General features: G+C 45.5%; 1 protein-coding gene, 3 long non-coding RNA genes and 1 pseudogene across 6 annotated transcripts; 2 read left to right on the top strand and 3 right to left on the bottom strand.

Moving 5' to 3' along the window:
- Positions 1-6,790: 6,790 nt before the first annotated feature.
- On the bottom strand, positions 6,791-12,483 carry LOC141084721 (uncharacterized). Its single transcript, XR_012231095.1, has 7 exons — positions 12,369-12,483; positions 11,744-11,863; positions 11,117-11,236; positions 9,863-10,610; positions 9,237-9,356; positions 8,610-8,729; positions 6,791-7,445 (listed from the first exon to the last, which is right to left on the bottom strand). It is a non-coding gene; the product is annotated as an uncharacterized lncRNA (long non-coding RNA).
- A 1,768-nt stretch (positions 12,484-14,251) lies between these two features.
- Positions 14,252-16,863, bottom strand: LOC141084720 (uncharacterized). The gene is made up of 5 exons (XR_012231094.1): positions 16,737-16,863; positions 16,124-16,243; positions 15,499-15,618; positions 14,873-14,992; positions 14,252-14,366 (listed from the first exon to the last, which is right to left on the bottom strand). It is a non-coding gene; the product is annotated as an uncharacterized lncRNA (long non-coding RNA).
- Positions 16,864-17,993: 1,130 nt separating this feature from the next.
- LOC141084843 (uncharacterized) lies at positions 17,994-114,777 on the bottom strand. Of its 3 annotated transcripts, none has more exons than XR_012231135.1 (24): positions 114,663-114,777; positions 113,635-114,378; positions 113,007-113,126; positions 112,603-112,722; positions 111,975-112,094; positions 111,347-111,466; positions 110,614-110,848; positions 110,106-110,225; positions 108,453-109,821; positions 108,049-108,168; positions 106,803-106,922; positions 106,399-106,518; positions 104,744-104,860; positions 104,117-104,236; positions 103,490-103,609; positions 102,862-102,981; positions 22,381-22,500; positions 21,755-21,874; positions 21,117-21,248; positions 20,504-20,623; positions 19,879-19,998; positions 19,253-19,372; positions 18,627-18,746; positions 17,994-18,120 (listed from the first exon to the last, which is right to left on the bottom strand). It is a non-coding gene; the product is annotated as an uncharacterized lncRNA (long non-coding RNA). The 3 variants fall into 3 exon arrangements; XR_012231136.1 differs by having other exon boundaries at positions 114,259-114,378; XR_012231137.1 differs by lacking the exon at positions 104,117-104,236.
- LOC141084722 (NADP-dependent alcohol dehydrogenase-like) lies at positions 66,830-67,540 on the top strand (annotated as a pseudogene).
- LOC141084842 (NADP-dependent alcohol dehydrogenase-like) lies at positions 67,550-94,963 on the top strand. The gene is made up of 3 exons (XM_073569816.1): positions 67,550-67,661; positions 92,951-93,019; positions 94,316-94,963. Exons 1-3 carry the CDS (start codon positions 67,620-67,622, stop codon positions 94,961-94,963), a joined length of 759 nt encoding a protein of 252 aa, XP_073425917.1. The 5' UTR covers positions 67,550-67,619.
- Positions 114,778-115,154: the final 377 nt, after the last annotated feature.

Raw genomic sequence — 115,154 nt, 5'->3', positions numbered from 1 at the left:
CATGAAGCACTGGAAGACAGAAGGGGCATTAGTGAGCCCAAAAGGCATCACCAGGTACTCAAAATGTCCCTCCGGAGTATTAAACGCCGTCTTCCATTCATCCCCATGCTTAATGCGAATAAGATTATACGCCCCCCTGAGGTCAAGCTTGGTAAACCAGCAAGCACCTTTAACTCTGGAGAATAGATCAGAAATCAGGGGTAACGGATACTGATATTTAACAAAAATATTCAGGATTGAGAGTCCTCAGTAGTTGATACCTTTTAATGGCTAACTGAAAAGATGGTAATACATTGCAAGCTTTCGAGACTACTCAGGTCTCTTCATCAGGCTAGACTAATACAAAATCTGAAGTCTATATTAGTCTAGCCTGATGAAGAGACCTGAGTAGTCTCGAAAGCTTGCAATGTATTACCATCTTTTCAGTTAGCCATTAAAAGGTATCAACTACTGAGGACTCTCAATCCTGAATATTTTTCTATCTACTGGCTAACACGGTACAAAGATGTACATCTTTCCTGATATTTAACAGTAATTTTGTTGAGAGCATGATAATCAATACAAGGTCTTAATGAACCATCCTTTTTGGCTACAAAAAAAACCCCGGCACCTAAGGGTGACGAGGATGGTCTAATATGACCCTTCTCCAACGCCTCCTTAATATAGGATCGCATAGCCTCGTGCTCGGGTACAGATAAATTGAAGAGCCGACCCTTGGGAAATTTACACCCCGGGCTCAGTTCAATTGCACAGTCATAACTCCTATGAGGAGGCAGAGACGCAGACTCATTCTCACTAAATACATCATAAAAGTCCGCCAAATAATCAGGAACATCATGCGACTGAGGAGAGGTGGAAAACACCGGAGCCTCACTAAAGGCACAACGACAACCCCAACTCACCACAGACACAGATTTCCAATCCAAAACTGGATTATGAATTTGTAACCAGGGAAACCCCAGAACAATAGTATCATGCAGATTATGTAACACCAAAAACCTGCAATTTTCTTGATGGTCTGGGGCGACCCGCATTACCACCTGGGTCCAAAACTGAGGTTTATTTTTAGCCAAAGGAGTAGCATCAATCCCCCTCAAAGGGATAGGCGTCTGCAGAGGTGTCATCGGAAATCCACAACGTTTAGCAAAATCCAAGTCCATTAGGTTTAGAGCTGCTCCCGAATCCACAAAAGCCTTGGCGGAAAATGTGGACAGGGAGCAGATCAGAGTAATAGCCAGAAGAAACTTAGGTTGAACACCACCAACAGAAAACGTGTGTGCAAGGCGTTTCTCGCGTTTAGGACAGACAGAAATAATATGCGAGGTATCTCCACAGAAAAAACACAACTTATTACGCCTTCTGAACTCCTGACGCTGCTCTCTGGAAAAAACTCTATCACATTGCATAGGTTCAGACATCTGTTCAACAGGTGGCAACACCTCTCGTGCAGCTCTACGTTCGCGCAAACGCCGATCAACCTGAATGGCTAAAGACATAGAATCGTCAAGACCAGAGGGAACAGGAAATCCCACCATAGTATCTTTTACGGCTTCTGACAACCCCTTCTGAAAGAGAGCAGCCAAGGCATTATCATTCCAGGTAGTAAGGACCGCCCACTTTCGGAATTTTTGACAGTACAATTCTGCAGAATCACGACCCTGGTTCAATGCCAGCAGGGTCTTTTCAGCCTGATCAATGGCATTAGGTTCGTCATACAACAACCCCAAGGCCTGAAAAAATGCGTTCACATTAGTCAGAATAGGATCATCTGGTTTCAAAGAAAACGCCCAATCCTGGGGATCGCCACGCAGCAAAGAGATGACAATTTTAACCTGCTGCGCGGAGCTCCCTGACGAGTTAGGCTTCAAGGCAAAAAATAATTTACAATTATTTTTGAAATTCAAAAATTTAGACCGATCCCCAAAAAATACTGTACATCAGGTGTAGGAATCTTTGGTTCAGCAGCATGTGAATGAGCAAAGTAGGCGGAAATTCCCCGCACTTCCGCAGCGAGCTGCTCCACACGATCAGACAATTGCTTTATCTCCATTGAGAGAGAAAAAAAAATTCCCCCTACGGCCTCAGAGATATAGAGGAAAAAATATACAGAGTTTTTTTTTTTTATATATATACAATTCTTTCCTGCAATTGAGTACCCTAGAATCTGCGGTATGGCGGGTGATTCTGTTATGATTGAGTCACCGTAGGAGGCAAAAATAGAAATGCTAGCTAAGTCCAGAAAACCAGAGAAGTTGGCAGCTATCGGATTGCAGACCCCTGAACCTATCAACACAACTAGCAGTAGCCGTGGGGGGCTCCTACGATGCCCTAGGCCCCTCGATCACAGCCGGAGGACTACATAACCTAAAGACAGAAAGGGAAATCTAAACTGCCCCAGAGCAGACCCCAAAGCAAAAGGCAGCCCCCCACATATAATGACGGTGAAGCAAGAAGAAAGAACAAAACACAGACAGAAAGATAGACTGAGCAAAGATGGGGCCCAAGCTAGCTTAGATAGGAAAGGACAGGAAGGCTGCTGTCTGCAATCCGTGAAAAGCCCTATGAAAATAAGAGCCAACAAACTGACAGTAAAAAAAGCCCTGAAGACGCTAGGCTTCAAAAAAGGCTGTGTCAGTACTCAGGAATATTCTGAAGACAGAGCAACAGGCAAAAGGAGATTCAGCTCACCCCAGCAGGGAATGGCAGAATCCAGAAAAGCAAGGAAAACAAAACACTAATGCAAAAAGGCAAAGCAGAAATCTTAGCTTTAGATGAGCAGGAATCAGACTGGTTTCCTAGAAGTCCACAGAGAAATCACCCGCAGGCCAGAAGGGCGTCGGCAGCCTTATATCCAGTCATTAACTCCACTCAGCCAGTCATCATCATCAGCCCCAGGTGTTTGACAATCAGGCTCACTACCTTTCTTCACCAGAAGAGGGAGTTCCTCGGGCCTCAGTAGTGAAGGGGAAAATGAACTCACAACATAAATCAGTTGATTTGCAACTCTGTAATGAGGAGGGGTGTGGTCTAATGACATCAACACCCTATATAAGGTGTGTTTAATTATTAGGCAACTTCCTTTCCTTTGGCAAAATAGGTCCAAAGGAAGATTTGACGGGCTCTGAAAAGTCAAAAATTGTGAGATGTCTTGTAGAGGGATGCAGCAGTCTTGAAATTGCCAAACTTTTGAAGCGTGATCACTGAACAATCAAGCGTTTCATGGCAAATATTCAACAGGGTCCCAAGAAGCGTGTTGATAAAAAAGGCGCAAAATAACTGCCCATAAATTGAGGAAAATCAAGCGTCAAGCTGCCAAGATGCCATCAGTTTTGCCATATTTCAGAGCTGCAACGTTACTGGAGTATCAAAAAGCTCAAGGTGTGCCATACTCAGGGACATGGTCAAGGTAAGGAAGGCTGAAAAACGACCACCTTTCAACAAAAAACATAAGATAAAACGTTAAGACTGGGCCAAGAAATATCTTAAGACTGATTTTTCTAAGGTTTTATGAACTGATGAAATGAGAGCGACTCTTGATTGGCCAGATGGATGGGCCCGAGGTTGGATCAGTAAAGGGCAGAGAGCTCCACTCCGACTCAGACGCCAGCAAGGTGGAGGTGGGGTACTGGTATGGGCTGGTATCATCAAAGATGAACTTGTGGGACCTTTTCGGGTTGAGGATGAAGTGAAGCTCAACCCCCAGACCTACTGGCAGATTCTGGAAGACACCTTCTTCAAGCAGTGGTACAGGAAGAAGTCGTTATTGTTCAAGAAAAACATGATTTTCATGCAGGACAATGCTCCATCACATGCATCCAAATACTCCACAGCGTGGCTGCCCAGTAAAGGTCTAAAAGAAGAAAAAATAATGATATGGCCCCCTTGTTCACCTGATCTGAACCCCATAGACAACCTGTGGTCCCTCATAAAATGCGAGATCTACAGGGAGTGAAAACATTACACCTCTCCGAACAGTGTCTGGGAGGCTGTGGTGGCTGCGGCACGCAATGTTGATAGTAAACAGATCAAGCAACTGACAGAATCTATGGATGGAAGGCTTTTGAGCGTCATCGTAAACAAAGGTGGCTATATTGGTCACTGATTTTTTTTGTTTTTGTATGTCAGAGATGTTTATTTCTAAATTTTGTGTTGCTCTATTGGTTTACTTGGTGAAAATAAACACGTGAGATGGGTATATATTTGGTTTTTATTAAGTTGCCTAATAATTCTGCACTGTAATAGTTACCTGCACAAACACATATCCTCCTAAGATAGCCAAATCTAAAAAAAACCCACTCCAACTTCCAAAAATATTAAGCTTTGATATTTAGAAGTCTTTTGGGTTGATTGAGAACATAGTTGTTATTCAGTAATAAAAAGAATCCTCTCAAATACAACTTGCCTAATAATTCTGCACGCGGTGTATAAACACACCCGTGGCATAAGCTTCTTTATCTTCACCCATACATATTACCAATAATATCCAAATGTCCCAATCGAAAATAATTTGTCCTAGTGTAACGAACACTAAAGAATGCCACTAAATGTACATAACCACGACCCTTGGTAACACCAGATTTCCTCTTTACAAATTATGGAAGATGATGGTATTGATGACGACTTTGAAATTTACCACATCCACACCAAGAAGATGAAGATCACAGCTGCAAAAAAATGTGCAAAAAAGTCCGTGAATGTTTGGAAAATCATTTTCTCTTGGGCAAAGTTTCCCTCTTACTAAAGTGATACTGAATGATGCATACAAAGCTCTCATGTCTACTCAGCGTGAGATGCTTGAAAGGTGATGTGTTCTGATTTGTCCATGTCCACTTTTTTAAAGCGAGCAGAAAAGAATGATGATACAGCCTGAAGACATGTGATTTTGGTCAGTAAGAAGGTGATGTCAGGTACAGATAGGTAGATGTGTGTGTCATCGGCGTAGTGATGATATTGCAAACCATGACATTACATCAGCTGTCCCAGGCCGAAGGTGTAATTGGAGAAGAGTAGGGATCCTAGAACTGAGCCTTGGGGAACACCGAAAGACAGGTGTCGAGGTGAGGAGGTGGTGTGGGAGAGGGAGACAATGAATGTTCCCCTAACAGTCTTGTTGTTTTTTAAAGACTCTGCCGATAACCCCTAAAAGGCCATTTGCACCACCGGCCATGCCGCATCAGCAAGGGTAGCAAAACTACCAGCCTTACCACCACCAGCATGATCAGGCACATGGCAGCAAAGCACCCGACTCTGTTGGTTGAACATCAGGCTCCATGAACAGTGTCTATGGGTGATATCACTGCTTCTTCCACTGTTGTGCATGCAAGCCAATCCCTTGCCCATGGTGCATGAAAAGATGCCTCCTGCCCTGCATCTGTAGTTGCACACAAACTCAACTAGCACCATTAACAAGCACGTCCACGTCCACGTCCTTGTCCCAACGCAGCATTCAGTCTTCCATACCCCAGTCCATGGAATGCAAGCGTAATTACGCAGCCAACGCCACAGAACTTAATTCACACATTTCTCACCTGCTTGCACTTGAAATGTTGCATTTTAGGCTCATGGGAGACGGAAGCTTTCCGCAACCTGATGGCGGTGACCGTCACAAGGTACTTAGTCCCCACCCACCACAATTTCTCCCGGTTTGCCGTCACAACATTACACAAGCAAGCACGTGTACCACAACATTACCCGGGCCCTCAACAATGCTGTTACAAGGAAAGTGCACCTAACCACAGACACGTGGACAAGTGCTTGTGGGCAGTGATGGTACATCTCGCTGATGGCACACTGGGTTAGCGTAGAAGTCATGACCCAGTTGGACATTGGGAGGCCATGTCACAGATACTATATATAGAGAGGCTATGTGAGGGCTCATATTGAATATAGAGAGGCTATGTGAGGGCTCGTATTGAATATAGAGAGGCTATGTGAGGGCTCATATTGAATATAGAGAGGCTATGTGAGGGCTCATACTATATATAGAGAGGCTATGTGAGGGCTCATATTGAATATAGAGAGGCTATGTGAGGGCTCATATTGAATATAGAGAGGCTATGTGGGGGCTCATACTATATATAGAGGCTATGTGGTGGCTCATACTATATATAGAGTGGCTATGTGGGGGCTCATACTATATATAGAGTGGCTATGTGAGGGCTCATACTATATATAGAGAGGCTATGTGAGGGCTCATATTGAATATAGAGAGGCTATGTGAGGGCTCATATTGAATATAGAGAGGCTATGTGAGGGCTCATATTGAATATAGAGAGGCTATTTGGGGGCTCATACTATATACAGAGTGGCTATGTGGGGGCTCATACTATATATAGAGGCTATGTGGGGGCTCATACTATATATAAAGAGGCTAGGTGGGTTCTGACAACGTATATAGAGGGGCTATGTGAGGAATCATACTGTATGTAGGAAGCTAAGTGTGAGCTCTGACAGTATAAAGAGGCATAGAGGAGAGCTGTATATGGGCTCATATGGTATGTATGGGGTGTCAGCATATTTAATTCTGCTCAATATTAAGTTATAAAACTATTATTAATATAAAATAATAATTGTAATTAATATGTTACAGTCTATCATGTAGCCCCTTGGGATAAGTAATAGCCCAACCCTGGTATATAGTAACATTATCCTACAGTAGCATGTCCACCTCCCCATCCAACCATCCATATAATCTAATCTTCTATAATACTGGGATATATGAGTTATTATTATTGATTTATCACTGTTCAAATCAGTAGGAACTACTCCGGAATTACAGTGTATGGTAACATTGTGGCATTTTATAAAAGTTTTAAGAAGCCAAGGTGGATAATTAGAGTCCATTTCATGTATATGGTAATGAATTGGTTGTATGGCCTGCTCTGGTCTCTTTAAACAGCTGCTGCTCCTGCTGATGATGTCACGGAATGTTGAGGTCTCTGGCTCCGCCCCCTTGCATTATGACATCACACACAAACATTGTGTAAAGAGCTGCAGAGCCAACATTCCATCAGACAGTTGCAGACGGTGGAGAGAGAGGTAAGTCGGCGCTATGTCATCTCTTGTTGTGTCCTTCATTTTCTTCTATCATCTATTTCTCATTTATTTTTTATTCATTAAGGAGTCTTTATTCTCTATAATACAAGCAGGTCCAAAATAAATAGTGAACCCCTCATATTAGGAGATGTCCAAATTTTACAGCCTTTCTTCCAACAGTAAAGAGATACATAGGATGTGACGGGATTTATCTTCAAGTACAGAAATGACAATGATTTACCGATTATCCATCACATTTTACTGGTTTCTGACTTTCTTGCTCATCAGGTCCATAGATTAGTTATAATTGAGAGAATCCCCTCAGCCATAACTGGAACATGACGACTTCTTGATTTTTAGGCCATGTATTGTTATAGAATCATCCAAATCTGGGAGATTAAAGTTACATCCTGTAAAGGGAACACATGTAACATGAAGATAATTATGTAATTGTCGGATGTTATAGAGACACATAGTAAAATTCAGTCCAGGTCAAAAATATAAATCCAACCAATATTGGGAAATCCTTGTACAACACCGATGTATATACATATTAGCTCCATATGTAGTAAAACTATTCAAATATTCCCCCACATTGGTAGGATTCATATAGATTGATCTCTAGTATATTGGACAATGCACTTCAGTGGAAGTGAGGTTGTTGGATCCGCACCCACTAGCTGCTACTTGCGATGTCACGGAATGTGGTGATTGTTGGCTCTGCCCACATTAGCTGTTCCTTGTTATGTCTTAGAGCAGCGTTCCCCAGCTCCAGTCCTCAAGAGCCACCAAGGATTCATGTTTTCAGGATTTCCTTAGTATGGCCTACGTGATAATTGCAGTACCTGCACAGGCAATAATTCCATCACCTGGGCAATACGAATGAAATCCTGAAAACATGAACCGTTGGTGGCTCTTGAGGACTGGAGTTGGGGAACACTGTCTTAGAGTGATGGGATAGTTGATTCCGCCCCAAATAGCTGCGTCATATGATGTCACGGAAGTTTATGGTTGTTGGCTTCACCCACATTAGCTCTTATTTTTCATTTCACGGAATGTTTTGGTTGTTAGCTTTGCCCCCATAAGACACTACTTGTGATGTCACCAAATGTTTTGGTTGTTGGTTTCACCCCCATTACCTTCTACTAGTGATGTCACTGAATGAATACAGGTAATAGAAATGTTAAGCTAGTCCTACCTGTATGCCTCAAATTAATGGTCTTGTAGTGGATAAATTTTATGTTCTGTCTTTATACTAATGATCACCCCAAAGACTTATAATAACGCACAATTTCATCTGCTTTTTAGGTGGAAACTGGTCCCCTTACCTCTTGGCCTGTCTGCAGTTGCACAAGTTGCACCAACATGTCCGCCCCTGTCCACCCCTGAATGGAGCTATAGGAAGGATGACACTACAGCTACAGAGGTGACCGTATGATAGCCTAGCTTGACTATCCAATTCTCACGAAGACCCTTTCAGCTTTTCAGACATGGGTGGAGGACATGATCTCTGAAAATAGGGTCCCACAGCTGCACCCCATCAGTTTGGGCATCACTCTTAGATGAGTACATACCCTCAGATCAGAAGGGGGTGCGCAGCCGCTCACTGTATCACTGACGAGGATAGCATTCGCCAGGGATTACTCCGGAGTGGTTGTCGTGGTGGGATGCAGGTCTGGACAGCTGTCGTAATCCTATTAGATAGATCAGAATTAATATATGTGTGTTTATGATTTAAACGGAATCTGTCACCCCCTCCATGAGACGTCTATGGCCTATTAATATGTGCATACAGGTAATAGAAATGTTAAGCTAGTCCTACCTGTATGCCTCATATTAATTGTCTTGTTGTGGATAAATGTTATATTTTGTCTTTATGCTAATGATCAGCCCAATGACTCATCATAACGCACAGATTCATCAGCTTTGCAGATGGAAATTGGTAACCTTATCTCTTGGCCCGTGTGCAGTTGCACAAGTTGTACCAACAACATGTCCGCCCCTGTCCACCCCTGAATGGTACCATAGGAAGGATGACACTACAGCTACAGAGGTGACCGTCTGATAGCCTAGCTCGACTACCCACCTCTCCTGAAGACCCTTTCAGCTTTTGAGACTTGGGTGGAGGACATCATCTCTGAAAATAGGGTCCCACAGCTGCACCCCAACAGTCTGAGCATCACACTTACATGAGTACATACCCTCAGAGCAGAAGGGGGTGCGTAGTCCCTCACTGTGTCAGTGAGGAGGATAGCATTCGCCAGGGATTACTCCGGAGTGGTTGTTGTGGTGGGATGCAGGTCTGGACAGCTGTCGTCATCCTAGTAGATAGATAAGAATTAATATATGTGTGTTTATGCTTTAAATGGAATCTGTCAACCCCCCGCAAGACGGATAGGACCTATTAATATGGGCATACAGGTAATAGAAATGGTAAGCTAGTCCTACCTGTATGCCTCATATTAATGGTCTTGTTGTGGATAAATTTTAGATTCTGTCTTTATGCTAATGATCAGCCCAATGACTCATCATAACGCACAGTTTCATCTGCTTTGGGGGTGGAAATGGGTACCCTTATCTCTTGGCCCATGTGCAGTTGCACAAGTTGTGCCAACAACATGTCTGCCCCTGTCCACCCCTGAATGGTAACATAGGAAGGATGACACTACAGCTACAGAGCTGACCGTCTGATAGCCTAGCTCGACTACCCACCTCTCCTGAAGACCCTTTCAGCTTTTGAGACTTGGGTGGAGGACATCATCTCTGAAAATAGGGTAACACAGCTGCACCCCAACAGTTTGAGCATGACACTTACATGAGTACATACCCTCAGAGCAGAAGGGGGTGCGTAGCCCCTCACTGTGTCAGTGAGGAGGATAGCATTCGCCAGGGATTACTCCGGAGTGGTTGTTGTGGTGGGATGCAGGTCTGGACAGCTGTCGTCATCCAAGTAGATAGATAAGAATTAATATATGTGTGTTTATGCTTTAAATGGAATCTGTCACCCCCCCCCGCGAGACGTATAGGACCTATTAATATGGGCATACAGGTAATAGAAATGGTAAGCTAGTCCTACTTTTATGCCTCATATTAATTGTCTTGATGTGGATAAATTTTAGATTCTGTCTTTATGCTAATGATCAGCCCAATGACTCATCATAACGCACAGTTTCATCTGCTTTGGGGGTGGAAATGGGTACCCTTATCTCTTGGCCCATGTGCAGTTGCAAAAGTTGTGCCAACAACATGTCTGCCCCTGTCCACCCCTGAATGGTAACATAGGAAGGATGACACTACAGCTACAGAGCTGACCGTCTGATAGCCTAGCTCGACTACCCACCTCTCCTGAAGACCCTTTCAGCTTTTGAGACTTGGGTGGAGGACATCATCTCTGAAAATAGGGTCCCACAGCTGCACCCCAACAGTTTGAGCATCACACTTACATGAGTACATACCCTCAGAGCAGAAGGGGGTGCGTAGCCCCTCACTGTGTCAGTGAGGAGGATAGCATTCGCCAGGGATTACTTCAGAGTGGTTGTTGTGGTGGGATGCAGGTCTGGACAGCTGTCGTCATCCTAGTAGATAGATAAGAATTAATATATGTGTGTTTATGCTTTAAATGGAATCTATCACCCCCCCGCGAGACGTATAGGACCTATTAATATGGGCATACAGCTAATAGAAATGGTAAGCTAGTAGTACTTGTATGCCTCATATTAATGGTCTTGTTGTGGATACATTTTAGATTCTGTCTTTATGCTAATGATCAGCCCAATGACTCATCATAACGCACAGTTTCATCTGCTTTGGGGGTGGAAATGGGTACCCTTATCTCTTGGCCCATGTGCAGTTGCACAAGTTGTGCCAACAACATGTCTGCCCTTGTTCACCCCTGAATGGTACCATAGGAAGGATGACACTACAGCTACAGAGCTGACCGTCTGATAGCCTAGCTCGACTACCCACCTCTCCTGAAGACCCTTTCAGCTTTTGAGACTTGGGTGGAGGACATCATCTCTGAAAATAGGGTCCCACAGCTGCACCCCAACAGTTTGAGCATCACACTTACATGAGTACATACCCTCAGAGCAGAAGGGGATGCGTAGCCCCTCACTGTGTCAGTGAGGAGGATAGCATTCGCCAGGGATTACTCCGGAGTGGTTGTTGTGGTGGGATGCAGGTCTGGACAGCTGTCATCATCCTAGTAGATAGATAAGAATTAATATATGTGTGTTTTTGCTTTAAATGGAATCTGTCACCCCCCCCGCGAGACATATAGGACCTATTAATATGGGCATACCGGTAATAGAAATGGTAAGCTAGTCCTACTTGTATGCCTCATATTAATGGTCTTGTTGTGGATAAATTTTAGATTCTGTCTTTATGCTAATGATCAGCCCAATGACTCATCATAACGCACAGTTTCATCTGCTTTGGGGGTGGAAATGGGTACCCTTATCTCTTGGCCCATGTGCAGTTGCACAAGTTGTGCCAACAACATGTCTGCCCCTGTCCACCCCTGAATGGTACCATAGGAAGGATGACACTACAGCTACAGAGCTGACCGTCTGATAGCCTAGCTCGACTACCCACCTCTCCTGAAGACCCTTTCAGCTTTTGAGACTTGGGTGGAGGACATCATCTCTGAAAATAGGGTCCCACAGCTGCACCCCAACAGTTTGAGCATGACACTTACATGAGTACATACCCTCAGAGCAGAAGGGGGTGCGTAGCCCCTCACTGTGTCAGTGAGGAGGATAGCATTCGCCAGGGATTACTCCGGAGTGGTTGTTGTGGTGGGATGCAGGTCTGGACAGCTGTCATCATCCTAGTAGATAGATAAGAATTAATATATGTGTGTTTATGTTTTAAATGGAATCTGTCACGCCCCGCGAGATGTATAGGACCTATTAATATGGGCATACAGGTAATAGAAATGGTAAGCTAATCCTACTTGTATGCCTCATATTAATGGTCTTATTGTGGATAAATTTTAGATTCTGTCTTTATGCTAATGATCAGCCCAATGACACATCATGACGCACAGTTTCATCTGCTTTGGGGGTGGAAATGGGTACCCTTATCTCTTGGCCCATGTGCAGTTGCACAAGTTGTGCCAACAACATGTCTGCCCCTGTCCACCCCTGAATGGTACCATAGGAAGGATGACACTACAGCTACAGAGCTGACCGTCTGATAGCCTAGCTCGACTACCCACCTCTCCTGAAGACCCTTTCAGCTTTTGAGACTTGGGTGGAGGACATCATCTCTGAAAATAGGGTCCCACAGCTGCACCCCAACAGTCTGAGCATCACACTTACATGAGTACATACCCTCAGAGCAGAAGGGGGTGCGTAGTCCCTCACTGTGTCAGTGAGGAGGATAGCATTCGCCAGGGATTACTCCGGAGTGGTTGTTGTGGTGGGATGCAGGTCTGGACAGCTGTCGTCATCCTAGTAGATAGATAAGAATTAATATATATGTGTTTATGCTTTAAATGGAATCTGTCAACCCCCCGCAAGACGGATAGGACCTATTAATATGGGCATACAGGTAATAGAAATGGTAAGCTAGTCCTACCTGTATGCCTCATATTAATGGTCTTGTTGTGGATAAATTTTAGATTCTGTCTTTATGCTAATGATGAGCCCAATGACTCATCATAACGCACAGTTTCATCTGCTTTGGGGGTGGAAATGGGTACCCTTATCTCTTGGCCCATGTGCAGTTGCACAAGTTGTGCCAACAACATGTCTGCCCTTGTTCACCCCTGAATGGTACCATAGGAAGGATGACACTACAGCTACAAAGCTGACCGTCTGATAGCCTAGCTCGACTACCCACCTCTCCTGAAGACCCTTTCAGCTTTTGAGACTTGGGTGAAGGACATCATCTCTGAAAATAGGGTCCCACAGCTGCACCCCAACAGTTTGAGCATCACACTTACATGAGTACATACCCTCAGAGCAGAAGGGGATGCGTAGCCCCTCACTGTGTCAGTGAGGAGGATAGCATTCGCCAGGGATTACTCCGGAGTGGTTGTTGTGGTGGGATGCAGGTCTGGACAGCTGTCGTCATCCTAGTAGATAGATAAGAATTAATATATGTGTGTTTATGCTTTAAATGGAATCTGTCAACCCCCCGCAAGACGGATAGGACCTATTAATATGGGCATACAGGTAATAGAAATGGTAAGCTAGTCCTACCTGTATGCCTCATATTAATGGTCTTGTTGTGGATAAATTTTAGATTCTGTCTTTATGCTAATGATGAGCCCAATGACTCATCATAACGCACAGTTTCATCTGCTTTGGGGGTGGAAATGGGTACCCTTATCTCTTGGCCCATGTGCAGTTGCACAAGTTGTGCAAACAACATGTCTGCCCTTGTTCACCCCTGAATGGTACCATAGGAAGGATGACACTACAGCTACAAAGCTGACCGTCTGATAGCCTAGCTCGACTACCCACCTCTCCTGAAGACCCTTTCAGCTTTTGAGACTTGGGTGAAGGACATCATCTCTGAAAATAGGGTCCCATAGCTGCACCCCAACAGTTTGAGCATCACACTTACATGAGTACATACCCTCAGAGCAGAAGGGGATGCGTAGCCCCTCACTGTGTCAGTGAGGAGGATAGCATTCGCCAGGGATTACTCCGGAGTGGTTGTTGTGGTGGGATGCAGGTCTGGACAGCTGTCGTCATCCTAGTAGATAGATAAGAATTAATATATGTGTGTTTATGCTTTAAATGGAATCTGTCACCCCCCCGCGAGACGTATAGGACCTATTAATATGGGCATACAGGTAATAGAAATGGTAAGCTAGTCCTACTTGTATGCCTCATATTAATGGTCTTGTTGTGGATAAATTTTAGATTCTGTCTTTATGCTAATGATCAGCCCAATGACTCATCATAACGCACAGTTTCATCTGCTTTGGGGGTGGAAATGGGTACCCTTATCATTTGGCCCATGTACAGTTGCACAAGTTGTGCCAACAACAAGTCTGCCCTTGTTCACCCCTGAATGGTACCATAGGAAGGATGACACTACAGCTACAGAGCTGACCGTCTGATAGCCTAGCTCGACTACCCACCTCTCCTGAAGACCCTTTCAGCTTTTGAGACTTGGGTGGAGGACATCATCTCTGAAAATAGGGTCCCACAGCTGCACCCCAACAGTTTGAGCATCACACTTACATGAGTACATACCCTCAGAGCAGAAGGGGATGCGTATCCCCTCACTGTGTCAGTGAGGAGGATAGCATTCGCCAGGGATTACTCCGGAGTGGTTGTTGTGGTGGGATGCAGGTCTGGACAGCTGTCGTCATCCTAGTAGAAAGATAAGAATTAATATATGTGTGTTTATGCTTTAAATGGAATCTGTCACCCCCCCGCGAGACGTATAGGACCTATTAATATGGGCATACAGGTAATAGAAATGGAAAGCTAGTCCTACTTGTATGCCTCATATTAATGGTCTTGTTGTGGATAAATTTTAGATTCTGTCTTTATGCTAATGATCAGCCCAATTACTCATCATAACGCACAGTTTCATCTGCTTTGGGGGTGGAAATGGGTACCCTTATCTCTTGGCCCATGTGCAGTTGCACAAGTTGTGCCAACAACATGTCTGCCCTTGTTCACCCCTGAATGGTACCATAGGAAGGATGACACTACAGCTACAGAGCTGACCGCCTGATAGCCTAGCTCGACTACCCACCTCTCCTGAAGACCCTTTCAGCTTTTGAGACTTGGGTGGAGGACATCATCTCTGAAAATAGGGTCCCACAGCTGCACCCCAACAGTTTGAGTATCACACTTACATGAGTACATACCCTCAGAGCAGAAGGGGATGCATAGCCCCTCATTGTGTCAGTGAGGAGGATAGCATTCGCCAGGGATTACTCCGGAGTGGTTGTTGTGGTGGGATGCAGGTCTGGACAGCTGTCGTCATTCTAGTAGATAGATAAGAATTAATATATGTGTGTTTATGCTTTAAATGGAATCTATCACCCACCCGCGAGACGTATAGGACCTATTAATATGGGCATGCAGGTAATAGAAATGGTAAGCTAGTCCTACCTGTATGCCTCATATTAATGGTCTTGTTGTGGATAAATTTTAGATTCTGTCTTTATGCTAATGATCAGCCCAATGACTCATCATAACGCACAGTTTCATCTGCTTTGGGGGTGGAAATGGGTACCCTTATCTCTTGGCCCATGTGCAGTTGCACAAGTTGTGCCAACAACATGTCTGCCCCTGTCCACCCCTGAATGATACCATAGGAAGGATGACACTACAGCTACAGAGCTGACCGTCTGATAGCCTAGCTCGACTACTCACCTCTCCTGAAGACCCTTTCAGCTTTTGAGACTTGGGTGTAGGACATCATCTCTGAAAATAGGGTCCCACAGCTGCACCCCAACAGTTTGAGCATGACACTTACATGAGTACATACCCTCAGAGCAGAAGGGGGTGCGTAGCCCCTCACTGTGTCAGTGAGGAGGATAGCATTCGCCAGGGATTACTCCGGAGTGGTTGTTGTGGTGGGATGCAGGTCTGGACAGCTGTCATCATCCTAGTAGATAGATAAGAATTAATATATGTGTGTTTATGTTTTAAATGGAATCTGTCACGCCCCGCGAGATGTATAGGACCTATTAATATGGGCATACAGGTAATAGAAATGGTAAGCTAATCCTACTTGTATGCCTCATATTAATGGTCTTATTGTGGATAAATTTTAGATTCTGTCTTTATGCTAATGATCAGCCCAATGACACATCATAACGCACAGTTTCATCTGCTTTGGGAGTGGAAATGTGTACCCTTATCTCTTGTCCCATGTGCAGTTGCACAAGTTTTGATAACAACATGTCTGCCCCTGTCCACCCCTGAATGGTACCATAGGAAGGATGACACTACAGCTACAGAGCTGACCGTCTGATAGCCTAGCTCGACTACCCACCTCTCCTGAAGACCCTTTCAGCTTTTGAGACTTGGGTGGAGGACATCATCTCTGAAAATAGGGTCCCACAGCTGCACCCCAACAGTTTGAGCATCACACTTACATGAGTACATACCCTCAGAGCAGAAGGGGGTGCGTAGCCCCTCACTGTGTCAGTGAGGAGGATAGCATTCGCCAGGGATTACTCCGGAGTGGTTGTTGTGGTAGGATGCAGGTCTGGACAGCTGTCATCATCCTAGTAGATAGATAAGAATTAATATATGTGTGTTTATGCTTTAAATGGAATCTGTCACGCCCCGCGAGATGTATAGGACCTATTAATATGGGCATACAGGTAATAGAAATGGTAAGCTAGTCCTACTTGTATGCCTCATATTAATGGTCTTGTTGTGGATAAATTTTAGATTCTGTCTTTATGCTAATGATCAGCCCAATGACTCATCATAACGCACAGTTTCATCTGCTTTGGGGGTGGAAATGGGTACCCTTATCTCTTGGCCCATGTGCAGTTGCACAAGTTGTGCCAACAACATGTCTGCCCCTGTCCACTCCTGAAATGTACCATAGGAAGGATGACACTACAGCTACAGAGCTGACCGTCTGATAGCCTAGCTCGACTACCCACCTCTCCTGAAGACTCTTTCAGCTTTTGAGACTTGGGTGGAGGACATCATCTCTGAAAATAGAGTCCCACAGCTGCACCCCAACAGTTTGAGCATCATACTTACATGAGTACATACCCTCAGAGCAGAAGGGGGTGCGTAGTCCCTCACTGTGTCAGTGAGGAGGATAGCATTCGCCAGGGATTACTCCGGAGTGGTTGTTGTGGTGGGATGCAGGTCTGGACAGCTGTCGTCATCCTAGTAGATAGATAAGAATTAATATATGTGTGTTTATGCTTTAAATGGAATCTGTCACCCCCCCGCGAGACGTATAGGACCTATTAATATGGGCGTACAGGTAACAGAAATGGTAAGCTAGTCCTACCTGTATGCCTCATATTAATGGTCTTGTTGTGGATAAATTTTAGATTCTGTCTTTATGCTAATGATCAGCCCAATGACTCATCATAACGCATAGTTTCATCTGCTTTGGGGGTGGAAATGGGTACCCTTATCTCTTGGCCCATGTGCAGTTGCACAAGTTGTGCCAACAACATGTCTGCCCTTGTTCACCCCTGAATGGTACCATAGGAAGGATGACACTACAGCTACAAAGCTGACCGTCTGATAGCCTAGCTCGACTACCCACCTCTCCTGAAGACCCTTTCAGCTTTTGAGACTTGGGTGAAGGACATCATCTCTGAAAATAGGGTCCCACAGCTGCACCCCAACAGTTTGAGCATCACACTTACTTGAGTACATACCCTCAGAGCAGAAGGGGATGCGTAGCCCCTCACTGTGTCAGTGAGGAGGATAGCATTCGCCAGGGATTACTCCGGAGTGGTTGTTGTGGTGGGATGCAGGTCTGGACAGCTGTCGTCATCCTAGTAGATAGATAAGAATTAATATATGTGTGTTTATGCTTTAAATGGAATCTGTCAACCCCCCGCAAGACGGATAGGACCTATTAATATGGGCATACAGGTAATAGAAATGGTAAGCTAGTCCTACCTGTATGCCTCATATTAATGGTCTTGTTGTGGATAAATTTTAGATTCTGTCTTTATGCTAATGATGAGCCCAATGACTCATCATAACGCACAGTTTCATCTGCTTTGGGGGTGGAAATGGGTACCCTTATCTCTTGGCCCATGTGCAGTTGCACAAGTTGTGCAAACAACATGTCTGCCCTTGTTCACCCCTGAATGGTACCATAGGAAGGATGACACTACAGCTACAAAGCTGACCGTCTGATAGCCTAGCTCGACTACCCACCTCTCCTGAAGACCCTTTCAGCTTTTGAGACTTGGGTGAAGGACATCATCTCTGAAAATAGGGTCCCATAGCTGCACCCCAACAGTTTGAGCATCACACTTACATGAGTACATACCCTCAGAGCAGAAGGGGATGCGTAGCCCCTCACTGTGTCAGTGAGGAGGATAGCATTCGCCAGGGATTACTCCGGAGTGGTTGTTGTGGTGGGATGCAGGTCTGGACAGCTGTCGTCATCCTAGTAGATAGATAAGAATTAATATATGTGTGTTTATGCTTTAAATGGAATCTGTCACCCCCCCGCGAGACGTATAGGACCTATTAATATGGGCATACAGGTAATAGAAATGGTAAGCTAGTCCTACTTGTATGCCTCATATTAATGGTCTTGTTGTGGATAAATTTTAGATTCTGTCTTTATGCTAATGATCAGCCCAATGACTCATCATAACGCACAGTTTCATCTGCTTTGGGGGTGGAAATGGGTACCCTTATCATTTGGCCCATGTACAGTTGCACAAGTTGTGCCAACAACAAGTCTGCCCTTGTTCACCCCTGAATGGTACCATAGGAAGGATGACACTACAGCTACAGAGCTGACCGTCTGATAGCCTAGCTCGACTACCCACCTCTCCTGAAGACCCTTTCAGCTTTTGAGACTTGGGTGGAGGACATCATCTCTGAAAATAGGGTCCCACAGCTGCACCCCAACAGTTTGAGCATCACACTTACATGAGTACATACCCTCAGAGCAGAAGGGGATGCGTATCCCCTCACTGTGTCAGTGAGGAGGATAGCATTCGCCAGGGATTACTCCGGAGTGGTTGTTGTGGTGGGATGCAGGTCTGGACAGCTGTCGTCATCCTAGTAGATAGATAAGAATTAATATATGTGTGTTTATGCTTTAAATGGAATCTGTCACCCCCCCGCGAGACGTATAGGACCTATTAATATGGGCATACAGGTAATAGAAATGGAAAGCTAGTCCTACTTGTATGCCTCATATTAATGGTCTTGTTGTGGATAAATTTTAGATTCTGTCTTTATGCTAATGATCAGCCCAATTACTCATCATAACGCACAGTTTCATCTGCTTTGGGGGTGGAAATGGGTACCCTTATCTCTTGGCCCATGTGCAGTTGCACAAGTTGTGCCAACAACATGTCTGCCCTTGTTCACCCCTGAATGGTACCATAGGAAGGATGACACTACAGCTACAGAGCTGACCGCCTGATAGCCTAGCTCGACTACCCACCTCTCCTGAAGACCCTTTCAGCTTTTGAGACTTGGGTGGAGGACATCATCTCTGAAAATAGGGTCCCACAGCTGCACCCCAACAGTTTGAGTATCACACTTACATGAGTACATACCCTCAGAGCAGAAGGGGATGCATAGCCCCTCATTGTGTCAGTGAGGAGGATAGCATTCGCCAGGGATTACTCCGGAGTGGTTGTTGTGGTGGGATGCAGGTCTGGACAGCTGTCGTCATTCTAGTAGATAGATAAGAATTAATATATGTGTGTTTATGCTTTAAATGGAATCTATCACCCACCCGCGAGACGTATAGGACCTATTAATATGGGCATGCAGGTAATAGAAATGGTAAGCTAGTCCTACCTGTATGCCTCATATTAATGGTCTTGTTGTGGATAAATTTTAGATTCTGTCTTTATGCTAATGATCAGCCCAATGACTCATCATAACGCACAGTTTCATCTGCTTTGGGGGTGGAAATGGGTACCCTTATCTCTTGGCCCATGTGCAGTTGCACAAGTTGTGCCAACAACATGTCTGCCCCTGTCCACCCCTGAATGATACCATAGGAAGGATGACACTACAGCTACAGAGCTGACCGTCTGATAGCCTAGCTCGACTACTCACCTCTCCTGAAGACCCTTTCAGCTTTTGAGACTTGGGTGTAGGACATCATCTCTGAAAATAGGGTCCCACAGCTGCACCCCAACAGTTTGAGCATGACACTTACATGAGTACATACCCTCAGAGCAGAAGGGGGTGCGTAGCCCCTCACTGTGTCAGTGAGGAGGATAGCATTCGCCAGGGATTACTCCGGAGTGGTTGTTGTGGTGGGATGCAGGTCTGGACAGCTGTCATCATCCTAGTAGATAGATAAGAATTAATATATGTGTGTTTATGTTTTAAATGGAATCTGTCACGCCCCGCGAGATGTATAGGACCTATTAATATGGGCATACAGGTAATAGAAATGGTAAGCTAATCCTACTTGTATGCCTCATATTAATGGTCTTATTGTGGATAAATTTTAGATTCTGTCTTTATGCTAATGATCAGCCCAATGACACATCATAACGCACAGTTTCATCTGCTTTGGGAGTGGAAATGTGTACCCTTATCTCTTGTCCCATGTGCAGTTGCACAAGTTTTGATAACAACATGTCTGCCCCTGTCCACCCCTGAATGGTACCATAGGAAGGATGACACTACAGCTACAGAGCTGACCGTCTGATAGCCTAGCTCGACTACCCACCTCTCCTGAAGACCCTTTCAGCTTTTGAGACTTGGGTGGAGGACATCATCTCTGAAAATAGGGTCCCACAGCTGCACCCCAACAGTTTGAGCATCACACTTACATGAGTACATACCCTCAGAGCAGAAGGGGGTGCGTAGCCCCTCACTGTGTCAGTGAGGAGGATAGCATTCGCCAGGGATTACTCCGGAGTGGTTGTTGTGGTAGGATGCAGGTCTGGACAGCTGTCATCATCCTAGTAGATAGATAAGAATTAATATATGTGTGTTTATGCTTTAAATGGAATCTGTCACGCCCCGCGAGATGTATAGGACCTATTAATATGGGCATACAGGTAATAGAAATGGTAAGCTAGTCCTACTTGTATGCCTCATATTAATGGTCTTGTTGTGGATAAATTTTAGATTCTGTCTTTATGCTAATGATCAGCCCAATGACTCATCATAACGCACAGTTTCATCTGCTTTGGGGGTGGAAATGGGTACCCTTATCTCTTGGCCCATGTGCAGTTGCACAAGTTGTGCCAACAACATGTCTGCCCCTGTCCACTCCTGAAATGTACCATAGGAAGGATGACACTACAGCTACAGAGCTGACCGTCTGATAGCCTAGCTCGACTACCCACCTCTCCTGAAGACTCTTTCAGCTTTTGAGACTTGGGTGGAGGACATCATCTCTGAAAATAGAGTCCCACAGCTGCACCCCAACAGTTTGAGCATCATACTTACATGAGTACATACCCTCAGAGCAGAAGGGGGTGCGTAGTCCCTCACTGTGTCAGTGAGGAGGATAGCATTCGCCAGGGATTACTCCGGAGTGGTTGTTGTGGTGGGATGCAGGTCTGGACAGCTGTCGTCATCCTAGTAGATAGATAAGAATTAATATATGTGTGTTTATGCTTTAAATGGAATCTGTCACCCCCCCGCGAGACGTATAGGACCTATTAATATGGGCGTACAGGTAACAGAAATGGTAAGCTAGTCCTACCTGTATGCCTCATATTAATGGTCTTGTTGTGGATAAATTTTAGATTCTGTCTTTATGCTAATGATCAGCCCAATGACTCATCATAACGCATAGTTTCATCTGCTTTGGGGGTGGAAATGGGTACCCTTATCTCTTAACCCATGTGCAGTTGCACAAGTTGTGCCAACAACATGTCTGCCACTGTCCACCCCTGAATGGTGCCATAGGAAGGATGACACTACAGCTACAGAGCTGACCGTCTGATAGCCTAGCTCGACTACCCACCTCTCCTGAAGACCCTTTCAGCTTTTGAGACTTGGGTGGAGGACATCATCTCTGAAAATAGGGTCCCACAGCTGCACCCCAACAGTTTGAGCATGACACTTACATGAGTACATACCCTCAGAGCAGAAGGGGGTGCGTAGCCCCTCACTGTGTCAGTGAGGAGGATAGCATTCGCCAGGGATTACTCCTGAGTGGTTGTTGTGGTGGGATGCAGGTCTGGACAGCTGTCGTCATCCTAGTAGATAGATAAGAATTAATATATGTGTGTTTATGCTTTAAATGGAATCTGTCACCCCCCCGCGAGACGTATAGGACCTATTAATATGGGCATACAGGTAATAGAAATGGTAAGCTAGTCCTACTTGTATGCCTCATATTATTGGTCTTGTTGTGGATAAATTTTAGATTCTGTCTTTATGCTAATGATCAGCCCAATGACTCATCATAACGCACAGTTTCATCTGCTTTGGATGTGGCAATTGGTACCCTTACCTCTTGGCCCGTGTGCAGTTGCACAAATTGTACCAACAACATGTCTGCCCCTGTCCACCCCTGAATGGAACCAAAGGAAGAATGACACTACAGCTACATAGGTGACCGTCTGATAGTCTAGCTCGACTACCCACCTCTCCTGGGGACCCTTTCAGCTTTTGAGACTTGGGTGGAAGATATCATCTCTGAAAATAGGGTCCCACAGCTGCACCCCAACAGTTTGAGCATCACTCTTAGATGAGTACATACCCTCAGAGCAGAAGGGGGCGCGTAGCCTCTCACTGTGTCACTGAGGAGGATAGCATTCGCCAGGGATTACTCCGGAGTGGTGGTTGTGGTGGGATGCAGGTCTGGACAGCTGTCGTTATCCTATTAAATAGATAAGAATTCATATATGTCTGTTTATGCTTTAAATGGAATCTGTCACCCCCCCCCCCGCGAGACGTATAGGACCTATTAATATGGGCATACAGGTGATAGAAGTGGTAAGCTAGTCCTACCTGTATGCCTCATATTAATGGTCTTGTTGTGGATAAGTTTTATATTCTGTCTTTATGCTAATGCTTTGTTGTTCTTATACTATGTTTCTCTGATCCCACAAAATGACTTTATTTTCATTGTTCTGATTGGTTATATGTGTTGTCTTTGTTTTGTCTGTTTTCTGTATTTGTTTGTTTTCTTTTCTGTTATTGGCACTGTAATTTTGCACTTTATGTATTTGACCAAAGGGTTAAACTAAATGACTCTAAAGAAAATAGATTTAATTAGCAAAATGTTTAGTGGGAATGTGTTTTTAAGCTTTTAGGTTTTGGACATTGACCACTATCTGGTTATTATTAACCAATGTGTATATTATTGCCATTATTTATTATTATAGCTCCATTTTTTCCATGGTGCTTTACATGTGAAAAGGGGTGTCCATAATAAACACAAGTACAACAATCTTAACCCCTTAATGTCCAATGACGGACATAGTCCATCATTGGACATCTCCCCCGCTTTGATGAGGGCTCCGGCGGTGAACAGCTGACATGTGCCTGCAATAGGCGCAAGTGGAATCGCGATCCACCTTCGCCTATTAACTAGTTTAATGCTGCTGTCAAACAGTGACAGCGGTATTTAACAAGCGCTCTGGCCGTGTGGTCAGAAATTCACTCACCGCTGACCTCCGTCACGTGATAAGGGGGTCACAAATGCGTTGGCACAACAATCAGAGGTCTCCTGGACACCTCTATGGTTGTTGATGCCGGATTGCTATGAGCGCCACAATGTGGACAGCGCTCATAGCAATGCTGTATTTCTGCTACATATAGGCGATCTGCTCATCGCCTAGATGTAGCAGTGGCGATCAAGCTTTGGCAGCTTCTAGCCTCCCATGGAGGCTATTGAAGCATGCTAAAAGTAAAAAAAAAATGTATTTAAAAAGATGAAAAAAAATAGAAAAATATAAAAGTTTAAATCATGCCCCATTCAAACTTAAACAATAAAAATAAAATTAAACATACACATATTTGGTATCGCCACATTCAGAATCGCCCGATCTGTCAATAAAAAAAAGGATTAACCTGATCGCTAAACGGTGTAGCGGGAAAAAAATCAAAAAAACAGAATTACTTTTTTTTGGTCGCTGTGACATTGCATTAAAATGCAATAACGGGCGATCAAAAGAACATATCTCTGCAAAAGTGGTATCATTAAAAACGTCAGCTTTATCATCTGAAAAACATTCGTCAACAATAACCAGAAAATGTCCAATCCTTTTAATCATAGTTTAAAGTTTTGCAAGAATTTACTTTAAATTTTGTCACCCCTTATATCATAAAATAATAAATCAAAAGAAACGACTTTTCTAATAGACTGGCATGTCCAGAAGAGATCCCTTATTAGCAGTCACCTCATTATCATAATAGGCAGGATTACAATGAGAGTTAATAGAATTCACCATTCACAGTAGGTAGTGTCACAGCTCACCTCTTCTCCCTTCCTGCACAATGACATCTGCATGTCACTAAACATGAGAACATAAATAGAAAACTCTGCCAAGGAAATAGAGTCCCTTATAATGTCTTATGATATATATACTGTTCATGTATATGTCCAATGTCCATATCTTCAAACAAGCAAGAGAGCAGCTTCCATAAATGTACAGGAAACAGAATACAATCATCTGCAATCAGAAATACAGATTATACAAAAGATTATAACAATCTGATTTCAATTAGTTTAAAAATTTTATAAATGTATGTGACACATTCCTCTCAAAGAAAAATAAGTAAAAAATATACCTAAAAAGATTATTGGATATTTTAAGAAATGTTTAATACGTTAGAGTAGAGTAGGGCCCTGCCAAAAGAGTCTACCTTGTCGTGGTGGCAGGCTTAAAAAACCTGTTGGTCAAAACAAAAGCTGATGGTTACTTTTGTGGTATCATTACATGGGAACTATTAATGTGTGATTGGTGACGACGGGGCAGAAGAGTTTTTCCAAGAGTGGGCGATGGGACTATGCAAAGTTCGAAGGGTGTAGGCGGGGCCTGGGGGTAGAGGCAGAACTGGGGTGGAGCCTGGGTGGAGTCTCAAGGGAGCCCGAAAATTTTGCCATTATGGGGCCCTGAAATTCCTTTTGGTAGCCCTGATCAGGAACATAGCTAGCTTTCATAATATGTGATAATGAAACTATCAAACTGGTGAGATACTCTCAAAGAAATGATAATTCCATTGTTTTACCCTTGATCTTAATATCTCTTGGTACATGTATCAGAGACACAATAACTGTTATTGCTTTGTGATAGTTCCTTCTCCCATTTTCCTTTATTTTCCCTTGTTTCACCATATTTTTCCTTTTCTCTTACTTCATGTTGTTTAACTCCATTTTATATAATAATTAGAACATTTTCAATAAAAACAGTTTGAGCAACAAATGGAATATCTGCTTAGTAAAAAAATGCTTTTGTGACTCCTTCGTGAACCTCATGTGCTAAAGAAGAGCCACGTCCAGCTGAACCACGGAGAAGGATGATAATGGACTTTATCTGGTCACTTCATGAACATTCTTGATGGTGCCCATCAGGACGTGGCCAGGTGGCATTGCTGCGATTTTTTTTCTCATGCCAAATTAGTATGAGAAAAAAATAGCAGATCTGCTCTGCCCAGGGGTATAACATTGGGTCTTGTGCTATCTGATAAAACATGAGATAGTTCTAGGCCATATTATATGGTTATGTGAACAAACTCTTATTGTAATAAACTATTTTTTTTTAACTTGGAACTTCTGTGATCATGTTGGTTTACTATCCAAAACAGGACCCCTCTATTACTGACACCTGTAGAAGGTCACTTACACACCTGCAGTAAACAGATTTCCCTTGTGTAATATTGTAAGAGGTTAGTTGGATGCAGTGAAGAGCCGGAGGCAGAGAAGGGGTTAACAAGATTTACTACAACAGGTTATGGAAGTACAAGGAATACTCAGCGCAGGGAGATCAAATCAACAGTGGGAAAATGCAGAAACTCTGAGCACAACAACAGGACTTCCACAAAAAACACAATATTTTGAAAAGGGTGATCGAAAAAGAGATAACTTATCGCTTGAAGATTTTGTTGGGGGAAGGCTGGAATATCTCCCGCCGGCGTCATAGACCGTGGACAATGTCTCTGGCTCTGTTATGGAGGAACGAAAAGCACTGTCTCCCCACTAGGAAATGTCATTGCAACATTTCACAACCCTAGCTGGCCATGTGGTGTGTGACACATAAGCAGACACATCTTGTTTCATTTATGAAGGATGGACTCTTAAAGTCAAAGAGCCTATTTTTACAGGGGCATCAGGCAGCATTAATCTTCTAAAAGGGACATTATTAAACAGTGGGTCTCCTATGTTGTTATTGCCTATGCAGTGAGTGGATGGACTGCCAAGAATTACGACGCACCCCAATACCCCTTTCACGAGAGGTACAAGAGGGCTTCCTGAAAAAATGTTGCATTTAATGCAAGGCCTGCCCTGCCCCAAAGTTACATGCACCCCAATAAGCTTTTGAAGCCATGTACTGGAAGGGCACAGGAAAATCCACTTCACATTATTCATTTCGTACTCCCATTCTGTTTTATGATACACTAGCTGAAGAGCCCGGCGCTGCCCGGGCATAGTGACTAACTGTGGTTAGTTATAGAAAATTATAATTATCCTCCATCCCATAGTCCCGTGCCCATATACCCATCATACATATCCACGATCCCATAGGCCCGTGCCCATATACCCATCATACATATCCTCCATCCCAAAGTCGAGTGCCCATATACCCATCACACATCCTCCATCCCATCGTCCCATGCCCATATACCCATCATACATATTCTCCATCCCATAGTCCCATGCCCATATACCCATCATACATATTCTCCATCCCATAGTCCCATGCCCATATACCCATCATACATATTCGCCATCCCATAGTCGAGTGCCCATATACCCATCACACATCCACCATCCCATAGTCCCGTTCCCATATACCCATCATACATATCCTCCATCCCATAGTCCCATGCCCATATACATATCCTCCATCCCATAGTGCCGTTCCCATATACCCATCATACATATCCTCCATCCCATAGTCCGGTGCCCATATACTCATGCCAAATTTTGTGGCTATAGCTGCAACTGTGCAGATGCCTATCCCGGACTGCCGTTCCCATATACCCATCATACATATCCTCCATCCCATAGTCCGGTGCCCATATACTCATCACACATCCTCCATCTCATAGTCAACCATTATGACATCATAATGAGCGGCGGCGGGGCTTGCAACCTCTGATGACATCAGCGTCGCCATGGCAACCATTGTGACATCATAATGAGGGGCGGGGCTTGGCGCGCACGCACTGCTTCCCCAGTATGCAAATAGGGACATTGTGACATCACAATGAGGGGCGGAGCTTGACGCGCACACACTTTTTCCCCCAGTATGTAGATAGGGGCAAAATTGTTTGGTGAATTGGAACGCGCGGGGTTAAAATTTCGCCTCACAACATAGCTTAGGACGCTCTCGGGGTCCAGACGTGTGACAGTGCCAAGTTTTGTGGCTGTAGCTGCGACGGTGCGGATGCCTATCCCGGACATACAAACAAACATACACACACACACATACACACATACACACTTTGAGCTTTATATATTAGATTGACAGCAAAGCCTGTTGTTCTGCCTTCTTCCATGTATGACGCTGTGTGGATTCCAGCATACGGCTAAACCCTTCATCCACTCCCAGTAACAAGACTGTATGGGTGCTTAAGTCCATATTTATTAGGATGATGTGAACAACAATGGTAAATGATAAAGGATGATATATTGGAGGAGATTGATGAACACAATATGGATGAGATCGGAGATATAGAAGTGGATGATATCGGAGATATAGAAGTGGATGATTTTGGGTAAAAACTATAAATAAATAGACAGTGCAATATGTCAGTGCTGGCAGATAACATCACAGCAATAATACAAGGTGCTATCATAACAGTAAAGCAATGATACACAGCAGGCATTATTACAAATTGCTGTTACATCAGTAGGCATCACCACAGAGGCTGAACAATACAACACACAATGCAGTGAAAAGAGATATATAAACAACTTAGGCTGCAAGCATTGTGCTAACTGAATAATGGGGCATCTGTCTAACATGCAGTGTAAAAGCTTTACAAGGAACTGAAAATACATTGCAACATCATGGGGCTGCATCATGGCCAGCCAACACAGATACACAACACATATCACATAACTGCATTAAACCCTCACCGGAATCCGCTTGATATAAGCAGTGATTTTGCAGGGAGCTGGACACGTGTGAGCAGCTCTGGGATCTGAGGGAAAATGGCTACATCCTTCAGCACTGGAAGATGAAGGGGCGGTTCTGAACAGAATAACAATTAAGGGGAAGGAGCCCCTAACTCCAAGAATAGGAAAAAGAAGGGCAACTATGACACCTAATGGCCATAGCTGGAACAGCACTTAAGAAATGTCTTGCTGCACATGAATGGGCAGAGCGCTTTGCTGCCAAGTCATATGCACCCCAATAAGCCTTTGAACCCAGGTACTGGATGGGCACAGGAAAATCCACTTCACATTATTCATTTTGTACTCCCATATTCTTTTCTTATGCATTGACTGCAAGGCCTGGCCCGCTGCCAAGTCATATGCACCCCAATAAGAATCTGAAACCACGTACTGGATAGTCACATGAAACAAAAGTTTCCATTATTATTTTAGTTTTAATTACCATAAAGTTTGTCCCTAAAGTGAATGCAAGACCTGGCCCTAATTTGCACTCACCACAATCCCCCTTGTAAGAAACATGGGGGAGGCTTTCATAAAAAATTCACATTACAAAGGAGCGTTTCATCTATACTTGGAATGCCCATACACAAACATTTCCCCCTGGGGGTACATATCAACATAGCATGTAATTTTTTTTTAGGGGCATCATAAACACCTTGCAAAACTGTAATGTGGTTTACTACACAGTTGCTGCTGGGAAGGTGCAGGTTTTCAGTAAAAATATGGCAGACGAATCACTGGATGAAGTGATCAGGAAAAGGGGCATGGTGATGACAGGAATGAGAACATACATGATTAATAACAGTAGTGGCTATGGGAGGTATGAGATCTAGGATACAGCCTACAATGATTCGTCGTTTAGCCACCATTAATTACCAGAATGGTTTTCATGCCCGTCAGAAGATCGGTGTAACAGATGCACGTGTGAGACTCGGCCTAAAAAAATGCCCGTCCAAAATATGTTGCCAAAGACGCACGTGTCTGTATAAAGGGCAAAGTGCAACATGTTCGTGAGATGCTGAATTAGAGAAAGCAGGTCAGTGTTGGAGGAAAACCAAACAAACTGATGCTCGTGGAAAACTAAGTTTAAAGAGGAGTGCACCGTCCGTGACTACACTGGGTGCAGAATTATTAAGCAAATCAGTATTTTGATCACATCATCCTTATTATACATGTTGTCCTACTCCAAGCTGTATAGGCTTGAATGCCAACTGCCAATTATGTAAATCAGTTGATTTGCATCTCTGTAATGATGAGGGGTGTGGTCTAATGACATCAACACCCTATATAAGGTGTGCTTAATTATTAGGCAACTTCCTTTCCTTTGGCAAAATAGGACTTTGAAAAGTCAAAAATTGTGAGATGTCTTGTAGAGGGATGCAGCAGTCTTGAAATTGCCAAACTTTTGAAGCGTGATCACCGAACAATCAAACGTTTCATGGCAAATATTCAACAGGGTCCCAAGAAGCGTGTTGATAAAAAAAGGCGCAAAATAACTGCCCATGAATTGAGGAAAATCAAGCGTCAAGCTGCCAAGATGCCATTTGCCACCAATTTTGCCATATTTCAGAGCTGCAACATTACTGGAGTATCAAAAAGCTCAAGGTGTGCCATACTCACGGACATGACCAAGCTAAGGAAGGCTGAAAAACGACCACCTTTCAACAAAAAACATAAGATAAAACGTCAAGACTGGGCCAAGAAATGTCTTAAGACTGATTTTTCTAAGGTTTTATGAGCTGATGAAATGAGAGCAACTCTTGATTGGCCAGATGGATGGGCCCGAGGCTGGATCAGTAAAGGGCAGAGAGCTCCACTCCGACTCAGACGCCAGCAAGGTGGAGGTGGGGTACTGGTATGGGCTGGTATCATCAAAGATGAACTTGTGGGACCTTTTCGGGTTGAGGATGGAGTGAAGCTCAACCCCCAGACCTACTGGCAGTTTCTGGAAGACACCTTCTTCAAGCAGTGGTACAGGAAGAAGTCTGCATCGTTCAAGAAAAACATGATTTTCATGCAGGACAATGCTCCATCACATGCATCCAAATACTCCACAGCGTGGCTGGCCAGTAAAGGTCTAAAAGAAGAAAAAATAATGACATGGCCCCCTTGTTCACCTGATCTGAACCCCATAGACAACCTGTGGTCCCTCATAAAATGCGAGATCTACAGGGAGTGAAAACATTACACCTCTCCGAACAGTGTCTGGGAGGCTGTGGTGGCTGCGGCACGCAATGTTGATCGTAAACAGATCAAGCAACTGACAGAATCTATGGATGGAAGGCTTTTGAGTGTCATCGTAAAGAAAGGTGGCTATATTGGTCACTGATTTTTTTGTTTTGTTTTTGAATGTCAGAAATGTTTATTTCTAAATTTTGTGTTGCTCTATTGGTTTACCTGGTGAAAATAAACACGTGAGATGGGTATATATTTGGTTTTTATTAAGTTGCCTAATAATTCTGCACTGTAATAGTTACCTGCACAAACAGATATCATGCTAAGATAACAAAATCTAAAAAAAACCCACTCCAACTTCCAAAAATATTAAGCTTTGATATTTATTGAGAACATAGTTGTTATTCAATAATAAAAAGAATCCTCTCAAATACAACTTGCCTAATAATTCTGCACACGGTGTATAAACACACCCGTGGCATAAGCTTCTTTATCATCACCCATACATATTACCAATAATATCCAAATGTCCCAGTCGGAAATAATTTGTCCTAGTGTAACGAACACTAAGGAATGCCACTAAACGTACATAACCACGACCCTTGGTAACACCAGATTTCCTCTTTACAAATTATGGAAGATGATGGTATTGATGACAACTTTGAAATTTACCATATCCACACCAAGAAGATGAAGATCACAGCTGCAAAAAAATGTGCAAAAAAGTCCGTGAATGTTTGGAAAATCATTTTCTCTTGGGCAAAGTTTCCCTCTTACTAAAGTGGTACTGATTGATGCATACAAAACTCTCATGTCTACTCAGCGTGAGATGCTTGAAAGGTGATGTGTTCTGATTTGTCCATGTCCACTTTTTAAAGCGAGCAGAAAAGAAGGATGATACAGCCTGAAGACATGTGATTTTGGTCAGTAAGAAGGTGATGTCAGGTACAGATAGGTAGATGTGTGTGTCATCGGCGTAGTGATGATATTGCAAACCGTGCCATTACATCAGTTGTCTCAGGCCAAAGGTGTAGATGGAGAAGAGTAGGGATCCTAGAACTGAGCCTTGGGGAACACCGAAAGACAGGTGTCGAGGTGAGGAGGTGGTGTGGGAGAGGGAGAAAATGAATGTCCCCCTAACAGTCTTGTTGTTTTTTAAAGACTCTGCCGATAACCCCTAAAAGGCCATTTGCACCACCGGCCATGCCGCATCAGCAAGGGTAGCAAAACTACCAGCCTTACCACCACCAGCATGATCAGGCACATGGCAGCAAAGCACCCGACTCTGTTGGTTGAACATCAGTCTCCATGAACAGTGTCTACGGGTGATACCACTGCTTCTTCCACTGTTGTGCGTGCAAGCCAATCCCCTGCCCATGGTGCATGCAAAGATGCCTCCTGCCCTGCATCTGTAGTTGCACACAAACTCAACTAGCACCATTAACAAGCACGTCCACGTCCTTGTCCCAACGCAGCATTCAGTCTTCCATACCCCAGTCCTTGGAATGCAAGCGTAATTACGCAGCCAATGCCACAGAACTTAATTCACACATTTCTCATCTGCTTGCACTTGAAATGTTGCATTTTAGGCTCATGGGAGACGGAAGCTTTCAGCAACCTGATGGTGGTGACCGTCACAAGGTACTTGGTCCCCACCCACCACAATTTCTCCCGATCTGCCGTCAGGACATTATACAAGCAAGCACGTGTCCCACAACATTACCCGGGCCCTCAACAATGCTGTTACAAGGAAAGTGCACCTAACCACAGACACCTGGACAAGTGCTTGTCGGCAGTGACAGTACATCTCGCTGATGGCACACTGGGTTAGCGTAGAAGTCATGACCCAGATGGACATTGGGAGACCATGTCACAGATGTATGGAGGAGACAGGTTGTGGAAGGGTTTGTATGTCATTGAACTGTAGCCTATGGGCAATAGGAAGGCAGCGAAGGGCCCGGCAGAGGAGAGGCTGGGGAATAACAGAGGGACAGTTGGATTACTTTGGCAGCAGATAGGATAGATATGAGTGGTTCAAGAGTGCTAGAGGGGAGGCCTGCGAGTAGAAGGTTGCAATAGTTGAGGCTGGAGATCATGAGGGCGTGCACAAACATTCTGAAGTTTCTTGGAATGTACAGATCCAGGAAATGTTTTTGAGTTGTAGTGGGCAGGAGGAGGCAAGGGCTTGGATATGTAGCTTGAAAGAGAGGGCAGAGTCGAGGATCAAACCAAGGCCACGAACATGGGGACTATTTGTCCCGATGTGCCTTCCCGGCATTACACAGGTACGTGTCCCATAACATTACCCGTGCTCTCCATAATGTTGTTACTGGGAAAGTCCACCTAACCACAAAAACGTGGACAAGTGCTTGTGGTCAGGGACGGTACATCTCACTGAGGCACACTGGATTAACATAGTGGAATTCGGGACCCACTCCGACTTTGGTATCGTGCACATCCTCCCAACCCCGAGTATTGCGGATCCTACATCAATCTGGGTTGCCCACACAGTCTACAGCTCCTGCACCTCCTCCTTCTTCACCACCTCTTCAGCCTCCATCTCCAAAAGTAGCACATCAGTCACAAGCTGGAAATACTGAGGCACTGCCTCATCCAAGTGGCAACAGGCTGTGCTGAAGCTAATATGCTTAGGTGACAAACCGCAAAATGATGAAGAGTTGTGGACAGCTGTAAAAGAGCAGGCAGATCTGTGGCTGATCCCAGCAAAGAGCAAACATATGAAAGGCATACTAGAGCACACAAATCACCACATTAACAGACAGAGCTATTTATCTGAAGTATTGCGGTATATATTTCAGTCAAAAAACGGAGGTGCTTGCATGAAAAAAAGGGAATTAGACCTACCGTTAATTCTGTTTCCAGTAGTCCCTCAGGACAGCACCATGGAGGAAGTCCTCCCTTGACCTATAGCGGGACAGGATCACAGAGAGGTTAAAAGGTCCCTCCACCCTCCAGTGTTTTTTCAAAGTACCACCGAGGATGGATGGAAATGGTCCAAACGCGCCCTTACAAACGCATCTATAAGAGACCATTTAATAGCTTCATCTTAGTCTGGAGCCATGGCGGCCTGACGGACAAATGATCCGCCGGAAGATTGATTCCGTGCAAGCCTAAAGACAAACATAAGGGAGGGAATTAAGGGTGCTGTCCTAAGGGACTACTGGAAACAGAATTACCGGTAGGTCTAATTCCCTTTTTCCATTTCGTCCCTCCGGACAGCACCATGGAGAATAACAAAGGAAAGATCCCAGGGTGGGTACAGAAACCCAAGGACCAAAGTCCCAGGCAAGAACCAGGCCAGATATAGATATGATCTGCAAGATCAAAGAAATATAGATGTCTAAAGAAAAGCGCAAAGATAAACACCGTAGTGAGTGTCTGATCTATGTCTATAATCTCCAATTTCAGTATGAATGTGGTAAACAAGGTATGCAGCAGAAACAGAGTGAAACACACCCGCCGTACCCCCAATACCAATAACCAACAGCCGTGAATTATAGTTGTTGTGATAGATACTTAAAAAACACCGCAGCCACAGAATAGGTTTAAAAACCTTATTGCCCAGCAAAGTATGGTGATAGCCGCAGCCACAACACAATGAGGACTGTACAGACCAGAAATCCGCTGCATGTGGTTAACGACAAAAGGTTGTTCCTTCGTTGGTCCTCCTGGGCTAAGGTTAAACCCTGGTTAGAGATCAGCTTACCATAGTACAAGGAAATCTGCAAGACAGAGACCCTGGACTGCGGGAAGATCAAACCAATAAGTTAGTACATGGATAATGGGCAGAGCATTGGGATGCACATACACTACTCATCCAGGAGATCACATCTATTCCGAACCCTTTGATGTCTAAACCCCCAAGTAAGGGTTGATTATTATTGAAGCTAAGGAAATATGCTATCTGCCAGGTAATATCTCCTGCCATTACCCACATAGGGCTTTTTATTAGAAGCACTGAAAGGGAAACGGGGATCACGCCTGTTTTACCTACAGCATGTTAGATACAGGGAGTCTGGACTCTGGAATCGATGAAAGTGGTGTTGGTGGGGGGGTTGTTGGTAAAAAACCTGTAATACGAGAGATTATTTCGAACTGCCTCTATACGAGTCATTAGTCCGGACATTATATATAAGTCAACTTATCTATCTATCTATCTATCTATCTATCTATCTATCTATCTATCTATCTATCTATCTATATATACACACATATATACACGCGTAGCCTAAAAGGCAATTTTCTCAGTGATATTTATACACCCAGACTGCCATGGTGGGAGTAACCATACCCTATAGCTAGAGAGAGTAGTTTTCTCCCCATCACAGAGGGGGATTACCTACTGTGAGGCAATGGGACTATGGGTTCTCAACTCTAAGCGTCCAGGTTACAGATTCTTTATCTCAGGAGCCCTGACTGCTGTAAGGACAGTGTGTGTGGTATCCTCTGCCACCTGACGCAGTGCTGCTGTTTTGCCACAAGGTAATGAAAAAACAGTGTTCAAGAGCCGTGTTGCTCGAAACGCATATGGTCTCATTACACACCACCCCCTGTCATTGCTGTGCCATCTGAGATGTCTGTTTTGTCATTTTGAATTTTTAAGGATCATCCAATACAAATTTTTTTTTTTCAAATTTTTAAATAAGCCTTGTGAGTGAGCTGGATCCACTTCTATTTTCCCTATTGCCTTGGAGGCTGTGCAGCAGTGAGGAAGCCGTGCTCCTTCTTGTGCTTGGAATTATATCTCGGGGGTGAGCTGAATGTTCTCTTTTGTTTTTACAAAGGCAATGATGCAGTTCCTGGTAAACATAATACAACAGACTTATGTGACAAAAATCTGTCTACTGGATGTTGATCAAGGCAACTAGTCTGATTGCCGTATGTGGAGCTGGGAAAGATTCTCTCCTTCCACCTCATGGGATTTACTGCTCCCAGGACCGTAGTATGTCCTTTGTAGGATGAATCCAAAGATGTATATCTCCCTTTAAAGCTAATTATGCAAGAGACTTGCCCTTAGCACTCAAGGCAGTAGCTCCTTGAGAGTTCTGTCCCAGACGGAAGAAATGCTACTTTACTAGGCCAATTCAAGCATAGGTGTTTTTTTTTTTTGGCTAAGCTCGGATGCCAAGAATGAAGCAACAAAAGTTGGATCTGGGTCCAAACTGAAGGACTCTGGGCCTGAGATAAAACGTGAAGTGGTAGGCCAACAAAACAGGGTGCGGCCACACAACAAGGCCCAAGTCAGATGGTCTAAGCCAGAGGCCCACAGCCAGCGGCACAAAGCCACAACACCCGAAGTACTATGAGGCACCATGATGTACCATGAAGCACTATGAAACACTAGTGATACACCCTGAGGCACAGGGGCACCAAAGCACTATGATGCCATATGATGCACCAAAGCATTATGACGCAATATGATGTATAGAGACGCTATGAAGCACTATGATGCCATATGAAAAAAGGCACTTATGAAGCGCTATGATGCAATATGATGCACGAAGGCACCCTGAAACACTGATGCAATATGATGCATAAAGGTACTATGTTGCAATATGAAGTAATATGATGAGGGGCACTGTGAAGCAGTATGATGCAATATGCACAGAGGCCTATGAAGCACTATGATGCCTAAAGGCAATATGATGCACTATAATGCGATATGATGCAGCGTTGCTGTGAAACACTCTGATGCAATATGATGTCGAGTTACTGAGAAGTACTATGGTTCAATATGCAGAGGCACAATGAAGCACTATGCCATATGGTGCAACCTGATGTACTCAATATAATGCCTAGAGGCACTATGACAGAGGTATTATGATGCAATCTGGTGCAACATGATGCACTCCATATAATGCATAGAGGCACTATAGAATCATAGAATCGTAGAGTTGGAAGGGACCTCCTGGGCCATCTGGTCCAACCCCCTGCTCAAAGCAGGATTCGCTAAATCATCCCAGTTAGATGTCTGTCCAGCCTCTGTTTGAAGACTTCCATTGAAGGAGAACTCACCACTTCTCGTGGCAGCCTGTTCCACTCATTGATCACTCTAACTGTCAAAAAGTTTTTTCTAATATCTAATCTGTGTCTCCTCCCATTCAGCTTCATCCCATTGCTTCTAGTCTTTCCTTGTGCAAATGAGAATAAAGTTGATCCTTCTACAATGTGACAGCCCTTTAGATATTTGTAGACAGCTATTAAGTCTCCTCTCAGTCTTCTCTTTTGCAAACTAAACATTCCCAAATCCTGCAACCTTTCCTCATAAGACAGGGTTTGCAGACCGGTCACCATTCTGGTCGCTCTTTTCTGAACTTGCTCCAGTTTGTTGATGTCTTTTTTAAAATGTGGTGCCCATGATGTAATATTATGTACAGAGGCATTATGATGCCATCTGATGCCCCGGGCACTATGGATGCAATATGATGCACTATGTTGTAATATGATGCAGAGGCATCCTGAAGCAATATGATCCATAGAGGCACTCAATATAAAGCATAGAAGCATTATAATGCAATATGAAGCGTAAAGGCACTCAATATAGCGCATAGAGGCAATATGATGCATAGAGATACTCAATGTGATGCTATGATGAAATGATATGCACAGAGACACGTCCATATAAAGCATAAAAGCACTATAATGCGATATGAAGCATAGAGGCACTCAATGCATAGAAGCAACCTGATGCATAGAGATACTCAGTACCATGCATAGAGGCACCCTGATGCAATATGATGCACAGAGGCCCTCAATATAAAACATAGAAGCACTCTAATGCGATATGAAGCATAGAGGCACCCAATATAATGCATAGAAGCAATATGGTGCACAGGGACACTCAATGTAATGCGTAGAGGCAGTATGATGCAATATGATGTCCAGAGGCACTCCATATAAAGTATAAAAGCACTATAATGCAATATGATGCATAGAGGCACTCAATGCATAGAAGCAACATGATGCATAGAGATACTCAGTGCCATGCATAGAGGCACTATGCAATATGATGGACAGAGGCCCTCAATATAAAACATAGAAGCACTCTAATGCGATATGAAGCATAGAGGCACCCAATATATTGCATAGAAGCCATATGGTGCAGAGAAACACTCAATGTAATGCATAGAGGCAGTCTGATGCAATATGATGTACAGAGGCCCACAATATAAAGCATGGAAGCGCTATAATGCAATCTGAAGCATAGATGCTCAATATAATACGTAGATCCAGACGTTGCTCTCAATGCTGTTGAGTGGTGTGATTTTCTTTCTTTTCCTTTCCCTCTGTGTCTCTACGGCTAGGGCCATGAGCTGCCACTCTGAACGGAACATCTCATTTGTCAGACTGACCCCACCCGAAGGAGCTAATTACTGAGCTGCAGCTGGAGGGCCTTCATGGAGACACTGTGCTGCATTAACCCCCTGTGTCCTCCTATGGATGGAGTAGTTAAGTCGAACCATGAGATGTAACCTGGACATATGGCCTTATTATAGCCTAGAGGTCCAAGGCTTAGCTGCATATATGTGAACACATACCTCATCACCTGAGCAGCTTTCGGCACAAAGGCATGAGACTAGCATCCATCCAGAGGCCTAGGCCATCAACAGCATTCCACAGTGCACTTACCTGTGCTGGCTCCATACCTGCTAGAAAACAGGGGGAGCTGGTAACGCCGTGTGCCCACCATGGAGGGAAGCGGCGTCCCGTTAGGCATGCTGCATTACTGCCAATGATTTCTTCTCCTGTGCCCCACGAGATCCAGGAAACTCGCCCGTTGCCTGTCTCATTCTGCACAACCGCGTTCTACAGCGGAACGCACGCCGACCTGCTCTGGCATTACCGGAGGAGCGACGCCTTCTTCTCCCCCGATTTCTGTAAGTAGCAGTGGCTTGCAGGCCGGCGTCAGAGCCGAGAGCCTCCACTGTGGGAGGAAGCGGCTCTACCCAGGAGCCTCGTCCGCACCCTGGTCTCTGTGGCTGAGGGACCCCCCTAGGAGGGTTTCAGCCCCGGGCTGCTTGACAGGGGGGAGGTTTGGCCCAGCCGCCCGATCCCCCTGGGCCCCGTCAAACGTTCACCTTCAATCTTCACTCCTCCTGGAGCAACCTCTCCTACGACCGTCCCCTTTGGGACAGGAAAAACACTGGAGGGTGGAGGGACCTTTTAACCTCTCTGTGATCCTGTCCCGCTATAGGTCAAGGGAGGACTTCCTCCATGGTGCTGTCCAGAGGGACGAAATGGAAAACATGAATATTTCAATGTGAAGCGAAAAAAGGAGAAATATGCAGCACTCCAGTCCTGGACCCGTAGAAGCGAGTAATCGTGAAATGGCCGTTGTCCGGCACCTCCCTCCCCTAGCATTCCTCTAACATCCTGCATGTCCACATAACTATTGATGGAATTTATGTGAAATAAAGACACACAGTTTTTTCAGCTATAGCGCTGAACCCACAGCCAGGCATGGTTGTGTGTGACAATGGCTGGAACCTGGTGGCTGGTCTGTGGCGATGCGAGCTAACACATGTGCCATGGCTGGCTCATGCGCTTAATCTCATTAGTCAATTTTTTTCTGAAAAGCGACACAAAGCTGACAGATCTGCTAGAAAAGTACAACTCTCTGCGTAACCTTTTTGGAAGTCATCTCCATCTTCATCAGCCCTTGCTGTGCCTCAGGGGCGCTTGCAGCTTCTGGCTCACCGACTGGTGTGTGATGTCCTCAGGGGTTGGAACTCTACACTGCAGATGTTGGAAAGGATTTGTGAGCAGAAGAGGGCAATTGGTGACTAATCTATCAGCATCAACAAGGTTGTCGGTAATCAGTTCTGACTTCACACATAAGATCTCAGGAGTGGACATGGATTTCAGACATATGCGCCATCCTCCAAAACTTTGAGGAATCCACCAAGTTGGTGGTTATTTATATAGAGCAAACATATTTGCAGTTTAACAGTTTCAAGCACAACAGTCCTAAGTAACAACGACAACAATAATACAATAATTAAACCAAAATAAAATGACTCTGCTTGTGACAGCTTGCATTCTACACTAAGTAACAACGATATCAATAATTAACCCCCAAAAAAACAATCCTGCTCGTGACAACTTACAATTTACAATGAGGTGGGGGAGATAAAAACTACAGGGGTATATTTACAAGAATGTATTTACAACTAGCTGAAGAGCCCGGCGCTGCCTGGGCATAGTTACTAACTGTGGTTAGTTATAGCAAATTATAATTATCCTCCATCCCATAGTCCCGTGCCCATATACCCATCATACATATCCACTATCCCATAGGCCTGTGCCCATATACCCGTCGTACATATCCTCCATCCCATAGTCCAGTGCCCATATACCCATCACACATCCTCCATCCCATAGTCCCGTGCCCATATACCCGTCATACATATCCTCCATCCAATAGTCCAGTGCCCATATACCCATCACACATCCTCTATCCCATAGTCCCGTGCCCATATACCCATCATACATATCCTCCATCCCATAGTCCAGTGCCCATATACCCATCACACATCCTCCATCCCATAGTCAACCATTATGACATCATAATGAGCGGCGGGGCTTGCAACCTATGATGACATCAGTGTCGCCATGGCAACCATTGACATCATAATGAGGGGCGGGGCTTGACACGTACACACTCTTTCCCCATTATGTAGATAGGGGCATTATGACATCATAATGAGGGGCGGGGCTTGACACTTACACACTTTTTCCACATTATGTAGATAGGGGCACAATTGGTAAATTGGAACGCGTGGGGTTAAAATTTCACCTCACAACATAGCTTAGGACGCTCTCGGGGTCCAGACGTGTGACTGTGCCAAATTTTTTGGCTGTAGCTGCGACGGTGCGGATGCCTATCCCGGACATACACACACACACACATACATACATACACACTTTGAGCTTTATATATAAGATGATGTTTTTACAATGATATTACTGAGGATAGTCGAAAGTCGTGGAGGCCTGAGGACAAGGAGGAGGAGGAGATCATGGTCAGTCGTACTCTTGGTAAGGACACGGAAGTATTGACTGTTAGCAGTCTTACACGCATGGCTGAGTTTATGTTACGCTGCTTTTCCCGTCACCCTCGCATTTTCAAAATTTTGCTTGATGGGCAATACTGATTGGTGACACTTATAGACCCACGCTACAAGGAGAACTTTATATCTCTTATTCCAGAGGCAGACAGGTGTACTAAAATGTTGGAGGACCAGAGGGCCCTTCTTGCGGAATTATTAAAAAAATTCCCATATGAAAACGCTGACAGCAGAGGTCTCAGTTCATTGGCGAAGCAAGGAGTACAGGTGAGAGAGACACAACTCCAATCCAGCAGAGGCAGTGGAACACTGGCAAAGTTCGGGGAGAGTTTTCTCAGACCATCCCATCGCCCTGACCCCGAGGCACGGGGGACTCTCACAAAGAGTGCAAAGTTTGGGAAAATGCTGAGGGAGTACCTTGCTGACCGCACCAACGTCCTCTGTCATTCCTCTGTGCCTTATAATTATTGGTTATCCACGCTGAACACGTGGCATGAACTTGCTCTCTCTACTGCGCATGTGCGTGGTACTCATGGTCAAGGAACGCACAGCGCCTCGCTCTCTGGTGGTCAGTGGGCACACAGCGCCTCGCTCTCTGGCAGTATCACTTTTAGTGGCGGGAGCCAATGGGAACAGTCATTTGCAGTGCCAGTGCTCTAAGGATGGAGCACACTGCTCAGCCTCCTATGCGCTGCTTGTCCACGCCAAAAATCTCTGCTGTCATGCCCGCTTTCTCTTAAGCTGGCCCCCTGCCTCTAGGTAACTGGGTCTGTCCGTCTGCTACAGTTCGTCGCAGCGTCGGCACTTTGGGTGCATAGTGCACTGCCACCCTTGCTGCTCACACGCTCACAGCTGGGGACTCACTCCTACTTTGCATTTTTTTCCTCAGCTTCCGGACAGGTTCCCTGTCTAAACATGCCCCCTCTTCCTGGGTAATGGGGTCTGTCCGTTCCCCTATTCCTTCCCCTGGGAAATAGGGGACACAGCCTTGACAATTCCGAACCCGATGCAGCACATGTACCCGCAGCCCGGTCATCCTGACCCCGTACATATCTGGCCAATCAGTTCTTTAATGCAAGCATCATTACATCCAGAACAGTTTCATTTTGAAGGACTTTGTGGCTCATATCAATCCACAAGATGACACTAGTCATCTTGTCTCCTAGTCTCCAGCATCCATACTACCCAGTTGCACACAGTATGTTACCTGCCTCACTAGAGACAACAAAACATTGGACTTGTTCTTTGCCAATGTGAGAGGGGCATATGCCTCGTCAGCCCTACCGCCCCTTGGAAGATCGGATCACAGCCTAGTGCACCTCCAACCCGTGTACAAGCCACTTGTACAGAGAACCTGCTGTCACTCACACAGTGAGGATATGGACTGAGGAGAGTGATGATGCTCTGAGAGACTGCTTTGAAACAACCACTTGGGAAGTGCTGCAAGATTCATATGGTGATGACATGGATGGTCTCACACACTGTATAACGGACTACATTAATTTCTGTGTAGACAACATGGTACCCACAAAAGTTGTGAGGTGCTTCTCTAACAATAAACCAGGGATCAGCCCCGGAATAAAGGCTCTTCTCAAAGAGAAGTTGGCCTTCAGATCAGGTGACAAGGGCAGGCTGAGAGAGGTGCAGAAAGATCTGAAGAATCTAATCAGGCAGGGAAAGGCTAATTATAAGAGAAAGATTGAACTGAAATTGTCACAGAAAAGGATTCATGAAGTCTGGGAGGGTCTAAAGTCTATATCTGGGCATAGACAGACTGTCACCATGATGGTTGTAGATATAGAGGGGCTTAATGAACTTAATCTATTCTTTAACAGATTTAATCACACACTGGCTGCTCCTGCCCCTGCATATCATTCACACCTCTCTGCTACAATAACCTCACCCCCTGCTGCAACTTGTCAACTGAGCCAGGATCTGTTCTTCACAAGTACCCAGGTTGCAAAAGAACTGGATAAGATCAAAGTTTTGAAGGCTGCAGGTCCTGACGGCATCAGTGTAGGGCTAATCAAAACCTGCGGGCACCAGCTGAGTGAGATCATTATATATCTGTTCAATATGAGCCTGAGAATAGGTATAGTACCACAATTGTGGAAATTATCGTGTGTGGTACCAGTTCCGAAGAAACCTTATCCGAAAGACCTTAATGACTATAGACCTCTAGCATTGACATCACACCTGATGAAGGTACTAGAGAGATTGGTTCTCACACGTCTCCGTCCTCTAGTGAGCTCGGATATGGACCCTCTCCAGTTTGCCTACAGGCCGGGCATTGGTGTGGATGATGCCATTATCCACCTTCTAGGTAGGACTCTCTCTCACCTGGAGAAACCTGGGAACACTGTGAGAACAATGTTCTTCGATTTCTCTAGCGCTTTTAATACCATACAGCCAGGTCTACTGAGAGACAAGCTGGGCCTTGTTGGCGTGGACCTCCAACTCTCCACCTGGATCCTTAACTACCTCACGAACCGACCTCAGTTTGTAAAGGTTCAGGACAGTGTGTCAGACACGGTGATCTGCAATACAGGGGCACCTCAAGGTACAGTTCTTGCCCCTTTTCTCTTCACACTGTACACTGCGGATTTTAAGTGCAACGCATCTAGCTGCTAGTTGCAGAAGTATTCTGATTACTCTGCAATAGTAGGCCTCATCTCAGGAGGAGATGAAAGAGAGTACAGAGATACTAACCAAGCTTTTGTGGAGTGGTGTCAGAGGAACCACCTTAGGATTAATTCCGTGAAGACCAAGGAATTGGTGGTGGACTTTCGCAAGGGAAAAAATCCACCAGTAGTGGTGAACATTCAGGGAAATGACATTAAGATAGTCGACACCTATAAGTACCTTGGTGTGATCCTCAATAATAAGCTTGACTGGGCCCATCACTTGGATGCAGTGTACAGGAAGGGCCAAAGTAGGTTTTATCTGCTCTGAAGGCTGAGGGCCTTTGGAGTTAGAGGGGCACTCCTTGCATCCTTCTTCAACTCTGTTGTAGCATCAGTCATCTTCTTTGGTGTGGCGTGCTGGGGTAGTGGCATATCAACCAGGGACAGAAATAGGCTGGACAAACTGATTAGAAGGGCCAGCTCTGTCCTGGGATGCCCCCTTGATGCAGTTCAGGAAGTAGGAGACAGAAGGATACTGGCCAAGGTGAGCTACATGGTGCAGAATGATTCCCATCCCTTGCATGAGACCGTGACAAAGATGTGCAGTACTGTCAGTGACCGGCTACTTCATCCTAAATGTGAGAGGGAGCGCTATCGAAAGTCCTTCCTTCCTGGTGCAGTTAGGCTGTATAACCAGCACTGTCCAAAATGGAGAACGACCCAAACAGTGAACTGATAGATCCAAAGTTGTGATAGTCCGGTTACATCTTTTTTTTTTTTTTTTCGTATATGTACCTACCTACTGTCAATGTAATGCCTTTATGCATCTGTATCTGTACTTGTTCCTGCCTTGCTGCTGTAATGCTCTGAATTTCCCCTTGGTGGGACGATTAAAGGATTATCCTATCTTATCTTAGTCTCATACTTCAAAATTTTGGTGGTAAATCAATTCCCCATTGTTAGGTTGTGTATGTTTTGACTTATGACTTTGGACGGCTCAGTCCACATACGCTTTCCAGACGCCAGCCATTTAACATTCCACTGGCCATTCAGACTCTCTACTTTGTCCTTCTTTTGGCTACCATTGCAAGGATTTATTTATTTCAGTAAACGAGATTTTTCTGATGAAGGTCCTATGCTGGACCGAAAACTTTTAAACCTTTCTGTCTGGATGCACAAAATAAAAGTGTCTGAATATTTCACATATTGACTGCCAAGATTTTTGTCATTTTTTGATTGATGGGTTGGATACCCGACTTGAGCACCAACAACCAAGCTATTCCTGAGTGCCGTTCTCTCTTTATAGGATTGATTTGACTTATGTAACATCAATTGGGTGATAATTATTCACACCTATTTGCTTCACAATATATTCATCTTTTTCTTCAAGGCTTCGGAATATAATGTTGTAAAAGTGAAAGCAAGTTGGTGAAGAGAGTTTTAACTCAAATGTGAAACTAATTGTCATCTTTGCTATTTCTCCATTCCGTGTGCGGCTAACCACCTCATTGATCTTATTGAATACCATGTGTTTTTCCTATTAATTCATCATGCTGGTAAAGCAGAGGTGAGATTAGGGATCTAAATTACATCTGTGGACTGTAGTAAAAATGACACTGTGCAAGACCCACTAGGGTCTAGCTACCAATTTGACATACCGTATATACTCGAGTATAAGCCGACCTGAGCATCACCCGAGGCCCCTAATTTCGTCACAAAAAACTGGGAAAACTTATTGACTTGAGTGTAAGCCGAAAGTGGAAAATGCAGCAGCTACTGGTAAATTTCAAAAATAAAAATAGATACTAATAAAAGTAAAATGGTGGCCCCATAAGATGCTCCATATTAATATATGCCCCATATAATGCTGCACAAAGGTTAATGGTGGCCCTATAAGATGCTCCATATTAACCCCTTTCTGTCATATGATGTACTATCCCGTCATGTGACCTGGGACTTAATTCCCATGGACGGGATAGTATGTCATAGCGATCAGCAGCGCTCACGGGGGGAGCACTGCTGATAGTGGCCGGGTCTCAGCTGATTATCACAGCTGACACCCGGCACTATGTGCCAGAGGCGGTCACAGACCGCCCCCGGCACATTAACCCCTGGCACACTGCGATCAAACATGGGCATAGGGAAGAATCACGCAGGGTAGGGGGCTCCCTGCATGCTTCCCTGAGCCCCTCGGAACAGTGCGATGTGATCGTGCTGTTCCGAGGGCCTCCTCCCTGCAGGCCCCCGGATCCAAGATGGCCGCGGGGGCCTTCGGGGTCCTGCATGGAGGTGGATTTCTCAGTGCCTGCTGAGAGTAGCGTTGAGAAAGCCTCCTGCAGTACATGTCAGATCGCTGATCTTACACAGTGCACTGCAAAGTGTCAGATCAGTGATCTGACACTTTACAGCAGGGGTCTCAAACTCGGCAGAGTAAATGTGCCGCACATAAAAAAAATTTGAGCTGGCGGGTGCCATTCCTTTCAAACTTAATACACCTCGTACACACACGGCTCCGCTCCATCCACCTCATACACACGTGGCTCCGCTCCGTACACCCCGTACACATGTGACTCCGCTCCGTACGCCTCGTTACTGTAGCCATTATCAAAGTGATCAGACCCATAGAAAACCTTGAAATAATCTTAAGCCAACCTGTTAATAATCATATCAAATTATAGATGCCGATACAGTTGAAAGCAGTAATGAAGGAGAGAGCATCATGTGATGCTCCCTCTCCCATCACTCGCCTCTGACTCAGCATGTGCCAGCAGGGGAGCTGATGAGAAGCTGAGAAGCTCTGCAGTATGCAGAAGCGAGAGCAGCAGGTGGAACGAGGAGGAGAGGTAAGTACTGTGTGTGTGTGTCTGCTGTACTATTCTGTGTATGGGGGGACTGCACTATACTGTGTTGTGTATGTCTGCTGAACTATAGTGTGTATGGGGGGACTGCACTATACTTTGGTGTGTGTGTGTCTGCTGTACTATACTGTGTGTGGGGGGACTGCACTATAGTGTGTTGTCTGCACTATACTGTGTGTGTGGGGGGGGCTGCACTATACTGTGTTGTGTATGTCTGCTGCACTATAATGTGTATGGGGGGACTGCACTATACTGTGTTGTCTGCACTATACTGTGTGTAGGGGGCTGCACTATACTGTGTTGTGTATGTCTGCTGCACTATAATGTGTATGGGGGACTGCACTATACTTTGGTGTGTGTTTGTCTGCTGTACTATACTGTGTGGGGGACTGCACTATACTGTGTTGTCTGCATTATACTGTGTGTGGGGAGAATGCACTATACTGTTTTTTTGTGTGTCTGCACTATACTGTGTGTGTGGGGGGGACTGCACTATACTGTGTGTTTGGGGGACTGCACAATACTTTGTATGTGTGGGGGCTGCATTAAACTGTGTGTGGGGGCTGCATTATACTGTGTGGGGGGCTGCATTATACGGTGTGTGGGGGCTGCACTACACTTTGTGTGTGTTTGTGGGGGGATGAATTATACTGTGTGTGTGGGGCTGCATTATACTCTGATGGGGCTGCTTTATACTCTGGGGTCTACATAATACTGTGTGTGGGGGGGCTGTATTATAATCTGAAAGGGCTGCATTATACTCTGAGGGAGCTGCATTATTCTCTGAAGGGGCTGCATAATACTGTGGGTGTGGGTTCTGCATTATACTGTGTGTGAGGGCTGCACTATGTGTGTGTGTGTGTTTGTGGGGGGCCACATTATACTCTGAGGGGCTGCTTTATACTCTGAGGGGGGTTGCAGTATACTTTATCAAGGACCATGGGAGCGCATTTTACTATATGTACTATATGGGACCTGCATTATACAGTATCAGGGACTATCTGCACCAATCAATCTCCCTCAGCCAGAGAAAGGGTAGGTGCATGCGGTCAGTAAATGATGTGGGTTGGATGCTGCGTACCTGTGCAGCATCCAGATGTTACAGCATAGCGGATGGGATTTCAAGAAATCCCATGCCTACTGTGCGTGCACCGATGCCCGCGGATCACCCAGAGATGGACATGTGGTGTGTCTCTCCAGTTCGCAGCATGTCTATTTATCTTGCAGAGACACAAGCCTCCGTAAGATAAATCTCACCCGTACAATGTATTTGAAGGTTTACCGTATTTTTCGCTTTATAAGACGCTCCGGATTATAAGACGCACCCCAAATTTTGAGGAGAAAAATAGGAAAAAATGTTTTTTTTAATAAAATGGTGGTGCTTCTTATAATCCAGGCGTCGTATTGCTTACCGGTCTGTCCCCGGGGTGCTGTCGCCCACTCTGTCACCGGGGTGCTGTCGCCCACTCTGTCCCCGGGGTGCTGCTGCCCACTCTGTACCTGGTGCTGCCACCACCGCGCTGGGTCCTCCGGGTGCTGCCGCCGCCGCACTGGGTCCCTCGGGTGCTGCCGCCGCTGAGCTGGGTCCCCCCTGGGTCTCTCGGCATTGAAATCTCGGGAGATGAGATTTCAGCGCTGAAATCTCATCTCCCGAGATTTCAATGCGAGATCTCCATCTGCGCTTGCGCGGCGGCCATTTTCCAGGAAGCAAGCCACCGCACAGGCATGGATGGAACGGCAGAGCCCCCCACGCAGCACGGGACAGAGCCCGACGGCGGCGGCAGGCACCGGGGGACCCAGCGCGGCGGCAGCACCCGAGGGACCCAGCGCGGCGGTGGCGGCACCCGGAGGACCCAGCGCGGTGGCGGCAAGTATCGGACACCCGCAGCGGCAGCACAAAAAAAGTATGTTTGCATTGTAAGACGCACCCCTATTTTCCCCCCAAATTTGGGGGGAAAAAAGTGCGTCTTACAAAGCGAAAAATACGGTATTTCCGCATAGTTCAATGGACACATTCAGAATCACCTGCATTCAATAGCTGGCAACACTATGGACGTAGCGGACATGCGCTGCATACAAATTGCTGCCAATTACTGAACGTGTGCAGATACCCTAAAAATTCCAGGAAACAAGCGTTGAATGACTTCAATATTGTCGATCGGGCTCGTTTAGCGGCCTGAACTCAGCGCAAGTAAATACAACAGAAATGTTTCTGAGTGATGGAGCGATATGTGAGCATTTGCAGACCCACTTTAAGCTTTCGCCAAGGGCCCCACTTTGTCTAAAACCGACCCTGCATGGCGGACGCATCCCTCAAAGATCAACCCAACCCACCTCGTCAAGGAATCTCTGAAAAGGGACATCTCATTTGGTGTAAAGTTCATTAATAAAACCTAGTTGAAAAAATGATTTTTAGCCCCAAATACATGAATTTTAAGGAAAAAATACCCATATCCCAACAGTAGGAAAGTGAAGGGTATATGTCAAAGACTGAAATGAAAAAAAAAAGTTGAGAGTTAAAAAAAATTGGGGGCAATAAATATTATAATATGATTACACAGACAATATTTGTCACAGTACTTACAGGTATAAATGTGAAACTATCACATTTTCTGCTTTTATTTTTAAGAAAGTTTTTTGCATTCAGGAAACTTTCTGATGTTCTATTCTCTTTAGATTTATTTCTGAGAATACTGACGATCTGCTGACAAAACCGTTCACTGGTGGTATTGATGATGATGGTAGTGATGACCTCACTGGTGGTAATGATGATGATGGTAGTGATGATCTCACTGGTGGTAATGATTATATTGTTGATGTTGTCCATCTTGAACTGTCCTCCCACCTCTCCTCCTGCTCCCTCTTTGACCGCTTACAATCAGGCTTCCGACTGCACCACTCAACTGAAACTGCCCTAACTAAAGTCACCAACGACCTACTAACCGCCAAGAGCAAGCGACAATACTCAGTCCTTCTTCTCCTGGACCTGTCTTCTGCCTTCGACACTGTGGACCATTCCCTCCTGCTCCAGATTCTCTCATCTCTGGGCATCACAGGCTTGGCCCTATCCTGGATCTCATCATATCTAACAGACTGATGATTCTGTGTCTCCCTCTCCCACACCACCTCCTCACCTTGCCCTTTCTCTGTCAGTGTTCCTCAAGGCTCAGTTCTAGGACCCCTACTCTTCTCCATCTACAACTTTGGCCTGGGACAGCTCATAGAATTCCACAGCTTGCAGTATCATCTCTATGCCGATGACACGCAGATCTACCTATCTGGACCTGACCTCACCTCCTTACTGACCAAAATCCCACAATGTCTGTCCGCTATTTCAGCTTTCTTCTCTGCTCGCTTTCTAAAACTGAACATGGACAAAACAGAATTCATAATCTTTCCCCCATCTCACTCTACCCCTCCACCAGACTTATCCATCAATGTCAATGGTTGCTCACTTTCCCCAGTCCCGCATGCTCGGTGCCTCGGGGTGATCCTCGACTCTGCCCTCGCTTTCAAGCCACTTATCCAAACCCTAACCTCCTGCTGTCGCAATCTCAAAAATATTTCCCGGATCCGTGCATTCCTTGACCATGACACCGCAAAAACACTAGTGCATGCCCTTATCATCTCCGGCCTTGACTACTGCAACCTCCTACTCTCTGGCCTCCCCTCTAGCACTCTGGCACCACTCCAATCCATCCTACATTCTGCTGCACGACTAATCCACCTGTCTCCCCGTTATTCCCCAGCCTCTCCCCTATGCCAAGCCCTTCATTGGCTTCCTATTGTCCAGAGGCTCCAGTTCAAAACCCTAACTATGATATACAAAGCCATCCACAGCCTGTCTCCTCCATACATCAGTGACATGGTCTCCCGGTACCTACCAGCATGCAACCTTCGATCCTCTCAAGATCTCCTTCTCTACTCTCCTCTTATCTCTTCTTCCCACAACCGCATACAAGACTTCTCCCGTGCTTCCCCCATTCTCTGGAATTCCCTCCCCCTACACATCAGACTCTCGCCTACCAAGGAAACCTTCAAAAAGAACCTGAAGACCCACCTCTTCTGACAAACCTATAACCTGCAGTGATCCGCAGTCTACTGATCCGCCGCACAACCAGCTCTACCCTCTCCTAGTGTATCCTCACCCAACCCTGTAGACTGTGAGCCCTTGCGGGCAGGGTCCTCTCTCCTTCTGTACTTATGTGTGTCTTGTACTGCTCATGTTTATTGTACTTGTCTATATTTGCCCCTTTTCACATGTAAAGCGCCATGGATAAATGGCGCTATAAAATTGTATAATAATAATAATAATAATAATAATGTTGTCTAAAAATCTTGACTGTATTCTTTCTTCGTCTCTTTCCTCTTTTCTGATATTGAAGGGACTCTCTGTTTGTGAAAAACAGGAGAAGATAATGTAATTATTTCTTTGGGTGTAATGGAGGAGGCCAACTCAAAATTAGTAAAGGTACTGTCACACTAAGCGATATCGCTAGCAATATCGCTATAACTTGTGACGTTATAGCGATATTGCTAGCGATATCGCTGCGTCTGATACTTACCTACAACCCGCTCCCCCGCTGGTTATCGCTGATCGCGCGAGAACGTTCAGGACCGCTTCTCGTCGTCAGCTTCCTGCTGTGACGACGAGCGACGCGTGGAGCCGGGTGGGAGGACGCAGGATCGCCTGGTGTGACAGGTAAGTAGCGACCCCCGTCCCCAGCGATGTCGCTGGTGAGATCTGCCAGTGTGGCAGCTCACTAGCGACCACTTAGCGATGCACCAGCGATCCTGACCGCGTCATATCGCTGGTCGGGATCGCTGGTACATCGCTAAGTGTGACAGTACCTTTAGGCCTCATTCAGATGTTTTGGGGTTGTTTTTGCATGCAAAGAGAACATTTTCATCCATTTTTGGTCAATGTGTCCGCTTTTTCCATCACGGTACAATCGTTTTTTCCTCTATCCAAAAAATAAGTTCTCCTACCCTTTAAGCAGTAAAAAAAAATATGCAGTTCATTTGCATTTTTTTTTATAGACCCAAATTATTGTACTTACCTGGGTCATCACTTATTATTTCTATCAGCTCATCTTCTTCCTGAACCTTTGTTTTGTTACTGAAAATAGGAAATAGAGAAAATCTTTAATCTCCTTATCATGGGCAGGAATTCTAGAAGGAAGCAATGTGCAGAATAATGCATTGTCCAACTCCAGGAAATGCACCCTATTAAGAGCGGTTATAGGAAGCTTCGCCCCCAGCAATTTGCCTCCAGCAGTTCGCCCCGGGTACATTTCGCCCCCAACATTTGGCGCCCAGGATGTTTCGCCACCGCACATTTCGCCCCCAGCGTTTCGAACCTGGATGTTTCGCCCCCGGATGTTTCACCTACAGCATTTTGTCCCTGGATGGGTCGCCATCTGATGTTTCGCCCCAAGCATGTTGACTCCTGATGTTTCACCCTCAGCTTTTGGGGTCAACATGCAGGGAACAAAACATCTAGGGTTGAACATACCTGAGGGTAAAATATATAGGACCCCAATTGCTGGGGATTCCTGTGGCTGCCTTTTCAGCAGCTCACCCAGTGTCTCATCTGGCTGGCCTTAAAGGAGTATTATCACCCTAGAACACAAAAAAACTGACATACTTACCTGTCACAGCTGCAGCTCCTTGGGTATGGGGCGAAATGTGCGGGGGTGAAATGTGCGGGGTCGAAACATCCTGGGGGCCAAATGTGCGGGGGCGAACTGCTGGGGGCGAACTGCGGGGGGCGAACTGCTGGGGGCGAAACATCCAAATCCCATATAACACAGTCCACATAGTATATAACACAGCCACATAGAATATATCATAGCCCACATAGTATATAACACAGCCCACATAGTATATAACACAGCCCACATAGTATATAACACAGCCACATAGTATATAACACAGTCCACATAGTATATAACACAGCCCACATAGTATATAACCCAGCAACATAGTATACTGTATAACACAGCCACATAGTATATAACACAGGCCACATAATATATAACATAGCCTATAAAGTATGTAACACAACCACATAGTATATAACACAGTCCACATAGTATATAACACAGTCCACATAGTATATAACACAGCAACATAGTATATAACACAGCCCACATAGTATATAACACAGCCACAAAGAATATAACACAGCCCACATAGAAGATAATACAGCCCACATAATATATAACACAGCCCACATAGTATATAACAAAGCCACATAGTATATAACAGAGCCCACATAGAATATAATACATCCCACATAGAATATAATACAGCCCACATAGTGTATAAACACAGCCACATAGTATATAACACAGCCACATAGTATATAACACAGCCCACATAGTATATAACACAGCCACATAGTATATAACACAGCCACATAGTATATAACACAGGCCACATAGTATATAACACAGCCCACATAGTATATAACACAGCCACATAGTATAAAACACAGCCCACATAGTATATAACACAGCCACATAGTATACAACACAGTCCACATAGTATATAACACAGCCCACATAGTATATAACACAGCCACATAGTATACTGTATAACACAGTCACATAGTATATAACACAGGCCACATAATATATAACATAGCCTATAAAGTAAGTAAAACAGCCACATAGTATATAAGACAGTCCACATAGTATATAACACAGTCCACATAGTATATAACACAGCCACATAGTATATAACACAGCAACATAGTATATAACACAGCCCACATAGTATATAACACAGCCACATAGTATATAACACAGCCACATAGTATAAAACACAGCCCACATAGCATATAACACAGCCCACATAGTATATAGCACAGTCCATATAGTATATAACACAGCCATATAGAATATAGCACAGCCACATAGAATATAACACAGCCCACATAGTATATAACACAGCCACATAGTATATAACACAGCCACATAGTATATAACACAGGCCACATAGTATATAACACAGCCCACATTGTTGTGAGTTCATTTTTCCCTTCACCATTGAGGTCTGATGAACTCCCTCCTCTGGTGAAGGAAGGTAGTGAGACTGATTACCAAACACCTGGGCAGCTAGATGATGACTGGGTGGCTGGAGTTGAGATCTGGATATAAGGCTGCCGACGCCCTTCTTCCTGGCTGGTGATTTTCCTGCTGGATTCTTGGAGACCAGTCTGATTCCTGCATCTCAAAGCTAAGTTTTTCTGCTCTGCTTTGTACTCTTCAGTTTTGTTTTTGTTTTGCCTTGTTTTTTGGGAGTTCTGCCATCCCCGGCCGGGGGTGAGCTGAATTCCATTTTTGTCTCTGATCTGTTGATCTTTTGCTCTGTCTTTGGAATATACCTGAGTGCTGATATAGTCTTTTGAAGCCTAGCGACTTCAGGGCCTGTTTTTCCTATCAGTCGGTTGGCTCAGTTTGATAGGGTTTTTGCGGATGGCAGACAGCAGCTTTCCTATCCTGTCCTATGTAGTTAGCTTGGGCCCCATCATTTGCTCAACCTATCTTTCTATCTGTGTTAGTGTTTTCATCTTGCTTCACCGTCATTATATGTTGGGGGCTGCCTATTGCTTTGGGGTCTGCTCTGGGGCAGTTTAGTTTTTCCCCTTTCTGTCTTTAGGCTATGTAGCTCTCCGGCTGTGATTGAGGGGCCTAGGACACCGTAGGAACCCCCCACGGCTACTGCTAGTTGTTGTGGATAGGTTCAGGGGTCTGCAATCCGATAGCTGCCAACCTCTCTGGTTTTTCTGGACTTAGCTGGTATTTTGTTTTTTCCTCCTTCGGTGACTCATCATAACAGAATCACCAGCCATACCGCAGATCCTAGGGTACTCAATAGCAGGAGAGAATTATATAAAAAAAAAAAAAAAAAAAAGGGAATGAAAAAAAAAAAAAGAAAAAAAAAGTGTCAGAATTTTTTTTTTTTTGTTTGTGCATATTTTTTCCTCTATATCTCTGAGGCCGTAGGGGGAATTTTTCTCTCAATGGAGATGAAGCAATTGTCTGATTGTGTGGAGCAGCTCGCTGCTGAAGTGCGGGGAATTTCTGCCTATCTTGCTCATTCACATGCTGCTGAACCAAAGATTCCTACTCCTGATGTGTTTTTTGGGGATCGGTCTAAATTCTTGAATTTCAAGAATAATTGTTAATTATTTTTTGCCTTGAAGCATAACTCGTCAGGGAACTCCGCGCAGCAGGTTAAAATTGTCATCTCTTTGCTGCGCGGCGATCCCCAGGATTGGGCGTTTTCTTTGAAACCTGATGATCCTATTCTGAATAATGTGAACGCATTTTTTCAAGCCTTGGGGTTGTTGTATGATGAACCTAATGCTATTGATCAGGCTGAAAAGACCCTGTTGGCATTAAGCCAGGGTCGAGATTCGGCAGAGTTGTACTGTCAAAAATTCCGAAAGTGGGCGGTCCTTACTACCTGGAATGATGGTGCCTTGGCAGTCCTCTTTCGGAAGGGTTTGTCAGAAACTGTAAAAGATACTATGGTGGGATTTCCTGTTCCCTCTGGTCTTGACGATTCTATTTCATTAGCCATTCAGGTGGATCGGCGTTTACGTGAACGCAAAACTACACGAGAGATGTTGCCACCTGTTGAACAAATGTCTGAACCTATGCAATGTGATAGAGTTTTGTCTAGGGTGCAACGTCAGGAGTTCAGAAGGCGTAATAAGCTGTTTTTTTTTGTGGAGATGCCTTGCATATTATTTCTGTCTGCCCTAAACGAGAGAAACGTTGTGCACACATGTTTTCTGTGGGTGGTGTTCAACCTAAGTTTCTTCTGGCAATTACTCTGATCTGCTCCCTGTCCACATTTTCCGCCAAGGCTTTTGTGGATTCAGGAGCAGCTCTGAATCTGATGGACTTGGATTTTGCTAAACGTTGTGGATTTCCTATGACACCTCTGCAGACGCCTATCCCTTTGAGGGGTATTGTTGCTACTCCTTTGGCGAAGAATAAACCTCAGTTTTGGACCCAGGTGGTAATGCGGGTCGCCCCAGACCATCAAGAAAATTGCAGATTTTTGGTGTTGCATAATTTGCATGATACCATTGTTTTGGGGTTTCCCTGGTTGCAAATCCATAATCCAGTTCTGCATTGGAAATCTTTGTCTGTGGTGAGTTGGGGTTGTCGGTGTGCCCTTAGTGATGCTCCTGTTTTCTCCACCTCTCCCCAGTCGCATGATGTTCCTGACTATTTGGCGGACTTTTATGATGTATTTAGTGAGAATGAGTCTGCGTCTTTGCCTCCTCATAGGAGTTATGACTGTGCAATTGAGCTGAACCCGAGGTGTAAATTCCCCAAGGGTCGGCTTTTCAATTTATCTGTACCCAAGCACGAGGCTATGCGAGCCTATATTAAGGAGGCATTGGAGAAGGGTCATATTAGACCATCCTCTTCACCCTTAGGTGCTGGTTTTTTTTTTGTGGCTAAAAAGGATGGTTCATTAAGGCCTTGTATTGACTATCGTGCCCTCAACAAAATTACTGTTAAATATCAGTATCTGTTACCCCTGATTTCTGATCTATTCTCCAGAGTTAAAGGTGCTTACTGGTTTACCAAGCTTGACCTCAGGGGGGCGTATAATCTTATTCGCATTAAGCATGGGGATGAATGGAAGATGGCGTTTAATACTCCGGAGGGACATTTTGAGTACCTCGTGATGCCTTTTGGGCTCTCTAATGCCCCTTCTGACTTCCAGTGTTTCATGAACGATATATTCCGAGACTTTGTGGATAAATTTTTGATTATCTGTCTGGATGATATTTTGATCTTCTCCAAGAATTGGGACTCTCATGTGGAACATGTTCGGACTGTGTTCTGGATTTTGAGGGAGAATTTCCTGTATGTCAAGTTATCGAAATGCCTTTTTGGGGTACAGAGGGTTTCATTTTTGGGATTTATTTTGTCTCCGTCAACTATTGAAATGGACCCGGCCAAGGTACAGGCCATTTATGATTGGGTTCAGCCCACTTCTTTGAAGGCCCTCCAGAAGTTTTTGGGTTTTGCTAATTTTTATCGGAAATTTATAGCTAATTTTCTCTGGTATTGCCAAGCCATTGACGGATTTGACTAGGAAGGGTGCTGATGTGCTGAATTGGTCTCTGGAGGCTGTTTCTTCCTTTCAGGAGCTGAAGCAAAGATTCACTTCTGCTCCGCTTTTGCGGCAACCTGATGTCTCACTCCCGTTTCAGGTGGAGGTGGATGCTTCTGAGATTGGTGCAGGAGCGGTGTTGTCCCAAAAAGATCCTGTGACATCTAAAATGAATCCTTGTGCTTTCTTTTCCCGAGAGTTCTCCCCATCCGAACGTAACTATGATGTGGGGAATCGGGAACTGTTGGCCATGAAATGGGCATTTGAAGAGTGGAGACATTGGTTGGAGGGAGCCAAACACCAAGTCGTGGTCCTTACTGACCACAAGAATTTGATTTACCTGGAGTTGGCCAAGCGCTTGAATCCTAGACAGGCTAGGTGGGCCTTGTTTTTCACACGTTTTGATTTTGTGGTCTCTTTTCTTCCGGGCACTAAGAATGTCAAGGCAGACGCCCTCTCTAGGAGTTTCCTTGCTGATTCTCCTGTTGTGACTAGTGTTGAGCATTCCGATACCGCAAGTATCGGGTATCGGCCGATACTTGCAGTATCGGAATTCCGATACCGACTTCCGATATTTTTTCAATATCGGAATTCGGCATCGGAATCGGAAGTTCAAAGTTGATTGACAGACTGACGTCATCATGATGCGCGGTGTGTGCGCATCATGATGCGCCGTCATTTCGGGCCTTCCGGGGGTCTCTGCCGGCCTGGCGGGGGGCTGTGCCGGCCTGCCGGGGGGCTGTGTGGACTGCCCGGGGTCTGTACCGGCCTGCCGGGGGGCTGTGCCGGCCTGCCGGTGGTCTGTGCACCCTGTGGGGGTCTGTACCGGCCTGCCGGGGGGCTGTGCCGGCCTGCCGGTGGTCTGTGCACCCTGTGGGGGTCTGTACCGGCCTGCCGGGGGGCTGTGCCGGCCTGCCGGGGGGCTGTGCACCCTGTGGGGGTCTGTACCGGCCTGCCGGGGGGCTGTGCTGATGTCCGGGGGTCTGTGCAAGCATCGTCCGATGGGACTACAAGTCCCATCGGGCGATGCCTGCTACCATGACAGTGATTGACACATTAGCCAATGATGGGACAGTAGTAGTCCCATCATCCGGCTAATGTGTTAAATGTTAAAAAAAAAAAATACTACATACATACTACATGCATGCTACATACATACTACATGCTACATACATACTACATATATACTACATACATACTACATACATGCTACATACATACTACATGCATGCTACATGCATGCTACATACATGCTACATACATACCACATACATACTACATACATACTACATATATACTACATGCATGCTACATACATACTACATGCTACATACATACCACATACATACTACATACATGCTACATACTACATACATACTACATACATACTACATGCATGCTACATGCATGCTACATGCATACTACATGCATACTACATGCTACATACATACCACATACATACTACATACATGCTACATACTACATACATGCTACATACATGCTACATACATGCTACATACATGCTACATGCATGCTACATACATACTACATGCATGCTACATACATACTACATGCTACATACATACCACATACATACTACATACATACTACATACATACTACATACATACTACATGCTACATACATACTACATATATACTACATGCATGCTACATACATACTACATGCTACATACATACCACATACATACTACATACATGCTACATACATACTACATATATACTACATGCATGCTACATACATACTACATATATACTACATGCATGCTACATACATACTGCATGCTACATGCATGCTACATGCATGCTACATACATACTACATGCTACATACATACCACATATATACTACATACATACAATACATTCATACAATACATACATAGACATACAGTACATATAACATAGAGTAACATACTTACCAATACTTGTCACATTGTTCCCCGAAGCCATTGTCTTTTCCGGAATAAATATTAACATAACAAACCACAAAAATACTCACCCACGATCCGAAGCAGTTCACGAGTGTGTCCCACGACGATCTTGGGTAGAGAACTGCAGCATCAGTTTCCATCAGAATTCCATCAGAATTTCCCACGCAGCAATGGCATAAAGTGAGACTAGGGACTTTTTTTTTTTTAAGTGGCGGAGGAATACAGTGCGGAAGGATACCTACCTTCCGTCATTGGATTCCTGCAGCCCGTAGAGAACGGCAGCATCATCTGATGCTGCCGTTCTCTACCCAAGATCATCGTGGGACACACTCGTGGACTGCTTCGGATCGTGGGTGAGTATTTTTGTGGTTTGTTATGTTAATATTTATTCCGGAAAAGACAATGGCTTCGGGGAACAATGTGACAAGTATTGGTAAGTATGTTACTCTATGTTATATGTACTGTATGTCTATGTATGTATTGTATGAATGTATTGTATGTATGTAGTATATATGTGGTATGTATGTAGCATGTAGTATGTATGTAGTATGTATGTAGCATGCATGTAGCATGCAGTATGTATGTAGCATGCATGTAGTATATATGTAGTATGTATGTAGCATGCATGTAGTATGTATGTAGTATGTATGTAGCATGCATGTAGTATGTATGTAGCATGTATGTAGCATGTATGTAGTATGTATGTAGTATGTATGTAGTATGTAGCATGTATGTAGTATGTATGTGGTATGTATGTAGCATGTAGTATGTATGTAGCATGCATGTAGTATGTATGTAGCATGCATGTAGTATGTATGTAGCATGCATGTAGCATGCATGTAGTATGTATGTAGTATGTATGTAGTATGTAGCATGTATGTAGTATGTATGTGGTATGTATGTAGCATGTATGTAGCATGCATGTAGCATGCATGTAGTATGTATGTAGCATGTATGTAGTATGTATGTGGTATGTATGTAGCATGTAGTATGTATGTAGCATGCATGTAGTATGTATGTAGCATGCATGTAGTATGTATGTAGTATGTATGTAGCATGTATGTAGTATGTATGTAGTATGTATGTAGTATGTATGTAGTATGTATGTAGTATGTAGCATGTATGTAGTATGTATGTGGCATGTATGTAGCATGTATGTAGCATGCATGTAGTATGTATGTAGCATGCATGTAGTATGTATGTAGCATGTATGTAGTATGTATGTAGTATATATGTAGTATGTATGTAGCATGTAGTATGTATGTAGCATGCATGTAGTATGTATGTAGTATTTTTTTTTTTTTTTTTAACATTTAACACATTAGCCGGATGATGGGACTACTACTGTCCCATCATTGGCTAATGTGTCAATCACTGTCATGGTAGCAGGCATCGCCCGATGGGACTTGTAGTCCCATCGGACGATGCCTGCACAGCCCCCCGGAGCCTGCACAGCCCCCCGGCAGGCTGGCACAGCCCCCCGGAGCGTGCATAGCCCCCCGGCAGGCCAGCACAGCCCCCCGGAGCCTGCACAGCCCCCCGGCAGGCCGGCACAGACCACCGGAGCCTGCACAGCCCCCCAGCAGGCCGGCACAGACCACCGGCAGGCCGGCACAGCCCCCCGGCAGGCCGGCACAGACCACCGGAGCCTGCACAGACCCCCTGGCAGGCCGGCACAGCCCCCCGAAAGGCCCGTACAGACCCCAGAGAGGCTGTACAAGGGCAGGAAAGGGTTTTTCTTATTCCGATACCGGAAGTCCCATAGACTTGAATGGGACTTCCGGTATCGGAATCGGCGATACCGATACTTTTTTTAAAGATCGGCCGATACCATCCGATACGATACTTTGAAGTATCGGACGGTATCGCTCAACTCTAGTTGTGACTAAGCCTGCTGCCATCTTAGGCGAAGGGGTAGTTCTTTCTGCCATCTCGCCCGATTTGAGATGTGCTCTGGAAGAGTTTCAGGAGGACAAACCTGAGCGTTGTCCCAGTGGAAAGTTGTATGTTCCTGACCAGTGGAGCAAGAGAGTGATGTCTGAAGTTCATTGCTCTGCATTGGCTGTTCATCCAGGTATTTTTGGTACTAGAGATCTGGTGAGTCGGTCTTTTTGGTGGCCCGCCTTGTCTCGTGATGTCAGGAATTTTGTGCAGTCCTGTGGGACTTGCTCCTGGTCTAAACCTTGTTCTCGCTCTAGTGGCTTGTTGATGCCTTTGCCGGTGCCCAGGAGGCCATGGACCCATATTTCAATGGATTTTATCTCTGATATGCCTGTCTCTCAGAGAATGACTGTTATTTGGGTGATTTGTGATAGATTCTCTAAGATGGTCCATCTTGTACCACTCCCTAAGTTGCCATCTTCCTCTGAGTTGGTGCCCTTGTTTTTGCAACAGGTGGTTCGCTTGCACGGGATTCCTGAGAACATTGTATCTGACAGAGGAGTTCAGTTTGTGTCTAGATTTTGGAGGACTTTCTGTTCCAAGCTGGGAATTCAGTTGTCCTTCTCCTCTGCGTTTCACCCTCAGACCAATGGGCAGACGGAGAGAACAAACCAGACTTTGGAGTCGTATTTGAGATGTTTTATTTCTGCCGATCAGGATGATTGGGTTTCATTTTTGCCCTTGGCCGAATTTGCTTTAAATAATAGAGCTAGTTCTGCCACTTTGATGTCACCTTTTTTTTGTAACTTTGGTTTTCACCCTCGATTTTCTTCAGGGCAGGTGGAGCCTTCTGCCTGCCCAGGTGTTGACACTGTGGTGGAGAGAATGCACCAGATCTGGGACCAAGTAGTGGATAAGTTGTCTCTCTCCCAGGAAAAGGCCCAGCGGTTTTCCAACCGGCGTAGGACCGTTGGTCCCCAGTTTAAGGCGGGTGATATGGTTTGGTTGTCATCAAAAAATGTCGCTATGAAGGTGGCTTCTCCTAAGTTTAAGCCTAGATTTATTGGACCTTACAAGATTTTGGAGATTATTAATCCGGTCTCTTTTCGGTTGGCTCTTCCTGGCACATTTAAAATTCATAATGTGTTTCATAAGTCCTTGTTGAAGAGGTTTGTTGAACCAGTAGTTCCTGTGGTGGCACCTCCTGACCCTATATTGGTTGAAGGTAAAATGGAATATGAGGTAGAGAAGATACTGGATTCCCGTCTGGCTAGACGGAGACTCCAGTATTTGGTTAAGTGGAAGGGTTATGGTCAGGAGGATAATTCCTGGGTCTCTGCCTCTGATATTCATGCCGAAAGATTGGTGCGTGCCTTTCATCGGGCTCACCCGGATCGCCCTGGTGGCATGGATGAGGGTTCGGTGACCCCTCCTCAAGGGGGAGGTACTGTTGTGAGTTCATTTTTCCCTTCACCATTGAGGTCTGATGAACTCCCTCCTCTGGTGAAGGTAGTGAGACTGATTACCAAACACCTGGGCAGCTAGATGATGACTGGGTGGCTGGAGTTGAGGACTGGATAAAAGGCTGCCGACGCCCTTCTTCCTGGCTGGTGATTTTCTTGCTGGATTCTTGGAGACCAGTCTGATTCCTGCATCTCAAAGCTAAGTTTTTCTGCTCTGCTTTGTACTCTTCAGTTTTGTTTTTGCTTTGCCTTGTTTTTTGGGAGTTCTGCCATCCCCGGCCGGGGGTGAGCTGAATTCCATTTTTGTCTCTGATCTGTTGATCTTTTGCTCTGTCTTCAGAATATACCTGAGTGCTGATATAGTCTTTTGAAGCCTAGCGACTTCAGGGCCTGTTTTTCCTATCAGTCGGTTGGCTCAATTTGATAGGGTTTTTGCGGATGGCAGACAGCAGCTTTCCTATCCTGTCCTATGTATTTAGCTTGGGCCCCATCATTTGCTCAACCTATCTTTCTATCTGTGTTAGTGTTTTCATCTTGCTTCACCGTCATTATATGTTGGGGGCTGCCTATTGCTTTGGGGTCTGCTCTGGGGCAGTTTAGTTTTTCCCCTTTCTGTCTTTAGGCTATGTAACTCTCCGGCTGTGATCGAGGGGTCTAGGGCACCGTAGGAACCCCCACGGCTACTGCTAGTTGTTGTGGATAGGTTCAGGGGTCTGCAGTCCGATAGCTGCCAACCTCTTTGGTTTTTCTGGACTTAGCTGGTAATTTGTTTTTTCCTCCTTCGGTGACTCATCATAACACCACATAGTATATAACACAGGCCACATAGTATATAACACAGCCAACATAGTATATAACACAGGCCACATAGTATATAACATAGCCCACATAGTATATAACACAGGCCACATAGAATATAACACAGTCCACATAGTATATAACACAGTCCACATAGTATGTAACACAGCCACATAGTATATAACACAGCCCACATAGAATATAATACAGCCCACATAATATATAACACAGCCCACATAGTATATAACACAGCCCACATAGTATATGACATAGTCCACATAGTATATAACACAGTCCACATAGAATATAACACAGCCCACATAGTACATAACACAGCCACATAGTATATAACACAGTCCACATAGTATATAACACAGTCCACATAGTATATAACACAGACACATAGTATATAACACAGCCAAATAGAATATAACACAGCCCACATAGAACATAATACAGCCTACATAATATATAACACAGCCCACATAGTATATAACACAGCCACATAGTATATAACACAGTCCACATAGAATATAATACAGCCCACATAGTATATAAACACAGTCACATAGTATATAACACAGCCACATAGTATATAACACAGCCCACATAGTATATAACACAGCCACATAGTATATAACACAGCCACATAGTATATAACACAGCCACATAGTATATAACACAGGCCACATAGTATATAACAGCCACATAGTAAATAACACAGCCACATAGAATATAACACAGCCCACATATAATATAATATAATACAGCCCACATAATATATAACACAGCCCACATAGTATATAACACAGCCCACATAGTATATAACACAGTCCACATAGAATATAACACAGCCCACATAGTATATAACACAGCCACATAGTATATAACACAGCCACATAGTATATAACACAGCCACATAGTATATAACACAGCCCACATAGAATATAACACAGCCCACATAGTATATAACACAGCCACATAGTATATAACACAGCCACATAGTATATAACACAGCCACATAGTATATAACACAGCCCACATAGAATATAACACAGCCCACATAGTATATAACACAGCCACATAGTATATAACACAGGCCACATAGTATATAACACAGCCCACATAGTAAATAACACAGCCACATAGTATATAACACAGCCACAAAGTATATAACACAGTCCACATCGCCCCCCCCGAGAATGGCCCCACAGTCCAGAACTCACTGATATATTAAAAAACTCCACAATTTTCACCTCTCCTCGTGCCATGCGCTGCTCCCGTCTGGCTCCTACATAAACATAAAAAGTACCAGCACAAAGTCAAGAAAATTTCATGTATATAAACTCAGATACATATCAGAAAATACGGAGAAAAAAATGAGTTTACCATATACAATGAAAAATAAGTGTTTATTAATATAGAAGTTCATCAATTACATAAATAGTAAAATGTACAATAAAATATATCATATGTCAATTAGTATGTATGGATACACATGATTCACAAGACTGATGGCCACAGACTATGAGCAGAACATAATAGCAGGACAGAGCAAAAAATAACCTATGTCAAACCAATGGTAATAGAAAGAGTTAATGTAAACATCAGGCAGCTGATTCACTCAGTATCAGGAGGCTCATATAGCCAACCATGCAGTGCAATGGTATGCTGAACAAGTGCCCCTAAATCATAAACATCACCATGGTAGTGTGGGAGGAACGGCCCCCGTCGAGTGTCCGGACCGGAACCAAGGGAGCCGTCATCTGGGTTCCAGATGAAACTGTCCCCGGGGGACAGAGTTTGAGGACAGGCTGTTGTGACAGACAGATGGGCTGGGGGAGGGACCAATATAAAGGAGGCGGGGAATCCCCGGGACGATGAGTCAGCAGACTGTGACAGAGGCAGCAGGAGACTGTGGGAGCGACTGCAAGATAGAGCGACCTACCAGTGCCAGGGAAGATGCCGACTGAGGACTCCAGAGGGACGGTGCCAGGGCGATCATCCGAGATTTGCTGCCCCGCTCCAGCCCGCGGCTGCAGCCTACCCGCGGTCGCTGCCATCTCGCTCCAGCCCGCGGCTGCGACCTGTTTCCCGCCACCCGCCCTGCTCTCACCAGTGACCGCGGCAAGTACAGTGGCGCCGGCGGCCACCACTGTCCCGCTCCGGTTCGCAGCAGGGGCCGAGCTTCTGCTGGCCGTGGACTCCCCGTCGCAGCCGTTAGCTGCGCAGGTGGTCTGTGATTCGCCACCCTACATCGCAGCCACTTGCCCCAGTCTGGGAACTGCGGCCCATCCGTCCAAGGACTCAGCCGGGGCCTGTGGGGCTCCAGTGTCATCAGAGCGCTGGAGCGTGCGAAGACTACGCCAACTCCTCAGCAACTGGACCCAGCGACTACTACGCCGAAAGACCACCATCCCGAACGGCGAGGGACGCCTGGACGGCTAAGTTGACTATATATTTACCGACCCGTAGTCGGCCATACCGTGGCCCTATAGTGACCGGCTATTGCCGGAAGTAGTCGTGTTCTACCCGTTTGTGTTTGCTTATTTTAGAGCCCCTGCGAGGACAACTCGTGTTACTGTGGCGCCCCTGAGACTTCAGTCGCCACAGGTGTACTGCACCTCCTCCTGAGGTGTGGTGCCCCACCATCCAGGTAAGGTGAGAACTCCTGACCACGTTCCAACACTCGCATCCCACACAACATGGTAGTTCAGCAAAGCCACATTGCGGCTCCTTGCTTAGAGGGTAGCAGAGCACCTTTGGTGGTTCCCTGCTTGGAACACGAAACGTGCTGGGAGGCGGGTGGAGTTTAGACTGCATAAAGAGCGGGAAGAGTTAGGCTACTTTCACACATCAGTTTTTTGCCGTCAGGCAGGATCCGGCTATTTTTAGAAAAAACGGATCCGGCATAAATTTTGGAGAACTGTAGAAACGCATCCGTTTTTTTGCTGGATCCGTCTAGCAGGTTATATCTGTTTCCTGGGGGCTGGCCAATTAGATCTGAGCATGCGCAGACATAAAAAAACGGATCCGGTGGCTGGATCCGTCTTTTTCTGGATCCGGCACATTCCGGCGCCCATAGACTTTCATTGTAGCAAAAAGCTGGAAGCGCCGGATCCGGCGCTTCCGGCTTTTTCGCCGGAGACAAAAAACGTTACAGTAGCCGTTTTTTCCAGACGCCGGAATGAGACAAGTAGCTGGATCCGGCAAAAAACGGATGAAAAGCAATGCCATCCGGCGCGATCCGGCGCTAATGCAAGTCAATGGGGAAAAACTGGATCCGGCATTGCATTTTGCCGGATCCGGTTTTACAAAAAAAAGCCGGATCGCGCCTGACGGCAAAAAACTGATGTGTGAAAGAGGCCTTAGTTAGTCAGTCAGTAGTTAGTCAGTCAGTCAGCGAGAGAGAGAGTCACTCGGACAGGAGTGAGGATTCCTGGAAGAGGGATGGAGGAAGGAGTGCTGCAGCTGCCTCAGTGATCTGAACCAGCTGGCACAGGAAAGGAAAGAAGGAGAAAGACATTGGACTGAAACCTGACCTTCTATGAGAGAGAGGGATTAGTACAGAATGAAAGAGAAAAATGGAACAGAGAGGACGTTGGTTAGAGGAGAACCCTGCCTAGAAGTTCTAAGCGCAAGGCCGGGGCCTGGTCCCCGAGGTTGTGGGGATACTGAAGGCTCTGCAGCAGACACCGGTGGAGTAGTGGGCTACTCCCATCTAAGACATGGGGGCACAACAGCAACTTGGATAGTGAGCCGGGACTCAGGAGTAAGGAGTCCCCGAAGCAGGCTACAGCTGTCTGCCGTACAAGTAGAGTTCTTGGGAACATCTGTCAGGAGGCACTCCAGTGTAACTCAGTACTAGGAGTACTTCAGTAAAAGGCGCTATAGAGGAGACATTCAGAAAGGTACATGTTGGCGGAGTGTTCGAAGGGAGCATCCTATCTTGCCTGGAGGTTGACTGAGCCCAGGATCCGGAGGACACAGCACGGAGACAGGCATCTGTGTGAACTGCAGACTGTGAGTAAAGCTTTGGAACTACATGCCCTGGTGTCCTCCACTTATTCCCGCATCACTACACCCCGCAAAGCTACATCTGGGCAACGGCCTCTACACCGCCTGTGCCTCTCCTCCATTGCTACATCTACACTGCCCTGGGACTACGGCTCCACCTGTGGGGAGCTTCACCATCTTGGCTGCAAACCACCACCAGTCCCAGAGGATCTGCATGCAGCGTCGGTCCAACACCTCACTTGCCGAACACCACAGGTGGCGTCACAAACTATTCATAAATTTTATTTCATTGTTCATTCACCCCCTTTTTTGCCATGGAGCCCTAGGGCCACGGACCGGGTCACAGCTTCCGTGACACTCCCATTGAGATCAACGGGCCCGATACCGAGTACCCCGCTAGGCCCTGGTGTGGGCGCTCCATTACCGCTTTTGGTGATCAAGCCATGACTGAGGAAAGTTCCCTCTAGTCTTATAAACATTATTATAGAAAGCACCAAACTGTCTCCCGACTCGTCACTGCATCCTGCGTACCTGCAATTACCACAGTATCAACAATAAATATATTTATGTATACATTACGTATGCAAAGACCGCTACATGACTAAGTAAAGAATGAAGAGGTTAATTACCCATAATGACTGCCCGTGCTGTGACCACGTTCCCCAACGCACGTTTCGCTTGATATTTCGTCGCTTCCTCAGGGGGCTCCTGTCTCAACGGCTGCACTGCCTGGCACACAGTGAGTGCGCGATGACGTCATCACACACCCGCAGTGTCAGAGGCAGAGGGGAATGATGGGAGAGGAGGCATCAGCTGACGCTCTCTCCTCCATCATTGCTTTGAACCGGAACCACCATGAGCACCGCAGGAAAGGCTATTAAATGCAAGGCCGCTATTGCCTGGGAACCATGCAAGCCCCTCAGCATTGAAGATATTGAAGTAGCTCCTCCAAAGGCTCATGAAGTCAGAATAAATCGTGCAGAGCTTGCGATGGCCAACACAGTAACATCTGCAAAAAATTAGAGTTTGCATTTGGAGCTCAGTCAGGACTGATGGATGATGGTGCAAGCAGATTTACCTGTAAAGGCAGAGCGATTTATCATTACGCATGCACAAGTACATTCACTGAATACACTGTGGTGTCTGACATTTACGTTGCCAAAGTGGATGCCCGTGCCCTTGTTGAAGTTTGTCTTATAGACTGTGGATTTGCTACTGGATATGGTGCAGCTGTCAACACTGCTAAGGTGACCAAGCGCTCTAGTTGTGCTGTTTTTGGCTTGGGAGGAGTTGGTTTTTCAGCAATTGTAGGATGCAAGCGCTACACGAATCATTGGAGTAGGTTCACATAAGGATAAGTATCCAAAAGCCTTACAACTGGGAGCCACTGAGTGCCTAAACCCAAAGGTTTACGATAAACCCATTCATGAGGTCATTACTGAGCTAACTAATGGAGGAGTGGATTTTGCCGTTGAATGTGCAGGACGCACTGAAACCATGCTGACTGCTCTCCAGTGTACTTACTGTGGAAATGGTGTTGCTTGTTTGCTCATGAAGTCAGAATAAATCGTGCAGAGCTTGCGATGGCCCACACAGTAACATCTGCAAAAAATTAGAGTTTGCATTTGGAGCTCAATCAGGACTGATGGATGATGGTACAAGCAGATTTACCTGTAAAGGGAAAGCGATTTATCATTACTAGTGTTGAGCTTTCCGATACCGCAAGTATCGGGTATCGGCCGATATTAGCTGTATCGGAATTCCGATACTGACTTCCGATACTTTTTTCATATCGGATACCGGAATGGGAAGTTCCCATAATGCTATCAGCCCGCTCGCTTTGATTCAGCCAATGGGAATCCGCAGAAGTGTGGGCACATCCTGTTAGGCATGTAAACTATTGGCATGGCTGTGATTGGCTGCTGAAATGATGTCATGATGCACTATAAAAGCCGCCGCCATTTCTGGTCACTCGGCTGTGAATTCAGTTAGGGACAGGCTGCTGTTTAAGACTGTGAGGGACAGTTAGAAATAGCGATTCTCAAAACAATATTGTGCTTTACCCAGGCTACATAAACCACCACTGTAGCTTTCTTTTCCCTAGCAGCAGTGTTCACAGCTGTCTGCAAGGGCTGTGTGAGTGCAGCTCACGCTGTGGAGTGGGTCCTGCAGCCACGTCTGGTTATAGGCCGCCCAGCGTGTCTCACTGCTGCCTCATACATATTTTTCTTTTTGAGCTGCTTATTTTTAAAAAATTCTATCTAGTGTGCTTCCATCCGTATCCATATACGTTGGTTGCAAACACTAGTAGTAGACAGCGGAGCCTTTCAGTGCTAGTGCCCACTTAGCTGCACTGTTCACAGCTATCTGAGAGGTCTTTGACTGTGTGTGAGTGCAGCTCACGCTGAGTAGTGTGTCCTGCAGCTACGTCTGGTTGTAGGCTGCTCAGCGTGTCACTGCCTCACACATTTTTCTTTTATTTCAGCTCATTTTTTCTCCTATTAGTGTGCATCCATCCGTATCCATATATGGTGGTTGCAAACACTCTAGGAGTACACAGCGGAGCCTTTCTGCAGCCTGTCAGTGCTAGTGCCCACTTAGCTCTACTGTTCACGGCTGTCTGAGAGGTCTCTGACTGTGTGTGAGTGCAGCTCATGCTGAGTAGTGTGTCCTGCAGCTACGTCTGGTTGTAGGCTGCTCAGCGTGCGTCACTGCCTCGCACATATTTTTCTTTAATTGCAGCTCATTTTTTCTTCTCCTATTAGTGTGCATCCATCCATATCCATCTACATTGGTTGGTTGCAAACACTATATAGGAGTAGATAGAGGAGCCTTTTTTCTGGCTTGTGCCCTTCAGCTGCAGCCAGATTAGTATTACCCAATTTTTTTGGAGCCTCATCTTTTGCATTGTAGGTTACCTGCCTGCATTGTAATAGCTCCAGAAAGTTGGTGATACTCTCACTTTCAAATCTTTGATCACATCATTTGTTTTTTTTCCCAAAAAAAAAAAACAGCAACGTTCACGAAACACTACATTTGAAAGTTGTGTAGGCCACATTAGCTCCCATTAAAGTGTAGTCGATACACACACTTCATAAAATTAGTGTTTCTTATACCTGTAACCAGCTGTTCAGGAATAAGCACACTAAGGCCCCCCTTTGTACTTTTCTGCCTATCTTTCTCAGTCTAGCAAGATGAAGAAGGCAGGGAGTAAGGCACGTGGGCGTGGAGTTTCAGCAGGGAGAGGACGTGGGGATTCTGCTGGGAGAGGACGTGGGGATTCTGCAGGGAGAGGACGTGGGGATTCTGTGCCTGCTGTTGGCACCAGTGAGTCAGCATCCCCCAGTTTTAGCAGGCAACAGTCCTTTATGCGCAGCTTTGTAGGACCTCACCGTACCCCACTGCTGCGGGAGGAACAAATTGAAGCCGTTGTGGGATGGATGCCAGCTTACGCATCGACTTCAATTACTTCCACATCCTCTCAGGGCCAGAGCACCGAAGAGCAACCATCTGTCTCTTCACCACCTGCCAAAGTGCCCAGGCAGTCAGAGAGCACTGGACAGGAGCCATCACAGTCTCTACTTCTGTTCTCGGAATCTGTTGGTTTGGAAAGAGGGGGCCAGCCAAGCAGCATTCCAGAATGTGAAGAGGGAGTATGCAGTGATGCGCAACTTCTTTGTCCCTCTGAATCTGAAGAGGCGGGTGGGCCAGTGCCTATGGTCAGCACACCTCAGGACGCATCAGATGATGACGAGACACAGTTGCCACTTTCAGTTGCATACGGTGCTGGCGAGACAACCCAGGAGAAGCAGGTGTTTGAAGAGGGGAGTGTAGATGATGAGGTCCTTGACCCATCATGGCGTGAGGAACAGGAAGGTGGTGGGAGCAACTCTGAGGAAGAGATTCCCCGAACGGCCAAAACCGGAGGGAGAGGGAGGGGGCAGACTTGGTTGCCTGTAGCCTCCACTTCGGCACGCGTTAGGAGCATTCCACTTTCAAAAGGCAAAACGGGCGCTCCCAAGACTTGCAGTGCGTGGTCCTTTTTTGACAGTTGCAGATGACATTTGCTTTGTCAAATGCAAGCTGTCTCATCAGAGAGTCAAAAGAGGGAAAAATGTCAGCAACCTCAATACCACTAATATGTGGAAACATGTGCTGACCAAGCACGAGGTGGAGTTACACAGACACACTGAAGACGTAGGCCAACGTACAGCACCACCTACCACCTCTTCAGCTCGTGTTGGGGCCTCTTCCTCCAGCTCACACACAGCTGGTTCGGCTTCCTCACAGGATCGCCAAGGAAGAACCTCTGGCACTGTTGTCTGGAGACCCTGTGACATTCCACCCACAGCATCACGTTCCAAGTCATCCTCACACTCCCAGGCCACTCGACAGCCATCGGTAGCACAGGCATGGGAGAAAAGGCGGCCATACTCGGCAAACCATCCCCGAGCACAGGCTCTGATTGCTGGCATTGCCAAACTACTGGCACTTGAAATGCTGTCATTCAGGCTGGTGGAGACTGACACCTTCTGGGACTTCATGGCATTGGCAGTCCCAAAATACACCGTGCCCAGCCGCTTTTATTTCAGCAGGCGAGCTGTCCCTGCCCTGCAGAAACATGTGGAGGCAAACATAAAACATGCGCTACTAAACGCCGTCAGTAGCAAGGTCCACCTGACCACCGATGCGTGGACCAGTAACCATGGACAGGGACACGATATCTTTCCCTCACTGCCCATTGGGTCAATGTTGTTGAGCTGGGTACAGATCTGGAGAGTGGCGCTCTACGTGTGTAAAATAATGCGTATTCTTGTAAAATACTTAGGACTAGTTACCAGATAAAAATGTAGTGGTTTATTTGGATTCTTCCATCAAAGAAAAGATTATTACAGAAAAAAAAAAAAATAGGTGCATGATTATAAAGAGATTGTCCATTTGTTCATATATAAGCTTGTAACCTTCTTTCCTGGAACTCTATAAAGACGTGTCCTGTAGTGCGTAGCTTCTCTGGATGTGAGTTGGATTAACATACCAGCTGTCTGTAGCGTCATGGCCCCGCACAGATGACTCCTCAAACGTGTTTCATGGTGATCGGGAAGGAGCGAGAGAGCGACCTCTAGAGTGAGCCATGAATTATATACGTCTCTTAAAGCACGTGATCTCGGTATATATGGAGTTGTCCTGTACCATGAGCCAAGCTTACAAAAATAGCCTATGTCGTGCCAGCTAAAGCAATGTACAGAACTGAGTCCAAATTATTAATATTTAACAATTCCCCCTTTTGAGGGAGACAGACATTAATTGGAACCCTCAAAATATAACAAGATCTTCTTTCTTCTTTGACAAAATAATTTAATATCAATAACATCAGATTACCGTTATAAGTACTCAATGACATAATTGAAGTGAATTCATGTTATGGTAAGCCGTGAACAATATTCATATAAAATATGTATAATTATACTTCCCTAAATCTAAATTGAAGCATCTCAGGTCCAGTCATCATCATCTGGCGTCATCTGGTCTTCATTTTGATGTCTTCTGTCTTCTTCTTGGTTCTTTTAAAACCACAGTTTTTCTCTAGCATATAGATGTTGTAGAAATCGTGTTGTGTATAAAATCAAAGACCATAAATTCAAATGTTGATAGGAAAACAAAGTCTATAGATGAAATGCAACTTTAATATCTATGCAGTGTCACCTTTAAAAACCTGGGCTTACATTGGCTCGCCTTGGATATTCTGGAATCCTCAATTGGCACTGGTCTTTGAACAGGTGTCACGTCTTTTGCCAGCAAACCAAGGGTTAAAATGACTTTTCCTTGCTAAACATTGCACCATAACCAGTCCTCAGTCCTAATGCACAGGAAATATGTCAGGGTTGTAGCTTCCTGACAATTACCTTATCGTTCACCAGCCTTCATCGAAGCTTTACAGGTGATTGGAAACTTCTGGAACTTGATAAGAACGTGATAACACAGTTCATCTCAGCATCATAGGATCATCGTCCTCTGGTTGTCAGGTTAGACACTTTAATTGTGACTGTCAGTGGTGGATACTGCCCTTGTGACTGTCAGTGGTGGATACTGCACTTGTGACTGTCAGTGGTGGATACTGCACTTGTAATTAACACAGTCTATTACTCAGAAATCATAGCTTTGTTACCTTCTGGGACTTCTGGATCGCGGCATTCTTCTTCTTGCAACTGATAAGAATCAATTTAGAAATATAAAAAGTCTTTATTAACGTAATTTCAGTATCTTGCTTGAAGTCTTCATTCCCTATTCTATACCAAATCTGGTAATTTTCCTAACCTATATCACAGCGTACCATAGCAACCAGTAATATTCATATAATCATTATCAGAATTTGTACTGTATATGGATGTCAATGATTGAAATAATAAACCAATAATAAGTGATAATACATTATTATCCATATTTTTTCATGTGATAGAACATTTTTTTATGTCATAGGTGTAATTACCTTTTTCAACCCATAGGTGTCAGTGAGTTTTATGTAACCAGTGCTGTCATCTTTATTAATAAGGAATCTATTTATTATACTAATAGTATGTAAAAATATATAGCCATGAACCAAAATAAGAATATATGAGTGAGTGAATGAATGAAAGAATTGTTGCATATAACTCAGAAGTGAAACATTTTCCTTTGTAATAGAACCATATCATCACTATATTTAATGAAGCAATATTCTATAGTAGATATTACTTTACTAATTATTGATGAAAGAAAAATATAAAAATTTAAGAATAAAAATAAAAATAGAATAAAAAATTGAAAATTAAAAATAAGAATAAAAATAAAAATAAGGCCTTTATGTTGATGCAGAGTAGTTATGTCTTCAGTAACATATACCCTTAATATTTCCATGATCTGGATTATTTCATAATTGTCATAAACTTGTGTTACCAAAATATTCAAACTTTGCATGTAATACTCTTCTTAGTGTAAAGAAATGACTCTTTATATTACTTAATGTTATTATACCCAATTCTTATACCATTGTACCTTATTAATATTTCTTTTTTATTAAAATGTGTGAAGAAGAGGTATTAATCAAATGTGATGATGTAGTCAGGATCAAAAACATATTTTCCCCCTTAATACCAAAAAAATATTGTTTTATGAAATAATTCATTTATCAAAACCAAAATTAAAAATAATTAATTTATAAATTGTGTGAATTTATACTTGCTTTACCATTTATGTGTCTGAAGATGTGTAACCATTAAAATTAATTTGAATATCATAAAATTATCCTTTGGAAAAATTAATTTAAATGTAGATTTTCTTCATAAACCATTTTGATGTGCGATTGCATTTATCCACAATTAACTAAGTCAAGAAATAATAATTACTATAGAAATATAGAAATATATGTTGTGTAGGTAATATTTCATTATATCTTAATATTCTAATAATTTAACTGATCTGCATATTTCTCCCAAAGATAAAGGTTTTTTTTTTTTTTTTTCTCTTTCTCATTCAGAATCCTGAGGCCTCACATACAACAAACGTATCACATTACTCCTAAGCAGCTGCTCATACACTCAGTCACTGTCACTCAGACTGTGTCACATATACGAAGGTGTGATGAATACACGTATTTTAACCCAAATTATCCTAATTATCAATGCATTGTAAACTATTTAAATTTAGTCTTAATATTTCTTTGTATATTCCCCAAATACACATGACATAAATATATGTTGTATAGCTATACTTGACATTTAGGCCTGGAAAAAAAAAATCCATTGGTTTGCAAAAGTTGAGACCCCCTTAAACATCCTTTCCCTAAGGCTGTAGGCATTACAGCACTAAAACCAGGGACATAGTATACTGGTATACTTATTATTAGAACAAGGTTCAAATTTCACATGCTGTGGTTGTCATTCAAGCCATGCAGTAAAGGCACACACAGAACACATTTAAAATGCAGTTAGTTATTTCCTTTTAAGTGTTAAATATAAAATCATGCAATTATTGCAACTTCCTGTGTAAATAAAGGCATAAATCCTTGTAAGAGAATTTTTCCGATTAAGTCCTGCTTTGAAATGAAAATTCTAAAGATAAATAAAAGAGAAGGTTAATATCATATTCATAATTCTAAATTTTATTCCTGGAGTAGATTTTAATTTTCACTAAAAAATACAGTTCTACAATCTCTACTTCTACAAACACTCTATATATACTGTATATACTACATGAATATGTATCTATCTACCAAACTATAGAACTACAGAATTATACTCTATAAAATAATTACATATAACTGACTAATACATTGTATAACACTTTTACACAACATATAATTACTTTTTTAGCCAATTCCTACACCCACTCTTTCCCTGTAAAAGATGTCTTTAAATATTCTTGCTACTTTGAAGTTAACGGATTTTCTGAGCTGCTCAGATGGACCCTTCAGCTCAAAGTCAATGATGTCACTCACCACCTGCTTCTGTCTGTCAAATTCGGCCATCTTTTTTACAGAAAGAAGATCAGAACTCATCATTTTTCTTAATTCAATCTGTGTCTTTTCGGTGATCCTTTGCATCATTCCATATGGCTTAAAACAAACATGTGATTTTCTTCGTTCTTCATAGATTTGATTTTGGGGAAAACTCATTTTAGAAGGCTTTGCTAATACAGGCTTCTGATAAGATTTTGCTCTGCCTGTCTTCACAAAATTAGCATGATTTACTTTCCTTTCACAATTCTTGTGTTTTCTGGCAAAATCAAGGGATTGCGCACATTCAAATAAAGAATCTTTTTGTGACGCAATAACACGAGATGCAGGATTTAGAAACCAAAATTTGTTTACAAAACTCTTTATGAGGGACGGTGTTTTGACATTCTCACTCAGCAATTTGTACAGACGGTCATATATGGACATGAAAGTGTAGGTACATTCCTTCCGACCAATCCTTAATTTTTGAAGAATATCAATATCTGGATAATTTTCATTTGATGAACAAAAAATCAGAATTTTTAATCTGTCTTTATCACTTAAGTTCTCATGTTTTTCACCAGATATCTTTAAAGATAATCTCCTAGCAAAGTTTACAGGGATCCACATTTTGAACAACTGATTCTTCTCCTCGTTAGATAAATCAAATTTGTCAACACAGCTTTCAAAAACCTCAGAGTTTCTACAAACATGGATTTTGTTATCATATGCAGGAATGATTTTGCATATTTTTAGCAAATTTTTCCTTACTTTACTTCGGAGTTGGGCCTGTGAGTCGTCTATTTTTAGTGGTCCGTCTTTCCCTTGTACGGCATCTGTCAGTTCTGAAGTCTCCTCCTACTTCTCCATCTTGTTCCACATCTGCAAGGTCACCTTCAATGGCTGCTACAGACACTTGATTACAGTCAATCTCCCTAACTTTACAGCCAATCTCGAGAACATCACTATCCTCTACACAATCATTTTTGGATTTCTCTGACACAGATCTATGAAATATATGTACCATCTGTAGAATATTTTTTAATTTATCTCTTTCTCTGTTGAAAAGATTAGAATCTAACTTCTGATTTTCCATTTCACACTCTGCATATAAGCTAAGCCATAATACTTCTGAATTAGACTTGTCTACAGACTTAAATTTCAATTTACTCTGCTTAGCATAAGAATTAATGACATCCATTTCTCTTACCTTGAAATGTCTCAGCTTGATCCTTTGATGGACAACGCTGGGCTCTTGTCTTCACACGTCTGGCTTCAGTACGTCTGGCACTTTGGCACTTGTAGTACTTCTCAATCTATCTGGCAATTCTTAGTCCTCACTTCTAGGTTCTGTCTGATTCTTGTGAGTAGTGGAGTTCCTGATAAGTTGCACATATGACTGACGTTAGCAAAGTTCAATCCCCCTTTTGGGCAAGTTGAGGGAAATCCACAAAAAAGTTCAAAAATTCAGATCCTGGCTGGCTCGCCAATGTAAAATAATGCGTATTCTTGTAAAATACTTAGGACTAGTTACCAGATAAAAATGTAGTGGTTTATTTGGATTCTTCCATCAAAGAAAAGATTATTACAGAAAAACATACAAATAGGTGCATGATTATAAAGAGATTGTTCATTTGTTCATATATAAGCTTGTAACCTTCTTTCCTGGAACTCTGAAAAGACATGTGTCCTGTAGTGCGTAGCTTCTCTGGATGTGAGTTGGATTAACATACCAGCTGTCTGTAGCGTCATGGCCCCGCACAGATGACTCCTCGAACGTGTTTCATGGTGATCGGGAAGGAGCGAGAGAGCGACCTCTAGAGCGAGCCATGAATTATATACGTCTCTTAAAGCACGTGATCTCGGTATATGGAGTTATCCTGTACCATGAGCCAAGCTTACAAAAATAGCCTATGTCGTGTCAGCTAAAGCAATGTACAGAACTGAGTCCAAATTATTAATATTTAACAACGTGTTCTGCCAACTCCACGGATCACAAACATCCACCTTGGTCACAAACATCGGGGCACCTCAGGGGTGTGTTTTGTCCCCATTACTGTTTTCTCTCTATACGAATGATTGCATCTCTTCAGCAGACTCAGTAAAAATCTTGAAATTTGCCGATGATATGACACTGATTGGTCTCATCAGGGGAAATGCTGAAGACTTGTATCGGAGTGAGGTGGAAAGAATATGTGACTGGTGTAAAGCCAATAATCTTGTACTCAACACTAAAAAAACTGCTGAGATGGTTGTGGATTTTAGGAAAGATCAACATGAGATACTTCCAATCTACATCCATGACGAAGTGGTTCTTAGGGTCACAGAGACCAAATTCCTTGGTGTTATCATCTCTCATGATCTTAAATGGGGGAAAAACGTGGATGCTGTTATAAGAAAAGCACAACAGAGGATGTTCTTCCTGCGTCAGCTGAAAAGATATGGTTTGTCTAAGAATCTGCTGATCTTATTCTTTAATGCTGTCATCAGATCTGTGATTTGTTCCTCTCTGATAGTCTGGTATGGGGGAGCCACTGCGCATGACAAACTCCGCTTACAAAGGACTTTCAGAACAGCAGAGAGAATTATAGGTTCCCCCCTGCCTAAAATCCAGGATCTTTATGATAAGAGTATTCGATCCCACGCATTGAAAATTTCATCCGATCCCTCTCACCCGGGACACTCCTCATTCCAACTACTCCCTTCAGGACGTCACTTCAGAGTCCCCAAATGCAGCACCAACCGCCATATGAACAGCTTCTATCCACTCTCTGTTCAACAATTAAATCGTCATGTGTAGACTATATACTGTATCTGTCTTGTTAGATGTTACTTGTTGTATCTGTTGTTATATATTATGTTGCCTCTTTGCCACAAAGAATTCCTTGTATATATGTAATATGTACTTGGCGATAATAAATTTGATTTGATTTGATTTGATTGATTTGATTTGATTTGATTTGGATTGCAGGAATCCAGTCTGTACACATTGACTCCTCCTCCTACTCAAGTTCCTCTGAAACAGCGCAGCAGGAGCCTGTTATGACCGATATGAGCACAGCCGTGGCCAAACGTCAACAGGCCGTACTGAAATTAATTTCTTTGGGGAATTGAAGCCACACAGCACAGGAGCTCTGGAAGGCCATCAAACAGGAGAGCGACGTGTGGTTTCTGCCAGCGAATCTCCAGCCGGGCTTGGTAGTGTATGACAATGGCCGAAATCTGGTGGCAGCTCTTGGCCTTGGCAACCTCACTCACATCCCATGTCTGGCACATGTGCTCAACTTGGTCGTGCAGAGCTTTCTGAGGGACTATCCGGATCTTGATGCACTGCTGCACAAGGTCCGCATAGAGTGTGCTCACTTGTGGCATTCCAGCACGGCAAGGTCGCGCCTTGCTGCTCTGCAGCACCGATTACGCCTTCCGGAACATCTCATCATATGTGACTTACTCACCAGGTGGAATTCTATGTTACATATGTTGGAGCGGTTGTGTGTGCAGCAGGCAGCAGTCATGGAGTACCAGCTGCATCAGACGCAAACAAGTCGCACTGTGCGCCGGTCACACTTCAGCACCACTGAGTGGGCCTCTATGAAGTACATCTGCCTCGTTTTGCGTGCCTTCGATGATTCCACGCGGATGGCGAGTGCAGATGATGCACTAGTCAGCATGACTGTCCCCCTTATCTGTCTGCTTCAAAAAACACTGCAACCACTAAGGGATGAGGTTTTGGAAGAGGTGGAGGATGAGGAGTCCCAAATGCCATCTGCTTCTGGACAGTCTGCGCTACGTGCTTCCTCACAAAGGCCTAGGCAGGGGACACTTTGTGAGGAGGATGAGGAGGAGTCGATGGAGGAGGAAGACATCTCTCCAGGAGAGGGAGGTACACAAAGCTCTAGTCAGTATGTATAGCGAGGGTGGGGTGATGCAGAGCAGGCAGAGATCACGCCTCAAGCAGGGGACAGCGGTTCTTTAGCAGTTGGGAGTCTGCAGCACATGGTTGACTTCATGCTGCAGTGCCTGAGAAACGACCGCCGTATCGCCCACATTCTCTATACGGCTGAATATTGGGTGTACACCCTCCTAGATCCTCGCTACCGGGACAACTTGCAAACCCTCATACCAACGTTGAACCGGGAGCGTAAACTGCGGGAGTACCAAGACACACTGGTGCAGTCCATCATGTTTTCCATTCCACCCGACAGCAGTGGTGCTAGTGCTTTACAAAGCACCTCTGTGCGTCGAGCCAGTGGAGGAAACTCGGCACAAAGAGGGAGCAGAGGCAGCGCCTCAGCACAAGGCAAGACCACTATGGCCCAAATGTGGCAAAGTTTTGTGTGTCCGCCACAATTGTCTACACCATCACTGACGGCTTCAGTCAGCAGGAGGCAACGTTTCTGTCAGATGGTGACAGACTACATGTCTTACCCTGTGAGTGTACTCCCAGATGGCTCTTCCCCCTTCAAGTTTTGGGTCTCTAAGCTCGATACATGGCCAGAGCTTAGCCAGTATGCATTGGAGGTACTGGCTTGCCCTGCTGCCAGTGTATTATCGGAACGCGTCTTTAGTGCTGCAGGTGGTGTACTAACAGACCGTCGCACGCGACTTTCTTCCGATAACGTTGACCGGCTTACTTTTCTGAAAATGAACAAGGCCTGGATCTCCCCAGAATTTGCCAGTCCTCTTCCCGACTAAATAATTGGTTGGCAACTGTATCCAGGTCTCCTGTTGTGTTCATGTTTCTACCACCTGAACTATAATCCCTGGGTTTCAACACAGCCAGTTGTCGCTCAGATGTGTCATTTGCACAGAGAAAAACACTAGCTTCTGTGTTATTGGGGTTCAGTAATGCCAGCTGCTCCCCTGCTGTGTGGACTGCAAAGTCTCCTGCTCCATCCACATTCAAACTACTACTGATTTTTAACCGTGCTTCACTTAGGCCTCTGGCTCCACTGTCTCTAGTATTTCCCCTGGCCTCCAACCCCGCCAGTTGCTGCTCTGAAGTGGCGTCTGCACAATCCACACTTCTTCCTGAGTTACTGGGGCTCAGTCACGTCAGTTGATCCCCTGATGTGTGTCCGGCAAGGTCTCCTGGTCTGTCCACATTCCCATTACTAGTAGTATGAATGAGGACAGAGCAGGAGACCTTGCCGGACACACATCAGGGGATCAACTGACGGGACTGAGCCCAAGTAACACAGGAACAAGTGTGGATTGTGCTGACGCCACTTCAGAGCTGTCACTGGTGGGGTTGGAGGCCAGGGGAAATACTAGAGACAGTGGAGCCTGAGGCCTAAGTGGAGCACGGTTACAATCAGTAGTAGTCTACAACCTCTATAAAACGTGCTGCAAGTTGGCCTCAGCCTGCTCCATGCTTCATCCTGGGCTCCAACAACGCCAGTTGGTGTTCAGAAGTGCCGTCTTCACAGAACAATACACACTAGCTCCTGTGTTAGTGGGGTTCAGTAATGCCAGCTGTTCCCCTGCTGTGTAGACTGCAAAGTCTCCTGCTCCATCCACATGCCAACAACATCAGACCTCAGCCTGCTCCATGCTTCATCCTGGGCTCCAACAACGCCAGTTGGTGTTCAGAAGTGCCGTCTTCACAGAACAAAACACACTAGCTCCTGTGTTAGTGGGGTTCAGTAATTCCAGCTGTTCCCCTGCTGTGTAGACGGCAAAGTCTCCTGCTCCATCCACATGCCAACAACATCAGACCTCAGCCTGCTCCATGCCTCATCCTGTGCTCCAACAACGCCAGTTGGTGTTCAGAAGTGTCGTCTTCACAGAGCAAAACACACTAGCTCCTGTGTTAGTGGGGTTCAGTAATGCCAGCTGTTCCCCTGCTGTGTAGACGGCAAAGTCTCCTGCTCCATCCACATGCCAACAACATCAGACCTCAGCCTGCTCCATGCCTCAACCTGGCCTCCAACAACGCTAGTTGGTGTTCAGAAGTGCCGTCTTCACAGAGCAAAACACACTAGCTCCTGTGTTAGTGGGGTTCAGTAATGCCAGCTGTTCCCCTGCTGTGTAGACGGCAATGTTAGTGGGGTTAAGTAATGCCAGCTGTTCCCCTGCTGTGTAGACGGCAAAGTCTCCTGCTCCATCCACATGCCAACAACATCAGACCTCAGCCTGCTCCATGCCTCATCCTGTGCTCCAACAACGCCAGTTGGTGTTCAGAAGTGCCGTCTTCACAGAGCAAAACACACTAGCTCCTGTGTTAGTGGGGTTCAGTAATGCCAGCTGTTCCCCTGCTGTGTAGACGGCAAAGTCTCCTGCTCCATCCACATGCCAACAACATCAGACCTCAGCCTGCTCCATGCCTCAACCTGGCCTCCAACAACGCTAGTTGGTGTTCAGAAGTGCCGTCTTCACAGAGCAAAACACACTAGCTCCTGTGTTAGTGGGGTTCAGTAATGCCAGCTGTTCCCCTGCTGTGTAGACGGCAATGTTAGTGGGGTTAAGTAATGCCAGCTGTTCCCCTGCTGTGTAGACGGCAAAGTCTCCTGCTCCATCCACATGCCAACAACATCAGACCTCAGCCTGCTCCATGCCTCAACCTGGCCTCCAACAACGCTAGTTGGTGTTCAGAAGTGCCGTCTTCACAGAGCAAAACACACTAGCTCCTGTGTTAGTGGGGTTCAGTAATGCCAGCTGTTCCCCTGCTGTGTAGACGGCAATGTTAGTGGGGTTAAGTAATGCCAGCTGTTCCCCTGCTGTGTAGACGGCAAAGTCTCCTGCTCCATCCACATGCCAACAACATCAGACCTCAGCCTGCTCCATGCCTCAACCTGGCCTCCAACAACGCCAGTTGGTGTTCAGAAGTGCCGTCTTCACAGAGCAAAACACACTAGCTCCTGTGTTAGTGGGGTTCAGTAATGCCAGCTGTTCCCCTGCTGTGTAGACGGCAAAGTCTAGTGCTGCCTCCAAACTCACACTACATCGTGTTTTCTCCTCGCTCCAAGTAGGCCTCAGCCTGCTCGGAGCATTGATCCTGGGCTACAACACAGCCAGTTGTAGCCTGGAAGTGCCGTCCACACACATTGAAACACTCGCTCCGGTGTCTGTGGGGTTCAGTAGCGCCAGCTGTTCCCCAGCTGTGTGGATGGCAACGTCTCCTGCTGCCTCCAAACTCACACTACATCGTATTTTCTCCTCGCTCCAAGTAGGCCTCAGCCTGCTCGTAGCATTGATCCTGGGCTACAACACAGCCAGTTGTAGCCTGGAAGTGCCGTCCGCACAGATTGAAACACTCGCTCCGGTGACTGTGGGGTTCAGTAACACCAGCTGTTCCCCTGCTGTGTGGATGGCAAAGTCTCCTGCTGCCTCCAAACTCACACTACTACTGATTTTTAACCGTGCTCCACTTAGGCCTCTGGCTCCACTGTCTCTAGTTTTTTACCTGACCTCCAACCCCGCCAGTCGCTGCTCTGAAATGGCGTCTGCACAATCCACACTTGTTCCAGAGTTACTGTGGCTCAGTCACGTCAGTTGATTCCCTGATGTGTGTCCGGCAAGGTCTCCTGCTCTGTCCACATTCCCATTACTAGTAGTGGGAATGAGGACTGAGCAGGAGACCTTGCCAGACACACATCAGGGGATCAACTGACGTGACTTAGCCACAGTTACACAGGAACAAGTGTGGATTGTGCAGACGCCACTTCAAAGCAGGAATTGGCGAGGTGGGAGGCCAGTGGAAATACTAGAGACAGTGGAGCCGGAGGCCATAGTGGAGTACGGTTACAATCAGTAGTAGTCTACAACCTCTATAAAACCAGCTGCAAGTTGGCCTCCGCCTGCTGCATGCTTCATCCTGGGCTACAACACAGCCAGTTGTAGCCTGGAAGTGCTGTCTGCACAGATTGAAACACTCGCTCCTGTGTCTGTGGGGTTCAGTAATGCCTGCTGTTCCCCTGCTGTGTGGATGGCAAAGTCTCCTGCTGCCTCCAAAATCACACTACATCGTATTTTCTCCTCGCTCCAAGTAGGCCTCAGCCTGCTCGGAGCATTGATCCTGGGCTACAACACAGCCAGTTGTAGCTTGGAAGTGCTGTCTGCACAGATTAAAACACTCGCTCCTGTGTTAGTGGGGTTCAGTAATGCCAGCTGTTCCCCTGCTGTGTGAATGGCAAAGTCTCCTGCTGCCTCCAAACTCACACTACTACTGATTTTCCACCGTGCTCCACTTAGGCCTCTGGCTCTACTGTCTCTTTTTTTTTAAACCAGTTATTTTTATTTAGGTTTCAAAAGATTTTAAACAATAAACAGTGGATATCAATATACTGTACATGTAACAATTCACATATCTTGTAATAATACAATCAAAGCCATCCCCCCCTCCCCCCTCCCCCAATACTCCTTATGCCGGGTATACTTGAGAGTCTTAGCAATCATATCACCGCCATCCAGGCGGACCATATTTTTTCGAAAGTTCCTTCACCATGCCTTCGCCTGTAAATGCTTTCCTCTAAATGCATTACCGTACGTGTCTGAGCAATAAATTCCCTCCTAGTGGGGGGTTCCGAATCCTTCCATTTTCGTGCTATTAGTTTGCGTGCCACATACAGCAACCTCGCTATTGCCACCTTGTAATGTTCTGAGACAGGTATCCCATCCACCTCCCCCAAAACACACAGCACTGGATTCCTGTCGAGCGTACATGCATAAGCTCTCTCAATTTTGTTGATAACGACCAGCCAGTATGCCACCAGCCGCGGACACGACCATAACATATGTAACAGTCCGGCCTGGTCTGTGCCACATCTAGGGCAGCTAGAGTCTCCCCTCAAGCCCGCCTTGAATAGGACCAGCGGTGTTTTGTATGTTCTATGTATTACATATAATTGGGAGAGCTGTGCCTGCTCGCTTAGAGAGATCTTCGGGACATATTCAAGAATAGCCTCCCATTGTTCTGTTGTGAGGGTACCCACCTCCCTTTCCCATTTACTCTTTGCAGTGAGGTGATTGTCCCCCAGATAAGAGTGTAGTAGATCATGATATATGCTCGATATAACTCCCCTCGTCCCTCCCTTCATATACACAAAGACTAGTACAATGTCGCCCTGAACCGTCATGGCTCCCAATCTACACTGTGCCCTCCAAGCATGTCGAAGCATATAGTATTGAAACCCCCATACCGAAGGCAAATCAAATTCCTCTCTCAATGTCTCAAAGGTCTTCAGGTCCGTTCCACTCTGCAGCTGGCACACATATCTCACTCCTTTCGCCTTCCAATTGCCCATTTGACGCAGCTTATTAAGTTCCGGCAGATGCGCATTGTCCCACACCGGTGAGTACCTAGTCAGCTCATCCACCCCTCTGATCCTTTTAATGGTGTCCCATACCTTCTGAATCATGCCTATGGTAGGATATGGTGCTCCCAGTTTCTTAAAGGTACCATCCTCTAGACCCTGGATAAGTGGGCGTCTCCCCGTCACATGTACCAGCACCCGGTGAGCTGCTCCTCCACAATCGAGCTCTCTCCACCCCCTGACATGCTGGCCCTGTACTGCCAAGAAATAGACCCATGGACTTGGTGCGGCCAATCCTCCCTCTTCCTTCCCTTTTTGCAGAGTTCCAAATTTAATCCGTGCCTGCCTCTTGCCCCATATCAAGAATCTGAAGATAGAATCAATGCCCCGAAACCGTTTTTTTGGTAGCCATATCGGCGAATTGTGCAAAACGTACATTAGTTGTGGCATAAGGACCATCTTAATCAGGTTAGTTCTACCCGTTACCGTTAAAGCCAATTTGCACCATGCACCTATTTTCCCTTTAAATTTCTCTAGCAGAGGAACCAAATTCAGATCCGTGAATCGTGACAGTGGAAGAGCTACCCATATCCCTAGGTATCTAAACTGTGAAACTAGCTGGAGTTGTTTCCCCCTCTCATCTATCTCCTCTGCTTCTATTGCTCTATCCACAGCCATGACGTAAGACTTGTGCCAATTTATCTCCAGTCCCGAAATGCTTCCAAATTGTTTAATTACATCCATCGTGCACCCCAGTGTCTCTCCTGCACTTTCCAAAAACAACAGGATGTCGTCGGCATACAATGATATTTTTTCTTCCAGCTTCCCAAATTTAAATCCGACCACTCCCCTCTCAGCTCTGATCTTGGCCACCAGGGGCTCCACTGCCACCGCGAACAATAGCGGGGACAGCGGACACCCCTGCCTTGTGCCCCTATGCAAGTCAAACATCCCGGACTGTTCTCCATTCACCTTAACTACCGCCTTTGGGGATGAGTACAATAACTTCACCCAGGCCATGAACGCGGGGCCGAATCCCATCAGTTCCATGATTTTCCATAAGTATTGCCATTCCACGCTATCAAATGCTTTTCTAGCGTCCAATGACATCACTATTCTCCTGCCACCATTATCAGCAGGCAGTTGCATATTAAGAAATAATCTTCTTAAGTTAACAGCCGTGGAGCGGTTAGGCATAAAGCCCGACTGGTCCTCGTGTATAATGGTATGCGCAACCCTGGTGAGCCGGGTGGCCAGGATCTTAGCGAGTATTTTGACATCCGTTGTCAACAACGAAATGGGCCTGTACGACTCCGCATCCATGGGATCTTTTCCCTCCTTCGGCGAACTACTATCACCGCTTCCTCCATTGATCTCGGCAGTGCCCCCGTCACTAAAGCCTCATCAAACACAGATTTCAATTTCGGAGCCAGCAGTTCCACTAACTCCCTGTACACCTCCCAAGATAGACCATCAGCTCCCGGTGATTTGTTATTGGGCATAGACAGTATTGCACATTCTACCTCCCTCACACTCACAGGTTCTTCCAACCTCAACCTATCTTCCTCAGACAATTTAGGTAGTGAAATGCCTTCCAAAAAATTCTCCACATCCCCCTCTGTGTCCCGTGCTCTCGAAGTGTACAGTGCCATGTAATATGCCTTGAAGACCTCCAGTATGTCCTTTGTGTCTGTCAGAGTCGCCCCTGTTTGATCTCTCAGTTTATACACCCTGGAAGACTCCCTTTGTGCCGCAGAAATCACCGACAACAAGTGACCCACTCTCTCTCCTTCTTCAAAGAATTGGGCTTGCTGAAATGCCCTTTTCCTCTCAGTTTGCATCATGTGCAGTTTATCAACTGCCTCCTGAGCCAATTTTAGTCTATTGTGAGCTTCACTTGTTGGCGCCAAAATCATGTCTGCCTCCGCTCTTGTCAGGTCATCCTTTATTTGTTGATCTGCCAATTTAGTTTTGGTCTTACACCTCGCAATCTCACTTATAAAAAGTCCCCTCGTAACGCCTTCATGGCATCCCATACCGTTGTGGCCTCAGTACTCCCTTCGTTCATTTGGAAGAAGTGATCTAGCTCTTTGGTTATGCCACCCATATCCACCACTTTAAACCATGTCGGGTGAAGACGCCAACCTCCCCTCTGACCCTGAGCAGATCTCACCAGAAGCGTGACCACAACAGGACCATGATCAGAGAGAGTCCTCTGTAGGTATTCCACCTCCCCCACCATCCCGTCCATAGCGGTATCCCCCAAAGCCAGGTCTATCCTCGACAGTGTTCCATGTGTTGCCGAATGACATGAAAAAGTCCTCTTACCCTCATTTCGTACTCTCCACAGATCTACCAGCCCAAGTTTCCCTACATACGTGCCAAAGGCAGTCATCCTGTCCTGTCCAGCTTCCGTACCTGCCGGTCGTACTTTATCCCAATAATCATTCATAGTGTTAACATCTCCCATAATCAACAATGGAGTCTCCCCTCATCTGCCCGTTCGTTCCAGTACTGCTTGTAGTTTCTTTTTAGAGTAAGGTGGAGGGATATATAAAGCCACTAAAATCATTTTGTGTCCGAACAATCTGCAAGCAATCCATACATACTGCCCTTCACTGTCTACATGCACTTCCAGCTCTTCATAATGTGTGTTTTTGTGTATTAGGACTGACACCCCCCTGGAGTACGAGGAATAAGTAGAATGATATGTCTTTAGCATCCAGGCTCTTGACAACCAGTGCATAGTGTCTCTAGTGAGATGTGTCTCCTGCAAGCACGCGATCATAGGTTCACAGGATTTGATATGATTCAGAACAGCCGCCCTCTTAACCTTATCAGATATACCACGTACATTCCAACTTAACATCCGAACAGTACGGTTACTCATTGTGCATTAGAAAGAACAATCCATCATCATCAAGTAACATCATTACATGGTGGTCCCAATCATACCCAGTCAAACAGCATGAAAACCCCCATCTCCCTACAAATCCGCCCCACCCACCTCCCCCCATCCTTCTCCGCTTCCCCTCCCCCCACCCTTCCCCTTTTGCAGTTGTCACTCTCTCCCCAACGTGAGAGTGGGAACTCACAGAACCTGAGCAACGTCTCAGTATTCCGCACTTCAACATGCGTCGTGTCCTCCTCCATCATTGGCAGCCTCTCCGCCATATTGTCAACAGTATGCATAGACTCGAACCATTAGTCAAACAATTAACCATAATACATAGATCCCAGTGGGGAGTTCTCCCCCTCCTCTGCGCCCCTATTTCGCAGAGTAAAGCAGCGCCACGACCCTGTCCAGTGATCAGTCTAGCAGGGTCATGTGGTCATATTGCCATTATCTTCTCTCAATTTGCTCCGGTTGAGCTCCAACCACGAAGCAGCCTCAACCGGTGACGGGAAAAAAATGACCTTTCCAAAAGCTTCCACTCTTAATTTAGCAGGATAAATTGTAGAGTATTTCAAATGCAAAGAGCGGAGCTGTTTCTTCACTTCACCATACCGCAGTCGTAACTTTTGCACCTCGGCAGAGTAATCCGGGTATATTTCGATTCGTTTGCCCTCCAGGTTAAGATCTGTCAACTTTCCAGGCTTTCGTAAGATAGTGTCCCTGTCTCTGCAATTCAGGATTCTGGCTAGCATCGTGCGAGGTCCATCTCCTGGCACTGGGGGTCTCATGGGTACGCGATGGGCACGCTCCACCGCAAACACTCTCGACAAGTTATCAGCACCAAACTTGTCCAGCAGCCAGGTTTCAATAAAGGCTGTGGGGTCAGCACCCTCAGCTCTCTCAGGGATGCCCACAATGCGCAAATTGTTCCTACGTGACCGGTTTTCCAGGTCATCATTTTTATTAGCTACTACTGTGATCCTCTGAGTGTGCTGTTGTTGTGTCTTTTGCACTGAGGTTAAGTGATCTTCTGTTACACCAACTCTGTCCTCCACCTCAGTTAATCTGGCTGTAACTTTCTGCATAGATGTTTTTATGCCTCCCATTTCCTCTTTCAGGCAATTCACCAGCTTTGTCAGAGCAGTTAAGGTAGTCTTGCAGTATAAGACAGCTTGGAATACATCCCGCAGGGTGGGCTCTGCTACATCTGCACTTTCAGCTGCCTGCACAGTGTCACCATCCCCCTCTTCCTGCTGCTCTAGCTCTGCATTCAGCACAGGCATCTCCTCATCGTCTTCCTCCTCATCTCTGTGCTTCTCACTCCCTCCATTTCCTTCATCTGTCTCCATGCCCCTCACATACCTGTTCAGCCAGGCTGAGACTTCCAGCTTCTGTGCATAGGCTGTGTTTCTTCTTCCCACCTCCTCCTCTCTCTCAGCACCATCTTGGACTGGGGCACTGCTGCAGGCTCCGGCATCTTTCTGCCTTTTGCGGCCCATGTCTGTCTCTCTGAGTCTGGCAGAAGCTCGCCCCTGACTCCTGGGACCTTCAGACATCTGATCCTGGTAAAGGAATTAGCTGGTTCGGGCTCTGTGCAGGATAATTGAGGCTAATGGCGGCAGAGAAGCACAGCCACCCGACTTCTCACATCAAGAGCTAGGCCCCGCCCGGCTCTACTGTCTCTAGTATCTCCCCTGGCCTCCAACCCCGCCAGTCGCTACTCTAAAGTGGCATGTGCACAATCCACACTTGTTCCTGTGTTACTGTGGCTCAGGCATGTCAGTTGATTCACTGATGTGTGTCCGGCAATGTCTGCCGCTCTGTCCCCATTCCCATTACTAGTAGTGGGAATGTGGACAGAGCAGGAGACCTTGCCGGACACACATCAGTGGATCAACTGACGTGACTGAGCCCCAGTCACACAGGAACAAGTGTGGATTGTGCACACACCACTTCAGAGCAGCGACTGGCGGGGTTGTAGGTCAGGGGAAATACTAGAGACAGTAGAGCCAGAGGCCCAAGTGGAGCCCGGTTAAAATCAGTAGTTGTGTACAACCAATAAAAAACTAGCTCGAAGTAGGCCTCAGCCTGCTGCATGATTGACCCCTGGGCTCCAACATCGCCAGTTGCAGTTCAGAAGTGTCTTTGGCACGGGTACTCCCTCCTGTTCAGCCTGGTTCCAGCACCGTCAGCTGGTTCCCGGCAGAGCCTTTGGCCTAGGTGCCTCCTTCTTGGTATCCGAGTTCCAGCAACATCTGCTGGTCCTTGGTAGTGCTTTTTAGCACAGGTACCTCCTGCTTAGAAACCGTGTTCCAGCACCGTCAGCCGGTCCACGGTTGTGCCATTGGCTCTTGTTCCTTCTGCTGCCCCACTGAGTTCCAGCACCGTCAGCTGGTTCTCAGTAGTTCCATTGACTCTTGTAGCTTCTGCTGCCCATCCGGGTTCCAGCACGTCAGCTGATTCTCGTCAGTGTCTTTGGCACGGGTACTCCCTCCTGCCCAGCCTGGTTCCAGCACGCCTGTTTCCGGGTAGTGTCAACGTAACTTTGCCACCGATACGTTGTCCTGTTGTGTTGCGGTCGGGTTTGCCGAGTCTATGGTGCCTGCAGTTTTGGTGCATTCTATGTGGGCTGCGGGTTCTGGTAATAAAGGCAGGTTCTGTAGTGCCAATAGGACAAGCACCCCCTGTTGGACTGTGGGTTTCGGAAACTGCGTCCTGCTCACGGCCTTACAACTTTGTTGATCATGGGTACCTTCTGCTACCCATACGGGTTCCGGCACCGTCTGCTGGTTCCCGGCAGAGCCTTTGGCATTGTTGCCTCCTTGTCGGTATCCGAGTTCCAGCAACGTCTGCTGGTTATTGGTAGTGCTTTTCAGCACAGGTAACTCCTGCTTAGAAACCGTGTTCCAGCACCGTCAGCTGGTCCACGGTTGTGCCATTGGCTCTTGTTCCTTCTGCTGCTCCTCTGGGTTCCAGCACCGTCAGCTGGTTCTCGGTAGTTCCATTGACTCTTGTAGCTTCTGCTACCCATCCAGGTTCCAGCACCGTCAGCTGGTTCTCGGCAGTGTCTTTGGCACGGGTACTCCCTCCTGCCCAGCCTGGTTCCAGCATGCCTGCTGTTTCCGGGTAGTGTCAACGTAACTTTGCCACCGATACGTTGTCCTGTCGTGTTGCGGACGGGTTTGTCAAGTCTATGGTGCCTGCAGTTTTGTTGCTTCCTATGTGGGCTGCGGGATCTGGTAATAAAGGCTGGTTCTGTAGTGCCAATAGGACAAGCATCCCCTGTTGGACTGTGGGTTTCGGAAACTGCGTCCTGCTCGCGGCCTTGCAACTTTGTTGATCATCGGTACCTTCTGCTACCCATCCGGGTTCCAGCACCGTCTGCTGGTTCCCGGCAGAGCCTTTGGCATTGTTGCCTCCTTGTTGGTATCCGAGTTCCAGCAACGTCTGCTGGTTCTTGGTAGTGCTTTTTAGCACATGTAACTCCTGCTTAGAAACCGTGTTCCAGCACCGTCAGCTGGTCCACGGTTGTGCCATTGGCTCTTGTTCCTTCTGCTGCCCCTCCTGGTTCCAGCGCCGTCAGCTGGTTCTCGGTAGTTCCATTGACTCTTGTAGCTTCTGCTACCCATCCGGGTTCCAGCACCGTCAGCTGGTTCTCGGCAGTGTCTTTGGCACGGGTACTCCCTCCTGCCCAGCCTTGTTACAGCACGCCTGCTGTTTCCGGGTAGTGTCAACGTCACTTTGCCACCGATACGTTGTCCTGTCGTGTTGCGGTAGGGTTAGCCGAGTCTATGGTGCCTGCAGTTTCGGTGCTTCCTATTTGGGCTGTGGGTTCTGGTAAAAAAGGCTGGTTCCATAGTGCCAATAGGACAAGCACCCCCTGTAGGAATGTGGGTTTCGGTAACTGCGGCCTGCTCACGGACGCAAAACTTTGTTAATCATGGGTACCTTCTGCTACCCATCCGGGTTCCAGCAACGTCAGCTGGTTCCCGGCAGAGCCTTTGGCCTAGGTGCCTCCTTGTCGGTATCCGAGTTCCAGCAACGTCTGCTGGTCTTTGGTAGTGCTTTGGAGCACAGGTACCTCCTGCTTAGTAACGGTGTTCCAGCACCGTCAGCTGTTCCACGGTTGTCCCATTGGCTCTTGTTCCTTCTGCTGCCCCTCTGGGTTCCAGCACCGTCAGCTGGTTCTCGGTAGTTCCATTGAGTATTGTAGCTTCTGCTACCCATCCGGGTTCCAGCACCGTCAGCTGGTTCTCGGCAGTGCCTTTGGCCTAGGTGCCTCCTTCTTGGTATCCGAGTTCCAGCAACGTCTGCTGGTCCTTGGTAGTGCTTTGGAGCACAGGTACCTCCTGCTTAGTAACCGTGTTCCAGCACCGTCAGCTGGTCCACGGTTGTGCCATTTGCTCTTGTTCATTCTGCTGCCACTCCGGGTTCCAGTACCGTCAGCTGGTTCTCGCCAGTTCCTCAGCCTTCTTGTAACTTCTGCTACTTTTCCAAGTTCAAGCTTGTGGAAATGGTTTTTGATTCTCACTCTGGATCTCCATGACAACGACCCTGAAGACAACGACCCTGAAGACCACACAGAAGAATACCTAAAAGATGACCCTGAAGAAGATGACCAAGAGGACAAAGAATAGGAAGACAACCACCAAGATGCAGAACAACAAGAGACAGAAGACCAAGAAGCATAAAAAACAAAAGCAGAAGAACATTAAGCATAAGACTAAAAATCTGAGCAAATGATATTATCAAATTTATTAGCAGAAGACGACTAAGCAGTGTATGGGGGTGTGTTATGAATGAGTCACCGAAGGAGGAAAAAACAAAAATACAAGCTAAGTTCAGAAAAACCGGAGAGGTCTGTAGCTATCAGATTGCAGACCCCTGATCCTATCCACAACTAACAGTAGCCGTGGGGGGTTCCTACGATGCCCTAGACCCCTCGATCACAGCCAGAGAACTAAATAGGCCTAAAGAAAGAAAGGGGAAATCTAAACTGCCCCAGAGCAGACCCCAAAGCAATAGGCAGCCCCAACAAATAATGACGGTGAAGCAAGATGAAAACACTAACACAGATAGAAAGATAGGTTGAGCAAACGATGGGGCCCAAGCTAACTAAAAAGGACAGGAGAGAAAAGCTGATGTATGCAATCCGTAAAAAACCCTACCAAAAAATGTCCCAACCGTCTGATAGGAAAAACAGGCCCTGAAGTCGCTAGGACTTCAAAAAGGCTATATCAGCACTCAGGTAAATTCTGAAGACAGAGCCAAGAGACAAAAATGGAACTCAGCACACCCCCGACCGAGGATGGCTAAACTCCAAAAAACAAGGTAAACAAAACAAAACTAATAAGTTCAATAGCAGAGCAAAAACTTATCTTTGGGAAGCAGGAATCAGACTGGTCTCCAAGAATCCAGCAGAAAAAACACCAGCGACTCAGAAGGGCGTTGGCTGCCTTATATCCAGTCAGAATTTCCTGTTACCCAGTCATCATCTACCAGATCAGGTGTTTGGTAAACAGCCTTACTACCTTCCTTCACCAGAAGAGGGAGTTCATCAGACATCGACGGTGAAGGGGAAAATGAACTCACAACAGGGGTGAGTCCGTTCCTTCTCGTGGTGCCCCTGGAAAAGGCCTGCTGCTGCAGGCCAAACTGAACGCGGACAAATCCTGTTGTAAATCTTTTGTGACAGGCTGAACGGAAGGTGTAATCTTTAAACTTTTATAGATAACAACTACAGGAATGCCTGACACAAATAAGAATATGATGAAGAAGAATAGGAAGAAGATGAAGAAGTAGAATATGAAGAAGAATAATAGTTGAATAAGGAGAATATGAAGAATGTAAAAAAAAAAAAAAAAGAAAAAGAAGAAAAAGAAGAAAAAAAAGAAGAAAAAGAAGAAGAAGAAGAAGTTGATGAAAAAGATGCTGCTGCTGAGGATCATGAAGGAGAAAGTGTGGGAGAAGTAAAAAAGAAGGTGAAGAGCATGGAAGTAGTGAAACATACATATCTAACAAAAAATTAAAGACTTTAACATAGTCAATATCTTTGTAACTACGAACGTCTTTAAAAAAAAAAAAAAATCCTGCTATTCCATTTGATTGGGCTAAACCTCTATGGCTTTAATGTCTCCTACACCTCCCACAATACATTCTACATTATTATTAGTTGTTTTTCTTCATGTAGAATTAACCTACAGGGAAAGAAAGGGTTTTTTTTAATTCTGATATTTCTGTTCCATTGACTTGAATGGGACTTCCGGGATCGGAATCGGCGATACCCGATACTTTTTTTTAGATCGGCCGATCCATTCCGATACGATATTTTTCAGTATCGGGTGGTATCGCTCAACACTAATCATTACGCATGCACAAGTACATTTACTGAATACACAGTGGTGTCTGACATTTGCGTTGCCAAAGTGGATGTGTGGCGCCCCTGAGGCTCAGTCGCCACAGAGGTACTGCATCTTCTCCTAAGGTGTAGTGCCCCACCACCTAGGTAAGTAGGGAACTCCTTTCCACACTCCAACACCTGCACCCCACACACTGGATAGTTCAGCAGGACCACATTGCGGCTCCATGCTTAGAGGCTAGCAGCGCACCTTTCGTGGGTCCTTGCTTCGTAACACAAGATGTGCTGGGAGGTGGGTGGAGTTGAGATATATAAAAGGTTGGGAAGGTTTAGAATTACAGATCAGTCTGGAGGTTCAGTCTGACAGAGGGTCAGAAAGGAAGGAAGGGAGCCACTCGGGAGGAGTGGGGATCCCTGGAAGAAGGGATGGAGGAAGGAGTGCTGCAGCTGCCTCAGTGACCTGAGCCATCTGGCACGGGAAAGGAACAGAAGGAGAAAGACGTAGAACTGCAACCTAAGCTTCCATAAGAGAGAGAAAAAACAGGAGGAGGAGAACAGAGAGGAGTTGTGGGTTGGAAGAGGAACCCTGCCTATAGGTTCTCAGCGCAAGGCCAGGGACTGGTCCCCGAGGTTGTATGGACACTTATGGTTCTGCAGCAGACACCGGTGGAGTAGTTGGCTGTAAATGCACTACTCCCATCTAAGACTTGGGGCACAACAGCAACTGAATAGAGAGCCAGGACTCCGGAGAAGGGAGTCCCCGAGAGAGGCTACAGCTGTCTGCCATACGAGTAGAGTTGTTAGGAACATCTGACAGGAGGAACTTCAGAGTACCACGGTGCTCAAGCTCTTCACACTAAAAGGCGCAATAGAGGAGTCGTTCAGGAAAGGTACATGTTGGCGGAGTGTTGGAGAGGATAATCCTGACTAGCCCGGGAGGTTGATTGAGTCTCTACCCCGGAGGCAGGCACCAGTGTGTACCACGAACTGTGAGTAAAGGTTTGGAACTGTAAGCCCTGGTGTCTTCCATTCACTTGTGCGCCAACACCGTCAGCACCGCTACATCTGGGTACCAACATTCCTCACACCGCCTGCGCCTATACACTGTCCTGGGGTTACAGCCTCACCTGTGGGGAGCTACACCATCTATGCTGCAACACACCATCAGCCCCAGAGGATCTGCACGCAGCGTTGGCTTACCATCTTGCTTGCCAAACACCACAGGTGGCATCACGAACTATCACATAAACTATATTACAAACCACCATTGATTTGGGCGCCCAGGGCCACGGACCGGGTCACAGCTGCCGTGACATATCCCACTTACACTGGCCCGGTACCGAGTACCCCACAGCCCTTGGAGGGCGACCCAGATGCCCGTGCCCTTGTTGAAGTTTGTCTTATAGGCTGTGGATTTGCTACTGGATATGGTGCAGCTGTCAACACTGCTAAGGTGACCAAGCGCTCTAGTTGTGCTGTTTTTGGCTTGGGAGGAGTTGGTTGTTCAGCAATTGTAGGATGCAAGGATGCAAGCGCTACACGAATCATTGGCGTAGGTTCACATAAGGATAAGTATCCAAAAGCCTTACAACTGGGAGCCACTGAGTGCCTAAACCCAAAGGATTATGATAAACCCATCCATGAGGTCATTACGGAGCTAACTAACGGAGGAGTGGATTTTGCCATTGAATGTGCAGGACGCACTGAATCCATGCTGACTGCTCTCCAGTGTACTTACTGTGGAAATGGTGTTGCTGTTGTGTTGGGTGTGGCATCTCCCAAGGACACACTTTGTTTGCATCCAGGTTTGCTTGTCACAGGGCGTACCTTGAAAGGATCTATATTTGGAGGCTACAAGGGTTCTGATATCCCAAAACTGGTTACAGATTATATGAACAAAAGGAACAATCTGGAACATTTAGTAAGCAAGAAGCTAACCCTGGAAAAAATCAATGAAGCATTTGAACTGCTTAGCAGTGGGGCAGGAGCTCGGAGTATTGTGATATTCTAATCGTACTGCAAGTGAAAATATGGAAGTAGACCATGGAGCTGTCCTTGTAGAAATGCACTTTACAGCTTCTGATTAATCATATCTTATATGCATACATTCTCCTATCTGATTGGTGTATGATTTTTTTATTCACAGTGATAGAATCCACTTAAGAATTTCGGCATTTGCTTTGGTTCAACTTCTATACTAATGCAGACACCGGTATAGTTCAATGCGGCGGCGGTGGGGGGAGTTGCCACTAGCGGCAGGTGGGCCCCCCGCCTCACGGGCCCCATAGCGGCTGTGTGATGTGCCGCTACCCGGGGGCCCCTGGGTTAGCGGGGAACCTAGGCAGCTGCCTGGTCTGCCTGCCCCTAACGCCTGGGACTCGCCATGGTGGGAGGAAAGAGGATCAGGGTGAGGATTCTGTGGTCCAGACTCCTGGCTAGTGAGACTGGACCGTGTGGAAGACAGGTAGTGCTGGGAAATACTGGAAGCATTATCTGCCATTTAACCAACCACCTGTTTGCACTGTTCTGGCTTTAAGAGTGGTGTCCTGCAACCCTCTGCAAAATGGGACAGGAACCTACGTCTCATGGATGATCGTGTTTGTTGTGTTCCCAAAGCATGCATAGTTTCACTTGGACAACGGCTTTGGCCTCAGCGTGCACCATCAGCAGAACGTAAACTTCTCTGTCCCTTACCCCACGCCTTGTGCTTTTTTAAATTATGTATATAATATATGCATGCAAATTTTCTGGTATTAATAGGTAAAAGAAAATATGTTGCCTGGAAAAGGACTTTTGTTTTTAGCTTACAGCAGCAGTATACCTATGGAAGGCCTGTAAGGCAATAAATCCTTCCTGTATGCCTCTAATCCAAAACTGCTTGAGAATGGCACTTGAGCACCCGAGATACTCAATCGAGTAACGAGTGTAACCAAGCACCGCGATCAGTGGCGTAGCAACTGTTTGTGGCGCCCGGGGCGGTCGAAAAATTTGCCGCCCCTTTGGTCGTTGATAATACATAAGAGGCTGGGGGCCCCACCTATAGCGTCACACAGAGGGCCCCCACCAAACAGCGCCACACAGAGGACCCCCACCAAACAGCGCCACACAGAGGGCCCCCACCAAACACAGTCACACAGAGGGCCCCCACCTACAGCGCCACACAGAGGGCCCCCACCACATAGCAAGTGCCAACCATGATGCTACCACAGAAAGGAAACCAAAATAAATGTCTCATGAAGATAAACCCTGTATACCCGTCATTGCGAGGGGGTCACCTGCCCAGGACCCCCATGTATTAGCAAGAGCTGTGTGGATTAAAGATGTTTGTGTATTAATACCACAAATATCTGCCGTCCCCAGTAAAGGTGGATTAACAGCGAAACCCTGTCTGCAATGAAACAATCCAATAAAATATCACAGAAGAAAATAATAAATCCAAAACCTGTTGGTCGCGTTGCTGTACGTCCTGGTGTGCAGTAGCGCGACAGCGCAAACACCGGCACCAGGGCATCCAGAAAGCTCATCCAGCAATTTGACCATTCTGCATTTATAATGCTTTTGCTTAAATTCAGCTTACTTACAGATGTAGCAGAGCCATGTTTGTCATTTGGCATAACTCACTCATCTAATATATAAAGCTCAAAGTGTGTATGTATGTATGTATGTACAGTATGTATGTATGTGTGTATATATGTATGTGTGTATGTATGTATGTGTGTATGTCCGGGATTGGCATCCGCACCGTCACAGCTACAGCCACAAAATTTGGCACTGTCACACGTCTGGACCCCGAGAGCGTCTTAAGCTATGTTGTGAGGCGAAATTTTAACCCCGTGCGTTCCAATTCACCAAACAATTTTGCCCCTGCCTACATACTGGGGAAAAAGTGTGTGCGCGTCAAGCCCCGCCCCTCATTATGATGTCATAATGCCCCTATTTGCATCCTGGGGAAGCAGTGTGTGCGTATCAAGCCCCGCCCCTCATTATGATGTCACAATGGTTGCCATGGCGACGCTGATGTCATCATAGGTTGGAAGCCCTGCCTCCGCTCATTATGATGTCATAATGGTTGACTATGGGATGGAGGATGTGTGATGGGTATATGGGCACGGGACTATGGGATGGAGGATATGTATGATGGGTATATGGGCACGGGACTATGGGATGGAGGATGTGTGATGGGTATATGGGCACTGGACTATGGGATGGTGGATATGTATGACGGGTATATGGGCACTCGACGATGAAATGGCGAATATGTATGATGGGTATATGGGCATGGGACTATGGGATGGAGGATATGTATGACGGGTATATGGGCACGGAACTATGGGATGGAGGATGTGTGACGGGTATATGGGCACTGGACTATGGGATGGTGGATATGTATGACGGGTATATGGGCACTCGACTATGAAATGGCGAATATGTATGATGGGTATATGGGCACTGGACTATGGGATGGAGAATATGTATGACGGGTATATGGGCACGGAACTATGGGATGGAGGATGTGTGATGGGTATATGGGCACTGGACTATGGGATGGTGGATATGTATGACGGGTATATGGGCACGGGACTATGGGATGGAGGATATGTATGACGGGTATATGGGCACTCGACGATGAAATGGCGAATATGTATGATGGGTATATGGGCACGGGACTATGGGATGGAGGATATGTATGACGGGTATATGGGCACGGGACTATGGGATGGAGGATATGTATGACGGGTATATGGGCACGGAACTATGGGATGGAGGATGTGTGATGGGTATATGGGCACTGGACTATGGGATGGTGGATATGTATGACGGGTATATGAGCACTCGACTATGAAATGGCGAATATGTATGATGGGTATATGGGCACGGGACTATGGGATGGAGAATATGTATGACGGGTATATGGGCACGGAACTATGGGATGGAGGATGTGTGATGGGTATATGGGCACGGGACTATGGGATGGAGGATATGTATGACGGCTATATGGGCACGGGACTATGGGATGGAGGATATGTATGACGGGTATATGGGCACGGAACTATGGGATGGAGGATGTGTGATGGGTATATGGGCACTGGACTATGGGATGGTGGATATGTATGACGGGTATATGAGCACTCGACTATGAAATGGCGAATATGTATGATGGGTATATGGGCACGGGACTATGGGATGGAGAATATGTATGACGGGTATATGGGCACGGAACTATGGGATGGAGGATGTGTGATGGGTATATGGGCACTGGACTATGGGATGGTGGATATGTATGACGGGTATATGGGCACTCGACTATGAAATGGCGAATATGTATGATGGGTATATGGGCACTGGACTATGGGATGGAGAATATGTATGACGGGTATATGGGCACGGGACTATGGGATGGAGGATATGTATGACGGATATATGGGCACGGGACTATGAGATGAAGGATGTGTGATGGGTATATGGGCACTGGACTATGGAATGGAGAATATGTATGACGGGTATATGGGCACGGGACTATGGGATGGAGGATGTGTGATGGGTATATGGGCACTGGACTATGGGATGGAGGATATGTATGACGAGTATATGGGCACTCGACTATGAAATGGCGAATATGTATGATGGGTAAATGGGCACGGGACTATGGGATGGAGGATATGTATGACGGCTATATGCGCACGGGACTATGAGATGAAGGATGTGTGATGGGTATATGGGCACTGGACTATGGGATGGAGGATATGTATGATGAGTATATGGGCACGGAACTATGGGATGGAGGATGTGTGATGGGTATATGGGCACGGGACTATGGGATAGCGGTTATGAATGACGGGTATATGGGCACGGGACTATGGGATGGAGGATAATTATAATTTGTTATAACTTACCACAGTTAGTAACTATGCCCGGGCAGCGCCGGGCTTTTCAGCTAGTTGTCACATAATAAGGCAATTTTTTTTGCATTGGGTCCTACTATATATCAAGCAATTGCATTGTGAGCAATTCCCTGGCAATGTTTCTTTTTTTCCCCTCAGTTCTCATCAGTTGTGTCAACCGCCTGCTGTACGACATGCACAAGGGGTGTAAAAAAATCAGTCATAAGGGTACGTAAAATTCAGGCTCCTAAACTGGGCTACAAGATGTGGAATGGGAAAGTGCTTACAATGCAATTGCTTCACTGCTTGTACATCATGCAGTTATATGACACACCCAACTCTGCTATATCTGTGCATAACCACATCACTATTATCAGCTCTGAGCAGCTGCTGCAGAACCTCTTGGCAGGGATCACACACACAGAGGGCATGCAGCCTGGTGAAGCAGTTTTTTCCATTAATAATAAAAAAAGAAAAAAAAAACTTCATGAGTTTTCTACTAGTTGCACATACTAATAGGATTAGCAGGGCTGCCCTGCTCTCCCCCCATGCCTGGGGCACAGATCCCTGCAGCAGAGCTTCCTGGCACTCTATAGCCCCTCACCCACACAGTGCCCCCAGCACAGCAGGGGGGCAGCTTACCTGCAGGGCAGGAGTGGGCATCAGCCTGGCAGAGGACTTGGTTCCCGGGCTGTAAAGCTCCTGTCCCGGGCACATTCAGCATGAGTGAGAGCATGGAGCAAATCCTGCCCTGGATCCAGTGTATACACATCAGACTGGGCTGGCCTACAGCAATCCCAGCCACCCCCATAACTGGAGGAAGGAGGAGACCTCCAGCACTGCTGCACCATCCACAGCCAGGGAGACTGGGCGGAAATGAGTTCTCCCACAGAGGAGAGGAATTGCTGCTGCTGCTGCCGCGCTGCCCCCACACACGTGCCGCCTGGGGCGGACCACCCCCCCTGCCCCCCCCACGCTACGCCACTGACCGCGATGCTTGATCAAGTATTGAGCAGTGGCAAGCAGGCTTGCTCATCACTTCTAGATACACCTCTGGTTCATACTGTATATAGGGGGCTATGTGTGGTCTCATACTATATACAAAGTGCTATGTGAGGGCTCATATTGAATATAGAGAGGCTATGTGGTGGCTCATACAATATGTAGAGGCTATGTGGGGGATCATACTATATATAGAGTGGCTATGTGTGGTCTCATACTATATACAAAGGGCTATGTGAGGGCTCATATTGAATATAGAGAGGCTATGTGGTGGCTCATATTATATATAGAGGCTATGTGGGGGCTCATACTATATATTGAGTGGCTATGTGAGGGCTCATACTATATAAAGAGAGGCTATGTGAGGGCTCATATTGAATATAGAGAGGCTATGTGAGGGCTCATATTGAATATAGAGAGGCTATGTGGGGGCTCATACTATATACAAAGTGGCTATGTGGGGGCTCATACTATATATAGAGGCTATGTGGGGGCTCATACTATATATAGAGAGGCTATGTGGGTTCTGACAACGTATATAGAGGGGCTATGTGAGGAATCATACTGTATGTAGGAAGCTAAGTGTGAGCTCTTACAGTATAAAGAGGTATAGAGGAGAGCTGTATATGGGCTCATATGGTATGTATGGGGTGTCAGCATATTTAATTCTGCTCAATATTAAGTTATAAAATTATTATTAATATAAAATAATAATTGTAATTAATATGTTACAGTCTATCATGTAGCCCCTTGGGATAAGTAATAGCCCAACCCTGGTATATAGTAACATTATCCTACAGTAGCATGTCCACCTCCCCATCCAACCATCCATATAATCTAATCTTCTATAATACTGGGATATATGAGTTATTATTATTGATTTATCACTGTTCAAATCAGTAGGAACTACTCCGGAATTACAGTGTATGGTAACATTGTGGCATTTTATAAAAGTTTTAAGAAGCCAAGGTGGATAGTTAGAGTCCATTTCATGTATATGGTAATGAATTGGTTGTATGGCCGGCTCTGGTCTCTTTAAACAGCTGCTGCTCCTGCTGATGATGTCACGGAATGTTGAGGTTTCTGGCTCTGCCCCCTTGCATTATGACATCACACACAAACATTGTGTAAAGAGCTGCAGAGCCAACATTCCATCTGACAGTTGCAGACGGTGGAGAGAGATAAGTCGGCGCTATGTCATCTCTTGTTGTGTCCTTCATTTTCTTCTATCATCTATTTCTCATTTATTTTTTATTCATTAAGGAGTCTTTATTCTCTATAATACAAGCAGGTCCAAAATAAATAGTGAACCCCTCATATTAGGAGATGTCCAAATTTTACAGCCTTTCTTCCAACAGTAAAGAGATACATATGATGTGACGGGATTTATCTTCAAGTACAGAAATGACAATGATTTACCGATTATCCATCACATTTTACTGGTTTCTGACTTTCTTGCTCATCAGGTCCATAGATTAGTTATAATTAAGAGAATCCCCTCAGCCATAACTGGAACATGACGACTTCTTGATTTTTAGGCCATGTATTGTTATAGAATCATCCAAATCTGGGAGATTAAAGTTACATCCTGTAAAGGGAACACATGTAACATGAAGATAATTATGTAATTGTCGGATGTTATAGAGACACATAGTAAAATACAGTCCAGGTCACAAATATAAATCCAACCAATATTGGGAAATCCTTGTACAACACCGATGTATATACATATTAGCTCCATATGTAGTAAAACTATTCAAATATTCCCCCACATTGCTAGGATTCATATAGTTTGATCTCTAATATATTGGACAATGCACTTCAGTGGAAGTGAGGTTGTTGGATCCGCACCCACTAGCTGCTACTTGCGATGTCACGGAATGTGGTGATTGTTGGCTCTGCCCACATTAGCTGTTCCTTGTTATGTCTTAGAGCAGCGTTCCCCAGCTCCAGTCCTCAAGAGCCACCAAGGATTCATGTTTTCAGGATTTCCTTAGTATGGCCTAAGTGATAATTGCAGTACCTGCACAGGCAAAAATTCCATCACCTGGGCAATACGAATGAAATCCTGAAAACATGAACCGTTGGTGGCTCTTGAGGACTGGAGTTGGGGAACACTGTCTTAGAGTGATGGGATAGTTGATCCGCCCCAAATAGCTGCGTCATATGATGTCACGGAAGATTATGGTTGTTGGCTTCATCCACATTAGCTCTTATTTTTCATTTCACGAAATGTTTTGGTTGTTAGCTTTGCCCCCATAAGACACTACTTATGATGTCACTAAATGTTTTGGTTGTTGGTTTCACCCCCATTACCTTCTACTAGTGATGTCACTGAATGAATACAAGTAATAGAAATGTTAAGCTAGTCCTACATGTATGCCTCAAATTAATGGTCTTGTTGTGGATACATTTTATATTCTGTATTTATACTAATGATCACCCCAAAGACATATAATAACGCACAATTTCATCTGTCCTGTCTGCAGTTGTACAAGTTGCAGCTGTCGTCATCCTATTAGATAGATAAGAATTTATATATGTCTGTTTATGCTTTAAATAGAATCTGTCACCCCCCCCCCCGCGAGACGTATATGGCCTATTAATATGGGCATACAGGTAATAGAAATGTTAAGCTAGTCCTACCTGTATGCCTCATATTAATGGTCTTGTTGTGGATACATTTTAGATTCTGTCTTTATGCTAATGATCAGCCCAATGACTCATCACAACGCACAGCTTCATCAGCTTTGGAAGTGGAAATTGGTACCCTTACCTCTTGGCCCGTGTGGAGTTGCACAAGTTGTACCAACAACATGTCCGCCCCTGTCCATCCCTGAATGGAACCATAGGAAGAATGACACTACAGCTACAGAGGTGACCGTCTGATAGCCTAGCTCGACTACCCACCTCTCCTGAAGACCCTTTCAGCTTTTGAGACTTGGGTGGAGGACATCATCTCTGAAAATAGGGTCCTACAGCTGCACCCCAACAGTTTGAGTATCACTCTTAGATGAGTACATACCCTCAGAGCAGAAGGGGGCGCGTAGCCTCTCACTGTGTCACTGAGGAGGATAGCATTCGCCAGAGATTACTCCGGAGTGGTGGTTGTGGTGGGATGCAGGTCTGGACAGCTGTTGTCATCCTATTAGATAGATAAGAATTTATATATGTATGTTTTATGCTTTAAACTGAATCTTTCCCTCCCCACCCGAGACGTATATGACTTATTAATATCGGCATACAGGTAATACAAATGTTAAGCTAGTCCTACCTGTATACCTCATATTAATGGTCTTGTTGTGGATAAATGTTATATTCTGTCTTTATGCTAATGATCAGCCCAATGACTCATCATAACGCACAGTTTCATCTGCTTTGGAGATGGAAATTGGTCCTCTTACCTCTTGGCCCATGTGCAGTTGCACAAGTTGCATCAACAAAATGTCCGCCCCTGTCCACCCCTGAATGGAACCATAGGAAGGATGACACTACAGCTACAGAGGTGAACGTCTGATAGCCTAGCTCGACTACCCACCTCTCCTGAAGACCCTTTCAGCTTTTGAGAATTGGGTGGAGGACATCATCTCTGAAAATAGGGTCCCACAGCTGCACCCCAACAGTTTGAGCATCACTCTTAGATGAGTACATACCCTCAGAGCAGAAGGGGGCGAGTAACCATTCACTGTGTCACTGAGGAGGATAGCATTCGCCAGGGATTACTCCGGAGTGGTTGTTGTGGTGGGATGCAGGTCTGGACAGCTGTCGTCATCCTATTAGATAGATAAGAATTTATATATGTCTGTTTATGCTATAAATAGAATCTGTCACCCCCCCCGCGAGACGTATATGGCCTATTAATATGAGCATACAGGTAATAGAAATGTTAAGCTAGTCCTACCTGCATGCCTCATATTAATGGTCTTGTTGTGGATAAATTTTAGATTCTGTCTTTATGCTAATGATCAGCCCAATGACTCATCATAACGCACAGCTTCATCAGCTTTGGAAGTGGAAATAGGTACCCTTACCTCTTGGCCCGTCTGCAGTTGCACAAATTGTACCAACAACATGTCCGCCCCTGTCCACCCCTGAATGGAACCATAGGAAGGATGAAACTACAGCTACAGAGGTGACTGTCTGATAGCCTAGCTCGAATACCCACCTCTCCTGAAGACCCTTTCAGCTTTTGAGACTTGGGTGGAGGACATCATCTCTGAAAATAGGGTCCCACAGCTGCACCCCAACAGTTTGAGCATCACTCTTAGATGAGTACATACCCTCAGAGCAGAAGGGGGGGCGTAGCCGTTCACTGTGTCACTGAGGAGGATAGCATTCGCCAGGGATTACTCCGGAGTGGTTGTTGTGGTGGGATGCAGGTCTGGACAGCTGTTGTCATCCTATTAGATAGATAAGAATTTATATATGTCTGTTTATGCTTTAAATAGAATCTGTCACCCCTCCCGTGAGACGTCTATGGCCTATTAATATGGGCATACAGGTAATATAAATGTTAAGCTAGTCCTACCTGTATGCCTCATATTAATGGTCTTGTTGTGGATAAATTTTAGATTCTGTCTTTATGCTAATGATCAGCCCAAAGACTCATCATAACGCACAACTTCATCAGCTTTGGAAGTGGAAATTGGTACCCTTACCTCTTGGCCCGTGAGCAGTTGCACAAGTCGTACCAACAACATTTCCGCCCCTGTCCACCCCTGAATGGAACCATAGGAAGGATGACACTACAGCTACAGAGGTGACCGTCTGATAGCCTAGCTCGACTACCCACCTCTCCTGAAGACCCTTTCAGCTTCTGAGACTTGGGTGGAGGACATCATTTCTGAAAATAGGGTCCCACAGCTGCACCCCAACAGTTTGAGCATCACTCTTAGATGAGTACATACCCTCAGAGCAGAAGGGGGCGCGTAGCCCCTCACTGTGTCACTGAGGATAGCATTCACCAGGGATTACTCCGGAGTGGTTGTTGTGGTGGGATGCAGGTCTGGACAGCTGTCGTCATCCTATTAGATAGATAAGAATTAATATATGTCTGTTTATGCTTTAAACAGAATCTGTCAACCCCTCCGTGAGATGTATATGGCCTATTAATATGTGCATACAGGTAATAGAAATGTTAAGCTAGTCCTACCTGTATGCCTCATATTAACGGTCTTGTTGTGGATAAATTTTATATTCTGTCTTTCTGCTAATGATCAGCTCAATGACTCATCATAATGCACAGTTTCATCTGCTTTGGAGGTGGAAGTTGGTCCCTTTACCTCTTTGCCGTGTGCAGTTGCACAAGTTGTGCCAACAACATGTCTGCCCTTGCTCACCCCTGAATGGAACCATAGGAAGGATGTCACTACAGCTACAGAGGTGACCGTCTGATAGCCTAGCTCGACCACCCACCTCTCCTGAAGACCCTTTCAGCTTTTGAGACTTGAGTGGAGGACATCATCTCTGAAAATAGGGTCCCACAGCTGCACCCCAACAGTTTGAACATCACTCTTAGAAGAGTACATACCCTGAGAGCAGAAGGGGGCGCGTAGCCATTCACTGTGTCACTGAGGAGGATAGCATTCGCCAGGGATTACTCCGGAGTGGTTGTTGTGGTGGGATGCAGGTCTGGATAGCTGTCGTCATCCTATTAGATAGATAGATAAGGATTAATATATGTACCTCATCGCCCGTGTGCAGTTGCAAAAGTTGTACCAACAACATGTCCGCCCCTGTCCACCCCTGAATGGAACCATAGGAATGATGACACTACAACTACAGAGGTGATCGTCTGATAGCCTAGCTCGACTACCCACCTCTCCTGAAGACCCTTTCAGCTTTTGAGACTTGGGTGGAGGACATCATCTCTGAAAATAGGGTCCCACAGCTGCACCCCGACAGTTTGAGCATCACTCTTAGATGAGTACATACCCTCAGAGCAGAAGGGGGTGCGTAGCCTCTCACTGTGTCACTGAGGAGGATAGCATTCGCCAGGGATTACTCCGGAGTGGTGGTTGTGGTGGGATGCAGGTCTGGACAGCTGTTGTCATCCTATTAGATAGATAAGAATTTATATATGTATGTTTTATGATTTAAACTGAATCTTTCCCTCCACACCCGAGACGTATATGACTTATTAATATGGGCATACAGGTAATACAAATGTTAATCTAGTCCTACCTGTATACCTCATATTAATGGTCTTGTTGTGGATAAATTTTATATTCTGTCTTTATGCTAATGATCAGCCCAATGACTCATCATAACGCACAGTTTCATCTGCTTTGGAGGTGGAAATTGGTCCTCTTACCTCTTGGCCCGTGTGCAGTTGCACAAGTTGCATCAACAACATGTCTGCCCTTGTTCACCCCTGAATGGAACCATAGGAAGGATGACACTACGGCTACAGAGGTGACCGTCTGATAGCCTAGCTCGACTACCCACCTCTCCTGAAGACCCTTAGAGCTTTTGAGACTTGGGTGGAGGACATCATCTCTGAAAATAGGGTCCCACAGCTGCACCCCAACAGTTTGAGCATCACTCTTAGAAGAGTACATACCCTCAGAGCAGAAGGGGGCGCGTAGCCATTCACTTTGTCACTGAGGAGGATAGCATTCGCCAGGGATTACTCCGGAGTGGTTGTTGTGGTGGGATGCAGGTCTGGATAGCTGTCGTCATCCTATTAGATAGATAGATAAGGATTAATATATGTACCTCATCGCTCGTGTGCAGTTGCACAAGTTGTACCAACAACATGTCCGCCCCTGTCCACCCCTGAATGGAACCATAGGAAGGATGACACTACAGCTACAGAGGTGACCGTCTGATAGCCTAGCTCGACTACCCACCTCTCCTGAAGACCCTTTCAGCTTTTGAGACTTGGGTGGAGGACATCATCTCTGAAAATAGGGTCCCACAGCTGCACCCCAACAGTTTGAGCATCACTCTTAGATGAGTACATACCCTCAGAGCAAAAGGGGGCGCGTAGCCATTCACTGTGTCACTGAAGAGGATAGCATTCGCCAGGGATTACTCCGGAGTGGTTGTTGTGGTGGGATGCAGGTCTGGACAGCTGTCGTCATCCTATTAGATAGATAAGAATTAATATATGTCTGTTTATGCTTTAAACAGAATCTGTCAACCCCTCCGCGAGTTGTATATGGCCTATTAATATGTGCATACAGGTAATAGAAATGTTAAGCTAGTCCTACCTGTATGCCTCATATTAATGGTCTTGTTGTGGATAAATTTTATATTTTGTCTTTATGCTAATGATCAGCCCAATGACCCATCATAACGCACAGTTTCATCTACTTTGGAGGTGGAAATTGGTCCTCTTACCTCTTCGCCCGTGTGCAGTTGAATCAACAACATGTCTGCCCTTGTTCACCCCTGAATGGAACCATAGGAAGGATGACACTACAGCTACAGAGGTGACCGTCTGATAGCCTAGCTCGACTACCCACCTCTCCTGAAGACCCTTTCAGCTTTTGAGACTTGGGTGGAGGACATCATCTCTGAAAATAGGGTCCCACAGCTGCACCCCAACAGTTTGAGCATCACTCTTAGATGAGTACATACCCTCAGAGCAGAAGGGGGCGCGTAGCCTCTCACTGTGTCACTGAGGAGGATAGCATTCGCCAGGGATTACTCCGGAGTGATGGTTGTGGTGGGATGCAGGTCTGGACAGCTGTTGTCATCCTATTAGATAGATAAGAATTTAAATATGTATGTTTTATGCTTTAAACAGAATCTGGCAACCCCTCCGTGAGATGTATATGGCCTATTAATATGTGCATACAGGTAATAGAAATGTTAAGCTAGTCCTACCTGTATGCCTCATATTAATGGCCTTGTTGTGGATAAATTTTATATTCTGTCTTTCTGCTAATGATCAGCTCAATGACTCATCATAATGCACAGTTTCATCTGCTTTGGAGGTGGAAATTGGTCCTCTTACCTCTTGGCCCGTGTGCAGTTGCACAAGTTGCATCAACAACATGTCTGCCCTTGTTCACCCCTGAATGGAACCATAGGAAGGATGACATTACAGCTACAGAGGTGACCGTCTGATAGCCTAGCTCGACTACCCACCTCTCCTGAAGACCCTTTCAGCTTTTGAGACTTGGGTGGAGGACATCATCTCTGAAAATAGGGTGCCACAGCTGCACCCCAACAGTTTGAGCATCACTCTTAGAAGAGTACATACCCTCAGAGCAGAAGGGGGCGCGTAGCCATTCACTTTGTCACTGAGGAGGATAGCATTCGCCAGGGATTACTCCGGAGTGGTTGTTGTGGTGGGATGCAGGTCTGGATAGCTGTCGTCATCCTATTAGATAGATAGATAAGGATTAATATATGTACCTCATCGCTCGTGTGCAGTTGCACAAGTTGTACCAACAACATGTCCGCCCCTGTCCACCCCTGAATGGAACCATAGGAAGGATGACACTACAGCTACAGAGGTGACTGTCTGATAGCCTAGCTCGACTACCCACCTCTCCTGAAGACCCTTTCAGCTTTTGAGACTTGGGTGGAGGACATCATCTCTGAAAATAGGGTCCCACAGCTGCACCCCAACAGTTTGAGCATCACTCTTAGATGAGTACATACCCTCAGAGCAAAAGGGGGCGCGTAGCCATTCACTGTGTCACTGAAGAGGATAGCATTCGCCAGGGATTACTCCGGAGTGGTTGTTGTGGTGGGATGCAGGTCTGGACAGCTGTCGTCATTCTATTATAGATAAGAATTTATATATGTCTGTTTATGCTTTAAATAGAATCTGTCACCCCCCGCGAGACGTGTATGGCCTATTAATATGAGCATACAGGTATTAGAAATGTTAAGCTAGTCCTACCTGTATGCCTCATATTAATGGTCTTGTTGTGGATAAATTTTAGATTCTGTCTTTATGCTAATGATCAGCCCAATGACTCATCATAACGCACAGTTTCATCAGCTTTGGAAGTGGAAATTGGTACCCTTACCTCTGGCCCGTGTGCAGTTACACAAGTTGTACCAACAACATGTCCGCCCCTGTCCACCCCTGAATGGAACCATAGGAAGGATGACACTACAGCTACAGAGGTGACCGTCTGATAGCCTAGCTCGTCTACCCACCTCTCCTGAAGACCCTTTCAGCTTTTGAGAATTGGGTGGAGGACATCATCTCTGAAAATAGGGTCCCACAGCTGCACCCCAACAGTTTGAGCATCACTCTTAGATGAGTACATATCCTCAGAGCAGAAGGGGGCGCGCAGCCCCTCACTGTGTCACTGAGGAGGATAGCATTCGCCAGGGATTACTCCGGAGTGGTTGTTGTGGTGGGATGCAGGTCTGGACAGCTGTCGTCATCCTATTAGATAGATAAGAATTAATATATGTCTGTTTATGCTTTAAACAGAATCTGTCAACCCCTCCGCGAGTTGTATATGGCCTATTAATATGTGCATACAGGTAATAGAAATGTTAAGCTAGTCCTACCTGTATGCCTCATATTAATGGTCTTGTTGTGGATAAATTTTATATTCTGTCTTTCTGCTAATGATCAGCTCAATGACTCATCATAATGCACAGTTTCATCTGCTTTGGAGGTGGAAATTGGTCCTCTTACCTCTTGGCCCGTGTGCAGTTGCACAAGTTGCATCAACAACATGTCTGCCCTTGTTCACCCCTGAATGGAACCATAGGAAGGATGACATTACAGCTACAGAGGTGACCGTCTGATAGCCTAGCTCGACTACCCACCTCTCCTGAAGACCCTTTCAGCTTTTGAGACTTGGGTGGAGGACATCATCTCTGAAAATAGGGTCCCACAGCTGCACCCCAACAGTTTGAGCATCACTCTTAGAAGAGTACATACCCTCAGAGCAGAAGGGGGCGCGTAGCCATTCACTGTGTCACTGAGGAGGATAGCATTCGCCAGGGATTACTCCGGAGTGGTTGTTGTGGTGGGATGCAGGTCTGGATAGCTGTCATCATCCTATTAGATAGATAGATAAGGATTAATATATGTACCTCATCGCCCGTGTGCAGTTGCACAAGTTGTACCAACAACATGTCCGCCCCTGTCCACCCCTGAATGGAACCATAGGAAGGATGACACTACAGCTACAGAGGTGACCGTCTGATAGCCTAGCTCGACTACCCACCTCTCCTGAAGACCCTTTCAGCTTTTGAGACTTGGGTGGAGGACATCATCTCTGAAAATAGGGTCCCACAGCTGCACCCCAACAGTTTGAGCATCACTCTTAGATGAGTACATACCCTCAGAGCAAAAGGGGGCGCGTAGCCATTCACTGTGTCACTGAAGAGGATAGCATTCGCCAGGGATTACTCCGGAGTGGTTGTTGTGGTGGGATGCAGGTCTGGACAGCTGTCGTCATCCTATTATAGATAAGAATTTATATATGTCTGTTTATGCTTTAAATAGAATCTGTCACCCCCCCGCGAGACGTGTATGGCCTATTAATATGAGCATACAGGTATTAGAAATGTTAAGCTAGTCCTACCTGTATGCCTCATATTAATGGTCTTGTTGTGGATAAATTTTAGATTCTGTCTTTATGCTAATAATCAGCCCAATGACTCATCATAACGCACAGTTTCATCAGCTTTGGAAGTGGAAATTGGTACCCTTACCTCTGGCCCGTGTGCAGTTACACAAGTTGTACCAACAACATGTCCGCCCCTGTCCACCCCTGAATGGAACCATAGGAAGGATGACACTACAGCTACAGAGGTGACCGTATGATAGCCTAGCTCGACTACCCACCTCTCCTGAAGACCCTTTCAGCTTTTGAGAATTGGGTGGAGGACATCATCTCTGAAAATAGGGTCCCACAGCTGCACCCCAACAGTTTGAGCATCACTCTTAGATGAGTACATATCCTCAGAGCAGAAGGGGGCGCGCAGCCCCTCACTGTGTCACTGAGGAGGATATCATTCGCCAGGGATTACTCCGGAGTGGTTGTTGTGGTGGGATGCAGGTCTGGACAGCTGTCGTCATCCTATTAGATAGATAAGAATTAATATATGTCTGTTTATGCTTTAAACAGAATCTGTCAACCCCTCCGCGAGTTGTATATGGCCTATTAATATGTGCATACAGGTAATAGAAATGTTAAGCTAGTCCTACCTGTATGCCTCATATTAATGGTCTTGTTGTGGATAAATTTTATATTTTGTCTTTATGCTAATGATCAGCCCAATGACCCATCATAACGCACAGTTTCATCTACTTTGGAGGTGGAAATTGGTCCTCTTACCTCTTCGCCCGTGTGCAGTTGAATCAACAACATGTCTGCCCTTGTTCACCCCTGAATGGAACCATAGGAAGGATGACACTACAGCTACAGAGGTGACCGTCTGATAGCCTAGCTCGACTACCCACCTCTCCTGAAGACCCTTTCAGCTTTTGAGACTTGGGTGGAGGACATCATCTCTGAAAATAGGGTCCCACAGCTGCACCCCAACAGTTTGAGCATCACTCTTAGATGAGTACATACCCTCAGAGCAGAAGGGGGCGCGTAGCCTCTCACTGTGTCACTGAGGAGGATAGCATTCGCCAGGGATTACTCCGGAGTGATGGTTGTGGTGGGATGCAGGTCTGGACAGCTGTTGTCATCCTATTAGATAGATAAGAATTTAAATATGTATGTTTTATGCTTTAAACTGAATCTTTCCCTCCCCACCCGAGACGTATATGACTTATTAATATGGGCATACAGGTAATACAAATGTCAAGCTTGTCCTACCTGTATACCTCATATTAATGGTTTTGTTGTGGATACATTTTATATTCTGTCTTTATGCTAATGATCAGCCCAATGACTCATCATAACGCACAGTTTCATGTGCTTTGGAGGTGGAAATAGGTCCTCTTACCTCTTGGCCCGTGTGCAGTTGCACAAGTTGCATCAACAACATGTCTGCCCTTGTTCACCCCTGAATGGAACCATAGGAAGGATGACACTACAGCTACAGAGGTGACCGTCTGATAGCCTAGCTCGACTACCCACCTCTCCTGAAGACCCTTTCAGCTTTTGAGACTTGGGTGGAGGACATCATCTCTGAAAATAGGGTCCCACAGCTGCACCCCAACAGTTTGAGCATCACTCTTAGATGAGTACATACCCTCAGAGCAGAAGGGGGCGCGTAGCCTCTCACTGTGTCACTGAGGAGGATAGCATTCGCCAGAGATTACTCCGGAGTGGTGGTTGTGGTGGGATGCTGGTCTGGACAGCTGTTGTCATCCTATTAGATAGATAAGAATTTATATATGTATGTTTTATGCTTTAAACTGAATCTTTCCCTCCCCACCCGAGACGTATATGACTTATTAATATGGGCATACAGGTAATACAAATGTTAAGCTAGTCCTACCTGTATACCTCATATTAATGGTCTTGTTGTGGATAAATTTTATATTCTGTCTTTATGCTAATGATCAGCCCAATGACTCATCATAACGCACAGTTTCATCTGCTTTGGAGGTGGAAATTGGTCCTCTTAACTCTTGGCCCGTGTGCAGTTGCACAAGTTGCATCAACAACATGTCTGCCCTTGTTCACCCCTGAATGGAACCATAGGAAGGATGTCACTACAGCTACAGAGGTGACCGTCTGATAGCCTAGCTCGACTACCCACCTCTCCTGAAGACCCTTTCAGCCTTTGAGACTTGGGTGGAGGACATCATCTCTGAAAATAGGGTCCCACAGCTGCACCCCAACAGTTTGAGCATCACTCTTAGAAGAGTACATACCCTCAGAGCAGAAGGGGGCGCGTAGCCATTCACTGTGTCACTGAGGAGGATAGCATTCGCCAGGGATTACTCCGGAGTGGTTGTTGTGGTGGGATGCAGGTCTGGATAGCTGTCGTCATCCTATTAGATAGATAGATAAGGATTAATATATATACCTCATCGCCCGTGTGCAGTTGCACAAGTTGTACCAACAACATGTCCGCCCCTGTCCACACCTGAATGGAACAGAAGGAATGATGACACTACAGCTACAGAGGTGATCGTCTGATAGCCTAGCTCGACTACCCACCTCTCCTGAAGACCCTTTCAGCTTTTGAGACTTGGGTGGAGGACATCATCTCTGAAAATAGGGTCCCACAGCTGCACCCCAACAGTTTGAGCATCACTCTTAGATGAGTACATACCCTCAGAGCAGAAGGGGGCGCGTAGCCTCTCACTGTGTCACTGAGGAGGATAGCATTCGCCAGGGATTACTCCGTAGTGGTGGTTGTGGTGGGATGCAGGTCTGGACAGCTGTTGTCATCCTATTAGATAGATAATAATTTATATATGTATGTTTTATGCTTTAAACTGAATCTTTCCCTCCACACCCGAGACGTATATGACTTATTAATATGGGCATACAGGTAATACAAATGTTAATCTAGTCATACCTGTATACCTCATATTAATGGTCTTGTTGTGAATAAATTTTAGATTCTGTCTTTATGCTAATGATCAGCCCAAAGACTCATCATAACGCACAGCTTCATCAGCTTTGTAAGTGGAAATTGGTACCCTTACCTCTTGGCCCGTGTGCAGTTGCACAAGTCGTACCAACAACATGTCCGCCCCTGTCCACCCCTGAATGGATCCATAGGAAGGATGACACTACAGCTACAGAGGTGACCGTCTGATAGCCTAGCTCGATTACCCACCTCTCCTGAAGACCCTTTAAGCTTCTGAGACTTGGGTGGAGGACATCATTTCTGAAAATAGGGTCCCACAGCTGCACCCCAACAGTTTGAGCATCACTCTTAGATGAGTACATACCCTCAGAGCAGAAGGGGGCGCGTAGCCCCTCACTGTGTCTCTGAGGATAGCATTCACCAGGGATTACTCCGGAGTGGTTGTTGTGGTGGGATGCAGGTCTGGACAGCTGTCGTCATCCTATTAGATAGATAAGAATTAATATATGTCTGTTTATGCTTTAAACAGAATCTGGCAACCCCTCCGTGAGATGTATATGGCCTATTAATATGTGCATACAGGTAATAGAAATGTTAAGCTAGTCCTACCTGTATGCCTCATATTAATGGTCTTGTTGTGGATAAATTTTATATTCTGTCTTTCTGCTAATGATCAGCTCAATGACTCATCATAATGCACAGTTTCATCTGCTTTGGAGGTGGAAATTGGTCCTCTTACCTCTTGGCCCGTGTGCAGTTGCACAAGTTGCATCAACAACATGTCTGCCCTTGTTCACCCCTGAATGGAACCATAGGAAGGATGACATTACAGCTACAGAGGTGACCGTCTGATAGCCTAGCTCGACTACCCACCTCTCCTGAAGACCCTTTCAGCTTTTGAGACTTGGGTGGAGGACATCATCTCTGAAAATAGGGTCCCACAGCTGCACCCCAACAGTTTGAGCATCACTCTTAGAAGAGTACATACCCTCAGAGCAGAAGGGGGCGCGTAGCCATTCACTGTGTCACTGAGGAGGATAGCATTCGCCAGGGATTACTCCGGAGTGGTTGTTGTGGTGGGATGCAGGTCTGGATAGCTGTCGTCATCCTATTAGATAGATAGATAATGATTAATATATGTACCTCATCGCCCGTGTGCAGTTGCACAAGTTGTACCAACAACATGTCCGCCCCTGTCCACCCCTGAATGGAACCATAGGAAGGATGACACTACAGCTACAGAGGTGACCGTCTGATAGCCTAGCTCGACTACCCACCTTTCCTGAAGACCCTTTCAGCTTTTGAGACTTGGGTGGAGGACATCATCTCTGAAAATAGGGTCCCACAGCTGCACCCCAACAGTTTGAGCATCACTCTTAGATGAGTACATACCCTCAGAGCAGAAGGGGGCGCGTAGCCTCTCACTGTGTCACTGAGGAGGATAGCATTCGCTAGGGATTACTCCGGAGTGGTGGTTGTGGTGGAATGCAGGTCTGGACAGCTGTTGTCATCCTATTAGATAGATAAGAATTTATATATGTATGTTTTATGCTTTAAACTGAATCTTTCCCTCCCCACCCGAGACGTATATGACTTATTAATATGGGCATACAGGTAATACAAATGTTAAGCTAGTCCTACCTGTATACCTCATATTAATGGTCTTGTTGTGGATAAATTTTATATTCTGTCTTTATGCTAATGATCAGCCCAATGACTCATCATAACGCACAGTTTCATCTGCTTTGGAGGTGGAAATTGGTCCTCTTACCTCTTGGCCCATGTGCAGTTGCACAAGTTGCATCAACAACATGTCTGCCCTTGTTCACCCCTGAATGGAACCATAGGAAGGATGTCACTACAGCTACAGAAGGTGACCGTCTG

This window comes from Dendrobates tinctorius, unplaced genomic scaffold, assembly GCF_039654945.1.
Source record: "Dendrobates tinctorius isolate UK_male_01 unplaced genomic scaffold, ASM3965494v1 ptg000027l, whole genome shotgun sequence".
NCBI classification, from domain to species: Eukaryota; Metazoa; Chordata; class Amphibia; order Anura; family Dendrobatidae; genus Dendrobates; species Dendrobates tinctorius.
The sequence above is the reverse complement of the archived record's forward strand: the minus strand, read 5'-3'. Positions and strand labels throughout refer to the sequence as shown.

Bases quoted from the DNA above. Each gene is read 5' to 3' on its own strand.
- LOC141084842 (XM_073569816.1), top strand. From the start codon at position 67,620: ATGGATGATGGTACAAGCAGATTTACCTGTAAAGGGAAAGCG. The intron at 67,662-92,950 runs ATTTATCATTAC...GTATCGCTCAAC, and splicing joins TTACCTGTAAAGGGAAAGCG to ACTAATCATTACGCATGCAC. The intron at 93,020-94,315 runs GTGGATGTGTGG...CAGCCCTTGGAG, and splicing joins CTGACATTTGCGTTGCCAAA to GGCGACCCAGATGCCCGTGC.